This window comes from Anomalospiza imberbis, chromosome 2 (genome assembly GCF_031753505.1).
Source record: "Anomalospiza imberbis isolate Cuckoo-Finch-1a 21T00152 chromosome 2, ASM3175350v1, whole genome shotgun sequence".
NCBI lineage: Eukaryota > Metazoa > Chordata > Aves > Passeriformes > Viduidae > Anomalospiza > Anomalospiza imberbis.
Genome location: NC_089682.1, coordinates 85,836,748 through 85,980,926, shown reverse-complemented (window position 1 = coordinate 85,980,926; position 144,179 = coordinate 85,836,748). Strand labels below are relative to the sequence as shown.

Below are 144,179 nucleotides of genomic sequence, written 5' to 3'. Positions count from 1 at the left end.
TTTTGCTGTTATATGATGCAATCAGCTTCCCTCCAATGTTGCCTGGTACAATACTGACATCTTGCCCTTGAAAGTCAAAACCTCTTTGCTAAGGGACCAAAAGAAAATAAAGAGGGTTTAAATTTAAGCACAGCAGAATTAAGAGTTTTAAAAACCATGAACTTGCTGAGAAATGTGGTTTTAAGTAATCCCACTGCTATTTTCCAATTCAGGTTGGGTTTACTTAGTAGCTCCAGCAAATGAGAGAGAGCTTGGACTACACTTTCCATTTCTGGCAGAGGAGGAACAGGAGGAAGAGGAGGCGCAGGAGGTGAGGAAGCAGACATCTTTGATTAACAAGAAAATTAATAAAAGTACTTGCCTGGGAGATGGGCATCCCAAAGACATGAAGCCTCCATGGATCCCTGACCAAGAACTCTCCAAGCAGCACCTTGCCTCTCTCCAGCATGCTCTGGCTTTGTTTTTTTAAAATTTTATTTTGCAGAGGTCTAGCCTCCCAGGTGAGAGATGCAGCCCCTCAGGAAAGCATCCTGGTTCTCTCTCCACCAGGAGACATACATTCTGGCCAAGTGGAGCCACGGAGAGGCAGGAGATGGGATCAGCCAGCCCTGCATGCTCCAAGGGGGCCACTCCAAGCTGCCCTCTCTTGGGAGCCTGGGAGTGGGGAGTTACCTTCTCCCACACTGAGGAAGATCTGCACTGGTTTCGTCATTTCTGTTTTAACAGAAACAAAATGCTTTTGTTCCAAGTGAAATGACAGTTTTCACCAACCTAAAACCAATGTTTCACAAATGTTATACTCTGGACAAACATAAGAAAGAAATCTCTTCTGAAATTATTATAAACAGGTGTACTTTGGCATGTTTAAGCCATTTCTGGAACTGAAAAAATATCCTTTTTGCCCAGATCCATCCATAAGTCAATCCAGTGGGAAATCTAGTTATTTCACCCCACCTATTTGCCAAGGAAATAGAGTTCAAAAGGCACCCAGCTCTGAACAGATATCCACTAGTCAAGAGAGCATAGATCAGTATAGACAAATATTGGTGCAATTTTCTTTCATCTTCCCCAATGCCAATGATATACTGACACCATTCAAGAACATCAGCCTGTGTTTAGAAAGCAAGGTGGTGAGACTGGAGGGGGAAGCAGTTTTAACAACTCAGTACACGGCTTGCTGTGACAAATAGAAAACAAACTTGTTGTTTCCCTCCAACTACACATTGCACTTGTTCCAATTTCTTGTTTCTCTTTCCCCAACAAGTACCCATATCAGAGTTTTCTTTAAGACTTTAGTCAACCTGAAATAAAATTAAATCTACTCTGGATTTCCCCTCATCCAAAACAACTGCTCCTATGACCACTTAGGGGTTTCAATATGTCAGATACTCCTCAGCGCACAAAGTTTTATTTTACTGAGCTGGTATTGCTCTCATACAAGAGCCCATGCTCATGCACAGTCTATACAGCTTCCTTTATGTATACAAAAAAGATGGAAAAATTATGCCCTGCCAAGAAAGCTGCCTTGCCAAACAAGAGCCACCCCCTGAAGGGTATATTTAGAAATCAGAGGACAATTTAAGAAGAGAGTCACACAACATAAGCCAGAAGAGTAATGAAGAGTAGGGAGAGTGGGAGTTTCTTTCAGGTATTGAGCACTCCCAGACTACGCCAGTGAATACCCAGACCGACACGACTCTTTTTCACCTCACCAAGTAACAGCAAAGCCCAACACTTACACAGCATTTTTCATTCATCCATCTCAAATTGCACTGCAGGGACAGTTGAAGTGTTGGATTTAGCATCCCTCTCTGCAAATTGATGCACAGAGCTGCAGTTCAAGGTTGCACAAGGGCAAACACTAGGGACAAATGTAGGCCATAGAGTCGTGTCAGCTGTCGTGGGTGCTGAGCTTGGACCTTCTCTTCAATACTTGATGCAGTTCATCAGCCTTGTGTAGGCAGGGCAGCCCATGGGATCTGTCTGCTCTGTCATTTCATTAGGGACAGTGCCTTCACAGCAAGTGTTTTGCACCAACAAGCAAATCTGAGCAGCACATCCTCTTCAGCCTGCACAGTCCCAGCACAGCTGAGGCTGGTGAGCACCTCTGGAGATCATCCCTCCCAGCTCTCACCCACAGCAGCCTGCTCAGGGCTGCATCCTGTCAGGGTTTGAATATCCCCAAGGATGGACATGCCACAACATCTCTGAGAAATCTGTGTCAGTGTTTGACCTCTCTCAAAGTAAAGACATTTCTTCTTGATATTTAAAAGAGATTTCCTGTATTTCCTTCTATTAGGGGTGCTTTTGTCAAGTCTTGTCCATGGGCACTTACAGAGGAAATCCTGGCTACATCTTTACTTCCCCCATCAGGTGTCTATCCACATGGATAAAAGCCCCCTGAACCTTCTCTTCTCCAGGCACTATCAGCTTCTCCCCATAATGAAGATGCTCCAATCCCTTCATCAGCTTTGTGGCCCTGCACTGGACTTGCACTATGTCCATGTCTCACCCACACTGGGCAGCCCAGCACAGGACCCAGCACTCCAGATGGACATCACCAGTGCTGAACAGAGAGAAAGGATCGCTTCTTTCAACCTGCTGGTGACTGATCACAGCCCTTTCAGCCTGGCACTTCAGCAAGTGTTCAATCTACCTCATCATCCACCTACCCAGTCTGTACCTCACCAATAAGGATTTCATAGGACACAGCATCTAAAGCCTTGTCAAATCTACAAGGAGCAATAGCTACTGCCCTCTCCTCAGCCAATCTAGCAAGTAATCTCTCTGTAAAAGACTAGCCAAAGGATAAAGCATTCCTCCTTCATAAAACTGCTGGCTAAATCTAAACTCCTTCTTGTATGATAGATACTAGGAAGAAATTCTTTACTGTGTGGGTGCTGTGCACTAGAATAGTTTGCACAGAAGAGCTGTGGATACTCCATCCCTGGAAATGTTCAAGGCCAGGTTAGATGGTGCTTTGAGCAACGTGGTCTAGTGGAAGGTGTCTCTGGCCATGGCAGAGGGCTGGAACCAGATGATCTTTAAGGCCCCCTCCAACCCTCTGCCATTCTATTGTTCTATAACTGTCTTTACTACATCTGGAAATAGTTTCTAGGCTTATCTATTCCACCTTCTCTGGGGTAAAGGTGAAGCTGATGAGCCTGTAGGGCCTGAGATCCTCCTGAACTGATACTTGTTTTCTTTCCAGTCCTCATGAACTTTCTCCAATTGTATTTTGCTTTCCCAGACAGTCAGAACGAAGCAGTGTGCTGGATAGACAGCTTGGGGAATGCAGCATTCCAGTGCAGACTTCTGCCTTTGACAGAACAACCAGCCCAAAGAGCCTGTATTTATTCCTCAGCATTTTTCAAACATCTAAGATCTGCTAGGACTGCATGACTGTCATTCTGAATAATGACTGCACCACATGACTTGGATTAGCAGTCACAGGAACAAGGGGAAACACGAGGGACACCCAGTCATGACACAGAGAACCCAGAATGTTGGCAGCAGGGACAGCACCTCCCTTTGGTGCAGGGCTAATCAAACCATCCCCTCTCCTGTGCTTTCAGTGCAAGGACTGCAACATCAACATGTAAAATCAGTTGCAAAAGCCCTCACTGACCAAGGAGTCACACAGATTAGAAATGCACACACCACTTGTTTTCCTTACCCTTGCAGGAGCAGCTGTGCTGTAGCACAAAGGATTTTGTCCATAGGCAAGCCTAAATTGCCTAAGCTGCACCTCCACAAATGAGTAGTCTTGATTTTTTCTTCCCTCTCTCCACTCTTCTAGCCCAGTAGGTGAGATGGGTTTAAAACAAACAAAAATCAGCAAAGCCCAAGGGAACTGAATTTAAACTAGACGCCTACAACTACATTTTCAGTAGCTAAGTTATAAAAGAAGAAAGATAAAAAATAAAATTTCATAAGTGTGAAGGTTGTCACTGGAATATTTTTATCTAAAGTGAGTCACAAAGACTGAGCAGTAGGATTTTTTTTTTCTTAATAACACTGCAAAAAAAAAACTTTAAGTAGCTACCACAGCAAATCAAGAGAATGAGAAAGCTAAAAGCTACACAAAGCACTGGCTCCAGCAGCATGCCAGAAACAACAAGCTCTTCTTACAGACACAGAGAGGTATTTTATTCAAGTGAACAAAACCCACCTCTGCTAACCCAGAGCAGATAGAAATGCAGGGACCAGAAAAGCCTGCAGGCTTTTGAGAGTACCAGAGAAGGTCCTTGTGGCACCTTTCCTATACAAAGGCTGAATCCAAAGTACTAAGAAAGCACATCCTTGATGGGCAGGACAAGGTATGTGAAGTCTGAATGTGATCTGGAATAACACAAAAAGAAAAGTGGGGAAAAAGAAAGGGACAGATACCTTCTACCATTGACCAAGACTGCAATTCAGGGTTTGACATCACTGCAGTTTCTGTCTCCACATGGCTGCTATATGAGTTGGCAGAAATGGCTTGTTATGAGAAAAATAACAGTTCTTAATGTATGCAACAAGTCCTAGGTTAAAACTTCTGGTTTATGCCATGTACAGATCTCCATATAAAGAAACCTACTTCTTTGTATCTATATGAAACAGACTTTAAAAAAGATTTTTTTCTGACATTTTTTGGTTTTGTGTGAAAGTTTAATATTCTTAAGTCATAATGACAACAGGATAAAGAATTCTTGGTAAAGGTTCCATCTTTTTAAACACAAAGTCAAAGGGTACAGTCAAAGAAAGCTCTGCCATCACCTTGATAGGACACAGGGTTGTTTAAAGTGCAATTTCATAGCAAATTAAGACATCCATTTTTTTCCCCGCAGCTTTATGCTTTCAACAGCAGTGGTACCACTCCACTCTGAAGCCAGGTTCTGCTCGAGTGCCAGATCTCCGTGGCTGAGTGTTCTTCGTTGGTATTTTCATTGCAGTAAATTGTAAGAGCCAGAGGCAAGTCAGTGAGATTGAGATGGCTCGTGAGATCATCATGGGAAGAATGAATCATCTGCCTTGGAAATATAAATGTTTATGATCACTGCTTCTATTCTGCACATATATCCTTGAGACACACAACTTTTACAAGGGTGTTGGTATTTATATAATTCCATAAATTTAGACAGTGCATTACAAACACAATACGCAGTTGTAGTTATAAATAGCAGAGCAGCAGGATAGAATTTTCAACTACTTCTTGTTTCCTACACTCCACAAATGAGATGTGTGGCACAAGTTAAGGAACTAAAGGAAAGAAAATGTAGCTATTAGGCAATAAAAAAGCCCCATGTGAGTCTCCTTATTTCAGGTGGTGGAATGGAAGGCTAGACTTCTAGCAAAGAAAATAAAGCCAGTCCCTGAGAGTTAACTGTGACATTTAACCATGACTAAAAGACAAAGAGCAGATTCTGAAGTGTAGGTTTTGAGAATAGAGTCTTTTTGTGGTGTTTTCAGTGTCAATGTGACAATCTAACACCTGCCCTTGATAAGAAGCATTCTGACAAACAAATGCACAATATAATCAAAAGACTAAATTTAGTTTCTAAACCTTGGCTGATGCTTCTTTTTTAGTGCTCACAACACTACGGATGTATGCACAAACCCATGAAGAAAACCAATCACTGGGTGCTGTAGGAGCATTGTAACAATGTACCAAGGCATTCTTCCAGAAGGCCAACTAATAAATTCCCAATGCATATGCAAAAGGTAACCAGTAACTCTTGGTAAGCTTTCTAAACTTCAATAATGATATTGAGGGTTTGCTTCAGGAGTTAATTTGTCAGGCAATAACTGTAACAGAAGTTCAAGCACAATATTGGGCATGTGAGCTCAACCAGCAACCCAGCACTGATGCAAGCAGTCATTGTATCTTTTTTTTTTTTAATAAATAAAATCCGCACCCTCATTTAAATTTCTCTGCTCAATTAACAACTTAATTCAGGGACAAGCAGTACTTTTTGAGCCAGGTCAGTTATATCTTCCATATTTTACACTGGCTATTTTAGATTAATATTGGATATATCTTAAAACAGCTGAAGTGAAACAGTGTGCACTGAATTGCCATTTTGAAACTACACTGAAATACTTCTGGACGCTCAAGATACTCTACACACATCAGACCATAACTTCACATGAAAATCCATCCTACTTGGCTCTGGGGCTGGACTCACACACGTTTCATAAGAAAGTAAGACACTCGGAATTCTGAAGCTCTAGAGCAGGGATCCGCATCTACTCTAGGGAAGGTCATACTCTGTGCCACTGCTGCCTTTGTGCCATGTGGAAATGGAATTACTCGACATGTTTTCCAAGGAAATGGCCACCTAGGGCAGAACAGATCAGGAAAGTGGTTTTAACAGCTCTAAGTATGTACTTTAATGATTTTTTGTTACACTGATGTCTTTCAAAAAGCATCAGTTGGGTAGAAAACGTGAGCCTTTACTGTCCATAACAGACATCCTCTATGGTGCTCCTTCACACTGAATTGATGGGGTTTCCCATGTGTCCTCATCTGCCAACTGAGCCGTCTGTGAAGTCTGATCCACAGGTTCTTTCTCACCCTGGGCTATTAATAATGCAACTTCTTGTCCTCCTTCTAACTGAAGGTCAGAGCTACAAGAACAATTAGATTCATCAGGTTTTTCCATAGAAGGCTCTGCTGTAGGTGTAGAAGACTGTTCAGTTGCTGCTTCAGCCTGTGGTTCTGTTTTAAGATGAAGTCCAAACATGTTATTTCTGATGAGGTATCGAACACACTGCAAAATCACATTCCTTTCATGTCGGATGTCCTGGGCCAGTAACTGGAAATTAAAAAAAAAGAGAAGATGATGCACATTTCCCTCCATTGCTCTGTAGCTGATACTAGCATAGCAACATATACTGATCTACTCAGTAATTTCCAAGATCTTTCAAGTTAAAACAGTTGGCTCTCTCACACAGGTCCTGGACATATGGGGCTGGAGACTGCTATACCAGAGACAATGATGTTCTCATATTATGGACTGTAATACCAGGCCATGCATTCCAGTACATCAAGGTAGTAGGTCTATTATCATTTTTCACACTTTGAGTTATACTGTATCTGCAATTTAATACCCCATGCATTTTTAATTTAAACCCCCTATGAGTAAAAGATAAATACAAGGAAAGGGCATCTTTCATCAGGTACCAGACCATGGATTTAAACAGCAATAACTGGTCTGGGCTATAATACATACACCAACCTAATTCTAGTAGCTTAATCAATTAGGCCTTCCTCATTGACTTTAACTTCACTGAGGTTCACTTTGGTAGCAGGAAAAAGAAACCTATCAGCCAGAGGAGCCGCATGAACCTTTTTCGTTGCGAGTGTCAGCAGGATCTAGTAGTATGAACAAACACAATCTGAGCCAAGAGGCTAAATCTGTAACTACTTGATCATTTGCAGGAGAGCTGTATTACACACTGTGGGAGATTTGGCTAAGTTTGGCTTGTAATGTCACCAAAAAGCTTTTTTTTTTGTTACAAGTTTCAACAGTAGTTTAACCAGCCACTTTTAAGTCTGAATATTTCTACTTAGATCAGTTGCTAAGATGTGTTACAAGCAGCTGACACCTAAAATAAGCCTTCAGAAATTTTCCATGTGGACTAGGAGATGTACTTCAGGGCAGACAAGGGACAGCATAGTGATGTTCTCTTTGTTTGACTGGGAGAAGCTGGCAAATTCCCAAACAGCCAAATTACGGCCCAGCTGGGCTGCAGAGATCACCCTATCAAAGACTGTATCTTTGTATTTCATTTTTTAATGCGGGATGGGTATCAGTGGAGTGACAGTACACATACTTTTGATTTTGTCAGCACAGAGAATGACTAAATACACATTAGTGTTTGCATGTCTATGATAAGCATGTTTTAGTAGTGCCCAAGCTCATTGCTGAATGACTGGCAAGAGATACCTGCAGCTATTCTCCTACCTCCCTTTCTTTTTTTTTAAAGCATCATTTCATTGACACAACAACCTTTTTTTAGCGTTCTAATGCACTTTCTGGATCCATTTTGTAAAATTTCAACCTTGCTCTCTCTCAAGGTTTTTGCACTCTTAACCATTTCTCTAATGACAGTGAAAGCCTACCTGCAAACTTCAGGCCCTCCTCTGTGATGCACAGCCACAATACACATTCTTTAAAAACAACTCTGAGCAATTTGAAAAGGCAAAAACACCTCACTAAAATCCAATTTTAAAAATGGACTATACTGGCAAGCTTCAACTCAGGTTTCCTACATACTGCCAGCTTCTCTCAGCATGTGGGACTTTATCTGACTTTCTTCCAGAGTTGTCACTGCTTTGATTGTCAAAAACTTTGGAGAGCAAGTGATAAAGGCAATTGCATGCTTAGGGAGCTACACAAAAGACAAAGACTTCCTTTTCAGTCACTACAACTTTAATTCTTGGCAGCAATGGTACTATGTACTAAAAAGACTACAGAGGGATTTCTCCCACATCAGCAACTTGGGATGTACCTTATCATGTATCTCTTGCTGAAACATCCTGTGCTATTTCAGAGCTCTGATGTCAGTGGCACCCTGCTTTCTCCTGTGTTTTGCCCACTGCAAGTTCTCCCTTGATGGAGGAGCTTTATGCCATTTATAGAATCACAAGAGTAGTACTGCTTTTGAGTAATAAATACAATAAAATCTCCAAGGTTTTGTTAAAGCTTTCTAAAGAAAAGACACTAAGCTTTGTGGCCAAATGGATTGCTTTGCACTGCTACTGGGAATACCCTGGTCTCAACCCTACAAACCTCTTTCTACCCTTCAGAGACACCAACCTGCTGCTCCTCAAGGCGGTGTCCCTTCCTAAGATTGATCTAAACATGCCTAGAGAAGAAACCCTTCTGCAAGCAGGTTGCAGCTAAACACCACTCTGTATTTTAAGTCACCAACACATTTCTCAACAAGATCTCTTTGCATGTGCAAAAAGAACTGTGTGCTCCTCCAGCAGAGGAAGGTGGCTGAACAGCAAAGCTGGGAGCAAAAAGATCAGATCATGGCTGCTTGGATTACACATTATCAAAACCTATGGATACTGCCACAGGGAAGGGAAGAGAAGAGGCAGGAACAAAGGGCTTGCTCCTTGTGCAGCTCATTTCAGACACATGATTCAGTTGTCATCTCTTGCTTACCAAAGTCAGTTGTTACCTGAATGCACGCCAGGGAATTTCTATTTGTCTGTTAAAGCATCTCCACCTTCTCCAAGTTAAATGCCCACTTTTAAGCCAGGCCCTGTGCTAACAGACTGCTCTAACTTCCCACAGGGAAGAGGAGAAACATTCACAAATAGTTCTACTCTTGCATAGGAGGCATTATTTTAGCATCTTACCATTTCCAGCAGAGTCGGACGGCGCTTGGGAAGGCGAGGTAATGTTTTCCTGCCCCACTTATCAGGCCCTCTGGGGGGACGTGCATTTGAATTCGAGCTCCTTAACGTTGTGCCTGAGCATTCTGGGCGGTTTTGATTTGGTTTCCGACTCTGAGGAGCAGGAGTAGTTTGAGGTGTATTTCTGAGCACAGCCTGGTTTTTCTCAGCTTTTGTTGCAGTCTTGACAGGGATTTCTTAAAGAAAAAGAACACACTTTCATCTCAAACTTAAAAGCCTCTTCAACATGCTCATATCCCTATGTGCTGGCAGTTCATTAGTACTATTCTTGCTCACACAGCCTGATGTGAAGATGTTCAAGGTTTACTTGGAGGAAGGGAGAGTTTTGTTTGGTTTAGGTTTTCTTTTTGAATACAAAGAATAATCTCTAAACATTCACAGAAAGGAAAACAAGGTATTTCAATTCTATAGCACAAAAAGAAAAATAAAAGGAATTGAGATTTTCAAACCCCTGTCTTCTTATTGTTTAAGAAGTACATTGCTTCACATTATAGCTTGCTGCAAATTTGGCTGCTGAGAAAATCATTGTACAGTTAGGGCACAGGATGCCCAAGCTCAATTCACTGTCTGCTAGATGCTCTCTAACTTTGGGTAGGCCACCCACGGCAGGTAAGGCATAGTAAATATTCGCAAAAACAAGCAGCAGCACCACACACTGATGCATACACTCAAGAGAAGCATAAAATCCAAGTAACAGAGTTCAAGTCCTACTGCAACACCCAGCAGCCTTCTATGGAAAAAAGCCCTCAAGGATGTGGAAATTAGTTCATGGATTGACAATAACAGCTTTTTCCTGTTACTATTCAAACATGATTTGAAGTAAGACTGAAAACAGGTTCCTTATTTTCCCCCAGCTAGAGGAGAAAAGGCTTGGGAAATTTGACAACTTAATCAAAGACATTTTATGCCTCCTCTCTCAACCTAGGACATGCTGCTGAGAAAAGGACAGCAAAAAAAGCCACAGTCTGGCTTGTAGTCCCTGTCACTGCAGGGTAGAAGGGGAGAGGAGAAGGGCAGAAGTTGTTTCTACATACCTTCGGGCTCGCTGTCGGATGCGCTGCCATAGTTGACCGACAGTGCGCTAAGGGCAGAGGTCACCTGCCTGGGGACAACCATCGTTCCCAGTCTGCCATCTTCCTCAGCTGCCTCATCCTTGTCAGATTCTGCAGGGAACGAAAAGGCAAGAGGGATTTTTCCCATCAATCCTGCCAACAGCCAGCCTTGCCGCCAAATCCTCGTCTCAGCACCACACACACCTGATGTTTGGCACCATTGCTCAGTGCTGTGGACTGACAGAAAACCCCCCACATTTGTCTACCCTCTACAGACAGGTGGTGGCAAACTGGTGCCTCCACTGGTTTGTAGTCCTGCCAGCAAAGCTACTGAAACAAGAAGTTTCCTGAACACAAGCTTGAGCTTTCTGCTTCCTTCTTTGTATACCAAATATAGTTATAATTTTGTTATCAAGTGTAGGTAAAGAGAGAGAGGATTTCATAATATGTTTTGAAGTTTTGCTGGATTTAGTTCTGAGATGAAGGAGAAGGATTTAGAAGCCAGTTGGGGGGGATTAAAAAAAAAAGGAGAATCAAAAAGATGCATCTATACAGTAAAATCATGGATTTGGGCTGTATTTTTTTTTAATTCTGCTTAATTATATTGTGTTTGTTATTATTTGTTCTGGCTATATTTCTCAATTGTATAAAAAGTTGCAACTAGCTTTAATACTGTGTAATAAGGGAGTACCACATTCCTTTTCTACCTACTATAAGAGAGGTTACTAGCTGTACTTTGGCATAATTAGACCTTTTATCATTAAGTAAAACACAGATGCTGCAGGGAAAAATAGATATATTTAAGCATTCTTAAGTTTCCCAACACGCAAAGATTAATGGAATAAACAAACTGCATAGGGATGTTGAGTTCTTGTTCTCACTAATTGAAGATTATGTTTTCAAGAGGAAAAATTCAGCCAGACTATCTTTCCAGGGAATGTATTCTACCCTAGTTGCTAAAAATAGCCAGAGTGTAAGTCAGCTTACATGTCATATTCTAGGAGTACTGCATCACTGATGACTGTATTATAAATAGTTAGATGTGAAGAATTTATACTGCTGCCAGCATGAGGAAACATGCTCACAAAAAAAAAAAAAATCCACCAAAAAAAAACAACCCAAAAAAACCTATGCAGGAATACTTCAGAGAACACGTACATAGGGAGAATATCAAGAGTAATAACAATTCAAATACCAACATTTTAAGTAATTCACTTAACGCATAAAAGGAAATCTATTTGTTTACCCTTTCTAAATACTGTTTTTTTCAAAACCACAAAGGGATATTTAACAGTCTTTAAAAATCATTTTGCTGAAGTACTTCATTCTTGTTTTATAAATATTTTCTTATCTCAAATGTTAATTTAGCAACCTAAGTTGGTGCTGCATGGCCTTTAGACTACTGTACAATATTTTCATCAGAACATGTAAATGCTGCACACAAACTTCATATCAGACTTCCAAAATGGTGACTAGCAAGCACAAAGTCTCAGCATCTACACTTTAAAAAAACTATTTAAAATAAAACTTCTCCAAGTTCCTTCATCTTACCGACATCACCGTTTGCCAGAAGACCAAGAGGGTCCACGTCTTTCTCATACGCTTTGTCTGCCAAAGCATTTTGCTTTTCATGTTCCTTTTCACATGTGCTGTTTTCTGGTCCATTGGCTTCATTTTGAGTTCTAGGTCCATGATTGTCACCACCATTTTTCCTAAATTTCTTCCAGAACGGGCGCCATTGCCTTCTCCTGTGTCTTCGTTGATGCCCAAGAGCCTCTCCATTTTCTGGAGGTTTCCACATCCCCTTCATTTTGCTGGAGAATAGAAACAGAAAGCTCATACAGATGATAAGCTATGAGAATAAAAACAACTGATGTAACCAAATAGCTCAGGCCTTTGTTTAAGGTTCAGCAACACAGAATGATGCCAGGACTTACACCACTTCAGCTAACATGAGGTGACAGACTGTAAAATCAGTCACACCTCATCTCAGGCAGGGCAATGGGACAAAGCAGGAATTGAATTAACAGTTTGAAGCTCATCACTTTAGTTTTTAGTTTTCGACAAGCCAAAGGTACATGGGCTAATAAAGTTCCTCAATAACCTGCAGCATGAGGACGTGGCGTTTTTATTTCAGATAACAAAGTCAACAAATACTCTCTTCACTTGAGCATTAAATTCAAACCAGTGGCAACATGAAGTTAAAAAGAAAGCAACTACTATAAACATTCTTTCACTGGTGAAGTCTCTTTTTCCTTAGTTACAGCTCTGAGAAGTATCTTGCTGCACCAAATCCATTCAGCCATCTGACACCATCAGCTGCAATGACTACCTACTCCCGCCTCCAACCAACATGCCATTCATCTTTTCCATTCCAAGGAAAAGAAATAAAAGAAATGTCCATTAGGATAATGCATTTTTTTAAACTTGAAACAAAATAACAAGTCCTGAAACATAGGAAGAGCACAGCATGCTGGTTCTACTTATCTTTCACAGCTCCATTATCTTCCAGGTTATCCTATAAACACATGTTGATAGGAATATACCTGGAAAGCTTAACAAACTCTGGTCGAATTCTATAGATACAAGAATAAATGTGACCAAGAGAGAAAAGCAAATACAGAAGGGACAGCTGAAGCTTCCTGGAAATATTTATTTCTAAGGAACAGAAACTTAATTCAACAAAACAGGACTGTAACTAATCATCAGTACATTACAACAGCAAAAACTACACAAGATCTCCTGTTCTGAATGAGCCCCATGGTTGGTTCTGATCAGTCCTCCCTGCCTCAGCCTCACCTACAGCATGGCTGAGATCCTGCCATCTCTCACGTGGGATGCTGTGTTTGTCTGGCATTGCTAAAATCTTGCAGCAAGGTGTTAATATTTCATGACAAAGGACTTCTATTTGTTTGTCTTCATTCTGAGGTCTAAACAAGTCATTTAGTACCCCATCCTTCTTGAGTTACAAGAAACAGCGTGTAATTACACTTTATTCACCTCTTCCACCTATGCAAACTTTCTAGGCCTCCATCCCACAGCCCTTTCAAGCCACCCGCTACTTTGTTTGTTCAGAAATGTTTCCATTACCAGCATTCCTCTCTTCCATGCTTTTCTGGCTTCATCAAGTCCTTCTTTAGAGGAGAACAGGGCCTGTCATAGCATTCAGAATGACTTTATATCACAACAAAACATATTTAATTTCATTCTCCAGTCATTTCACGACAGTGTCTAACACTGATTGCTCATCCCTGATGGTATCACCCACCACAGTGTTCCTGTGGCACAAGTGGCAAACCACTGCCTTCCAGTGCATCAGTCCCTCACCCACAAAAGAAGGCTAATATTATCTCCTATGATTCAACTCCAAAAAGAGAAAAAACTGCAAATTTCTCAATTTGTACAACCAGGCTCTAAATTCAGCATGTTGCACAACCTAGACGATATTGAGCAAATACAGTCTTAATTACAGCTGTTGTCCTTGACCAAGGGTTAGAAACAACTTTCTAAATTCTCAAGGGCCTCAAACACCCAGAAAGAAACCCCAAGGTCAAAAACATGTCCCGACAGACATCAGCTTGGTATCTGCCTTCTGCCATTCCCTTGGAAGATATCCTGCTCTTCATTCTCCATTCAGAGGGCATGGAGAGCTGTGCACTATTACTCAGGTGTTGTGAGACAGACAGGCTTCCAAAGTGGTCCTTCTGCATCTCTCATCTCACACACAGGGATGCTGAGACTTAGGAGTTGCAAAGCACTTTTGACAACCACAAATGGAAAGCACCATGGAAGTGTTGAGCATCTAATCCTTTCTAAATCTTACTTAGCTATTTGCTTTAATAGTACAGCTTGCAGGGAACAGGCTGTATTCTATTTTTTCTTCACACATCAGTAAATTTGCCAGATAAGCACCAATTCCAGAATCTTTACTGCTGATATACAAAGCAGAAACAACAGATTATGGACAGTTCACCAAGTCTAGAGTGCTAAGGGGAAGGAGGGAAGAAGAAGAGATTTCTAGAATGAACTAGAATAAAAAATTGCTACACAGACGTAAAGAACCTGCAATTTTGAGGGCTTTTCTTTCCAAAGAGTTTTCCAGATATAAACCTACTAACAAATGTAACAGTATGGAATTGCTGATGGAAATTTAAGGCTACTTGATGCATCTGACTCACAGCCACAAAAGTTAGCAAATAAAACCTGTAGACATCAAAGAGTTTGTTACTGTGACAAATGTCATAATATATATGTTATATATACACATATATATACAATATATATGTTTGCAGCTTTAGTTTCAATGCCCAGGTTTGGTTCCCTGGGTGCAAAGCACTCCTGCAACTTTATATCCTTTAAAGGAAGTTTTACTTCAGTCTTCTATAAACCTTTCCTTTCAGTCATGAAAGGCAACTGATTGAGTGGGGGCAGGCAAGCGCTGGATCTTCTGAAGAACATGCTTCAACAAGGTAATTTGCACTGTCCATATCTAAAAAATTACACTAACTTCTTATTCTGCACTAACTCAACCATTTTACCATGGTGCAAGTTTGCAAGTTTTGTTTTGTTCGCTGTCATCCCCTACACAAAAAGCTAGGCAAACCCCAGCTGCACTTCCATGCAGCAGAAAATGGCATTTAGCAAGAGAAGAGCCCCTTAGGACTGAGTCTGCTCCTGTCTTCCAGCTCAGTCATTCTAGTTTAAACAAATGATATTTTAGGAGTGTGGCTCATTATAACATCTTTTTTAACAAAACAATCTTCCCACAGGTCCTAAAGCAGAGCTAATGAAGTTAGCTGGTTCCAGCTAACAATGAAACTGAGAGAGAAGAACAAAACCATGCTGGAAAATAATTTATAAGGCAATGAACAGATAAAAATCCAAGACGAGTAACCACTAGCTTAGAACAATTGTAGCAGATAGATTTAATGTTATTTTCATACAGTTTTCGTTATAACTTAAGTAATGCTGCTTCTTTTTTCTACCCTCCATCATCTTTATCTTTTCACCCTCCTCACTTGACTACTGATTTATTATCAGAAAGGAGAAAAAGTAAGAATAAAATCTCTGTTGGCCATTTTCAGGTAATAAAGGATTAAATAATGTGGAATCATTATGGTGCATGACTTTTGCCCCCATTACTACTTCTTAAGAGACCAACGTTATGCTGATCTAATGAATGGCCACCAGAAAGTGATTTTCTCAAACAAGCCAGAATACCAGATTTTTAATGTAGTTATTGTTTCGTTTAACTGAAGTGGACTTTGAAGGACTATGAAGTAAACAAAATATTACATGAGCAGTTTGCCAAATGGCCTGTCCTCTCTTAAAGGGCAGCCAGATTCTGTATACAGTGGAAGCAGCAAGTGCTGGGAGACCACAGTAAGAGAGCATACTTTTGTGGGAGGAAAGCAACAAGCCTGGTTCAAAACACTTACCCAAACTGCTGGGTAGTCAGCACTTCTCCCCTTTCCTCCTTCTGCATCTGCATTTCCTTCTTCCTTTCAATGTTTGCCAAAGTAGGAAAATTTCTAGAAAAAAAAAAAATAGTTTCACTGGCACTTAAAGGATCCACTGTAGTTTCTCAATTCCCCCCTTTACCAAATCAGCTTCCTCTATAAACATTAATGATTTTTTAAAAATTTCAAGGAAGTTCAACTGTTTCTTTCTTAAAAAGGCATTAGTGAGGAAAAGAAACCTGAGTGCATTTAGACTTACATATCCAGACGCAACGAACAAAATAAAAACAAAATTCTAAAAATCTATCACGTTAGCATTATTAGATTTACCATACCACCAAGCAAGGTGGTACAGACAAACAGTTTGGTTACAGTCATGGACCCTCTTTTTGCCCCAGCACATAACAGCATGATTTAGTCATGCTATATTATTTCTATGGAGCTTCAATTGGATTATTTGAATGACATACCTTTAGCAAACTAACTGCTGAGTTCTTGTAAAAAAATAAAAGGTTATATGAACAGCATCTGGGTGCACAAGATTCCTTAATATGACAGGGAAAAGCACACAAGTTCCTTCTCGAGTAATATTTAACATTGTGCTTGCACACTGACCTCAAGTTCACCAGAATTACTGCCCCTTTTTAATTCCAGGTTCAAGAAAAATTGCCAAAGCATGCAGATGAAACGAAATCTACTATTACAACCATCTCCCAAAACATCCCATCTCTTCCATTCCCTACCTCCCATAACATCCTTCCATCCAGACAAATGCCTCGCTGGTTCTAACATGCAGAGCCTGGGCAGCAGGCTTTTTACCATCAAAGCCCAAAAATGGCTACACTACTTGCTCTGCAAACATTAGTTAGCTAAATGCCAGTGCTTTGAGATAAAGGTGGTAAATGAGAAACACACGCACACGCTCCCCCAGTTTCTGGATAGAAACACAAAGAATAAATATTTGATGTCTATTAAAATGGAGTAAAGAGAAACATAGAACAGCTTCTCACTAAAAATAGCTATCAAAAAAGACATGAATCTTTCTTTAAATTTTTAATCTTATCACATGCATTTCCCCCATATTACAGCATGAATGCTAGGTGTCACATTGATTCAAGACATCTTCAACCACATACCAAGGGAAAAAGAGAAGCATTTTCTACAAGACAAACCTAAACACACTACAGAACTTGTCCCCTTTAAGAGGATTTGAACATGAGCTGTCAACATCTATTTTCTTTGGATTTCTCCCAGAAATCTGCCATACAGCTCAAGTGAGCACAGGGATGTGATGTTTTACCTCTGCTCCTCCCTGTTAGTTAGATTTGCTCATCCATGTTACAACATTCTCAGCACCCAGCAAACGTGCAATGAACTCTTTAATCTCAAAAGCTTTGCACTGACAAAGACCCCTATGCTCCGCAGTTTTAGGAGAAGGTGCTTTCCTTCAAACACAAAGGCTCCCAGGAAGACAGCAAGCCATAAAACAAGTAGTTATGCTCAAAACATCCCCAGGGTTATTGTAGAGATTGCGGGGGGGGGGGGGGGGGGGGGCGGGTAGGGTGTTTTAAATATAAGGGAAGACCCTAAATACTAGAGCAAAGGAGTCTTCAAATGCTCCAGCACTTATGCTGATTAAGGGCATATTCAGACATGCTCTCTCAACACGATTTGAGACATGAATGCCTCCCACTTTCATTCCTGTGAGTTACCACTCCCTCCACGAGCCACCGTAATGGACTGCACCAAGGCTTTCAGTTCCATTTAACTGCCAAGACTGACAGATTTCTCCTAAACCACCCTTCCAGCTGACACAGGCAGTAACTGACAGCTGGCGAGAGCTCAACTCACAAGTCCCAGTATGCCTGCAGAAGCACATCTGAAAGCATCTGTAGTGGCTGTGTTTATTTTCTCCAGCTCATCTCAAATGTTAAATGGCATTTTACTCACTGCCTTTACCTCATGCCTTTACTGACTGAGCCTCCCCACATAAAAGGTGATATGCTTAAATCCCAAGAGCTGACTTGGGTTTGCACCCTTCTAAGATGGCAAGCTTTCCACCCCTCCTAAGAAAATGATGTTCCTAAAATGTTACCTACAAACACCACTGAAGCAGAAGTACCCCAGCACTTATGCCTTGCAAACAACTTGTCAGAGCTTGAATAGAAACAGCTTCATCAGTCCCCACAGGGCTTTACAAACCTAAGCAACTTATTGTAAAAGGGAGAGTTACATCAGGATGTGATGGTCTGGCACAGCAGACTTCATGAAGCCAGTACAGCCTGAGAAGGCAGCCCTCTTTCATAGCAGCTGCAACTCCCAACAGTACACACTTCTACAGTCCAAAGTTTTTCAAAATAAATTGATAATATCAGAAAACTGCTCTTCAGGCTAAAATGAGTATATTAAATATATCCCAACAAAACGAGACATGTAGGGAAAGGATACCCTAAAGCTTCTAGAGGCAGGAAACAGTGACACTGAGCATAACCAATAACACGTGTCTTAGTGAATAGATTTTTTTTTTCAATAAATGAGCACATTAGCCACAGACATGCATTTTTTATAGGCCCGCATACTTTATCTTGCTCTCATAAACATTGAAGTAAAGCAGCTCTTAGTGAGCAGTGAAGAAACAGAGCTTTGCCAACATCTAACAGAAAAGAGACCTGTTTCCATAGCAGTTTACACAATGAATTCCTGAGTCAAGAGTTATACAAGTTCATAATTTTAATAGGAACAGCACTGCGAGCAAAATGCCTCAAAAATTTCTTGAGCTGGTCTTAATTGCATATGCACAGCCAACAGCAAAGGAGACATGATAGCCCAAAGGGAACAAAAATGACCCAACAGAGCCGATAAAATCTTGGCTTAACTCTCCCACATCTGATTTAACCATATGTTAGTTGAGGCAGTTTCATTGCGAATCTATCCCAGCAGATCAGAGTAAACTTTATTGTATCTATGTTTACCTTGATCTGCTGACAAATCCCTTCTACTTTGTTTTGTCTTCTCGCCTTTTACCAAGTTACAAGAAATTATTTTCTATATGACATTCTTCACTACTATGAACGCAACGCCAGGGAGGATTCCCAACTACTCTAGGATTATCATTATGCAACTAGAAAACCACAAATTAATTAAAAGTGGTGTGTTTAACAGTACTGGACTTCAAGCACCTAGCACATGCTCAGCCTGTGAGATGTACTGCAAGGAAATACAACAGACAATTCCTATCTGAACAAACCAATGCCAAGAGAATAAAGAAAGTGGGGCAGGAAGGGGAGAATTCACAACACACAACCTCAAGAAAATCCCCCAAAGTTATATTAAGAGCTAAGCAAAAATAAATTTAATTATTTGCTTTAACACTAAAGCAGCATTGCCACATTCTTACTAATAGCCATTGCTCAAGAAATGTTGGTGAGAAACAGATGGGCAGGCAGGACCCAGATCTCACTTGTGGAGTAGGGAAGACAGCAATACCTCATTCTGACACATTAAGGAAATGCATTGCAGATAATTCTCTTTAAGCTCATGTTAAAGAAAAAATATGCTGAAGACAGCACATTTCTCAACACTTGGAAAGGACAGGACAAATCAAAACAAGAAAAGTTGATGTCAGACTTCACAACCATCTGTCTGCAAAACATAGGGAAACCCTGAGATCCCATGGAACTTCATCTCTATTGATCTTTACTTAATTAGATTTCTTGGCTCAGCAGGTTCAACAGGAAAACAGCATTCCAATCCAGCATGCTTCATCCAGACATACTCCTTTACCAGCTCTCCTCCTCCTCTTTCCTCTGTGTGAGTAAGGCTACACTTTAAACACAATCTCTTTCTTGAAGATTTTAAGCAGGATACACAATTGATCAACACAGCAGCTAATTAAAAAGAAAAATCTCAACTCTGCAAGTAATTACTTATAACGGCTGAAAGAACAAGCAAGACAGGATGCAGCATGGAAACACACATATTAAATCACTGCAACCTAATTAGGAACAAACTATTAATGACCTAAAAAGATTAATTCTTAGTTCTGATTGGAGCTTCCAGAAAGAAAAAGGCTTTTTCCTGTCACCATAAACCAAAACTGCTTAATAGCTCAGACTCCCTCTGGTGTCCCTTTTTTCTGTACAATGCAGTGTTTACTGTGAGTCAACAGCAGTCCTTCAGTACTAAACTGATGCTTTGCTTGTGACCCAATTAATGCTGCACAAAAGTTCCAGCTGGCTGTTGCTCTCTGCCTGCCTCCCTCCCACCCCCTTTTTTTTTAATTAAAAAAAGAAGGATGCTCATAGAGCTTCTTCGCTGTACAAAGAGTAACAAAAGCCACCCAGGCAGTCATTCTACACCCATCCATCACAGCTAAATACAATGCCCACAGAAGGCCTGAAGTACCAAGATAAGGCACTACTCCATCTAGTGGCCTTGGCTCAGACACTCCTAATTCCAATCCCCCATTTCTGGTTGGTGGCTGTGACCACGCGATTTCATGTCCTTTGATTTTACTGTGCTGCAGCAAGCAAAAGCTTCCAGCAGTGCTGTATCACAGCCAAATCATATTCACCTATAGAACCAACATGAGATCCTTCAGAAGCTCAGCAAAACCATCTCAAGCAGAGAGCATCACCCTTACAATGAAATGCAGATAAAGGCTAATGTGATTTGCAGCACCCCCTCCCCACAAAAAAAAAGTCTTATTCATAATTTTACGTTCAATTCCCACTTCCCCAATGTTCTAGTAGAGCACATACTGACATACACGCCTTAAACATCATTTCAACACTTAAACCTCAGCATCAGCTGCTGGACAGGAACTCTCCTCAACACTTCCCAAAACAGAGAAGTGTATGAAAAGTTGAAAATGAGTAGCAAAGACTCTCTTAGAGACTGCATACGAGTATGGCTCTTCTTCCCTGGAGTCACCATTAGAAAATTAGGTCACCAAAAAAACCCACAACAGCAATATGTAGATTGAAAGTAAATAAAAACCAAGCCCTCAAGCATCTTTTGAATAAAAGGAAACCTTGGAAGGAAAACTAATCTCGCACCAAAACTTGCCTAATCTAACACCAAACTTATATTTGCACAGATCACAACCAATTTTTGTCTGGTTAATGAAGGCATTTCAAAAATGGGAGAAAATAATCTCTTGTTTCCGTATCAAAAAAGGGTTTTTTTTAAAGAACCTATGGATTATTTAGATTTGTAAAAAATGAACAGCAGGTGCAAGCAACAGTTGACTGCTGTGATGTGCTGACATAGTGGTAAGATTTCCCTTTGCTCTTTGGAAATTTGCAGAAAAAGTGGAAACCATGTCCAAAGAAAAACTGAAACCTCCAAGAATGAAATTAAATAGGTAGAAATTTTGCTTCTCCATACAGGAAAAAATGGGTGGGAGGCAGTTAAAAAATTCTGCAATAAATTCCATTAATTTTTCTTTTTCAACACAACAGTGTAAAAACATATCAAGGGAAGTGAAGTTCAAATCAAGAACACATTAGCAATGCCTTCTGACATGGATGCAAGGTGGATACACCAGTAGGATTCCATCAGACCACTGGGTTTCTTTTCACTAAATAAACTCCACGTGACTAGTACGCTGCCCTAACTCATCACCACTGATCTCAAAATTAAATATATATCACTTCCCATTCTGCATACAGGACTCTTGCTCGTGGAAACAAAACTTACGCACTGATCACTTGCAAGACTACATTCTAAATTATCAACAGACATGAGGAAAGCCTGCAGCATCTTTCTCCTGCTGCGAAAATGTGGATTTTAATCCACTGAACTCTGAAAGAAAAAAAAAAAAAAAAAAAAAACAAATCTGGGAGATAAATACTTCAATCCCAGTCAAGATAAAAGTTACACCCTGTTATATCACAGGATAAGAAATAGTGAGAAATACTGCTTATAGGAGAATTTTACCTTGCACCCTGCATACAATGTAAGTTAGACGACCTGAGATTGTATCATTCATGGTTTCTGTTCTCTTTCACTAGAAAAGAATCAATCAACACAGAGAGCCCTTAAAAATTAGGAAAACTCCCTGGTGTGGTCTACTGGGACAACTTAAGCTGGGGAAATCTGCACACAGTATTACAGTTATAGTCAGTACAATAGTTCCAGATTTTTAAATTATTAAAAACCACCACACAAACATTTCTGACCTAAAATGTGATCCGTGGTGAGGCTAAAGGGAATGAGACATTCACCTAACCTGGGATACCACATCAAGCATCTGGGAAAGCTGCTTCCTTCTCAGCTGATACCTTGCCTTCTATTATAATCTTCTAAATTATTATAATCTCTGCAGCTCACACTCTTCTGGCTCATGCATTCTGCCACAGATCACTGCTGCAGGAGTTTTGGAGGGTCAATGGAACAGCAGAAACAGCAAGTTATGTGTTGCTCCTGCCCTTCAGCTGTCATCTCATGCTCCCACAGGGAAAATACAGTAAAAACAAATCCATAGGCATAAGTCTTACCTTTTTCTTTCTTCTCTCCATCTAGCAATCTCTTCTGGACTATCTAATTTTATTCTTTTAGCACCAGGTGCATGTGCCTAAGGAAAAAGTATTTCAGAGGTGTTTAAAAGGGGAAGGAAAAAAACAGAAGTTAAAAAATAAAACATCATTATGTCAGGTATAGTGGTATCACATTGATTTCATCTCCAAAACTGGTGAGACTCTACACAGAGATGAAAATTGAATCCATTAAGAAAACCCCATAGTATTTAACAAATTGTCATTCACAAAATTGTCTTTAATCAGATTCTCCTCAGAGGTGATACATTTTCTTTCCAGATGAATGAAAGGAAACCGCTGAAGAATGAGAAAAGGGGCTATGGTAAAGATGGCACAGACTCCTATTTCGGGCCCAGAGGGTTACCTACATTCTTCCAGTGTATCTGAACAATCTTCTCATGGGCGCTGAAATTGCAACCTTCTTCTGAGCACTGCAAGATAAGAGGGTGAACTTAAAACATACAAAAATTTACACAAATTATAAACAAGCTTTTCAGCACACTTCAAATAAACTCAGTGCCAGTTGCCTGTAGAGTTTTTTGTGCAGGCTGGGTAAGTTACCCTGTTTGCTAGCAAAAGTGATTGTAAAAACAGCAAGCAGGGATAAAGTACTTTTCAATTTCATCTGGTTCTAGAATAACCAGCATAGGCAACATATCTGATAACTGAAAAGAAAGTGGAGTTTATCTAAGATAAAGATTTGCACGACTCTTCAATCTTGATACTTGCAAATTTTATAATTTTCAATAAAGGAAAATTTTAAAATGTTTCCACACAAAACCCATACATGCTATAGTGGTGTCAATGAATTAATTCCTATGACTTAGTAATACTTTGCAAGAAAAACAGTTTAAAAGGCTCCAGTAATAAAACCAAAAATACAGCTGAAGCCTCCCCTATGTATAGCATTCAGAAAAAAATCCCCCACTAATACTTGACATAGCCCTGGGATCTCCTTCCTATGTCTGTTGTTCAAAGAGTGACTACAGCTAACTGCTTGTCAGGCACAAAGGAAAAAATCAAAGTGTGAATAAAAGAAGCCAAACTTATTAACCTGTTTATGCTGTGAAATGTGCTCATCATACTTCTCCTGGTTTTTATAGCCACGGTCACAGGTATCACAGTAATGAGAGAAAACTGGCTCTTTTTTCTTTCTGGTCTGAAAAAAAAAAGAAGAAGAAATAATCTCAGGATTGCAGTCACAAGATATTCCTGTGTCATGAAACACTATTTGTATTTTTGTTAATAAAGCAGTTACGTGTTTCAAAAGTTTCAAAGACAAGCTAACATAATACGAAAGTCAAGTTTCAATTATTTCTCTTCTAAACAAAGTGCCCTGCACTCAGCTCCTCCCACTACCACCTTTCAATCAATTACTGCTTCTGCAAACACACCAGTCTCCTGGTACGTACTTCACGAGGGCTGTGAGATTTACGCTGAAGCCCCATGTCTCTTCCCTACCAAGACAGACCATGACTGTTCTACCACGGCAGGTACAAGTTCAGAGGGCAGCACAGACCCTGCCTTCTCTCACTACACACATCAGTGCCATCTGCCTGGCTGGTCTTGACCGTGTAACAGAGCACAAGTGTAATTTAGGCAGTTGGGCATCACCACACTAAGGCGACATAAACCTGTGTAAGAATTTGGTTGACATGTACCTTTCAAGAGCTACAGACTGTCACGTTTGCTCTCTTCTAAGGGCAAGCAGGTCAGACAGGATTATGGGATCTCTATAGTGCCTTGGGACAAGTCCCATAAGACTGACACCATCACAGAATGGTTTTGGGTGGCAAGAGACCTTCCAAGATCATCTGGTTCCAACTCCCCCACCAGGGACAATCTCTGACTAGATCAGGCTACTCAAAGCCCTATTCAATCTGGCCTTCAACACTTCCAGGGACAGGCCAGTCACAGCTTCTCTGGGCACTCATCTTCTCCTTCATTATAAAAAAAGTCTTCCTTATGTTGAATCTAAATCTACTCTGCTTCAGTTTAAAACCATTACTCCTTGTTCTATCACTACAGGCTGTACTATGAAGTCTATCCCTGTCTTTCTCCTAAGTTCCCTTAAAGTACTGAAAAGATGATGCAGGGTTCTGCCTGAAGCCTTCTCTTCTCCAGGCTGAACAACCCCAGCTCTCTCAGCCTTCACAGGAGGTGCTCCACCCCCTAATCATTTTCATGGCCTTTCCCTGACCCATGCCAACACGTGCATGTCCCTCTTGCACTGGGGACCCCAATCCATACCTTTGGCTTGTTATTTTCTTCTGGACAATGTTTATTAAATGCAGGCGCTTGCTTGCCCTGCCGTTTCTGGGAGAAATTACCATTTCCACCTTCAGAACAGAGAAAAAAAATAAAAAATGAGCCATTCACAGGTAAAACATCCCCCTCCTACCTCGGTGGCCAACAGAGAAGGATCTAGGGAAGAGATAAGAGAGGGCTGCATGACCAACATGCTTGGAGGAGTGTCCTGCAGCTCCAAGGGTTCAGGACAGCCCCAGAGCCCCTGCCTGCGAGGGAAGGGAAGGAGCCCACGGACCCCAGAGAGGGCTTCTGCCCTGCCCCTGCCCCTCACCAGCGTGCGGGCCCTGCGGTCGCGCTCCGTAGGCCGGCGGGAACCAGGCGGCAGGCGAGGTGTAGCTATGAGGGGGAAGGAAGCTCTCGGGCTGCGGGTAGCTCTGAGCCGGCGGGTAGCCCTCGGCGGGCTGGGAGTAGCCCTCGGGCTGCGAGAAGTCCTGGGCAGGCTGGGGATAGCTCTCGGCAGTCTGGGAGTAGCTGTCGGCGGGAGGGATGCTCTGGGCGGGATCCGAGTAGCTGTCGGCGGGTTGCGAGTAGGACTCGGCGGGCTGGGAGTAGCTCTTGGGCTGCGAGTAGGGGTCGGCGGACGCGTACGTGCTGTCGGGCGGCGGGTAGCGGCCGGGCGGGGGGTAGGGCACGGGGGCAGCCCAGAAGCTCGTGTCCCAGGAAGGCGGCGGGCAGAAGAAGGGTGGGGGGATGCCCGGCGGAGGCAGCCCCGGTGGGGGCGGCGGGTACCAGGCGAAGGGGTTCATGTCGGGCCCGGAGAGGCCGCCCGGGTGTGCAGACCCCGCTCCGCGATGCTCTCGCACCACCACGTGGGGCCCTCCGGCGGCGGCCGCTGAACGCGTCACGTCCGGGCTGAGGAAGGTGAACCGCGCCTCCCGCCTCCTCCCGCCCTCTTTCCCGGCGGGTGTGGCGTCATCCGGGAGCGCCGCAGGGGCGGGAGCAGGGAAGCGGAGCGGGAGCGGACGGGGCGGCACGGGCAGGGCGGTTGGGCGGCCCGCGGAGCCGGCCTCGCCATGGCCCGCCAGCTCATCGGCCCCGCGCTGCCGCCCGGCTTCCCGCGCCGCGCCGAGGCCGAGCCGGGCGAGGACTTCAGTCAGGGTGAGAGCACAGGGACGCGCCGGCGGGGAGAGAGCGGGGCTCTGCGGCCCTTATGCCGGAGCACGGGGTGCTCCGTGGGCGTAGAGCGGGGCCTGTAGCCGCTGTTCCGTAGCGTGAGATGCTCTGTGAGTGGGATAGAGCGGCTCTGCAGCCCGTGTTCCACAGCGCTGCAGATAGCGGAGCTCCGCAGCCCAGTGTGTCACAGTGCGGGGTGTCCACCACCAATGTGGCACCTGCATGGAGCTAAACTCCCCGGGAGAGTCATTACAGTGACTTTTTCAGGAAAAGAAAAGACAAAAAAAAATGCGACGGAATGGTACAGATATGAAACGCTCTAAAACTCGTTTTAGAAAAACACCGCTTTCAGTCACTTAGTTTTATCCTGCTCAAGTCTTGCATGCACTTTGAAGCCTGTGCTCTTCAGCAGCTCTAAGTGTGAAATTAGCGGGTAGAAAAGGAGGAGGCTGGGCCTGTGCAGCGTGCTTTCCTTTGCCAAGCCAAGCCCCTTCATCAGCTGTGGTTTTCCAGGCGGTGTGGCTCAGGATGTGGAGCAGACTGCCCGTCAGTGGGACTGTGGTGCCTTTCTTGCCAGGGTCTCTCATGGTGAGTGAGAGCTGTCCCATCAGAAGTGGGATCCCACTGAGACCAGCTGACTGCCAGGCTGGCTCTTCTGCAGTGGAGCTCAGTTTTCCCACTAAAATTCTTGCATGTTCTCTGTCAGTAGTATCTCTGGAAGCAGCATTTTGAGCTTTTGCACTCCTTGCCTTTAATCCAGGTTCAAGGCAGTAGTTCATATATTCAGTTTCCAGAGTGTCACTGACCGTTCAGTTACTCCAAAGAAAGCAGCTCTGATGGAGTATTTGTGTTGTGCTTGTCTGCTCTAATTTTTTAATCCAGAAGAGGGAGCAAAAGCAAGAGGGACAAAGCTGCTGCATTAGCTGACACCATGGCAACATCAAGCTCTGTGTCTGGATCTCGGCTTTGTGCGGAAGCCCTGACTGCACGAGCTGGTGCTGCCTTTCCTGGCTGTATCTGTGTTAATGGCTTATTCGCTTTCCATCAACATACTGATGCATGCTGCAAGTATCTGTATCAAGTATGAAAAAAACAAGTTAAACTTATCCTTAGGCCATGGCATTGTGACATTGGATATTTCAGAAATGTCTAGTCTAGGTTACTCAACTGTCCCAGTGTAAATCAGTTCCATGGTATTACAGTTGCACTGGCAACTGATCCAAGATCTGCTTGGAAATTTCTTTGTGAAGTGGCTGAAGGAATTTATTTGTCTTTGAAAACAAACAAACAAAAACTCCAAACTCCAGCCACTGGCAGATTGTTTGTTTTTATAATTTTCACATACTTTTTCTGACTTTGACTTACAGCAGCTTAGTGTCCCTGCTCACCTCATGAGGCGAACTGCTGCAGTGCAGAGGAAGAAAGGAGAGCAAGTACTTTGGCATAACACACTTTGCTGTACAGAACTACAGCTCCATCTGGAGCCCTGCACCTGGAGTGACAAAAATCACATGGTGGGGCTGCCGCCAGTGCCTTCTGTGCTGCAACACTTTGCTGGGTCTTGAGTCAAATAGGCCTAGAATTTGTTCTGTAACAATTTCCCTTGTATTTTCTAACTGTTTTAAGAGATGCTTCACCTTTTAAAGCTGAACTGCTTTTCCAATATTTTTCATGTCAAATATCAGTAATCTCACTGATATTTGAGCTGCTCATCGCTTTTCTGGAAGAGCACTTGTTTCTTTAGTCTACTTTCATAGTTTCTGTCTCCCAACAGCAACAAAGTAGAACTTGGAGCAGCCTGTGGCAGAGAAGACTCTCAGGCACAAGAGAAGGCTCTCAGACAGGCACAAGAAATAGGAGAGTGACTGTGTATAATTAAGATTAGATTTATTGCTAATACATTCCTTCTGGAGAAAATCCACCTGGGAGCTGTCTGCAGCCTTGGGAGACTAGTTGGCCCAGTTTCCAGCAGCATTTTCCAGGCTGGTGTGCACCACAGTCAGTAGCAAATATCTCAGCCCCCTTGAGCCCCACTTCCACCACCCCTCTGGATACAAGCATTCAGACACTTTGTCCCACAATACCCACTAGTGTTCTTTCCATGGAACAAACCACATTGCCTGTGGTGTCAGAGAAGTGATGCTAATAATACTTCTGTGACTCTTAATTGGGAACAGGATGGAAGCAAATGGTAGCTGGACAGACCCAAAATCTCATCCCTAGTAAATCCTTTATGTTCTTCAGCTTGTCCAGCCCATGGAATGCATTCATTTCCTGATTCTTCATTTCATGACGCTGCTTTGAACTGGACTAACTGTGCTCTTGCTGTAAGAATTTTACTTCCTTTGGCCCATTTGTCCCTGCCTGTGGGCTGTCCTTGTACCAGCAGGAAAGAAGTGCTAGGGAATGGCTAAAAATAACCAGAGATGCAGAAGGGAGTTTTGACTGTTTCAGCATTGAGGCCACATGCGGATATGTTAATATGTCTGGGTTGATCGACCACTATGCTGGAGCTGAAAGACCTTCTCTGTCCTTGAGAGCTTCGCAGTACATGTCTGATGGTGTGGTAGTTTGCTTAGAATCCCCAAATACAGCAGAAATAACCCTAACAAAACAAAAAGTAGCTTTTAATTTGGTTTCTGAATTGAATTGACTTAATTTTCAGGCAGATAGTCACCAGAGCCACCTCATTAGTAGGATGGTCACTTCTAGTAGCTGTGAAACATTCACTTCAGTCTCACTTGGTCCTGCTTCTCTCCTCACTATCCCCAGCATTTTCTTCTCATACATTTTTATCCCATTGTTCTGTTCTAAATTGTTCTGAGCTCTGGTTACTTTGTCATTTTTCTGTTGCTCTGCCATTGCTACATCCATTTATCCTCCTCACTTCATTAGCTTTAGTTTCCTGACTCTTTGAGCTCTCCTCTTTTCCTCCTTTCATCTGTATTTTTCCACTTTTCTGTGGCTTTTGGGGAATTTCACGGACTTCTGATTAGATCTTGGACTCCCTCCTCACCCTTTTCTTTCTTTGTTCCCAGAATTTATGCTTAGCAATTTCCATTCCTGCCTTTCTTCTCTTTCTTGTGGCTCCCCAAACCATCCTGATCCACAGTTGTATATTTGCCTGTGCTGATAGTTAGTCTCAGTCAGTACCATGATCATTAATTTTTAATCCCAAGTCTCTTTCCCCTCCATTTTTTTTCACTATGTCCAATGACTTTTTCTTCCTTAGGCTTTAAATGTCATTTTCCCTTCATTAGTGAGTCTCAGTCTGTGTTTAATTTCTGCTTGTCCTGCTTAGGCTGCAGTTCCACTAACAAACAGTTCTTTCAGGGGAGTGCTGTGGTTTGCAGTGTTAATTTTATGCCTTTTAAGTTCCCCAATCCAGCTTATTGCATAGCCCATGCAAACAGTTTTGCCAACATAATGGAGAGGAATTGGGATAAAAGTATGTGTGTTAGCCCTGGTGTTGAACAACATGCCAATGGGACCAGTCTCCTTCCTTAAATAGTTTGGTTTTACTAGTTCTGTGCAGCTCGCAAAACTTCCCCTAATTTCTCTCTCCCTCTCTAGTATCAGACTCATAAAACTGTCTCTGAGTTTGTTCCTTCCACTCCAAGTCTTTTCTTTTGCATTTAGAGCAGATGAAGTCTGCTTGCATGATGTCGGGGTGCCAGGTGGCTGAAGAAAGCAGTTGTACAGCTTTTGTCTGGGTTTAAAGTGCTTTTATTCAAGTGGTGCTTTTTGTACTAGAAGAGGAGACTTCTTGATAGCAGTTTTTATCCCTACTTATCATTCATCTGTTTGTTTCCTTTCATCTTGAACTTATTTTACCTTTATAGGCTAGGGTGTTGTGTTTGGGTTTTTTTGGGGTGAGAGAAGTGGTTTGTTGGTTGTTGTTTTTTTTTTTCCTTCCTAGTGCTGAAATGGATTTGATGTCCCCGGTTAAAGTCTTTTTCATTAAAACAGGAAACAAAGAAGTGGCAGGTCTGCCTGGATGCTTTGTAACTAGTGGACTGTCTTGTGCTAAAGATGATTAAAAGCTTTGTGAAGCTCACTTGAAGGACTTGATTTCTGCCTAGCCTTTGTCAGCTAACAATGGAACCATAATATGCATCGGGTTGTATTTTATACTATCAAAAAGTTGTAGTTCTTCAAGTGGAGATCTAATTTCCTGCTACCATTTATCTTTTCATCTGACCCTTGACTATCCATAAAGGCAACAATGTCTTTTCCTCACCAAAGCACCTCTCTGTCCTGCAAGTCTTGTACTCAGTGCTTGAGATATTAAGAGGAGGAATGGTGTCTGTCTCAGAATGCTAAATCACCAGTAGAATCAAATCTCCATTACATGGGAACGTAGGCTGTTTGTACTGTGTTTGTGTAAATGGGTGCCTTGCCCTGGATTGGGAAGGTCTCTTACCTTGGGACCATTGCTGGTTTTTGCTTGCTCCAGCTGACTCCTTGTTGATAGAGCCTGTGAGGGTATCTGTGTTAGGGGTCTTGTTTGGAGGGCATTTGCTGTTAGGGTCAATGGCTAAGCTGCTTCTGGACCCACTGCACATGGTACTATAGCCAAATAAGTCTATAAAGATCAGTGTCTGCTGGTGGGCACAGTGCCAGAAGCAGCTCAAGCCTGTTAGCAGTGTTAGTGTCTGATTTTTAATTTTGCTGAGGTATTACCCCAGAGGATGAAGGTTTTACTGGAGCATGAGAGCTCCATCCACTTGCCCTGGCCTTCTGACAGCAACAATTCTTTGAATTCATTCTCTAAATGCCTAAATCATCCCTTTTTCAGCAGAGTACTTAAATCTCTCTGTGCTGTTCACATTTAGCTGAACTTGGAATAAGCTTAATCATTAAACCATTCCCAAAGCAGGCTGGCAATTAATTTAATACTTTATGGTCACAAATGCTCCCATTTAATAATTTATGGTCTCCCACGCTGTGTTATGTACAGATGATGTGTTTCTCCACCAGTAAGCTTCAAATGCTTTATTAAAGTGTTTCTTTTAAATATACTGGTTTATACCACATCCATTGTATATTAATTGTTACACAAAACAGGGCTTTCTAGTCCTGTTCCAGAGGATGCTCACGTAGTATGTAATATGTAGTATGCTCACGTAGTAATGTATTAGTAATGTCCTAGGTCAGAACAGTTCAGGGTAGTTTGTTGATGGAAATAAGGTGCTGAAAGAAGTAATTTCTAGAAATTTGTTTAGATATCTTCTCTAAATGCTAGAGAGAACAGTGATTAAGTAAGCTTAATTCCAATTAAATATGTGTTTTGGAAATGCCATGATAGACCATCCTCATTTGAAACATTTGGTAGGTATCCTTATTAAACCTGGTCTAGTGGGTGGTTCCCTGTGGGCAGGTTCCCTGCCCATGGCAGGGGGATTGGAGCTAGATCATCTTTAAGGTCCCTTCCAATCCATACCGTTCTGTGATTTTATGATCCCAAATAACTCTGGATGTTCAGTTGCAGGACCAGCACTGCCTCCAGACTACAAAAGCAGCTGTAGTTCAGAAACTCCTGACAGTGATGACGACTCAGTATCTCTTCCTCTACCCAGAGATACAAATAGAGATTCTGAAGAGGAGACAGAAGGAGATCCACCCAAGTGAGTATGTTTTTGCGTTATTTGTATATTTACAAATTGTATTGCAAATGTAATGTGTCTAATTTATGAAAAAGGGACAATGTTGTATAAAAGAGGTAAACTCTGTACCTGTGTAAAACTTTTGATGACATGTTCTGCATGTACTTCATGGCCAGGAATGTTCAGCTGACCTGTTTGACACCCTACGGTGGAATTAAATTATTTGGGGCAGTCAGATCTCTGCATTTATATGTTTTATTTTAGTTCTGCAAATTTGCATGTTTGTGCTAAGGACAGACACCACTTACCATGTACATTAGTATTTGGTACTTGAGTTTTTGCCCTGGTTTTGGTATACTAGCTCTCTTTGAGAGGCTGTAAGATCTGTTTATGGACATGAATTTATGCATTCAATTAAGTCAACTCTAATGAAAAAAAACCTGAATTGTTTAGCAAGTAACAGGAGTCTGCAGATACTTTCATTTGTTGGGTTGATCACTCACAATTGCTGTGTTAAGAATTTGTGTGTGTTTGCTCTAAGCCTTGTATAAGAGATTTTTGAAAGTCATTATGCCATCTTAACGAATGCTAGAGTAATTATTATTCAATTTTTTCTTGTTTTCTTAGTCAATAGTTTTTCAGCTCATTAGAATTGAACAGGAAAAATACTACTCAAAATGCAGACAGTGTATAAAAATGGAGAAAGAAGTACTGAATTTTAAATTACTTTGTGACTAGAAAATGGTATTTCAACATAATACTAAACTTCTTTCTACAGCAAAAGCATTCTTAATGTCGTTTTTATATTTTTTTCTTTTTAAAATGTCAGAACATTTTGAAGTGAATCTTATACTCCCAATTTTTTAATTGCTTCAAATAATTTTGGATCCTTTTTGCACTGTTTCCATGGTAACGGCAGGATATTTAGTACAGAAGACCCTATGAAATAATTTTATGTGTTTTTTTTTTCCTTTTTAAAATGTAGATAATTGCTATTCTTGTCAAGGTAATTATTAAGTGAAATCTGTATTTGCAGAAAGGCAAAAAGAATTCATGAAGACGATGATGATGATGGCTTTTTTGGGCCAGCTCTTCCTCCTGGATTTAAAAAACAGGATGATTCTCCAGAGAGGTAATTAAAATGGAATATATTCAGGTTCTTTTCCTTAAAACACAATTATTTTAGATGAAATATTTTGTATCACTATTACAGAACATTCCGGTTGTGCACTTAAGATTGAGATGATTAGAGGTAATTCTTCGTCCATGTTCTGAGAACAAGAACAGCATTCCCTTGAAACAGAGCACCAGCCCTCCTAGACCAGGTTGGAAGGAGAGTAAAATAACTAATGTAAATTTTCTGAGATGTATTTCTAATGTCAAATTTCCTCCATTTCTTTTGATTGGCCTCAGAGCAGTGGAGAAAAAACAAATTATAGGTACAAGGACCTCATAGTTCTGTAGTTCCTTCAGGTCTGTGAGGGACTGGGGCAGTTACCTCGTGCGTGGTGCAATACCATGTCCTTTGCTAATGCATCAAGGATTATTGTTTACATGTCTCCAGGTACAAAACTACTCTGAACACCGTAGGTTTCTAGAAAAGAGGCTGTCAGGTCTACACAAATAAACATTATTTATGGTCTCCATCAGGAAGCTTTCCATTTGATTGCTTACCATTATAAAATACTTCCCCCCCTCAAAATATTATATGGATTTTCTATACAGAACTCAGCTGCGTCTCACAGCCTTCTAGTCTTTACATCAGTCTGGGCACTTCTTCTGTAATTTGAAATTATAGTCCATGGTAGAATTGGTGCTTCCAAGGGGATACTTCCTGATGAGAAGTACAAAAGTCTCTTGATCACTTTTATCTTTCTCAGAGCAATAGGAGTTGGTAGATAAAATAATACTTGCCTGTCAGGTATGAGTTTTCAGTTCCAGGAAAGTGACTCAATTTACTGTTGAGCTGTGTGTGTAATATACCATCTCAAAATAAATTTTAAAGTTAATTTTTTTTTTTTTAGTTAGCATAATTTTTTATGATGCTTGGCAGCATAAAATTTATGTAACTAAACAAGAATTTATGTAACTAAGGTTATTTGGAAGTATCTTTCTCATGTACATTTGGTTACACTTTGCTGTAATCAAAAACTCTTTTATAGTTGTGGGTATCATACTCAGTGAGATAATTTGGTGCTTGGATGGTCCCACAAACAATTATTTTTTTCCTTTTTCTTGTGTTCTGTATGCAATAAGTATTATTTTAATTATAAAATTTAGCAGGTTATTAAAAATAATGTATTCTCTATTAAAAACATAAATGCTTGTAACTTCTAATATCAGCAGAGTTAACCTTCTTACTTTCTTGATTTTTGACATGAATACTCATGGTAAAATGGAAGAGGAAGTGGCCATTTACTCAAGAGTTGGACTTGATGATCCTTGTGATTCCCTTCCAACTCAGAATATTCTGTGACATTGAGGCAAGAGTCTGCTCTGTGTCTGTGACAGATTAAAGCAGTCGAAGGCGCTTGGCACTCACTGTATTGTTTTTTCCTACCTCACCATGCAGTTGCTCCTAGCACACACTGAGAAGGCAGATTGAGGAGAGCTGCTTTGCACCCAGCCTGATCCCCTGACTAGGTGGGAATAGTGAGATGTGTGGGAAGGGCCTTGTCTATCTTCCACCCCCACACACCTGGGAGTCTGGGAGGCGTGTGAGCTGTGCAGGGTGCAGACACAATGCTGCTGCCTGCCTGCTGCATTGCCCTTAGCCTTGAGCAGATTGCCAGCTGCCAACTGAGCCATGAATAATTGAAACAAATGCAGGTCGTTTGTTTCAGTGTATGGACAGGCTGTTTATCAGTTTTGTGTGACATACTCGTTCTTTTAGGAAAGCTTTTATTCTCTTACATCTTTTCCAGGCTTGTCAAAGCAACATGTTCATGATTAGGGGCAGCTCATGTGGCAATATGCAGCCTGTTGAAAATGTTTTGAATCATTCCAGTATAAAATATATATATATTTGTGAAAAGATTTCCTTCAACTTTGAAGATTATATTACTGTTTATCAATTTTAGATAGAAGTGCACCACTCATAAATATTTCTGAAGTGTTCACACATCAAGGTAAAGAGCAAAGGTGATCTTAAAAAAATTATGTTATACATCAGAAGAATGCTGAAACACCCATCTCAAAATGTGCATTAGTAAGGACTTCCAAGTCCAACAATAGGAGAACAGTCTTTGCCATATATGAAATGCAATAGTTCTTAAATTAATGCTTAGTCCATAAGTTTGGGGGGTATTTTTGACATGTACAAGTACATAAGTTGCCTACAGCAATAAAATATGTTTTCCAGTTATTTATTAGTAGTTAATATATTATTAGAGTAAATATATAATCAGAGTTAAAATATTAGTAGTATTTAGATTCAATTCACCTGTTCAGAGACCCCTTGGACATCCAGGAAACTGTCAAGTATCATGTCACCTGTGTACTACCAAGGAAAAACTGAGGAGATATTCATGTGGGTGAAAAGGAAAAGCAAAAGAAGTGGAAAGCATGGGAAGGATGAATATGAGAACTACTTTTCTATTCCCTAAAGAGCCTTTGAGCTGTGACAGAATCAAAACAGAGCATTTGAGATTGGTTCTCTTTCACAGGCTGCAGAGATACAGCCCACAACAGAGATGTTCATATATATATATTTCAGTAGAGAGCTTTTTTATAGTTTGATTTATGTGTCTCTCCATGCAGAATAAAGGTGTTTGTATACTAAAATAAAAGATTTTTTTGGCTGTGTCTGTATAAGTTTAAACTCTTTAAATTACATCAGGAATTTACAACATGGTCTTAACAAGAAAGTAGGAAGGAAGGAAGATAAAACTGTAACAGCTAGGTGGAGGTGGAACTTCAGAATTAACCCAGACTTCTTGCCTGGGTTTAAAACCTCCCCTGTGCCCTTGTCCTGGCCTGAGCTCATATTTATTGATCATGTCTGTATATCTGTGGCTGGTTCTTCAGCAAGATTTTGCGTCTTTTATTTCCCCTCTTTAAACCCTGGCAAAATATCACTACAGCTGGGCTGTACTGATTAGATTAAACGAGACTGAGTAAAGGCCATAATTGCTAAATTCAGTGCAGGTGTTGTTACATTTAATAACCTCAAGCTCACAACTGAAGGTCATAATAAACAAAGTCTGCTCTTACATTGTGAGAATACTGGCACCTGGATATATCTTCAGGTGACAGTTGTTTAAGTTCTTAATTAGTTTTTGTTGGCATTAATGAATATTACGGTGGATTATTAAGAGGAACCTGCATTCAAAAGACTTTCAATACAGCAAGCACAGTTTCTTTGAGCTCCGTTTGTAGTATTCTTTTCACCACTGAAAAGAGATTCTCACCTTTCTGTGTCTGTGGAGACAGCTAATTAACATTTCTTGCAGTGCTGCTGCTTAAAAACAAATCAGTGAAGTTACTGGGACTCACAAAACTTTTCTTCTCTTTCCCACTCCAAGGGAAAATAAAATCAGAGCAGTTCACTGTTTCTGCTTAATAAAGGACAGTGAAACAGTTTAAGAAGAATGAAATTGGGTTTGTTGATTGTGAAGGAGTGTATATTTGTCTTATCACCTTTCTTTGCTCTTGAATCTGGTGAAGGAAGCTAGGGAAGAAAAAAAGTGGATTTCCTTGACTACACGCTGCAACTTTCCTGGGTTTTTTTGCATCAAAACTGCCTGCACACGTCCTCCTGGAGAATGGAGACACTCTTACTCAGTTATTTCTGCAGTATGTGTGCGCAGGGGTACACGTGGCATGGGGAGGAAGGAAAGTCATACTTCTCATCAATGTTTGATTTTTATTTTTATATTGATCTCTTATATTCTTCCCCCTCAACTGAAAAAAAACCAAGTTTTTTTTTCTTTTTTCCTTTGCTGTCAAGGCCCATTATAGGTCCTGCATTACCACCTGGCTTTAGGAAACCTTCAGAGGACACCAGGAGTAGCAGAAGTTTCATAGAACCATCTGTTTCATCAGAATCCCGTCCCCAGGTTTGTGCAAAGAGAAGCCTTTTGTTTTAGCACAAGCTATGTGAAATGGTTAAACAAGTTGCAGCCTGAAAGAGACTACCAGACACTTCTCATGATGACAGTTTAATTTTGGACAAAAAGCATCTGGCATATTTTTGCAAGAGTCAAATACTGGACCATAAATAAGCCTTAAAAGCCCAGAAAGAAACCAAAAAGACTGGCCTGGTCTGTTGTGCTTTTGCTGTTAAATAGATGGTGCACTCACTGAACACAAGCAATCTTGGCATCCTAAACTGCAGGCAAAAAACACATCTTCACCCCCTTAAAGATGTTTACTAGTGGCTACAACCTTTAACTAAGTTTATCCAAAAGAATACAAGAATGGCATTACAGTGTCACTAAGTTGTTCTTAGCAATTGCAGGATGATACCTGTAACTGGGAGTGAGGTGCAGGACAGTAACACTGACCTACATTTTTGTTCCATGTTTTTTGACTTTTCTGGTAATGTTAGGTAAAAACTAGGTAGAAGTTCTGTGATCTGCTCTCCCTGGTTGCTAAATAATGCATGTGCTACTAAAGAACATTCAGGAACAAGAGGTGTGATAAAATACAGCTGTGAGGAAGGTTGAACTCCCTAAACATGGGCTTCTAGTACCATTCTGAGGGATCCAAATTGCCTATGGGAGGGCCTGGCAGGTAGGGAGCAGCACTTTTAGAGAAGGTCATGCCTTTCTTGAGCAGCACCTCTTAAGTGTGGCAGGAGACACTAAAAATGGTGCTGGATACCAGCTCATACCTTTCTTGAGCAGCACCTCCTAAGTGTGGCAGGAGACACTAAAAATGGTGCTGGATACCAGCTCATAGGGACGTTAATCTATCTCATGCTATGATAAACTGAATATTAATTCCTTGGGAGAATTAATGGTTATTCTTTTTATTTAAAAAATACTTGCATTTTTACATTTAACTCCCAGATACTATGGGAGATGCTAAACACGCTAGGAAGGAAGGATGCAAAGGCTGCTCTGAAACTTCACTTTTTTGGTTAGTAGTTGCAAAGCATATAATTCTCCAGCCTCCTACAGTGAGTGGTGTTGTAATTCATCGTGCAGAAAGATTATCTGACATTTCTGAGGTACTCATCGTCTTATAAACTCCAAATAATGATTAAGCAATTTATCATAGTGACAAATCTCTTGAGGCAGAAATGTCTGCTGTCTGCTTTTATATTTTGCAAACAAAAAGTCTCTCTTCTCATAAATACATCTTCTGGCATCAGCTTTTTTGCAGGTATTACCTTCTTTCTCTTCCTAATAGTTACCTTTTTATTACCTCTTCCTAATAATACTCTTTTTCTTATTTTTTAATATGACTAATTTCTTGTTGGCTTTTAAAGAAATGTATTTAATTATTTTGTATTCAAGTACATCTTTAGAGGCATGCTGACTCTTCACTTTGCTTTAGTGAGTCTAATGACTCACCACCTTTTGTAATTCTCAAGTAATGCTTTGTGCTTCCTGGCTACACAGCCTTGTCATCCTACTCCCGTTGCTTTATCACACACAGTCAGACTGTAGCAAAATCTTTGCACTTTTGTAGATATTGGACACCTTAGCTTTGCTCCCAGGGCACTGTGGCATCACCATTTTCTGTCTAGTTTTACTTCCATCCACATCTGTACTGTTTGAACTTGGAGGGAGGCACCAGTGAGCTTTCTGTACAACCCCTGGCAAGTAGGAACATTTTTACTGACATCTAGTCCCTAACAAACTTTTTTTTAGCCCTTCTCCGAAAAATTGCTTAGAATGTGATGTCAGAATCATGGAATCACTAGGTTGGAAAATCTTCCAGGATCATTGAGTCCAACCTTTGACCCATCATCACCTTGTCAACTACACCATGGCACTAAGGGCCACACCTAGTCATTTTTTGAACACTTCCAGGAATGGTGACTCCACCACTTCCTTGGCAGCCTGTTCCAATTCTTAGTAACCCTTGCAGTGAAGAAATTCTTCCGGAAGGCATCCATGAGGGATTGAAGAAGTGAGTGACAGAGCCAAGGGATTAGTTGGAGATGCCGTACTCACAGGGGCGTAGTACCATGCGTGCCACCAGTACCCTACCTTGCACTTTATTCTTTCTGACATTCTTACAGAATCTGAGCTCGAGGCAGTTGTTGCAGTGTGAAATTGTGATCCTTATTAGGGAAATGCATCCAAATGTTGCTGGTGATGGTAAAGCCCAAAATATGGAAGTTGTATGCTCGTGCGTTCCAAATTCACCCATGGCCACAGAGGCTGCGTGGCTGTGTGCAGAGCAGTGTAAAGTAGCAGGGCTTTGTGTGCTGCCACCGCCTTTACCAGCAGTCTTGCCTCAGACAAGAGATGCTGCTTTTGGCAAAATGGAGACAAAGTATCCATGTTCAAGTGCTAGAACAGGTCTAATCTGGAGTTCTAATCCAGGTCTTTATTGCCTGGGAGACGTGTTGCATTAGGTTTATATGCTCTTCCAGACTAAATAATTTTAATTCTATAAAGCTAAAGTGTTCCTTGATGCTCTGAGCACTGTGTTTGAAAGAAATGTTTTATTTTTGGAAGCTGACAGATAGTAGTGAGGATGAAGACAATTTAATAGGCCCAATGCCTGCAAAAGGACCAGTGGAGTCTGATGTGGCTAAAGAGTTTGAACGCAGAGCACAGAGAATGAAAGAAAAGCTTACTTCAGCAGACAGCGTAAGTTGGATTTCTTAATTTTTAGTATTTCGTTGCTGGAGTGTATTTGTCTTTCTTTTTGCCTATTTCTGTGTAAACCTGGTTGCAGTTCTACTTGGGATGCTATGTGTGTGCAGGTCCTAAAGAAAAAAAGTGTATGATTTCTGCTGGAGGCCAAGAGATTCAGACAGTAATTTTTTATTATGCTTTTTTCACTCCTCCCTCCACTCCTACTTCTTTTGCAAAGGATGAACCCAAACAAGTTACCAGGGAATCATGGATGACAGAGCTTCCACCTGAGTTGAAAAGCTTTGGATTTGGCCCAAGAACATTCAAGAGACGAGCTGATGACAAATCAGGTGATAGATCTATTTGGACAGATACTCCAGCTGACAGAGAGAGAAAAGCCAAGGTGAGCATTTATTTATTCATTCATATATGCTTGCAGGCAGTAGGTGTTACTGATGTTCTGTGAAAACAAAGTAAAGATACTGTGGGTTGGTCGGTGAAATTTTCTTTCCCAGATTTTTCTTTGTTATTAAAATTTACTAATTCAAGCTTAAAGATAAAGGCAATGAAGTAACAACATTAAATATCCTTGATATGCATTTATTTCTGCTCCCTTTTTGCAGTAGTCAGATACTCTATATCAGCTCATTGACTTTCCAATTAGCATGTCCAGTTTCTTCTTCCATCAAGCTGAGTAGAAGATGTCTGATGGCCTCTATCATAGCCTTTACCCTCCAGATTTAATTAAAGTAGATATAGATTTTCTTGTTTTTTACTTCAGACATTCTGATTACTATAGCATGTGATTTCCTTCTACTTATCAGGAAAGAGAAGAGGCAAAAAAGTCAAGCAGTAAGGATAATGAAGAAATGGTATTATCTGGAAGGGACAAGAGGCTTATTGAGCAGGTGACTTCATATAATGTAAGTGTAATCATAAAATTCCTCTATTTCCTCAAGTTTTTCACTCTTCTTCTGGTTCTCATTTCTAGTGCTGCTGGTTTCCATGGTGATGCCACTACAGTTTTCCCTTTTAGTGCCCAAACCTACTGCTGTTCTAAGACATTAGAACACTAGGCATTAACGTCAACAAGAGCAGGATTCGGTCCTCCCCAAAGTGACAGAACTTGGGTTTGTGTATATTGCTTCCATTTTAGATGCTGAAGGTGCTTTCCTTCAGTCATCCTCATGTCAGGAAATGGTTGCTGGGGCCTTAGTTCAAATATTAGCTTGCTTCACCCAGTAACTGACATCCCAAGAATAAAACAGCAGCACAGGTTTAACTTTAGGCCAACAAATGCACTAGCCTAAAAAAGGGTTGATGGGCTAAGCAAGTCACCACATTAATTATCATTTGTCATTAATTCCATTAACTACTCATTACAGGAACTTCACCGCATGTAGTTTTTCTCAATCTCTACAGGAGCAGATAATGTTCACAGACAGATGTTGATTACTAGAAATCTGAACTCCATGTCAAATTCCCTCTCACTTTTCTGTCAGTCAGCTCTGTCCCTCGAAGTGTGTGAACCACTGCCTGCCTTCCATCTCTTCCAGTTCTTCCCTGATGTATGGCCTGAACTCTTACAGAAGGCAGTCTTGTCTCTTGAGAGGACAGTTAACCTGAAAATCACATCTTTGGCTTATTTTACATGTTTATCTGATAATTAATTTAACTTCTGATAATTTATTTGTAGTTCATTAAATCATATGTTTCTCCTGACTTAGAGACTTGCAAATCCAGAGCTATTAGCATTCTGTCTTAAGGTTCTTCTTTAGTGTCTGTTTCTACTGTCACTATGAATATAGTAGAATAATTTTTCATGTAAAACTATGTGTTTTGCTCTCTGCCATTGGTGGAATAAGACATACACAGGCCTTTGCTGTTTCTAAAATTCATGGAGTTGTCTCAAAGGTTAAGAACATTGTTTCTTGGGTTGCTTTGTTGTTTGTTTTTTCTTCTTTGTTAAATCAGCTCTTTTCTGATTTTCAGGTGGTTTTTTTGGGTATTTTTCTTTTAAAGTTTTCCCTCTCTTATTTCCTATTTCTTTCTCAAGTGACATTTACTAAGGATACTTCACTAGAACTGATTTCATTCTTAAAGTATTTATTCTTTCGATGCTGATACGACTTACGTTCTCTGGTGCAATTTTGTCAAGGCTGACACAGTTACATCATGAATAAGTATTGTCTGTTTTCCTTAAGAATCTTTTCTTAACTCATGCATAAGCTATTATTTGCATGTGTGATGTAGTAAGTGTTTGCACAGGAAGTGAAGGAAAATCATGAGGAAACAGAGGTTGATCAACTTTTGCACTTTTGATGAGAGAATTGGTTTAGATACACAAATGCACTGTACCTGCGTAAATGAGGGGCCTCATGGTCTTGGGAGAGCTAATCCTGCTCCTGTGTGAAATAAGCAGAAGTTTTATGTTGTGTTTGAGCTGGATCATGCTCTCTAAGAAATGCAGCTAAAGCCCTTGAGCTGGCAAAACACATTCTCCAGCTCCAACCTGTGACTTTGTCCTGTGGGCTTTCAACAAATGATTCAAAGTTAGGAGCACACATTTAAAAACCCACCGTAGTGCATGGAAGATTAAAAGGGTGTCTAGCTTGTTCCTGCCCCTAGCAGTGACCAAATCCAGGTGCTTAGGGGATGTGTATAGGAAACTGGGCCTGTACTTTGAGGTATTTCTTTTGACATGTTGTCTTCATTCTGCCAATGTCAGAGCAACTTTTATATTTCTTTTTCATTATGTTTATAATTTACCTCCATTGTCTGCGGAGCTTCAACAACATCATGGCTATCTACAACATTACGGCCGTCTACATCTGTGAATTATTAGTATTTTAGCCTAGCCAAGATTGCTCACACTTTCTACTCCATGTATGCTAAATTTGTCATTCTGTATCCAGATGCTAAGCTGTCTTCTTTTCCTGGATTTTTTAGCCTTTCTGACTCCAGTCTTTCCATTTGGATTTTCTGTATGTTGTTGTTGATATTCTTTAATACTTTACTTTCTCTTCCTCCACATTTTTTCCAGGAGTCAAAGAGGTCAGAATCTCTCATGGACATCCACCAGAAAAAGTTGAAGAGCAAAGCATCCGAAGAAAAGAGCAAACCTCAGGAAAGAAGGCCATTTGACCGAGAGCAGGATCTCAAAGTCAATCGCTTTGATGAAGCACAAAAGAAAGCTCTTATAAGAAAATCCAGAGATCTGAATAGTAAATTTGAGCACAGTAAAGGCAACATGTTTTTATAAGATGAAAGCATTAAGCTTTTTTGAAGTGAAGTCAATTAAAATTTGAATACTTAATTTTTGTAAGTATTTTTCTGTAAATATTTGTATGCAAAATAAATACCCTGATGTTTAACTATTTTTCCTTGTCTGTAAATACTCTCTTAGAGAGGATCATCTGTACTAAAACTAAACTAGTAAAGGAGAGTCCTGGTATAAAAAAAATAAAAATTTGCTACTTTGAAACTTTGATACATATATTTTTTTGTTGTTTGCTTAAAAATGATTAATTAAAATAGGTGGGTTTTTAAGGAGCTCTAGATTTAATCTTGCAGTGGATATGGAAGATTTCCTTTTTCTCCTGCCATGCTTAAGATACTCTTTCTGAGCCTGACCTGAAGGCCATGGAAAAATCCCCTTTACAGGATTTTACAAAAATCCCATTTTTGTGTGCAGAACATTGCTTGACTGGAGTTCCTGCTGGGGAGTATAAACCCAAATAGCAGCTTTTACATTTCCCCAGTGCTTTTATTTCTGTGATTCTGTGTCTGTACATAAATACAGGTTTATGTGTATGACGTATAGTTTCTGTACTGTAGCAGGAAGAGCTAGGAGTAGTAAAACCTCAAAGTTTTCAGAGTTAGTTGTAAAATGGTAGTATATGAGAAGAGAAAATCTAATTTGAGTTTCAATTTGTAGGGATTGTCGTCAGAAATCCATCTTTTTTTAAGCACATACAATGTGAGAATCAAAATAAGGCTTATTTCTTCCATTAATTTGCAGACCAGAACAGCTCTTCTGTAAGGAAGGAAATAAATCTGACATTTTAAAAAGTCTACATTCATGTTTAGAGTTCTTTACCTCTTCTGTGGGTTAGCAGCAGAAAGGGTTGTTAAACCTTGCAGTGGGCTGCTCAAGGAGGTGGTGGAGTCAGCATCCCTGAAGGTGTTCAAGAAACAGCTGGATATAGCACTCGATGCTTTCGTCTACACAGTGGTCATCAGTCAAAGGCTGGAGTCAATGATTTAGAAGTCTTTTCCAACCTAAATGATTCTGTGTTAATTATTTACAATTAGACCTGTGCTTTTGCCCAGTCTTGGAGAGCTTCCAGTGTTGCAAATGACTGCTTAGGTGGAATGCATTTAGATACCACTTTTTTTCTAATGGACAATTTATTTTGCCAGCTGAAAAACCTGCTGCCTTCAGGAGAAAGAGAGACTGATTTTGTATTGTGTTTGCTTTTTATCAGTTTTCAGTTTCTGAGTCTTCTGTTTTGAGGTGAGAGGAAGGTTTAAATAAGGACTATTTATTTTTCTTCCCCTAATACAGACTTCTCTTGCCTCGTGCTTTTTTTAACTCAGCAAGCAAGGCCTCATTAAGATTCTACTTTCTAAGCAAATGTAGATTTCTTTATTGGAAAAGCAGTATTAGAAATGTCTGGGATTTTTTTAGGCAACTAAAGCGATGACAGGGTGAACATGGTATGACTAGCTAAATCTTCACAGCTGAAAAAAAATTACTCGAGCGCATCGTGCAGTCCTTGCTCATTCAAAGTCTGGAGCAAGGATGAGGGCTGCTTGTATAAAAAATGTTGTTGTTGTTGTTCTGTGCTCTGTTTTGATTTTTTGTCTTTGGCCCCTTCTCCTCCCAGCTGAGGTGGGAGGAGCAGTCACAGATGGCCAGATCCAGTCAGCTCCCTGCTGTTTGCTCTCTGCCCTTCCTGGCCCCATCATGGTCTCCTGCCCTGTCCAAGGCCATGTTTGAGAGGAGGCGCCCGTAACAGGAGTGCAGCAGCCCCTTTAGCATTGTGTGCTGCTCTTCCATCTGTGGGACCCATGGTTCTAGTTAATGAAGCCTTGGTGCGAGTTGGGAACTTGTTTTTCACTCTTTTTTTTTTTCCCCACTCTGTGGCAGCTTCATAAAGACTTGATGAGATCAGTGTTATGAACTTGAGGTGGGGCAAAGTGGAGTTGTTGAGAGTTCAAGTGTAAATTGCATGAACCTTTGAACTGAATTCATACACAAACTCTTACTCATGCCAAGCCATCCCCTCAAATAGTCATTAGAACAAGCAGTAACTCAGTAAATTACAAGCTCTGTAAGCTTTCATGGGAAAAGATGAGACATCTTCTACAGTTTGGACTTTTCTGCTGAAATGTTAGGAGGTGTTTTTTTTCTGAATCTCATTTGAAAAACCAGAATCTATTTCACAGAGAATCTTCACCATAATTACTATGCAGTGTTTCTGGTAAGCAGCTCCCAACGTGGATTTAATGTATGCTGTTGCTATTCTGCAGTGCCAGTCCATGTCACACCATACTGACTCCAGGCATATCAGGAAATCCCGTTTTGTAAAAAGAAAATGTCAGAGACGTTTTCCTGGATGTGAAAAGCCTACCAGCCTAGAATTTAGTGTAATTGCTTTTGATTTGGGCTGGCATAGGCGTCCTTTATTTATACCGGTGTTTAACATTTCTGCTCAAGAGTGAGGTCTTCCTCTTCTGAGATGTTAAATAGGTGTGTAATTCATAGTATAGTCAATAAAAAGAAGGCTTTGTGGTAGGTATATGATAAATTGGGTGTTTAAAAGGAATTTTAAGGAACATTATATATTAATAACAAAAAAAGAAAGAGAAAGGAACCAAAAAACAATCATTGAGTTTGCTGTTACCAAGGAACAATTAAAAGCAATAAAGACATTTCAAGAAAAATTACTGATTGCTTTGTATGTTTCTTCAGGACAAATATATTGAGCTACCATGTCTGAGATGTTGTCTGAGATGGAAAATTTTGTTAGAATGTGATTCAGTAATACCTGAGTAAAATCTCTGTCTGTGGTCTTCCAATGTAAACAACTATTTGTGGAGGTTTTTTTTTGCTATTGCGGAATGGATATTGGTGGATGTCCTGTGCATGTTTGCTTTTTTGGGATAAAATGCATTTCCCAAATAATCAATGGCACTAGAAATGTGTTTTATTTAGGGCCTTGATGTCATCATATTGATAGCACCAAAATGGCATTGTAGAAATATCTTCATTTTAGAAAGAAACACTGAGATGAAACATTAATATATTTCTGTCCAGTAGGAAAGGGGGTTTTACACATAAAAGAAGATTTAAAAAGCTCCAGATGATTCCAAGAGTCCTGGGCTAATTGAGCCTGGGGACTTGTTTTGTTTCTGAAATGTAAATTTGTTGTGATTTCTGTCTAGCCAATTACAAGTCACATGTTGATTTAAGAGTCATATAGCATTAAAAATCAGATTCTGGAAACTTTCTGTGCATGCATCCTCAGCTCCTGCCACCCACCTTGTGTGCAGTGCATATAGTTTCTAACTGCATAATTGCCTAATTCTCAAATAAAACACATGCATATGTTTTCCTGTCCTTATGAATTGCATGCAGTGGTTTATATGCTGGGGGGAAAAAAACCTAACAAGTTTTGCAGTGTCTTTCAGACACTTCAAATTTTTCTCATGTGCTCACAAAGATGGATGAGGAACACAATTGCGGCTCCCTGTTGTTGTGCACCTCTGAAATGCATCTTTCTGACGCTTCCAGCTCCGGCAGATTTATGGGAAGTGGTGACCCACAATAGTATCTCACACAATGTGGCATTTCTGTTCTTTTCAAACATGGCATGAAGGCCAAGGCATTACCTGTGCAGAGCTGATTTTTTCACAACAGCCACTTCTGGTTCCTCCCAAAGTGGCTGTCACTGCAACAGCCACTGCTTCAGTTCATCTGTTTTCTGGTATTGATCCTTAAACCAGTAGTAAGTCCCATTGCTCTTTGAAATTACACCCATTTTGAATCAGCATGGAAATCAAGCCTTAATTTTAAAAAGCACGGTCTTTCTTTCAGAGTGGGAATTTAAGGTGTCTAGGAGACAGCAGCACAAACTGTCACTTCAGCAGGAGCAGATGCAGCTGTGACTTCTTCTAAACAATTATTCCAAACATAAATATTCAAAAACAATTCTCATTAACAGATTCAGAGGAAGGGGAGGGGGAAAATAAGGCTGTCCCAGGCTCTCAGCTGCTTAACATTGCAACCATTTGCTTCACTTAATAGGGCTGTAGCCACTTATCCTTGCACATGTGACACGTGGCCAGGAGTTTGACAACTTGGGGCAAAATACAACTTCTCTCTGTCCTTACCTGACTGTGTCTCTCAGAGAGTCTTGTAGGTACCTGGACATGCAAGCCCCCAGCTCGCAGCCCTGCTGCAGCTGCACCACTCAGCCCTCCTCTGCTGCTCGCCAACCAGACCAGCATCACTTTGGCTGTGCTCACACACACCCACTCAGACCAGAAAGAACACTCTGGTTTTAACCAGACAAAAATAGGTTTTAATGAGAATGCAGAACAGATTGGAGTGATCAAGTGCAGGCAGGGCTCAAGTAAGCACACTGACCTGCCCTTTTTATACTCTCTTTCCCACACTTGCTTCTTTCCAATCCACCTCAATTCCTTCCTTTCCCCACTTTTAATCCATCCCAAACATCCTGAACTAGGTCTTGTACATTCCCATAGCCCTTGGAAAACATTCCAAAACAAGTTGTAGACAATCCCAAAAGTGCTTTTCCCCACCACATCCCTCAATGAGCCTTATACCCATCATCTTATTGTAAATACCTCTAGGTGTTTCTCCATGACCCACAAGAGGGTCACGGGTCTGCTCTGCAGGGCCTCACACATCATTAGAACTGAGGCCATGGAAGCCTAATGATCCTTTCCACTGCTTGGAGTTCCCTTTTTTCTGTTCAGCTGCTTTGTACCTCTCCTGTCAGGGCAATGAAGGGTTGGCCTGACCTAGAGGGATATCTGAGCTGTGTGAAAGCAAGCAAGTCAAACTCCTACTGCTGCTTCCCAGTGCAGCACCACTCCCCATCTGATGCCCCACAGCACCAAGAGATGGTAAATCAAAGTGGTTGGTTCCCATTGAGGGAGAAAAGGCACAATGGAAAAACAGCAACTTCAGGAAAAGGAGACCAGCTGGCTGCTGGTGTGCACAAAGCCTGTAGCTGGGGGGAAGCTGTCTAGAAGCAATGAAGGTGTTCCTGTTGTTTCCAAGGTAACTTCCATCTTCTGCCACCCAGGTGAGGCTCAGCCTTTATCATAATGTGAGCAGAATGCAAATAATGGGCCTGATGTGGAAAACAAAGCACACACAAAATGCCATATGTTACCCCAGCTGGTCTGCTAGTCATTTCTTACCTTCCACCCTTCCACATTAGCCTACTGAGAAAAAGTGGCAGGAACAAGGAATGCACCCACTGCAGCTGAACCTTTCTGACTCGCTGCCAGATGGAAGTCAGCTAATTCAACATTATCATAGGTGGTTTTCCAACTGGAGTTACAACTCAGGAGCTCAGGAACCTCATCAATGCACAGCTCTTTGGTGCCCACACCACATGGATCTGACCTTCCTCGTATGCTCATCTGAGAGGATCCATGAGTTCTCCAGCTTGCACTGATACCGACTAGGTTTGACTGTTGCCTCAAACCTATCCTGGGATCTTCTAGGGAAATAAAGGAGCGAAGGCTTCTCAGACTTCGTCTCTGTGGCAACCACGAGAGAGCTGGGCTGCTGTCACCGAACCGAGTGGCACTTCTTGTATGGAGTCACACGGGTTAGGTGCTATTGACCTCTGCACCACCTGTGACAAAAGTCACTGGGTTTTAATTGCCTCTTCCAAACCAGCACGAGAGAGGAAAAGAGGAGTGAGAGGATGTGCCCACAGTCACGCACTGAGTGCAATACTTTAATCCTTTGATGTGCGCATTATTGTCCACAAAGGGAGTTTCCAGGAACAGAGAAACTTAAGGCCATCACCGAACTCTGCGCAGTTCTTCCTGTCATTATCATGCTGTGCACTGGCAGAGAGCCCACACCAAAAATTCCAGCCTTCCACAGAGCCCTCCCCGGACACACTCCCAGGTTGTGGCCCTGCTGCTGCCCCTGGTCCAACATCTTCTCTCCAACACCTTTTCAGAACAGAGACCTCAGCAGGGAGAGGGACACAAGCGCCAGGCTAAGCTGTTAGAGCAGAATCTAGCATAAGACTAGCACCACAGTGCTGAGGGTTATGGGGGATAGTCTTTAGGAGGTTTCTGCTCAGTATTGATACTCTAGCAGGACAAGTCTCCTTTTCCCAGAAGGGTATCTGCAATGATACTAAATGCAAACATTATCTGAAAAACTTGGCAGCTGGAGGCCCTCCTTTCCAGGTATTTGCAGCTTTCCTGGATGCTGGCATTACCTACTCCAGGTGTCAGCTCTGATTCACCCACAAGACCCTGTGTCACAAAATATCACACCAATATTACTTTTTTAGAGTATTTCAAAGCACAAACCAGCACTGCCAATATTGAAAAGTTCCTAGCATGGTGTGCTAAAAATCTCTGGTTTGGAATATGGACTTAAATTTGGGACTCTTGCTAGCATAAGGAGTTGTGGTTTTTTTTTTTTTTTGGTTTTTTTTTTTTGTTTGGTTTTTTTTGTGTTGTTTTTGTTTGTTTTGATTTTTTTTTTTTTTTTTTTTACCAAATATACCCCCACCTACAGGCCTCCAATCCTCTCAGGTCACAAATGCTGAGAAGAAATGTGTTGGTGCCTAAGAAGCTGCTCCCCAAGACCTGCTCTGGCAATGCTGGCAAGCAATGCTCTGGCAGGCAAGTAGACTGGCTGAGGTCTGCTTCCACTTGTAGGGGTTGCAGCAATGCCAGGATGAGTGGATCTGTGAGCAGAGAACCTGTCCACCCCAGAGGATCAGACTTCTCCATTTGTGTGGCTGAGCTGACCAGTAGGAATCTCGTGGCCTGCTCTCTTGAAGGATATGAAGAGATCCACTTTGCCTTGTCAGCTTCTGGGATGTATCACAACCATCAGCTGAGGCAACCAGTGAAATTTCTGTCCCATACCTATTTGTCAAATCCTGCTCATCAGGGTCCTGGAAAATGGTGTGTGGACGGAGCTGCCTGGTCACCCACCAGTTGGTGGTGATTTTCTCTAGCACTTAAGAGATGGACACAGCCCAACAAATTGATAACTCCTGGAACATGGACAAGTGAACTTGTAACCTCTCATCTGAGTTTAAGCACACAGAAAAAGCAGAAATCTTGACCAACATCCAAATAGCAACAGCAAGTGAGATGATACAGGCAGCTGAAGCATCATTTTATTTTGACTGCTGTACCTCCTCAATTAGCAATTGAGTAGTCTTGGTTACAGAGTCATATTAAAAACTCTTCACCAGGAGGAATTCTTGGTTTACCAGCTAATATGAGACAGTGAAAATCTGCCAAATGCTTGGGAATTTGAAATACACTAGGCACAACTTTGCAAAGGCAAAAGAAAGCTTCTTTCTCAGCCTGTCAAAAGATACCATCTTCAATTCTTCAAGAGTCAGCTGGGACGACTCTTGAAGATATAGCTTCCAACAGACTATATTTCTTACAGTGTAGTTGTTCCATTTCTAATCTTCCAGCCCTAATTCTCGAAGAAAATCCTACAATATCTTTGTGAGGTAAATCTGCAAACTGTATCTCATTACTTTCCTGAATACTAATATTTTAGAACACATTACTATAGGCTACCCCAGACCGAGTCCCACCGGGTGACCCTCAGTTGGCTGGTCAATGGGTGCCTAGATAGCGTAATTAAAATCCCCACCAGGAAGATGGAAGGACTCTTGAGCTGCTGGAATCCGAGCGGGTTTATTGAGGATTGATCGAAGGAGTAGGGAGGCAGAAATAGGAGCAGAGAGACAACCACACTCGGGAGAGCTGGGGAAGGAGTGGCCAGAGTATATAACTGGAGCGGGAAGGAGTGACTAGAGTACAAATGATCCAATGGGAAGAGGGTTTAAGGGGGAGACAGGGATGGGGTAACATAAACTGGGCCAATGAGGGAAAAGGGAAGGAGTGGTTTACAGAGGGAACCATTAGGAGCAACAAGAATGGGGAACTTTCCAGAACTTGGGGAGATGACAACCACAAACTGACAGATGATGGGCATGTGCTCATTTGCACTGGGGGGCAGAGGACTCTGGAGAAATGCCTTATGCTAAATAACCGTAGTTTCCCATGGCATTCCCACACTGTCCCCCCATGGGCACATCCCACACATTACCATTCTCCTCTCTGCACCTTTTCCAATTATCGATCTCCCAGAGCTCTACATCACGCTACTATTATTCTACAAATTACCTGCATCTCTTTTCCCACTAGGATATAACCACCAATATATTCTTTATATTCCACGGGTGCTGTCAGATGTCTAACTCAGACACAGGTCTAATTAAACCCAGAACAACTGTTCCCAAGATGCAGTTAGGTTTGAAATTCACCTCATCTTTTCTGAGGAGTGTACACACCCCAAAACTCATCTGCTTTCTTCAGATGTAGTAGCTGGCTTCCGAAAAGCTATTACACCTACATAAAAATCTTTATCTTGAGACCTTTGGCTCTCACAATACTGGCATGCCAAAAGGCTTCATAGACTGTGAATAGGAGGGGAAGCAAGGGAATGACTGGATCTGGTTTCTAAAAAATAGAGGTGTGACACTATGACATGCTTCACAGAAGATCTTAAATTCTGTTTCACAGGACAGAGTGGGGTTTGAGCACTAATTTAAAATAGATGCTCACTTTTGAGTAGCAACAATGACCCATAGCTAAAAATTCCTGCAAAGCTCAGACTCCCCTTCACTCTTTCAGCCCCTGCCTGGAAGAAACACCTCTGCACTCCTTCAGGAGGCTCCTCTCCATAAGGGAAGCAGCATCTGAGCTGCCCTTTCACTGAGCCTCAGTTTCCCACCTGTAGAACAAGGAAGGAGGACAGGCTCAGGCTTAGCCACTCCAGCCTGCCATCTCCCCCACTGCTTATCCATCACTGCTTGTGTTTGCTCCTCACCATGGCCAGTCTCTCTCCAGACTGCACTGCTCTCCCCAAGGGCTTTGTAGATTCACTGTCAACTTACTGCATGAGAGGGACAGTGTGTCCTCCCAATAGCTCCCAGGGCAGCTGTGTAATAACTTTATTGTACTTTCCCACAGTGGGAGAATCTTGAATCTCTTCTCCTTGAAGCCAGGCATCCTGAGACCTTCAGAGACAGCTTGGAGAAGGAGCACTGCTCATGGAAGGCAGCAAGCAGGGCAGAGGACGAGGGAATCCCCACAGTGTGGGCCAAGCCAATGCTGCAGCAATGGGAAGTGCTGACAGTGTGGGACTGAGCTGGGCAGAAGAGTGAGTAGTTCTGGGACCAGCAGAAACCCAGCCTGCAGGGTGACGTTTGGAAGGAGAATCACCACAATACATATTTATCCCATTTAGAGACCAGAGGAGGTAAACTTTGACTGTGGCCAAGGTTTTAATAAAGCATGAGACCAGCTGAGGCATTTCTCATACCTGTAGTATTTTAAGCATTCTCCTCCCTCAGGTTGCTCCGCTAGCTCTTAAGGGCTGGGTTTACACTGCTCTTGTTCTCTCTCACAGCATCTCTAGCAGCATCTCTTTCCTCAACTGGACCCCTAATCTCCATAGATTTATGGCAGTATAGTACCTTTAGGCTTTGGGTGAAACTGATGGATGGTTTCAAAAGTTAGGGAGAGAGCCACTATCAAGCAGGCACCAACAGAGACAACATGACCCCACGGGCTTCCTTCCCATAGAAAAACAAGCTAAATGCTATGTAGTCATGACATTCAAGGCTCTATTATAATACAGAAACATAGAAATACAGAAATATTGGGGTGTGGGCAGCCTAAACGTTAGCCTTTTTAATGTTTGGCTACTTGACTTTGCAATTATAATGACTCTTTCAAGGAATCATTTTTATATGCAATGCAGTACTTTGTGCAGTGGTGTGTTAACTTTGATGGACACTCTTTAAGTAGGGGAAGATGCCTTGTACTTTTCTGCTGATTTTCACCTGTTTTGCATTTTTCCCTCACACACTCTCACCCACTGAGAGTAGATTCACAAACCCGTGCACAAATATGCAGAGGATCATCAATGCAAAAGCCATCCACATCCTTGTCCCCATGCCACGGATGACGGGAGGCCGACGAGTCTGATCCTCAAGCCTTGCACAGACAGGCTTATTGAACTTGACAACACCACTTGCATGCAGGCAGATGACTCACTCAAGCAGAGGCTGTGGGATCTGCCCCTACTTGTTGAGCCACTTTCTTCATAGCAAATACTGGCTGTTCAAACAACACTCTCGTTTCTATTTTGGGTCACAGTTTATAAGCACAGACTAACAACAGTGGGAGAATGGAATTCTGCTACCAGCCAGCATTCTCCTGGCACTCTCAAAAGCAGCTTTCAGAAACTACATTATTGGAGAGTATCAGAATGGACAATTGCTCTAAATAACTTAAAAAGATGTTATTATCTGCCAGAGACTTCACATTTCCTAAGGGGAAGGTGAATATCTGGCACTTTCTCTAGCAGGTTAGAGGAGTAATTACTAGTGCGGAGACATCGACTCTTGTCTTTGATAAGTTGTCAAGGATTTCTGAGACTAGTGAAGTATCACAATGTTTTCAAAATATCAGCAAATTTTCTAGTGAAGAGCTGGACGGTTATGGGTGCTTGACTGAAGCACCTCTTAATGGCTGTCAGAAGTAATTTGCACTGTTGCGCAGCAGAGGCAACGGATGGTTTAATATCCAGGCCTTTTGTTCTGCACAGGCATGTCAGCTAAGTACATATTGTACCCAGAGGAAATTGCTACCCATTCTTTGTACATTTGCTTCTCATTGTGTGCAAACGCCTGCTACTCCAACAGGACAGTTCAAAGACCCTCATCAAAACCATAATTGTCGTTCAATCAACAGTGTTTTACAAGGGGGAAAATGACTTCACCACACGTGCTCAAAATGGACATCATGCCAAACTTACAGCTCATCAAGGTGTGCGGACACTTCACATGACCTGCCTTGATTTTCAAAAGCTGAGTTTTATTGAGCAGTCATCTCAATGATTTTGTTTGTTCTTCTTTCTAATATAGCAGTGGGCTCCTTTCTGCAAAGAATTCTGTATGCCTTGAATGCACACGATGAGCTGGCAGGCACAAGTGACTTCTGATGTCTGGGTTTTCTTCAGCAGAAGCATGGTTGATATGTCACTGAGATCAGAACAAAAGGTCAAGGAAAGCAAAACAAAGAAATTTAATCTTAAGTCTGCTATTCATCTCACCACATGGTGAGAAAATCCTTACGTATTTCCCTTTTTCAATTTCAGCTCTCTATATGTTGAAAAGTATTATACATCTATTAACATAGTATTAATACCTAAGACTAATAATGAGGGAAAAGCCTATCTCAGCCAAAGCAAGGACTCAAAGTCAGTCAAATGAGATTCCAGTGGAAGAGAAATCAGACTTCTTTATTCCTAGCATTGTTAGAAAGATACTTTCCCTTTCACCCCAGAAATTCTCCATGTGAACAAAGAAAGTTCAGGTAATTTAACAAAGAGGTTAGCATTCAGCTTTGTTAGAAAAAGCTTCAGTGACTTATCCTCATATATGAAATGAAGAGTTGACCTGATCATGTGGGGACTCCAGAAATGACAAGTGCATGTGAAACAGGGAGTGAGTTTCAGGAGGGAGGAGGACATATCCTGCAAGCTGCAAGTGCTGATTTGGGGGCTGCTGCTGCCAAATGCTCAGTCTCTGGAAGAACCTGTTCTCAGTGGTAAGTCTGCACTGTTCAACAAGAAGCAGGATATCAAGAAATGGTCTCTGATAATAAATTATCCTAGAATTATTGTATTTTTCCCCCCAGCCCCATGTGTCATTTGCCAGAAGATAAAATGAAACAACATGAGGCCAGCAGGACTACCTGTGGTCTCTGCCCCTCTCATGACCATTTGGCCCCCGCGTACTCTTTGGATTTTCTTAATCTCACTGGTTTTATTTTCTGTTTTCCTTGGTTCCTTTTCTGTTTATTTTCCTCCCACTAACTGAAATGTCATTTTGGTTCCTTTTATTTTCATGTTTAAGCCACAACAATTAACTAGAAGGCTAAATTTCAGACCTTATTTAACCTCATCCATCAATAGAAATCCAGTAAAATATGATCCAATTGCAGGTCTGTAACACTTTCTACTCATTCCAGTTTATTTATTTCAATTTGGTGGAAAAGCTGTTCTTTGTGGCAAAGGGAATGTAGTTTGGTGTGGTCTGTAATAGCATTGTTAGCTTATGCTGAAAGGAGACACACCACTCTTGCATAATCATATTTATTAGATCATTAGCACTGTTTTAGAGAAGTGCCAACAAGCAGCACATAGGAAAAAAGTGAGTTATCAGCAAAGGCCATTAGGTGGAAAATCTTTGGAGGGAACCCGCAGGCAGCACACAGCAGTAATGAAGCAGACACCTCTGATGCCTCCAGTTAATTATCTCAGTGAGAGTTTGTTGTGAGGCACTGCTGTGGCTGAGCTGCAACTTAGGTGCAAGGGTGGGACACGAGGTTAGATACACATGCATGTGGTTAATTTCCTTTAATGACAGCACTGACACATGTGACATTGAAGAGTCCCAGAGTGATCATTTCTGAAGCAGTGAAACCCACAAACTAGATGCCCTTGTTGCATTTATATGTACACACAATCTCCAAATTCTATACACCTGCCTATGCTTTCAGGCTGGCAAGCTTTCCAATAGACGTGCCCTGTTTTTCTTTAGGAGCATTGTAGATTTGTTCTTCTGGTTAATAATGTTGTTTTTGCTCAGTTTAGTCACACAGCCTTCTCCTAGTCTCATTGGGAAGCTCCCTCTGCAAAACAGTAGTTCATTAGGAGATAATTTATGCATCAATAACATACCTTGGTGACTGCGCATTGCCTATACCTATAAAATAAGGGGAATATCAGTGGTATAGAATCAAGTTTGTTAAATTATAACATAAGGGAAATAAATCCAGTGAAAACAATTTTTTTGGTAGCTGAAGAGAAAATGCCTTGCTCTTCACCAACTCATTAGTGGAAAGTCCAGGAGATGAGTGACTGTAGATGCTGCTGACCTTTTGTACTGAGGTAGTACATTACCAGAGAAGAAGATCAGAAAAAATATTAAGGAGTGCAGGAGAACAGGTTAAACTCAGTTCTATGTAACATTTTCTATACACCTACAATGAAAAGGCATTTTAGAAAGTAACAAGTTGCTGAAACCGCACATTACCTTCATACTATTACTAGGTTGAAAATGTTGCATGCTTAAAGCTCCTTCTTGAGAGACACTGGTGAAAAAGGCTAGATAATACTTTTTTTATGCCTGAGAGGCACAAAAAGTACCTTGAGTTAAAGAGATAATGCCAATTTTATGGTCATTAAAAAAAATATTTTTAAATCAGGTTCAAACCTAGTATCTGAAATTCTCTGACAAGCGTTTTCTTCCTTTGAAAAAAATAATTTGCAGTTGCGTCTTTCAATTTTCTCTCTTCCCCCACTCCCACTCCTTCCTTGATATGGTGAAAATCCTAATAAGCAAGAGTACAAGCTGCCTACAGTCAAATTTATTGCACACTGTCAATATGATGGAAGACATGATACGGGTTGGAACTGCAAGCAGAGGCGCAGTGCCATTACCGTGAAAACTAAGTATTCTCCAATATATAGCCTAGATAAAAATATGTGGCTGTAAATAGATAGAAAGCATTAAAAATTATAAATCAATGAATGAAGGCTGCCCTCTGTTCAGAACTGCCTTTTTGTGTTGTGTTTTGCAGCAGAAATGCCATGTTGAAGATTTTATGCAGCCTAGGATTTTACTGAAACAGGAACTCAGCCCTGTGGTTGATGTTTTCCAACTCTTTGCCACAGAACAGCTTGGAGTAAACAAGTCTGTTATTAACATGTTGCTCAAAAGCAGTTTGAAAACACAAAAGCTCCAACATATATTTTTGTCTTAAAAAGACACACTGAGAATTCTTTGCTGCCTCGGGAAATAGATATGCAGCTTGATGGGCCATCCCCTGTTTTGGAGTAAGTTACACAGAATTAATTTTCTCTTATTCCATAATAAATAATAATGATCTGCCCAGATGTTCTTTTTGTCTTTGCAGATTATTTCTTCTCTTTTTTCCAGCTTACACAGACTAACTGTGCCACGAACAAGAGAATGATGCATTACAGTTGGAGATGGCAAAAGTTTGCCCTCCAACTGTTCAAACAATAATGGTAGTTTTGAGATTTAAGTTTGAGTTTTTCTTGTATCCTCATAAGTCCATGAGGTCTTTGGTGACTGAAAATTCAGGTATTCAGAATACAGGCAGCACTCATCTCCTCCAGCACATGGAAACCTCTCTGATGGTGTCCATCACTGATATCTTGTGGGAACACCAGCTCCCAGGAGCACATCTTCCCTAGTTCTTGCTGGCCTTTGAGGAAAGCACATGGGTTCCTAAATGCAAAACTCCCATCAGCTTCAACGGGGCAGCATCAGGCCTTTTGCATCTTCTGCTGCGCTGGTTTTCACCAAGTACCACCAGGCTGCATCAATTAGCCTGTTCCCAAAAAGTTTGAAGAGAAATTCTGTGTGGCTGCTGATGACACTGCCAGCTCTTCATCTCACCTAATTGGACAAGGGGAAAATAAAGAATGAAAGGCTGTGTAAGTCTCAATTTGGCCATCTCTCTTCTCAGACACAGCTGTTTCCATGCAAGCAAGAAGAAAATGGGTGACTAACACACAGCTCTGCAGCTTAACAGCTGGTCCCTAGGTCCTCCTCCATGGCACTAAATGTGTCCCTGGCAAACACAAGGTTGAGATTTTAAATGAGGAATTAATGAAAATGCACACTTTTTCCTGCTTGTTGTCCCTTTAAATTCAGTTTCCATGGAGACAGCTATGGAAAGGCTGCCTGGAGGAAGCCAGGAAAGATCTCTGCCTGGTCGCCTTCCCCTCTGGGTTGCCAGCTGAGCCACACCAATTGTCAGGCTTTTACAGAGGTTTTTGCTATTGTCATTTATACATGGAATATGAGTGATGACTCCTCATGGATTCCCTCTCTAAGGAGTCCTGAGGTCATCAGCCATGCTCCTGTCACCTGCTGCTGGGCTCTTTGCAAGTGGAGTTCCTCTCCTTCCATCTGTTGAAGCACAGGCCCACCTGAATCCCCATGATGCTGCTTTGCTGCAAATGTCACCCTGTTAGAGACATCCGTTCCACTGCTTTTTTCTTTTGAAACGTGGTGGTGCATGTGATCTGAGTACACAGACTGAGCTGGAAGCAGTGGTAGAGGGACAATTTTGTTGTTAATTCAGTGTTTATCCCAGAGGAACATTTGAGATCCCTCCTGGAGTACTGCATCTAGCTCTGGAGTTCCCAGCACAAGGCAGATACTGACCTGTCGGATAAGGTCCAGAGGAAGGAATCTAAAATGGTTAGAGGACTGGAGCACCTCTCTTATGGAGACAGGCCGAGAGATTTGGGCATGTTCAGCCTGGAAAAGCAGAAGCCCCAGGGAGATCTTTTTGCAGCCTTTCAGTACATTAAAGGGGCTCACAAGAAAGAAAGAGAGACGCTTCTTATTCCGGGCCTGTAAAGGACAAAGGTGCAATGGTTTTAAAGAGGGTAGGTTTAGATTGGACATCAGAAAGAAAGGTTTCCAAATGACGGTAGTGAAACATTGGAACAAATAGTCCAGAGAAATTGTGGATGCCTTATGCCTAGAAGTGTTCAAAACCAGGTTGGATGGAACCCTGAGCAACCTGGTCTAGTGGAAAGTGTCCCTGCCCTGGGCTTGGAATTAGATGGTCTTTAAGGTCCCTTTCAACCAAACTGTTCTATGATCCTATGAGCAGGATCCAAAGCAGACTCTAAAGCAATGGTGTTTGCCTCTGTAGATCCACTCTTTTTCCAGGTGAACAAAACCCAAGGGTCTTAGACCTACAATATTTGGGGTGACATAGTCCCATAAAATGGGGCTGGTCTTACTACTGTTGAGATGCACCCACTTCCATTTTTATTAGCATTTGAGGAGCCTTTAGTAGGTCTGTGTAAGGTTGTCTTAAAGAAAACTGAATTTTCAGTGGAAGTTGACTAACAATATAAAATCTATCCCCCCTCCTAGCTGAGTTCTGCAGACAAACACAGTTTAAATGTAAAAACAAAAGCAATTTTTAAATGCAATTAATTTTAAATGTAACTAACCCTAGTCAATATAATAGTTCAGTGTTAGCCATTATTGCTTCAGATACATATAAAAATGTTGTCCCCCTTGGTTACCTAGATGATTGCCTATAATTAGAAAGGCAGACTCTCATATCTGAGATATAATACTGAGATCATTTTTTGTGAGCCAGATGAGCAATTTCTTGCATATTGTACCAGAAAAAACCCTCTGCTTGCTGCTGGTACAGACTCAGATGGAGTATAACCTTCACCATTGAGCAACCAGACTTCAAAGGGGATGTAAAATTGTACTGGGGGGAATTCAGAGAGCAATGGACATAGCCAGAGGTCTAGAAAATAGACCTAAGAGACAGAATTGAACAAACTGAAGTTATTTAGTGTGAGAGGAGGCAAATCAAAGGGCTACGTCTCAGAAAAAGGATAAAGTAAAGAAGAGAGGAAGATAATGAAATGCTTTCCATGCCATAGAATCATAGAGTAGTTTGGATTGGAAAGGACATTAAAGATCATCTAGTTCAAACCCCCTGCAGTAGAGAGGGACATCTTCCATTACAGCAGGTTGCTCAGAGCCCTAGCAAACCTGGCCTTGAACACTGCCAGGGATGGGGCATCCACAACTTCTCTGGGCAGCCTGTGCCAGTGTCTCCAGCGTGTCCATGTCTTTCTTGTGCCCACAGTGGATAGAAGGGAGATAATAAAGTTAAACTGCAAAGGGGAAAAACTTCCCCAGGGATAGTGACAGCTGTAAAATAAGGACTTGGGTTTTTCTTAGCCAAATACACCCATCTCAACCTAGGATGGGCAGGCGCTTTCTCCCTCCTGACATAGGACATTTTCAGTGTCTCAGATGCCCTGCTATCTTTGGACAGCCTATTCCAACAGTTCCTCATGAGTTCCCTTTCTGGGAAGCTAAGCTTAAATCTTTACTTTTTATTCCTAGGAGGTGATTCACCATCTGTGTTTTTCTCACTTTCGTGGCCTTTGAGCACACCATGATGCTCTGATCCCTTTCACAGGAGCTGCTCCTCTAGCCACCATTTCCCTCCCAAACAGAAGGGCACTGTCATGGTAGTGCCTCCTCTCTCCAGGCTTCTCTTCCAGTTTCCCTAGATCATTTACATGGTGCTGTCTTTCTTCAGCATGCTGGGCTAACTCTTTTGGTACCAGGAGTATTGAAATAGCTTCCTGCTCTGCTCTGCGCTGGTGCTGCCTCACCTTGAATCCTGTTTGCGGTTTTGGGTGCCACAGTGTAAGAAAGACATCAAGCTGTTGGAGAGCATCCTAAGGAGGGCAATGACGATGGTGAAGGGTCTTGAGAGGAAGCTGTATGAGGAGCAGCTGAGGTTCCTTGGTCTCTTCAGATTGGAGGAGACTGAGGAGAGCCTTCATTGCAGTTAGAGCTTCCTGGTGAAGGAAGAGGAGGGGCAGGCACTGATCTCTCTCATGACCAGTGACAGGACCCGAGGGAATGGCCTGAAATTGCGTCAGGGGAGGTTCAGGTTGGATATTAGGAATAGGTTCTTCACCCAGAGGGTGGTGGGGCACCAGAACAGGCTCCCCACGGGAGTGGACACAGCACTAAGCCTGACAGAGCTCGAGAAGCATGTGGACAATGCTCTCAGGCACGTGTTTTGACACTTGGGCATGTCCTGCGCAGGGCCGGGAGTTGGATGCGATGATCCTTATAGGTGCCTTCGAACCTAGGATGTCCTGTGGCACTGGAACTTTCTGCGGCCACCCACCACGGATTCCCACCCCTTCCCACGGCCCCGCCAGGGCGGGGACCCGAACCCGCGGCCCCGACGCAGCGAGGGCCCGCCCCGCCGTGCAGTGCGAGCGGAGGAGGTTTGTCCCTCACGGGCCGCCGTGGCCGGGTGCGCTCCGCTGCCGCGCTCGTCTCTTGCTCGTCTCGTCCGCCGCCCGGCCCGGCCGCTGCCCCGCCATGAGCGACAAGGGCGAGCTGGACCTCACCGGCGCCAAGCAGAACACGGGCATGTGGCTGGTGAAGGTGAGGAGCCGCCGCCGCGGCCCCGGGCCCGGCCGGCGGCCGGGTCCCTCCGTTCGTCCCCGCCCCGCCGTGCCCGGGTTGGGCGCCCTGAGGCCGGGGTTGCCCGCGTCAGGCTCGCCCTGTGGCCCGGGACAGCCACTGTGCCTCTGTTCCCCTTCTCGGGGACAGCGCGTGGTTGGGCCCGGATGCCTGCTGAGTGAAGGAAACACCGCAGGGAAAGTTGGGCTGCCGGGGAGCTATCACAGAATCAGAATGTTGAGGGCTTGGAATGAGCCTTAAAGATCATTCAGTCCCAAACCCCCTTGCTGTGGGCAGGGACATGTCCCACTAGACCAGGTTGCCGAAGGCCTTATCCGGCCTGGCTTTGAACATTTCTAGGGCTGTGGCGTCCACGATTTCTCTGGGCAACCTGTGCAATGTCTCACCACCCTCACAGTAAGACATTTTTTCCTTGTCCTTGCTAGTGGTTTGTGATGAGCAACAAACATGGCCGTGTAACTTTTATTTCCCCAGAACTTTGAGAGTTGGAAAAAGTTTTGAGTGTGCCCAGATTCACATCCTGATTAAAAAACTCCACATCCAACAAGGAAAGTGGATGCCAGTGTCTCGTCATTACAGCTGCCTTCGGTGCTAGTGAAACAGCTGTCGTGGAGGGGCTGTGAAAAGGTAGCGAGGGTGTTAAATCAAACCTGTTGGGTGCAGGGCCACACTCCAGTCTGGTGCCACCACTAGCAGGCTGGCATTGCTCTGTTCCCTGGAGTCAGTGTCTTTGCTGTCAAGACATTTTGCTGCCAATAGCAAGCATTGTTTCAGAAAGAGGAACTTTAAGCTGATGTGGGAGCATGTGCCCTGCATGCCTCTGGGTGTGCTCCTCTTTTTCTAGACCTATATTTATTCTCTCCTGGGAGAAACAGTTCCTTCTTCCCCTTCCTCCTTTAGGAACAGGTTCAGCCCATCAACTTGAAAGAACCTGTGGGGACAGGGTGGTACCCAAATACTAGTCCTGGGTGGTGAGGGGGATGTAACACCATCAATCTTCAGCTACCAGAACTGCTTGCAGTGGCCCTTAAAAACAGTTGGGGGATTTCAGACTTGCTTTGCTGTACAGAATTTTTGGTGGGCAGGTTGCTGCATCTTGCTTCCTCTTCTGTACTGATGCCTGAGTGTGTGATGTCACAAAGCCACAATGAGCACTGTGCAAGTGCTCTAATTGTAGTAGCTTTTCCTGGGCACTGTCAATGAATGCTGGCAGCAGAATGCTGCAGAAGTAGATCATGACATGCTGAGTGACAGGCTGATAAAGTGGCAGATGAAATTAAGAAATTAAGAGCTGAAAGATCTAATCTGGCGTGTTTATAGAAAAACTATCCAAATTATTTGTATGCAGCAGTTGGGCTTCTGCTGGTTGTTGTCATTCAGGAGGAGTGTTTTTTTCTGTACGTGGAGATAACTCTATAAGAACATGTCAAATGAGCAGAGTCAACATTGGACATGATTACAAAAGACACAGAAAACAAAAGAGAAAATATTATTGTACCATCATGTTGCCTCTATCCAGAATGCTCTGTGTAGTCATGGTCTCATCTCCCCTGCTGTGGAAAGTGTACAGTGGACCTGGGAACAGTACAGAGGAGAGCACCAGGTCTGGTCTTGACAACAAGGAATGATGGCTGTGGAGGGACCTCCTGAATGCTTTATTACCTTTTAGGCTGGCAAAGGGATTGATTTGGAAATATTGCAGAGATCTGAAGCAATGAGTAGTGTCAGGGATGGATAAGGAAGAAGTGAATAGGCAAAGGTGAACAGGAAAGAATCAGTTCAAACACAAGAATTTGAGGTGTGTCAGGTTAATTAATTGGTGGGGCTCAGCAAGAGCAAAGGAGGTACTGTTTTGCACAATATGTGGTTAAATTTTGTAACTTCTTGCAGTTAGAAGTTCTGAATTTCAGAACTTTGCAGAAGCTCAAACACAACCAAATTCAGGCAAGAAAATTGAATTGAGAGATTAAAAAGTAATATGCTGACAAACTCCATGTCTGCTAAAACACCCTAGAATTTATAAGAGCATGCTGGGGAAATCAATTTTCTTCATATGTTCCTCCTGAAGTAACTGCCATTGGCTGCATTTGGGGACAGGACACTGAACTTGCTTGTCCTTTAGTCTGATACAGTTTGATGTTTCCTGAAGCAAGGAATTTTCAGGCACATTTGTTCTTACAGCTGGTGCAACTCTATTTAATGAGAAAACAGGACTGAAAGGAAAGCTGGAGTAATACTCTTCCAAGTAAATGTTGATGTAGTCCTTCATGCATGTGTTCTGAACTTACATCTGCCTTCTTGTATAATAATGACAGTAAAAAATATTGAAACGATGCTAACACTGATAGACCATAACATGGGTTATGCAGGATTTTATCCTTTGATTTCCTTTAGACTTGCACTTGGAAACAACCGCATTTGTTAGCAAGACTTCCAACTCAGAGGCAAGACAGTGCATAGTACCTGTATTTTTTATCTTCACTAGCTAGGACAACGAGGATGAATTTATCCTTCCTTTGAGGGAGAGAGCATTCAGTTCTGATGGAATAAAAAACCTGGCTTATTTGATTTCCTTTTAGCATGCATTGTGCTAGCACAGGAAGTATTCCAGAGAGACTACTTAACAGGCAATAAAAAATGTAGTGATGAGTATTTTAGAAGCATGAGCAGTAAAAGGAGGTACCATAAAGAGAGTGAGTTGCTTTAGTACAAATCCAGAAAGCCCCTAGATTTTTATTTCTGTGTTTTCAGTGAAAGCTAAGGTAGAGAAATAGTAGTAGTGTTTGGTTATGTACTTGTGGTAAAGTGAAGCCCATTTAGTGTTAGCCATTAGAATGTTAATTTCTTGCTCCCTGAGTGTGTTGGTCAGATTTTTTTATTTATTCTGCTACATTGTCCTATAGCTAGAAAGATGATAGCATTATTTAATTATTTTTTTTGTATGTTCAAAGAAAAATTTAAACATAGAATCTGACATCAGTCTTGGTTTCTGTTGTATGCACTGCATATGTATTGCTATATAGAGAAAGAGCTAATTTAGTTTTTTGCAGAAAAGTGGAAGTAGTTTGTTGCAGAGAGGGACTGCTTGTGTGTTCTCTTCTAAAGAGGGGTAGGAAGCTGTGCCCAGGCTGAAAGATGAGTGGAGCAGGGGCCCTTGTGTCCTACACTGCCTGTAGCATGCCTCATGTACTGCAGCCTGGGCAGTGCTGAGATGTGAGTAGCAAGAGGAGAATGACAGTGGGAAGAGGGCTTGAAGTGATGCTCTTTAGACGTCACATTTTTTCTAGTGATTAAACTGCAATTTTTTTCTTTTTTGGAGAGAAGAGTGTTCTTACCTACAAATCCCAGAATAAAGACGACTTGTTCTGAAAGGTTGCATTCAGTTGCCTTTTGGTAGGGCAAGCACTGACTGTCCACAGATCGCTCTTTCTGTGCGTATGTAGTTTTCAAAATCCTCCTGTGGGATCTGTGAAAATTCTGCCCTGTAGAAACAGGTTGCTCTTGTTTTCTGTGTATTCTTTCAAGGATTGTTAAGATTTTGAAACGTGACACTTTACCATAATTATTATGTTAAAGTTAAAAGAAAGGTGCAAAATAAGATGTCTGTGGCATTTAAGACTTTATTTATTCCTTCCTGATTGTTTACGTCATTAGCATGTGGGTTTGTGAGCAGCACCTGGTTTTATCTGAAGTGCCTATGGATAGCTGGAAGTAATCCTTTGATCACAGCCCTTCATAATGCTTTCTCTTGCTCTGCATAGCCCTTGACTGCAGGTAGGCCAGCAGAAAGATGATTAAATGCACTCTTTGAGACCTTCCCATGCAGTATGATTGATCTGCAACCTCTTAATCTGACTTAATTCCCAGTCTGAATGTATTATATGGCAAGTCAGTGATTTTAACACCATGAGAGCCCTTCACTCCTTGTCCACTCATACTGAATGTGCATCTGCCTTATTATCTGGCAGTATAAATGGATATTAGGTGCAAACTTGTAATAATATTTCTGTTGAGCCAGCTGGAGCATGTCATAGCATTTATCTTCACTTTAGAAAGAAAACCATGTCTGATCTGGCATGGGATCTACTGTAGAAAGTTGCCACTTTGAAAACTGAAAAAATACATACCAATAGATTGTGCCAGTTCATGTCTTTCTGTTGTGCTTTTGTGGTATTTTTGACCAAAGTTGTCTGAATTTTATGGGAACCTGGACTGCCATTTAGTTTGTCTGAGCAGTTGGAGGCAGCTCGATTTTGTAGATATTCCACATGTACTTCATGGGGTGCTGTGAGTCTAAAGGTAAACACTAACTAAGCACCAGTTCCAAGATCTGGAGTTCTTGAAGAACTGATAAATGCAAAGTTAGTGTTAATTTAATTTGAGCTTTAGGAAGTTAGGAGGTTGTTCTTTGTCAGCAAGTTATTGATAGAGGCTCTTTTTCTCCCCAGGGTGGCTTAGTTTTTACTCTATGCAAGACAAAAATTAGGCTTCAAAGTGCTTCTTTGCTGCTTGAAACAGAAAATGGCCCAGGCATAGGTTGGTGTATTTCTCTTCGTTACTGGCTGTGCTGCACACTGTTTTTCCACGTGGGCACAGATGTTTTCAGTAGCTATGGACTGTGTGAGCAAGGACAAACTTTGCTGTGCCAGTAAAGAGCATGGCTGTATAGTTCTGAGGAGTGTGCTGCTTACCAGAGTCTTTATTGCACATTTTGAACCCAGGTCACCCAATGCTGCAGATACCACAGCGTTTGCAACTGAAGGAATTAGTGTGTAGGTGAGGTAACAGCACTGCAGCAGCTTTTAATTCTCAATTTATGCAGGTCTTGTTCCTGTCCCTGGACTAATCACTACTTTGTGCAGTTGTTCTGGAAAATGAGTTGGGGAGCTGCTTTGGTTTTTCCACCTGTTAAACACAAAATCAGCACAACTAAGGCATAGAAGTCAGCCACTGCTCCTAGCTAGACCAGTCTGCTCTTTCCATATACTGACCAGCTGCACAAAGACTTTGCCCAATGCAGTGAAGAGCTGGGAATGAGTGATGTGAGGCATATTTGCCTAGGGTGGTTCTGCTGTTGGAGGAGTGACAGTAGGCTGTGGTCTTCTGCTCAACATGTCTGAGGTTCCCAGACTGTAAGCCTTCCCTTCACAGCAGAAATTGCTGAACTTCTCATCGCTGTGATTGGTTGGTTGATTTTTTTTTTTCCCAGAGAGATGATAACTTCTAATGAATATTTAAAAGTATAATTTTACCCGATAAAATATTGAGACTCCTTAGTTTAAGAATATGATGCTGATCTTTTTCTGCCTTTTATGATTGGATAGTAGTATTTGATATTGAAGTTACTAAGATTTTTCTCATTTGAGACTCTACATTGGTGGTTTTTTGTGCTACATTATTCTATTTACTCTCTCTAACTGAAAATATGTATACATATTTGTATATATGTGTGTGTGTGTGTGCATGTATATGTATATGTATATGTATATAACAGCTCAAGAAGTGGCCTTGCATGAGATTCGTAAAGTTCAACAAGGCCAAGCACAATGTCCTGCACTTCGGTTGGGGTAACCCCCCGTATCATTGCATGGGGAGGAAAGGACTGAGAGCAGCTCTGAGGGGGTGCTGGTCGATGAGAGGCTGGACATGACCTGGCAATGTGCACTTGCAGCCCAGAAAGGCAATTCTTTCCAGGGCTGCAACAAAAGCAGCATGGGCAGTATGTCAAGGGAGGGGATTCTGGTGAGACCCCCCCTGGATTGCTGCATCCTGCTCTGGGGCTCCCAGCATAAGAAGGATGTAGACTTGCTGCAGCAGGTGCAAAAGAGACCACAAAGATGACCACAGAGCTGGGTCACCTCTTCTGTGAAGAGAGATGGAGAGAGCTGGGTCTGCTCAGCCTGGAGGGGTAAAGGCTCCAGAGAGACCTTACAGGTGCCTTCCAGTGCCTCAGAGGGGCTGATGAGGAAGATGGGAACAGACTTTTTAGTAGGGCCTATAGTAGTTGGACAAGGAGTAATGGTTTTAAGTGAAAGGAGGATGGATTTAGTCCAGATGTAAGGAAGAAATGTTTTTTGATGAGGGTGGTGAGGCACTGACACAGGTTGCCCAGACTAGCTGTGGATGTGGCATCCCTGGAGGCATTCAAGGTCAAGTTGGATGGAGCTCTGAGCAAACTGATCTAGTTGCAGATGTTCTTGCTCATTGCAGGGGGTTTGGACTAGATGTCTGTTAAGGCCCCTGCCAACCAAAACCATCTATGGCTCTCTATTGTCTACTATATTTAGCTCATACTTTATTCTGAAGTGGTCAGGGTAAAAGCATTTAAAGTATTTACCCGTACACAGTATGTATAGAGTTTTAAAATCTGTTTTTCTTGAAATCTGTGCTCTTTTCTTAGGTCCCCAAATACTTGTCACAACAGTGGAGTAAAGCTTCAGGAAGAGGTGAAGTGGGAAAACTAAGGATTGTCAAGTAAGCCTTTACTCTACATTTACTGGTTGCATTTCTTAGAAATTATCTGTGTAAAATAAGAATATGTTGCACCTGTTCTAAGACATAATCCTTTTTCTTGCCAACAGTGTGCATATTTCTGTGATCCATGAGTAGTGTTTGCTTGTGTAGTGATTAGGAATATAAATTGTACAAAATTATACTGGGGAGTCACTCTGTCCCATTACATGAGGTTTGATTTCCTAGGTTTGAGGAAACCTAACCACAGAATTTACTTTTATTTACATGTGTTATTTTGCTGCTTCTGTTCTTACATGCTGACTTTTCCCATTTATTCTTGGGCATCAGCATAACAAAAAAATTGAACAGCTCAGGAGTGAAGATGAATAACAAAAGTAGGATTCGAATTTGCTTTTTTTATCAGGAAAGTTAAACTTGAGGAATTAGGTTATGGAAACATTGTTAAATATCTTTCAAATATTTATATATTTATTAAATATGAAATATTTTCTTTTTCAGAAATCAAGGAAGAACAGAAGTAAGTAATTGCTAAAGTTTATGTTTTGAATTCTGGAAACTTTTTAGAACATGCTGGTTTCTAATGTCACACATTTTTTGTTATACCTCTAGTGAAGCGTTGTACCACTGAATCAGGAGGAGAGAATTCTGTTAGTAGCTCTGCCCATAGATGCCTGTGAGGCTTGCATCAGGTCTCTGTTCCCTCACTTTGTTTACCTTGTCTTCAGGCACTTTGAGGTGCGTTAGTACAAAAGGCTAAGGAGGATGCACAGGAAAAGCATGCAGTGCTGGTGTGAGGTATCCCTCTTCAAGCTTCCTTAGCTTCACTATTGAGTGTACAATGTGAACATGGCAAAGGAGCTGTGCTTAAACCTCTTCTGGGCTGTATGCAATTCAGGAGTCCCAGGCTAGTAACACTTGTGGTACTTCAGCACTTCTTCTGGAACTCATCTGGCTGTGCAAAACATTTTTCAGCACTCATACTGAGCAATGGCTGAAAACCTATTATGCCATTTATTTTAACAAGTAAAATCAAGTTGTTCTCTGACTTCAGGAGGAGGTAATTTACAACTTTTTGAAAGCTCAGTAAATTTTATTAAGTACATGAAAGCTTTGAATTCTGTATTTCAACAAGAGATCAGCGTGGAAGGACTCTTATATCACCCTTTATTTTTGAAATAGAAATATGCTATACTACTTATGTTTTCTCTCTTTTTGTTTCCCCATAACTTGGGAAACAATGCAGTTGAGTCTGTTTGGTAACACTGTGGCAATTGTGACTGTTAGGTGTCATTTACTTTGAATGAAGAGCTTGCAAGCATCAGTGATATTGGAGGAAAGCCTGCTTCAGTAAGTGCACCAAGGGAACATCCATTTCTTCTGCAAAGTGTGGGAGGACAGACCTTAACAGTGTTCACAGAAACTTCAGTAGGTAAGCTAGAATTAAAGTTATTATGACTTTACCAGTATGTCTGCTTTCAATAAACTCAGTGCTGTAAAAGACAGAAGACTCGTAAGTCAGATTTTGGCTGTTTTGGTGTTTTCTGCATAGATAACACTGTTGTAATTTTTTTGTGTCTGCCTGTTTACTTGGTGTGATCGAGCAACTGATTTAAGTTCTCTGGGGTTATCATGTACATTTTGGCACTGAGTCTGCTGGAGACAGCAGGGGGAATGTGGAATGCAATACAGAGTGCAGTACATTGTGTACATTCTCCTTTATGGTTTTGACTGAAAAAACATGGTTTTGTGTTCCCATGTATTTTTTGTATGAACTAGTATTTGGTCTTTTCTCCTTGAATTGGTCTCAGCTGTGAATATAATTTTATAAGAATGCTGATTTTTCCTCTGTTAATTTTTTTATTTAATCAATTAAAAATTTTGCATTTCCCAGCAACTAGAAACAGTTATTTGAGGACCATGGATTTACTGAGTAGAAGTTATTATTTTAACTGGGAGCAAAGGGTGGTTAGTTACATGAGAAATGATTGGGATGAAGCACTGAATAAGTATAGGCCCTGTCAAAATTGTTTTTGTTTGAGATTAGCAAGCATAACATGCAGTCAGTGAGTTTTCCTGAAGCTGATTTAAATGCAAAATGGCTAAAATCTTTTGCTGTTGCATTTAAGTTGGTACAGTGACAGTACAGTCAAAAATATACTTTACGGTGCTTTTCTTGCTTGATTTTTTTTTTTTTTTGCTTTGAAAAATGAACATGACACAAATATTCCAAATTCCTGTCAGATTCCTTACAGGCACCATGTTTCTGAGGTTATACTCATGTGCTTAAATGTGTAGGCATGTTTTGGGCTCCATGTCCATTTTCAACAAATTTCAAAGTGAATTATGGCTAATGGAAAAACAGGTGTCTGAAGGGTGGACTGTACAGATGTCCTAGCTGAAAGAAAGGCTGCTACTGTATTGGATGCCAGAAAATCCCCATGGAAAAACCCACTATATTGACCATGAAAAAACTCAATAAGAACTTAACATATCTTTGCACATCAGTCGATCCACAGTAAGGCAAAAATAGGAAATTGAAATTCATTCATTCCTAGGTTCACAGACCAGTATGAGTCTTCATATTATAATTAGCATATTTTATTTCTGAAAAGCATCTTGTCCTTTTTCTTTTTTTAATCTGCACCATGTAACACAAGCAATATGTCAGTTTGAACCATGGGCCAAAGATTAAGCTGGTATGGAACTGCAGATGTCATCTAGAAGAGTGCAATTGAGGAATTAGGCAATGAAATATGGATAAAAAAGATGCACTATTGCTCTCAGTCCGTACCTTTACAGTCCGTACCTTTAAGTCCGGACTGACTTAAATCAACCAGAGCAAATGGCTTAAAGCAGTTGGGTTTGTTTTGTACAAGCTGAGGTTTTTTGGTTTTTTTTTTTATTGTGGGTTTGTGATTTGTTCCCACTTCCACCCTTTTTTTTTGAGGACATTGAATATCCTAAGATCGATTCTCTGTGTAGTCCTTTAAGCCTGGGATCCTTATGTTGGAGTGACTGTCTTTTTGATGGCTTTTCTGAAATATGCTGTGATCTTGGAAGATGCTGTAGGCAGTTTATATATTCTGGATAATTCAGCACTTCACATTGACTCATCAGGTCATTTAGGGCAAGCAAAAAAAATCAAATTTGACAAGTAATTTAATATTTTCTTCATGATGTAATTTGTAGTCTTCTGAATGGATTTTCTGTGGGTTTTGTTTTGCTTTGTCTTAACTGAACTTGCTTCTCCTACTTGTAGTGTTGGAAGAAATCCTTTAGTTCTTTTATTGTAAATGTCTGCATCTCTGGTGGTCCCTTATTTCTTAATGGACAGCAGTAGGCTCTTCTAAGGTGCAATTTATTGTGTACAAAGTGTAATGCATTGCAGTTTCTTGCTCTTCTGCAGTGTGTGTCTGAGCTAATAGGAAGCTTGGTAAAGTGGCTCCCATCCCAGATACTGTTAAAAATCTGTCCTGTGCTGGATTTCACACATGCTGCGTCTTATGTTTGGATTAGCTCTGGGATTTCTCCCATTTATTTTCTCTTCTTTTCTTTTCCTTTTTCCGTAATTTGAAATAGCCCCAGTGAATAATGCTGAGTACTCTGAAGGTGGTAGTTGCAAAGTATCTCCCTAGTCCCTTTGCAAGGCTGTTGCACTTGTGGACATTGCATTGTCTCCTTGCTGGGCAGATCACTGAGGCTTGTGGTAGCATTCCTAAGCATGAGCGTAGCAAAGCTGGTGGGAAGCATGGCTTCTGTCATGTCTGCAGAGGGATCCAAAGCACACTTGTCTCTTGCTGTCTAGGTCTTGCTGTCTAGGCTGGTTTTGGTGTTATTTCTGCATTAAATATGAACCACATTCTGTTCCATAAACATCACCATATGTACATCAACAGTTGCTATGCTACAATGCTATTTGTGCTTCCAGTCATTTTATCTCATCCTTGTCATCAGCTATCATAGCTGGGATTTTTTGGCGGGTGAAAAGCAGAAGATTTTGCATATATTTTAATGTGCCTTATTGAACAAAATGAATTCTTCATATGTGCATATAGCTAGAAACTATCTAGGGGCAATTCATGGGCCTGATACATAGGGTATATTTGGTTAAAATTGTTTTCTGAGGTTCCCGCTGGCAGACACCCTAGCATAAGATAATACTGTAATTTAACAGTTTATTTCCTCATTGAAGGAATGGGAAGACACTTTTGTTAAACATTTAACTGCAAACTTTTCTGATTATGATTATACATTGCTTTCCTTACTGCTTTAATTGCCCATTGCTTAATTTTTCTGCCAGCACATAGTTTAGATTTGCTGGATCTTAATATAAATAGAAGTACAGCTTTGTTAGAGATAATGATAAAAGTTTCTCATTGAACGGGTTTTTGGAAAAATGTGCTACTAATATGACTTGTGAAAACACAGACCTTGGCAGGCAATTGTATCCCAGACTGTAAAGGACTGATGCGTGGAGGAGAAGATTTTACACTGTAGATACAGATAAAGTATAAGATATATCTGTAAAGTTGGATGAGATGATTCATTTTATATAAATTTTGAATATATCTTCACAACTCCCCCTTCATAAGTGGGATAGCCGTATGTCTATTTTTGCATCTTTAAATTCTTTCATGCTCTTTCCATCTTACTGAAAGTAAAAAGTGTTCAAAGAATTCCATTGACAGAACGCATACCAGAGCTTTGCTTCTGAGCAGCATTCATGCATGGACTGTCTCACTGTTTCATGCTTCACAGAACATTGCTGGGTTTGAATATTTTGTTTTTCTTCAGTTTCCTGAGCCTTCTCTCCTTCAGTTTCCTTCAGAAATTCAGTTAGTGACACTCAATTATTTTTTGTGTTCTTGTTCAATAATACACGTAACTCAGCCTATCTACCCAAGAAGAGCTCCTTTATTCCCACATTCCTTGAAAATTCTCCCATTGTTTTGAATTGTTGGGTTTTTTCCTTTATACAGCTTCTCATCTATGAAAGGACTTCTTCTGAGTTTGTACATGAATCGCACCTACCATATAACATACAGTGTGCAATTGTATTCCAGTGAAAATGAATATTCAGAGGTTTTTATTCTGTATTTTGTGTATATGTATTTTTAAACATCAGCTGTGCCCAGCCATTAAAGAATTGTGAAGGGAACAAACCCTAATAAAAGCCTTTCATTAAAGCAGTTACTTCTTTAATTACACTTAATTATTCTCAGTAAAATACAGTGTGCTCAGAATCTTGATGCCTTGTAATACTGTTTCCAGTTCTATTAGATAAGTGTCTGAATTCTGAAATTCCTCATCAAACTGTTATTTAGGAAATAAACACCCTCACTGTTCTGCCATCTTAGTGCAGCCTGATGAGGAGTTTTGACATGTACCTATCTATGTTAACAGTACTTTCCAATTGTTCCTGTTCAGGCTGTCACTTAACCACATATTCCAGTCTCTAGAAGATTTTGGGATCTAACCTAATGCTTCTTTGTTCTGTTTTGTACTTCATTCTTTTCTGGACTGTTAGCAGAAGCAGAAAACCTATCAGCAGCCTCATGATCAAAAGTAATAGAAGCAACAGCAGCCTTTCAAATCTATGGCATTTAGGCACATTTCCAAATATTTTTGAGATGAAACCCTTGATCAGAAAAGGGGGAATTTGAGCCTCAAGATAGTTTAATTACAGACATCATTTTGATGACTCAAAATTTTGTGTGTATTATTGAGATATTACAGTCCATTTAGAAAACAACTGCTTACATCATACCCCTTCTCCATCTCAAAAAAATGGAAATTATATTTATTTAATTACTTATGCTTGTTGGAGGATTAAAAAAGTACTGTAAAGTGGGTTCAGCTGGCTGGCAGGGATAAGCTATTTTATTTTCATTTCTGTTATTAAAACTATAGACTGTTAATTACTGTACAAATTTAAACAATTGAGGATATAACACACAAAATATATGGTCTGTTCAAATGGGCTCTGTGTGATGGGAATAGTCTTTTTGCAAACTTCACTGATTTAAAATATCTTTTGTTTTCAGTCTCACTAATGTATATGTAAAGAACCAACACCCTACCACCACCCACTACCACAATAGCAGCAAAAAACCCACTAACAACAAACACCCCATCTAACCAACCCCAGTCTGTTGCTGTTTGTCAACTCCTGCAAGTTGTAGAGGAGGCTAAGCAGCTGTAGTCTGCATTAATGAAATATGTTCATAAACAATGTCCTTTACCTTCTTCATTATATTAATGCTGAGAAGATTTTTAAAGCAGAACTTGTGACCTAATCATAACAAAACTGAGTTGTCTAATGATGAGGAAGAAAAATGCCACTTTTTTGAAAGACTTGAATTTTGTCTGGTTTTTGTCTCTGCTGTTGAGGGCAGATACAAGCACACACACTTTCCCTGTAGTCATGAAGTACGTTTATTGCTATTTGAGTCAGAGATGCTCTTAGCAATGTTCAAGTGTGATGTCTTTGGCAGTAGTTTCAATGAGGTAGCTCTGGTCTTCCATTGATACTGAGTTGAAATTGAGCAGCTTTAAGTCCAGTTCATCTCGCTTCTCACTTCAGACAGGTGTTTATATGTTCTTCATTTTGTCCTCTCTGCTTCTTGTGTGTGTACTGAATGTTTCCTTCATCAAGCTACAATTGAGTTAGGGTATTGGTTGGGCATTATTTTATGTCGTGCTGTAAATGTGCCAAATATGCACAAAATATTACATCAATGAGAAAATACTTTGTTTTCTGCAAACAGGCTATCCTGGACGTATGTCTGAAAGTTGGCAGGGATCTTTACTCACTTTGTGAATATTCATGGCTGGGAAGGGGCCATATAATGATTGTTTCTCGTAGAGAAAGCAGGTGCCTTCAGCTGCTGAGACTAATGACAGCCACCTGGTGTAAAGAAAGAAGGAGCTGTAAGGTACTGGTTCTTATGTTTGCATTTAGTCCTCAGGCTCTCAAGCCATCTCAATGAGAAAAGAGGGACAGAAGCCTTCAAAGACAGAAGCCTTCAAAGCAAGAATCAGTGGCAAGAGAAAGAATATTTCATGTTTTCAGTTCTTTTAATACCCAGCCTGTAAATGGCAGAAATTATCAACCTAACTGAACTTGAAAATTTCTCTCTGAGTTAGAGCAGTAATTCACTCTTGCCTGTAAGTAAATAGCAATGATAGTTGTAACTTGCCTGAGTTGAAAGCAGAGGACGAGTATGTTTTACCATTTCTAACTGTGTTTCAGGGAAGTGAAAATGTTCTTTTTGCTCTCTGTACCAGAGGATGCATAAAAAGGAGAAATATAGGAGGAACAGTCAAATATAATACTGACAAATTAATGGAGGGGTTTAATCTTACAGGACTTGGTAGGGGTTACAACTCAGGTTACCACAGTACATCTACTGGTAGCCATTTATTGAAATGTGGGATTGGAATTTCTTGCAGAAACCTGCTTCTGAATCTGACTCTGCCATTCACCAGAGTGATAATTTTTTAGCAAGTCACGTTACAACACTGTGTGTGTGTTTCGTACTTATGATTCTCTGCTACATGGAATAGGAGATGTTTCTGATTATATGTATTTGTTGTATTTGACAAGTACAAATACTTGACAAAAAATACCAGTGGACTATAGTATCATTTTAGGACAAATAATCAGAGAGGAAAAGCTGGAAGAAATAAATTCTTCCATGGCCTGTAAAAAGGGTAGAGAAGAGGTTGATCAAGGTAAAAAGATTACCTAATGCTAATTAAGACTATTCTTTTGCAGAACCCTGATTATTTTTGTAATATACAAAAATGTTTGGCTAGGTTAACCAGAGAGATAAATGAATACTGTACATTGCTTGAGCATAATCCTGCTGCTGACTTTGTATAAATGTATAACTTTGTTCTTGCAGAGCTCAGTCAGAGGTGCAATAGAGTTCTCTCATTTAAATTGTGAGTGAGTTTGGGCACTAAAGGACTTTTTTTTTTGTTGTTCCTGGTAGCAAATTATTCCTCAGAAGGTATATTTATAAGCATTAATCAAATCCAGTGATTCTGATTTTATCATAATTTATAATTCTTTACTTTGCAACTCAGTTGCAAATAATCAATACAGAAACATTGTGATTACTTTTCTGTTTATTTTTTTCCCAGAAAACCAATCAGAAGAAAAATCAGAAAGCAGCAGTGCTGGTGAGTACAGACATTTTCTTTGAGGCACTTAAATTACTTATTACTGCAGATTTTGAATTTTGCTTCTTAAGAAATTGATAAATTTAAAAAAGTATTTTTAAAATATTTTGTAGAATATCATAACATTAAAAATTAACTTCATAACTCTTTATCTGCTGTGCCCAAAAGTTTAAATTATTAATTTTTTATTTAAAAGAGGAGGAATAAAATTATGAGGGAGAGGTTTAGAAATGTAATGTTCTTTGCAATGTTGTTTTAGATTTTTTGTTTATTTCTCAACCTTTTTTTTTGTTTCAATTTATTGTTTGTCTACCTTTAGTTTGAATTCTTTTCTTTTGGTTGGAAAGCTTGTGACACATTTCAAGATATTTTGTTATTTTATTCCAATTGCATAAACTAAGCAATCATAAAAATAGTCCATAAAAAGTAGCATTATCTCTGGTGCACATGGATTAAATAGTACTGGGACTGGAGTGCATTTTTTAAGGGGTAATGGCACAGATAGGAGATGGCTCATGTGAAAGATGTGAGTTTCAAACTCTTGCTTTTCTCAAAAGCATTTCCTAAACAAAAGTCTAATGCTAGTGGGTGTTTAAAATATCTTCTTGAAAGTACTTTTTGGACACTTAAACATGGAGACATCTGCTTTTTCTCGTATCTGACTTCTTTGAATTGCCTTTCAGTATCAAATATTGTCAAAAATGTATAGTTTGTGTCTGGCTAGAGGTAGGGTTTGGGTTTTGTTTTCTGTAGCAGGCAATTTTTTGTAAAATGGAGATTCCTTCTATTACACTGGCCTAAGCATATCAGAAGGCTGGTGTTAGGAGTGTTATACTCTGCAGACTTTTACTGAATCCAAGGTGTGTTTTATAGCTTGCAATTCTTCTTAGTTAATTGGTAAAACCTGTTCACTCTGATTCTGTGTGAATTGTGGTGCAGTTTTAAGGTAAGAAGGGCTACTTCCTAGAGACTGGTATTTTATACCACTTGAAAACTGTGATTCACTGCTGTGCAGTGTCTCATGTAAATCAGATACTGAGATTTTAACTGCTAAAATGAACCAGAATTTCGATACTTCCATTTAGTTGGTTTTTTTTTTTTTTTTTTTTTAGTTGTAAGGGTGCACTCTTGGTTTTGTTTTGGTTTGGTTTGTGTTTGAATGGTTGAATTGTCTGCTCTTCACTTGGTGCCTCCTCCGAGTTCTGTGATTGTTGTGTAAGATGGCCACGTGTTTAGCTGTTTGTATTTTTGCTTCAGCCAGAAGAATGAATTACTGTATGGTGTGAGCTGTTTAAATATGCTGACAAGATGAGTTCTAAACCCATTTTATGGAATCAAATTGGTTATGGATTCACCCTCTGAGTGATGGTAGTTGATTACCCTGGGCCATATAAAGGAGGACTCTCAGCCATCAGTTACACTATTTGCTTATTCACTTTTTTCTCAACATCATTGTGGAACTCAGATGACCTGTTCCAAACTACCTCTCAGGTAATTCAGGTTATTTAGTACTCAATTTTTCTGTTAATCTAATGTTACTTGGCCTACATCAAGTACTTTTGAGGCAGCAATGATGTCTTTTATGTATTTATTTAGCATGTTAGTGTAACAGGATCCTTTTGGGTCTTACTGAAATAAAATATATAAGGTTTATTCATAGTAAGTAAGTAAAGAAAGTAAATGAGATATGACATTCAGAAACCATTTGATTTATATCCTTAAAAACGATTACATTGATAAGGTGCTGTCAAACTTTAATGTCATAAATCCTTAGTATTACGTATGACATTTTTAATCACATTTATTGTTGGGATAGTTGTAAGCCACCTAGAAAAGCCATGATAGTGTTGCTACTCTACATGATGCTGTTTGAGAGAGACTGTGAGTGATACTGGATTGCACCAAAGGTCATCTGGCTGGTGTCCTGTCCTCAGTGGTGGTCAGCAGCAGATACCTTGAGATGAGAGTAAGAGTGGTGTAGAAGCACAGTGTTACCTCCCCAAGATACTTCTCATAGAACCATAGAACAGTTTGGTTTGAAAGGGCTCTTCAAAGCTCACTTAGTCCAACACCCCTGCAATGAGCAGAGGCATCTCCAACTAAAACAGGTTGCTCAGACCCCTGTCCAACCTAACTTTGAAGGTTTTCAGAGATGAGCATCTGCCTCCTATCTGGGCAACCTGTTCCAGCTTCTTCCAGCCTTTAGTGATTCACAGCTCAGGGAGTTCCAGAACCAGAAGTGATGGTGTTTTACCTAACAGGACCTCATAGATTTTTCTTCTATGAAGTGTCCCTGTTGGTTGAGCCCATGTAAAATCTTTAGTATCCATGATATCTCAAATGATGTTTCCAGTCAAAATATTCAGGAATCAAGACATATCTGAGACAAGTTTCCTTAAACTAAATTTGAATTCCTTTTGCATTTTATCATTTTAGATCAGTTTTTCCATACAGAAATCCTATTTGTTTAGAGCTTGTGATAAACAGTGCTTGGTGATTCAACGAGTGTTGTTTAGTGCCTGAAGGCTGGTTTATGCTAAAAGTGAAAAGAACATAGCAAATGACACGCTAAGCTAAAGAAAAAGAGAAATGAAGATTAGCTTTGCTTGGTCCTATATGAGGATGAGCAAGCAATTTAAATCCAAATATGTGTATGTAGCTCTTGTTTGTTTATGGCATTGCTTGCACCTACCTGAAAGTGCTGTCAGTGGTGACAGAAGCTGTGAAAACCAAGCATTTGTGCCAGTATAAAGTGTGACCTGCTACCCCCCCACCAATAAAAATACTCAGAAGCTGCTGCTCTGAGCCTGTGTAGTCTGCTGAGAATGATAAAGTAAAGAAATGCATTCTCATGTAAGAGCAAATTCAATTAGGTGCTGTCCTTGTGGAAGTGCATATTATGGAAGCTGCATGGGCAGGAACTGAGTATATAATGTTGCCCAAGCTTTGAACATATAGACAGACAATATAGGGTGAATTTAGTATTAAAAGTTTACCAATTGTTTGTATGAGTGCGACTGCAGACACAAATATACAACACTCAAACTGTTTGTAGGTACCACTTCCTTAACTTCTTGATATTGTATTAAAAAAAGAGATTCACACATTGATTATACATATGTTGGAATATTTGAAATTCATTGTAAGTGTGATGATAACCACTGAACTCCATGTGATAAAATCAGCAATTTTTTGGTAAAGATGGAGACTTCTTATGGTATAACATGGGATGGTATAAAGCTGCTAAATGCACATTTGATTTTATCATCTTTCAAGCAGTTAATGTATATTAATTAAACTCCAAAAGTGAAACTCTAACTGAAAAATGATTGTCAGGAGGAATAAAACAGTAACTTTTAATTTAAATACTAGCTTGCAACTCAGTGTTGAAGATAATTTAGATACAGATTGTGCCATGTTCAAGACACAGAAACAGTTTTTTGTCTTGGAAATATAACTGGGTTTGTTGGCAGATAAATACAACACAACTTAAAATACAAGCTTCCCAGTAGCTTTCCAGGAGCTGTAATCAGTGTGAGACTCCATTGGTAGCTGTTGAAACCAACAAAGAAGCAATTATTCCTGCATTAAGGTATATGTAGTCAAGGCCTATGGTACTGGTTATAATAAATACTGTGCAAGAACAGGGAAAGTGCCGTGGTAAAATAGCAAATGCATATGGGTTTAATGTAGGCCAGCAATAACTGGAGTTAAATTTTTTGAGAATTTGTGTAAATGTCCTTGGTACCCTTAGAATCTGGCTATTTGTTTTAGGATATTTGTGGTGTTTGGTTGCAACATATTGTATAAATAATCTAACATGTATGTCTGAGCAAACTAATGTACTTATTGTCATACAGTTTCTCTCCTGATAACAGAACCTGATACAAAACAATCGGAGTTAATCCCATGACCATATTTTGTCCTTTTATGATGTTCATGTCCAGCTTGTAGAAGTACTGAATAAACAGAAGTGTGCTTTTGGCTTGTACCAGAGTTCTTGGTTTTCCTTATGACTCTTGAGGAATCCCAGGAATCTTAGCCATGCGGGCATTGCAGATCTTTACTTCACAAATTGTGTTTATCTTTTGTGAGGTATTTTGCTGCTTGTTGCAGTTCACCCACATACCAGCATTTGATGGGTTTGATCACATTTGATGGGTTCAGACTTTTGGAGTATTGCAAATTCAGAGCCTTGAATAATGGATCAAAGGGGCAGAGGAAAATCAAATATTTTCTGTCTTGGCCAGTACAAGACTGACATGTAACAGATGTAAGGCTTGCAGGAGTCAGTTTCAAAGTGAATAAAATGAGGGAACTCTGTGGGCAAACTCAGAAATCATAATCTTGGCGTGGCAGAAAAGTTACAGAAGTGGACTTCTATTGTCATATGGGAAGGCATAAGATGGATTACATGTTAGATTTCTGCCCTGTTGGGAAAGAACTTTATTTGCTATTCTTTTTAGAAAATGTGTTGGAAATGTCGTGAGACCTGGCAGTGCTGCAGGCCTTAGATAATGTTAGTATTGATAAGACTTCTAACCTCAAGAGTACCTTTTCCTCTCTTTAGCTGATTCTTATCACCGTGGCTGGCAGGACCTTTCATTTGTCTCCTCTGAGGCTACCAGTTTCAGCACTGAGAAAGTGTACTGCTTTATCCCTAATACTTGCCAAAGGCCTTACTTAAGTAGTAGAGAGGCAATAAATGGCTGGGTTTGGTGTAACAGTTGCTTGTTCTGTTTACATTTTTTCATGCTTAGCCTGTTCATTGCTAGTTTGTTTGCTTATTTTTTCTTCCTGATTGAGAGTCTGTATCCACCTCTGACCTGGTTTTTTCTTTCCACTTTGTCTGTTCACTATGGTATAAAATCAGGCATCTCCTAGGAGCTAACAAATAGCTTTCTGTGGAGCTGCAGCAGGAGATTTGTAGCTTGAAGTTTTCTATTAACAAGTTTTTAAAAAAGTTAATTCCTCTGATTTCTGCTACAATAAAGAAAATTGCCTCTTTGAAAGCTGGCATATAAAAAGCAAAAAGAGAATTTTGTAAGTTTTTTCCTCGATTATTTATTTATTAATTAATTTCAGGATTATTAGCCATTACTTGTATTGTGTAACGTCAGTGTTGCACTATGTGGATCTGTCTTCATCACAAAACCAAGACCCTCGGCTGACAATGAGTGACACTGAGTCCCTTCCTCTTCATCTCATAGTGCTCATAGGCCTTCTCACCACATTTCTCCCTCCCGATTCTCACAGCTGGGGGAGTCCAGCACTGCAGACTTCCATGAGCATCAGACTCCAGACTCTAGGAAGCCCCTTGGAACTTCATCTTCCTGGGGCATTTCCCCAGCAAGCAGCCTTGGGTTTTTAAATCTGAATTCTCATCTCCTTGATGTGTTTCTGTTGCTGGTAAAGTGCCACCCCTGACACAGGATGCCAAATCTCTCTTCAGGAGCTGTGATCAAGGAGACTTTGTGCTTTGGTTAGAGCAGGCTTTCCATACCTGGAAAAAAGCTGCCCCTGAAAGTTTGGTGGTGTCAGAGTTAAAAAAAGACATATTCTGGAAAAGCAGAGAGTACAAAACTGTACTATTTCAGTACAAAACTGAAATAATGCTTGGGGTGGAACTAGCTGAATCCCCCTTTAATGCTCAGAAAGATGATGGCTTTCATGAACAATGTGTAAACCAAGGTTATGTCCCCTAAAGTCACACCACCAGTGAACAAGGCAGTATTGTAATTTTTAGCATTACCAGGAGAAGCTTACAGACATTCAGAATGACTCAATTTATAGGAGTCATCTTCTAACAACTTGGTTTTGAAATCCTAGGATGTTGAGCTTGTATATCACCATATTGTAATGGTGTTTTAAATGAGTAGCTGCTGTTTACAGCTATAGTTATTGTACTAGCTTTGAACAGCACAGATAGAAACAGCTTCTTGTGAGACTGTTGCATTAGCTGTGTGTGGTACTCCTACTACAAACATTTTTGGGAAAAGAAATCAGCTGTCTAGTTCTACAGAATATTGTGCAATTTCAGAAGGAAAGGCAACTGCAGTTTCTTTTTCAGAGTGCTTGCTCATCTGCGTTCCTCAGGTGTCATCATACATCTTCCTCCTACCTTCCCCAGTCCTTGCCATACTGCTTGTTTTCTGGCATTTTGTTGGGAATGATGATGATTTACAGAGGTAATGTTTTGAGACAATGTTCTCTGTCATATACCAATACATAGGAGTTAAAGAATGTCTATTTCAGATGTAAATAAATGCCAAAATGTTATTTTTTCTGATCCTAAATTTCTTGTGCTTTACTTATTGATTTTGTTTCAACACAGTAAATTATGCAAGCCTCTCTCTTCATATAAGGATTCCTCGGTTTTTTTTAACTAGTAGTCACTTTCCTGTCAATCTGCCCTGTGTTGCAGGGCAGCAGACAATGTTGGGTTTATGTAATAGTTATTTTGCAAAGATGATCCAGCCTAGGAAAATAGTATTTGTTTTGTCACAGATTCAAGTGAACTTGTGCTTTTCATCCCCAGTCCTGATTTATCAGTCAGTAGCATTAGGGCAACATGACCCTTCTACACAAATAAGTGAATGGATTAGACACTGCTCTTACTAAATTGTATTATTTGTTGCCTGACCTTATTCTGCTTGTATACTAATGAGGAGTGGAGGAAGATAATTTTCTTAACCTCTTCTCATCTTACCTTGCAATGCTTTTAAGAAGTGAAAATAACTATGCTACTGATTTTCTGCAAATGATGATGTGATTTTTACCTACTGTAGAAGAGAAGTGACATATTGTCACTTATACAGTTGTAATAGGTACAAATGCAAAAAATTAAAAATAAGACATGAGCCTTTGAAAATATCAATAGTACAATTATGAGGCTGTGAAACACTGGTCAGTGGGTGAGTCAGTACTGAAGGTACAGAACTGGAACTGCAATTTGACCTTGTTGTGCAGCCTCCCTATTTCACAGCATCAAGACTACTTCTAGAAATCACATCTAACTCTAGAAGTCATTGGACAGTAAGTGGTTAGAGACTGAAGAAATACTTTGAGCAGGCATTGTATATGTATATGTTATTCTTTCCTAGGCATCCCTGACAAAGCCCCACAACTGGCCTGATGAAAGGGAAGGGTACGGTGAAACAGAAAAGAAAAATAGTTGTATGATAGGAGGAGAGAACAAGACAAGGGAAAGAATGTGAGGGTCAAAGGATCAAAAATGGGAGTTCTCCCAGACATGTGAAGTGTCTGGGTTTAGAAACAGTTCTCAGTCACCAGGGAAAACTGGGCTAAAACAGACCTTAGTCAGACATAGTGCAGCCACTTGTAGGTTTTGTTCTCAATAGAAATCCATATATATGGTCCCTATGCCAGGGTACTGCCAAGTGTGATAGAGTCCTTGGCTTCTCCTCCACCACTGAGGAAAGGTGGGCATCCAGATGTCAGCATTTTGGTCAGTTTGGCAACTATTTATATTTTTCCATGAGTAGTCATTCAAGAAATTAATAGGGGCAAAAAATTTTTTTTGTAGTCTGTGGAATTTAGTTCTGCTTTCAGTTTCTTCTGTCTTTTCTGCTTGGTGACCCCTTTTCTCATCTGACAAAATAGGCAGGGAGGCAAGCAGAGCTGACCAAGCCTGGGAGCAGGTTAAGTGCCTCCTTGGGGAAATGGAGGGAAGTTCCTTCTTACTCTTACCTGAGCAGTTGAAGATCATCAGGGAAATTATGGTAATTGTCATTCCTTCCTGATACTTGTAGGGCAGTTCTGATAAGTTTGTTGTGATCCAAGTCTTAATGAGAGAAAGGAGAATAGAAATATTTTGCCTGCACATCATATACTAAGTACTGTTAATGTTGTTAGAACAACTGTGGGTATTTCTGACTTAAGCCCTTGGTTTTGAAGCTTTTGTATTGTCATAGTAGTTATTGAATATGAAATTTCCAGCTTTAAAGAAAAGACAGAAAATGTAGCTGATGCATAACTGGGTACTTTTTGTGGCTCATCATACTGTGGTGGAACACAAGTATCCACCTGACTGAACATATGCAAAATATATTTATGTTATATTTAGTATGTTTGTGGAGTACAAAGGAAACATTATTCACAGTATTGAGGTTTTTATGTGCTTTTTTGTTCATATTCCAAAACAAGACACTCCCACCCTGAAAAATTGCTCAAGTTTATATCTAGTTTGAAGTGTCTAATTGTAGCTGATATGGCATGATTCAAGACAGTTGTGGATTTCTTTAGTCTGAATAGGGAAGGGAGTTAAATTTTTTACCTCCGTGTTCCTTTCTGCTGTATAATTCAAAGAGCTGAGGTGCCTTCAATCAGAGGTAGCATGTAAAAATTTCAAACCCTGACATTTGCAGAAATGCATCACTGCTCATGGAAAAGGGGAAATAAACAAGATTGAAGTTAGTGTTGCAGCAGATGACTTTATGTGTGTGCCATAGATGTCAGTATTACTTACACAGAAATATACAAAAAATCCAGTTAAAGTTACATAAGATAATGAATCATTGAATTTTAAACAAACAAACCAACCTGCAATAAACCAACCAAACAACACAGGTATTTATTTTAATAATGATTAGAGAAGTACATTTTTCACTTTAAAAAAACCTTTTTTTTTTTTCAAGTTCTCTTTCATAGGTTGAGAGGGCAGTAGATACTCTGACCCGAAAGCCTGGCAAATAAGTATTTTATGAATAGCTATAGAATATTCTTAGAAGAGGCTTCAGATGGTTTCCATGTTACCTTTGAATATCAGGTTATGAATGACTTATATTCTGAAAATATTTTCTACAATAAATGCAGACCATCAAATTCTCGACTGATTTTTCATGAGCAAAAGTCATGCTCCAATAAAAAACTGGTGCTGCCTTCCAGTAGGGGAGTACTAACAATTGATTTCTTGGTGTTTGGCATCCTAAGAGCCTGACTGAAAGGCGAGCAACCACAACATATTTTAATTAACATATATCAATTGTTTGAAAAAAAATTGGTTTTCGCCTTCCTTCTTTTCAGCTGCAATTACATTTTAAATTTTAGCCAAAGACCCAGGACAAATGAAGGTTGTAATCAAAAGTGTTTAAGTGCAAATGGATTGACATCCCAGGAGCAACAGCCTCCTCCAGACTTTGTGCTGATGCAGGCTGTGTATTTGACAGCACTGTGAGCATGCTGCTTTAAAACTTGTGGATACATTATGGAGCTTTTTTAGATTGTCTTGCCACTTTATCTTGTTCATGTAGAGAATTTTATCTACAAAGGGCTTTTCATGTAATTGTTCTGTGTGATTGTGTTTCTAGTTCTTGTCCTAGAAGATGACCAGGATTTTTTATTTCTTTTAGGGAAGCTTTTAATGGAAGTCCTACAGATTCTTATAAGCACAAGATTAGTGGTTAATGAGGATTTTTTAATACCTCAATTTGAAAGTAGCTGGGAGGGGGAGGAGAGAAGATGACACATGCTGGTGGCATATGTAAACAATAGTATTTTACTATGTATCTTTTGTGTGTATGTAATTAAAGCATTTGGACAAATTCAGAGATGTTTTGGGATACATGGACAGTTCTTCAGCTTGTATGCCTGAAATGTAAAGTAATCTGATTTTTAAACATTAGAGTCTGGAAAAGTTCCACTTAGAACCATATTTTTTATAGAACCACATTTTTTTGTGAACTGTAAGTCTGTAACAGGAGGACTAGATAGAAAGCATCATAATTTCTAGACAGTGTATTCATTCTGATGGAGTATTCTGGAGAGGTTGAATTCCCCCATTTGATAAAATCATATTGGAATATGTTTCAGTCGCTGCTCCCTGGTCTGGAGATGTAGCATCACTATATTAATTCATCTCTAGCAAGGGACCTAGTTAACAACACCTGTTGTATATTAAAAGTGAAAAAGAGTTTCATGTTGAGGGATAAGCGGACCTTGCATTTGTATTCTCAGCCCTTGATACTAAGGATTGATTTGTTCCCCCTAAAATCCAAACCACAACTGTTCTCAGCCTGTCTTCTCTTAGCTGTTTTCCTTGGTTGTCAATTCTAGTATGGATTGTACTGCCTTTTGTTGACATTATTTTTTTCCTGTATAAAATCAATGTTTTGGGAGACTACTTAGTTGGTTTTTTCTTTCCTTATAAGCATTTTAGTTGAATTTTGGGTTCATATAAGCTTTGAATAATGATTGGTTTAAATGACAAGCAATGCTTAGAGTTAGTGCTGCTTCTTCTTTTGTGATGATTTTTCAGCTTGCTTTTGTGAAGTGACTGGTTTGTAATACTTGTGTTTAAATTAGTTACAGTTGTTCTATAGAAACTATTAAAACTCTGTTTAAAATATGAATTAAAAGATTCTATAAATAGTGGAGATGAGGAGAATGAAGATATTTATTCCATTACTTAGAGTGAATTGTCTTTAATGCCAGCAGGTGGTCTGTTCAGAACTGATAGTACTCATTCCATTTAGTAAACCACTGTGCAAAGCAAGGTCTCTGTTCATTGCCTGTCCTTATGAGCACAAATGATTGCTAGGAAATACTGACTGTAGCATTGTAGGATGCCAGTACTGGAAACCTGTTATACTAAACTTAATGTCAAATACTTTTGTTAGCTATTTGATATGTATATGTGATGAGAAAATTTAACATTCTGTGCAGATTGGACCTAATTCCTATAATAAAATTAATCTCCCCCAGCATTATTTTGTTGGTTTACATGTTTCTGGCAACATTATTGTAGCAATATGGTATAAATTTGGGGTTAAGTGAGTTGAGAAACCATTTAACTTAAAAATTGAGTTGGTTATTTTAAACTGTCTTGCAATCTTGTCTTTTGCAAATTCAATACAATAGATTACCATAAACAATAATGAACAGTCAAAATCATTTATTCCAGTTAAAGTCCATTCTTAATTTGTTATAAGCAAAACATACTTTAAGCCTGCTTATTATCTGAAAACACTCCCACTGCTGTTCAGCAGAGCAGTTAGGTATATGCATGTTCATCACATAGGTACACAAAAATTCAGCTAGACTCTCTGGTTGAAAGACAGCATTGAGAAAACATGACAAAGAGCATAAAGCATTCCATCTGTTTTTACAATGTTAGCAGATAATTCTTGTTAAATTCAGGCATAAAATTTTCATTCAGCTTAAGTAAGCCAGAGATAGATGTCATTATGAGATTTACATACCATTAGCTCACATCAGTTGATTAGCAGCTGAGCTCTGTGGTACAGGGCTAGTTAGATGCATTATTTGTGATGCCAGGAGGCTGCAGCTCAAGGAGGTTTACTGGCTGCGTGCTCGTTTCCTTTGCCTTTGTGATTACTTGATAAAATGCAGGGCATCACTGTGAACAATCGACCCTCTTGAACAGTCCAGACTGGTCAGCAGTCTAAATCCACATTTTAAAGCTGTCATTATAGCCTCAAATTTAAGAGTTTCCAGGGTGCAGACAAAGGTGTTGTCCTCCTTCAGTACCAGTCGGGTACCGTTTTCAGACTTTATGAAGTACTTGAATTGAATAATATTTGAAGATACTGAAAACTCCTCTGGAAATCCATCCAGCCTGCTTTTGGACACCAGTACAATTCTGGATTTTATTTTTGCAATGAATTCAGGAGCATTACAAAAGATTCTAAGTCCTTGTGAACGGTCGTGGCTGTCAGTTATTTCCAGAAAAGTAGTCTCTCGGGATGCTAGCTGTTCCTTCTCCCACCTTGATTTCACTGCCTCTGAGAGTACCTTAAGCTGGAAGAATTCGGCTTCTTGTGCCAAAAGTTGATTTTCTCGAAACCCCTCTGGTAGAAGAAGTTCTCCGTTCCGTAGGAAGTTGAGGATGTGTCTGAAAAGGAGTCCATCTCTGTCTATGAAGTAATGACCATCTGCATCAAATGGGCACATTATTCTTCCATTTATGATCCCCTCCAGAAAAGAATCTGAATACTTGGTTAATGTCTGTTTTTGTGTGATATATAGATAACCACCGACATTCAGAGTAATCAGAGATGTTTTATAGTCCTTGTCTAGCTCGGAGCTTTCAGAGTTGCTGTTTTTTTCTTCGCATTCATTTTCTCTCCTGCTTGCTTTTCTCTCCATTATTGACGCTAGGACAACAATACAGCTATCCTGCTTTGCTCTTGTCAGCTTGCAAAGAGGATGTTTCTTATTAAAAAGCACCTTTATTCAGCTCCAGCTTGATGTTGGAATGGAAATGCTGCTCGCATTGCTCTGATTGTCAGCTTGGCTTTGCAGTAGGTGGCGTATCAGCTGTGTGTGCAGGGAGATAGCAGGAATATGACTGTAAGAGAGAATTTGCATTTAACTGTGTAAGGGAAGAAGCGTATAACAACTGTTTGTTTTATTTCTTTCCCTTAAGCCTAAGGAGTTTGCATAGCTTAGGGGGTTCTGCACAGAAATACATACTGCTATATTAAATGGCAACTTATTTTTAATACTTGAAGTTGTATTTGTAGTGTCAGCTGGCCAAATCGTATTTTGTACTTATGGTGTTAAACAGCTTCATTTATGTTTCAAGGATTTTTATTTTCACAAAGCCTGTTTTTTCACATTGTTTTTTAGTACTGATCACAGTACCTGATGCATACAGCAGGACAACAGAGAAATGGAAGGTGTCCCTGTGTGTATAAGGGGGGGTGTCATCTGTGGAATATGTGCATATGCATGTCACTCATTTATTGGTTATGTGTGCAGCAGTAAGATGTTTCCACAGAAGATACCCTGGAAGTGGTGCTAAGGACTTGTTGGTCTGACTGTTCTAAGTTTGCAGCAAAAGCTTTTATTTGCAGTCAAAGGGTCTATCCTCACCACCACAAGATCAGCAGCCTGATTAGGTTTTTCTTTTTGCCTTCCTGTGTGCCATAGACAAAAACAGTTTTACAGGGAGGATTTACCATTTATATTGGTGATGGTTTTTTAAGTCACCAAGACTGTCTAGCATCAGTTGTTTCTTTCTCGATAGAAAAACTCAGCTGCCCTGTGGAACAAAGGGCTTGTGTGCCTACAGATAGCTTTGAACATCACATAACACCATAGCTTAGCAACACTGGGGTACAGGGAGGCAGAGACATCGGCACAGCGCACTGAAATCAAATGCCTATCTTCTCTCCTGTACTTTGAGCCTCCCAGTTGCCTCTTAGAAGAAGATTTCCCCTTTAAACATATGCAGTTTGGAGCAGGAAAGGAAAAGCTCTACACATCATCTCTGTGGGCATTTCCCTGGGGAGTGGACAGATGGGAGCCACTGCATGCATTCCCCAGCACGGGTGGGAGCAAAGGCTTTCCTTGGGTTAGACCTGGAGAGGAGGGTCCATCTATTTCACTATGTATTTTTCACTTTACAGATAGATGTGTCCTGCTTTATCTGACTGGCAGTGGAAAGGCAGATTATTTTTCTGTAAATTCTTCTGCTCTCTTTCTAAGTGTCTTATTCCTACTGCTCCCACTGTCTGTAAGGTCATTTATTGATACCACTGAGTAATCACTATACTATTTTATTATTTGGTAATGATACTCTAGTGAAAATAAATGTTTTTCTCTCACTCTTCTCCTTGCCAGGGTATCCTATCCCTAGCGTATCCCTGATACGCTAAATTTTTCTACTGTTGTATATGATATATTAAGCAGGTATTATTAATTAGGTTTTATTTACCAGGAATTAGTAGTGGTTTTATTTTTAACTCTTTGATACTATGGATATGTTTAACATAACTTCAGTCAGAGATTTCAATCAGTTTCTAATTTTTAAACATTTGGACTTTTTTTCAAGATTAACTCCTTTCACTAATTGCTAAGTTTTTCAAGTTCAAGTTACAGAATTAGTAATTGAGAAAATGAAAAAGCCAATTAGTTTCAAGTAAGATTAATTTTCCATTACAGAAGATATCCATTCAAATTTATTTTATTGTCAAGTAGTGGAAAATTCACGTAATGTGCTTAGATCATGCATAACTAAAATATTGAACCATCTTATTGTCAAACCTTAAGAGAATTATTGGTGGTGCTTTCATCTCATACAGTGGACTTGAAATATTTTGAAGCTGAGCTAGGAGCATCCTGGTACAAGTAACCAGGGGTTTCCAAGGAGAGAAGGGATTTGTAAAAGACAAGAAATTTTCTGTGTCCAGTTAAACTGTCTGCATTTTAATAGACAGAATTTACAGAACAGTGTGTATTGTGTGTATTCTCTTTTCGTCATCTTCTCAATGTTCTAACACTTGCAGTTGATATTTTCCACTTTTGTGAACAAGTAAGTATTCTTTAAAAGATCATGCAAAATCATTTTAGTGGTTTGTATGATAAAATATTCAAGATGGATTTGGTGTGGAAAATATACTTTGTGGAGTTCATGAATATTTACACTTAAACCTTTGAGACTTGAGAAATTTAGAGCTGCTGTAAAATTTTCATTCCCACAAACCCATGTAGCTTTATTTCACTGCAGCTGACAGTCATCTATAAAACAAAACTAAAGCCTAGCATTTCTCAGTGAAAATTTTCCACTTTCTGTGCTGTAATACAAGACTTTCCCAAAAAGCCCTCATTCTTTCTGTGCACTTGGTGATACATACGGTATTGTAGTGCATGTAATTTTAATGGGGTGATTTCATATAACTTACTGTTTTTTTTAAAGTGTAGCTATGCTGGATTTCCTTTTTTCTGTCCTTTTGTCCATGCACTGAAAGACCGACCAAAGGTTCATTTTGCCAAAGATATAGAAGTATTTCTTGCAATCAAGTTAGAGACTTTGACCATTTTTGTCCTCTGAAAGTCTTTTGTGTTGTGTGCCAGTCAGTCTGTGGTAGCTGAGACGTGCCTAGTGCATCCCAGATCTTGCTTCCCACTAGGATTGAAATGGAATAGCTTGCTGTTGGGTGCTTTCCCCTGTTATTAGTGAATTGTTTCTGCCCTGTCCAGCTGAAGTGTTCTGCTTACAGTGTGGAATAGCAATTCTGAAATGACTGCTGCTTCACGAATTATTAGTGTCACCTGTATGCTGGGTTTGCTGTTGAAGTAGGGAATAGTGCTGAAATTGAGCAATTGAAAGGATATTGTTTTGGTTTCAGATTAAGTCAGGAAGTACACTGAGCACCCTTGTGCACACTTAGGAGAGTGGCTGTAGTAGTAGTACTCCCTTCCCAAGTTACTCACACTTTGGGTTGCAGCAGAAGGGCAATCCACAGAGATTTCCAGGTTTTACTCAGACAAGCTGTCGTGGAGACAGTGAAAATTCAGTACTGGTATCTAGCATCTACACAGAAAAACAAAACTTAGGAGGAGGGGGCATGGACTGTAAGCTTGAGCATGCCATGGAGCTGAGGATTCAGGACCAGAATACAACATGGAAAAGTTGGTGCTTTACCAGTGGTTCAGCTCACTTGCTTATCCAAAGATTAGCTTTACCGACAGTCTGCTGTCAGAAAAAGTAACCTGGGTTACAGAAACCAGCTAAATTTTTTATTAGAGTACAAAAGAATATGAGGAAATTTCTCAGCTATAGGAGGGAGAGAAACTTAGATTAGGAAGCCATGCTAATGCAATCTGTTAGGGTTATTGAGGCAGTTTGCTAGTCATTTAATGTCATAACACAGAAAATTGGCCAGGTTGTTGGACATTTAAACCATTCAGTAGCTCCTGTCACACAGTGTTGGTAGCATAGAAATTCTCATTTCAAAAATATCTCCAGATGTTGATTAACAGCTGTTGAAGACAAGATCTGCATAGTAATTAAAATTAAAGACTTTCAAACCAGCAAGTCTGAACAGTTTGCATTCAGGAATTTCTAAAGGGCTGTCTAAAAAACTGTCAAAGTTGCTGTTGATATTTTTAATAATTTTTGAGCACTGCAATTCTACAAGACTGGAAAAGCAAATGCTGTGCCAATACCTGAAAGGTGAATTAGAGGAGACAGGTATTTAAATATGAAAAGGTACAGTGTGAAAAATGATAAAATATCTGACTTGGAAATCAATCAGTTAAGAATTAAGGGAGAGTAATATAATGCTAATCAATGTGTGGAGAGAAAATGGGTGGTGCCAACCTGTTTTGCCCTTTTCTTAAATTAGAATTTGTTCAGCAAAGCAGGTGATGCTTTTTTCTGATAAAGCCTTCAGTATGTTTCATTTGCCATTTTGTGGTAGAATATATACCACATTAGTTTCCCTATCATTTAGCTATACAGAACTTAACCTGCAGGCTTCAAACTGTCAAATGTTAAGCAGAAAATTATCACTCAAGATGTTGCTGTGATTTGGTTTTTGGTCCAGTTTTTTTCTAGTGAGTGATCCAGGAGGTAGTTGCTCATGGTTTTGGAGATGATACACCCGAGAGTGTAGTCGGTAAGGTGTTACATTGATGATGCAGAAGGATTTGGGTAGTTGGTTAGGATAACATTTTATTATCACCAGATACAAAGTTTATATGCCCAGGAATACACTGTAGACAGAGCTTTCAGTATTTATATTTGCAGGAACATCAGGGCAGAGGTTCTGATCTGTGTATAATAGGTCATTGACAGCTGAGCATGAGTTCTGTGCGGTGGTCAGTAAAACAAGCATAGAATGTATCACTGGATGCCTAAATAAGGGAATGCCAAGTGAAGACCTGGAGAGTCTGTTCCGTAGTTGCATAGATGCCAGGGAAGGACAGTCTGAGAAGGGCACCAGCTTTGCAGCAAGAGACGTGCCACAAAATGCCTTTGGTCTGTAAGAGCAGAGCTGAGGTCTAGTGAAGGAAGGGGCTGTTCCTTGTCCAGCCAACACATGCAAAAGCCTGGGAAACTGTACAGCAGTTTAAGTGAGCGGTGTGAGCTTACCAGGACTTCTGACTTGGATGCTGGTGTGCTGGTTTTGACTGGGGTAAAGTTAACTTTCTTCACAGTGGCTGGTATGGGGCTGGGTTTTGGATTTGTTCTGAACACAGGGTTGATAATACAGAAATGTTTTTGTTATTGCTGAGCAGGGATTACACAGAGCCAAGTCCTTTTCTGCTTTTTGTACTGACATGCTAGTGAGGAAGGTAGGGGTGCATGGGACGTTGGGAGGAGACAGAGCCAGGACAGGTGACCCAAACCGACCAAATGTTCCAGACCATGTGACATCATGCACAGTATATCAAGTGGGAGAAGAAGGAGGAAGAGGGAGGACATTTGGAGTGATGGCATTTTTCTTCCAAGTAAATGTTATATGTGATATAGCCCTGTCTTTATCCCAGCCCACGAGTTTTCCAGCTTTTACCCTTCTGATTCTCTCCCTGATCCTGGTGGGATCAGTGCTGGTGGGGCAGTGAGTGGCTGCATGAAGCTTGGTTGCTGGCTGGGGTTGATCCGCAACAACTAGGAAGCAGCAGTCCTTCTTCTAACAGCTGAGGATCTGGAGGCACATGTGCCCACTGCACTTTCTTCTCCTTTTTCTTGCTGCCTGAGAACCATGCATTCTGAGTGTGGTCTTTTTCTGCCTTTTTCCTTGGCACTGCTCACAAGGCAGAGGAGTTGGCAAGCTCCAGAACCTGACCCACATGCTGTCAAGTCTAGCTGTGAGAGACAGTATCTCAGGAGAGGCATACATGAACTGGACTTTCTCAGGCTAATAAGAACAATTAAGAAGCTGAAGAATTGGCATAATGGAAAGTTCAAGAAAACATGATTTATTTTTATTAGGCTTGATAAAGGTGGAGACTACATAAGTGCTTTGATGGGCAGAAATGCTTTCCTAGCAGGCTCTTCAGCTTAGCAGTCAATGGTTCAACAAGACAGTGGCTGGAAATCAAAGCTGAGTGCAGACTAGAAGATTAATACATTAAAATCCCCAAGCCAGTCCATCTCTCTCTCTAAAAACTACAACAAGCCAATCCCTATCAGAACATCTACTGCACAATTCCAGTAAATTTCTCTCCTGCCTGTTTATTAACATTAGTGTAAGTGTTTCAACCGTATTCTGTTCTTGGATTGTCAGCAAGATTCCAAGCTGGAATCTGTGTTTCCCCAGCATATCTATCATCTCACTGAGACAATAGTTGAAATTGCTTTATGAATTGGCACCAGGGCATTCAGGCAGGGAGTTCAGGGTGAACGTGCATTTGGCAGCTAATGATGAACGTATGGGTTCATTGGAGGAGCCTGTCTGGAGCTGCACTTAAGAGGGTCTTTGTACCTGCCAACACATGTTGGGCATTTGAGAGTGTGAGACTCTTGGGAAAATGTCTTATTTTCCCTTCTCATCACTGATCTTAGCTAGTCCTTCAGACCTATTTATTTATTTTGTACTATCTACTCTGAGTAGGAGTTTTTCACAGGGAACTACCACTTCCATGCCTTATTCATCCATTACCTCCTAGGCTGATGTGACTATGGAAATATCAAGGCAGATGTGTAGCATTTTGGATATCTTTTCATTGCATCTCTGGTCCTGCAACAGTTGAAGACAGACCCAAGTCTCTGAATTTGGGTTTGGTGAATGAGGTCTAATTAGGCTACAAAGGGAATAGAAACTGTGTTCCAGCACTACAGTCTTGCATCCGGAGGTTTGCGTGTATCTTTGTGTATTCTGCTAGACTCTAAGGATGTGTTAAAAACGCAAAGAGGGTCCAGGGAATGTGGGACATAAGCCTTGGTTTTCGGACGGTGGATGTTCTTAGACAGCAGACAAGCTTAGCTGCAAGGAGTTTGGAGCTAGTTAGTTAGTTTGGGAGACTATGCACAGCCTTGTACATTAAGCGATTGGAATGTTTTGTCTCGATTTGACTGCAAAAGTCAAATCTGGATCAGTGGTAATTAAAAGAGGATATTAGCCAAGATATCGAGGATGAGATACCGGAGAAGTTGTGGATTCCCTAACCCTGGCAGTGTTAAAGGCCAGGTTGGATGGGGCTTTGAGCAACCTGGTCTAGTGGAAGGTGTTCCTGACCATGACAGGGGAGTTGGAACAGAGTGATTTTTAAGGCCCTTTCTAACCCAAACTGTTATGTGATTCTGTGGTAATACAAAGGAAAAACTCATTTAATTGGCATGTTCATTTTCTAAGTAGTTAGTGGATAGGAACTCTCTGCTTTACTGATCCTGATCCTTGAAACTTAAAAATCATTTAAAAATTGTGCAAAGTGCAGGGAGATTGATAGTGACATGTCAGGGTTCAGGCAGCTGGGTTAGATGGTTCAGGTGAATATAGGTTAGCTAGCCTTGAAACCTGTTCCACAGAAGTGAGCAGAAAAATTGTTATGGAGTTCAAGATTGGAGATGTAGTGAATGCTAACAAACATGGCTTTATGTAAAGTTTTTCTGGTTCAACAAATCTAATTTTGTTTATTTTGAGGATTGTGAGTTTAAAGTAACAGCACATTTGCAGCCTGCTTAGCAATTCCTATTGCGCATAGGCTAGATCCTTGTGACATTCTGATTTATATTTTAAAAAAAAGCAAGCACAGAACAAGATTAAAAACTAGCTGACAGTTATCAGAAAGGAATTATGAGTAGGAAGCCTCTTGAGTTGTAGTTTGAAGGGCTTACTCCAGGATTAGCAAGGAGGACAGTGGAGAGAATCACTGCTTATAAAATGTGTCATGATTGACACAAATGCTGGTCAGACAGTGAGTAACTATGACAAGACTGTCACGATGTGACTGGGATTGCTTAATTCACAGAATCTGTTTTAAAGACAATAAGTTTTCACCAAGCCAAAGGGAATTATACACCTAGGCAATGCAGAGCACATAGATAAAATGTAAGACTTAGAAAAGACTCAAAATAGTTGTGTTAGTAATATAATAGCCAGTTAACTCCACAAATCCCCAGAACTTGGTTTTTAGAGACAAACTGATCTTAACCCAGTTTTAGCCATCTAAGCATGAAGCAGTCATGGGACTTCTGTAAAGAAGAAAGACCTTACAATTTTTCTGTCCGTGATGCATAGGAAGTCAGGCAAATTTGCCAAGTTGTCTCTTTTGACCATTAAGCTGGAAATCCACAAAATCACAAGTGTTTTAAAACAAATTTTTTTCTATTTTATTCACATCTATCTGAAAAAATGTGGCTTTCTTACTGCTTTTAAAGATTTAGTTTGAATCAATCCAATAAATTTTAGATTAAATAATTTTAAAATACATGATGTCTAAGTAATTGCTTCTGGCATTATTCAGGGAGAGTAGAGTTAAATGTGCAGATGTAGTAATATTTCAGTCTATAAGGTGTTAGCAAATCCAGAGGTGTCTCAGAGTGCCTTGGGTTACTTGGACATCAGTATTTCTAAGTGTTTCTGTCATCTTCTGTGACATTGCGAGCAGAAGGTGACAATGACAGTGTAATGCTCTTGGAAGAACATTTTAATACTGAGAGTTAATCAAGCCTTTAAAACTTATTCTTTCTTGTAATGCAGGGCTGTTCCAGAGGTGTTTGTTTAACACATATTGTGCTGGCTATGCCCAAAATAGATGTATAAATTGATATGTGCTCCTCCCACATCCACACATCATGCACTAGAACATCGTAGTAGAAGTGAAGAAGTTTGCCCACCATCACTTTTCTCTCTTCATTTCTGCATTAAGTTGCTTTTAATTTTTGGGTTTACCTGCCTTTATGGTGTAGCCTGCTACTGCTCTGTTAGTCATTGTTGCTTTAGGCAAAAGGTGGTCACATAGGGTAACAAAGTGACTGCATCACTTTGTGGTGAATGTACAGAGAGGCGTATTACCTAAATACATGTATGTGGTGTCCTAGATTACTAACTGAAAGCTTTTACTTCTTTTCCCCGATTGTTACCATCTGTTGTATTACTACTTTTTTTGCATTGTGTTCTTTTAGTGCTTTTTAAAAAAATTGTAACAAGAGGAAAATGTGATACTATTTTCCTGAGAATAAGAATAAAATTAGCCTTTTGCTTTATCTTCCACTAATTTTTGATTATTGGATTCTCTTTGTAGATTATTTTTTTCATAGTCACTGATTGTATTAACTGCCCATTTACAGAAAAGTTCCTAGATAATAATCTGAGTGCAACATCTAGAGAAAAAAGTTGCAATCTCTTTTTTAAAATTTGATCTCTGTGATCCATTCTTAATATGTAAAACATCTGAAGGCAAAACAAGGAAGTCTAGGGTATACAAGCTATGCAAACATGGTTTTCCTACTTTTTTCTTTGTTGTCTAAATAGCAGAGATTTTAGAACTTGATTTGAGACCTTAGAATTATGTTATATTTAGTAAATTCTTAATTAGTGAAAAATAATTCAAATGCTGACCATCTTGGTGGATCTTATTTTAATGTCCAGTTTTACTTCATTTTCTTTTCATTCTAGATAAACTTGCCTTGGAAGGAATCGTGGTGCAACGTGCTGAATGCAGACCTGCGGCTAGTGAAAATTATATGAAGCTGAAAAGGTAGGAGTCCTTCATGATAAATGATATGTGATATCTGACTTTGGTGCTTTTATAATTGCCTTACTAAGGAAGGGTGATTTCAGTATTTTCATGGTCTTACACCGGATCTACACAGAACCAGAAATGATCCTGCTTTAGGGGTGGATTTACTTAGGGAGGGAGTGAAGGCTGCTGTGGGCATTGTATCTCGCTCTGGTTTTGTCTGGTGGGATGATGCAGACTTCTGCATCCATTCATATGCAAATCTCTTACTAGAGCACATGTACCTTTCCATATCTGAATGTATGGTTGTATTCAAATGTGATTCAAGCTGAATTTCCTGAGGACTTAAGGGATTACATTGGTCTGCTCGAGGTGCACTTCTTAAGTGGTTTTCTGTGGATTACCCAAGTTTAATTCCACTTCACACTGTGCCATGCTAGACAAAAAGTATCTCTGTAAGGGCATTTAAAATGTCCAAAATAGGAAGGAGTTTCTGGAGAAGTGCTGGACCTAAACTGGCATAGTTCTTATAAAAAGTAGTGACTGAAAATACCAGAAGTGGCATGGAAACCACAGCACACACATTTAACAGGATCATTTAGTGACTTCTGAAAATTTAAGCAAATACCTCTGGAATTTGCCGTGTGATTCATATATCTTATGGGTAATTAACTTGATGATATTCTATAGTAATCAGATTTGAGATTGAATTGTTCCTTATATTAAGTGCATCTTTATATATTTTAAGTATGTGGGTTTTCATTAAATCACCTTTTTATACTGTGAGTTTGTTGTAAATAGAGAAATTCAAAGCAGGAAATTTGAGGGAGAGAATTGTCCGTGACTGGTTTTAAAATTGTCAATAGAAACATAAAATACAAAGTGACGTTTTTCTCTGATGCCTGATCTGATTTCTGTGTATCATATACATTTTCAGTATCTTGTATTTTATTAACCTTCTCTGTCATCTAAATTGCTCCAGTATTTCCTTATGAAGTTCATTCAGTTTTGACATTTTTTGACATTTTATGTTCTAGCTGTTGGAAATTAGTACCCACAGGTTTGTTCATGTACAGTGAGCTACTTAATTTCAGACGGAGTTCTGTGATTGCTGTTATGGTTTTTGTCATCAATAGGAAATGGAGATGAGGCAAATGTAATGTTATAGAAAAGGACTCATTTCAGTCTGGCAATTTTAAATATACATGAATATAGAATGTAAGATGTATTTGCTTCATTCTTGTTCTAATCACAGGTTTCCTGATCCAAGTGCTTTTTTGCGTTTTGTACATAGTTGATCAGATAAGCTTCTTCTTGTAAGACCACAGAAGGAGAACAAAACAGAACTGATAGCTTTAGTGAAGTACTACCCAAACTTTGAATTTTTCAGCATTCAACTTTCTGTCACGCATGCCTGGATGCAGCCCCTCCTGGTCTTCAATTTTGTCATGTTCAATTCCTATAGGAGCAACAGAAGTACAAACACAAAAGCAGATTTTGTTTCTGAAAACATTGCAGGTGAAAATAATGGTACTGTTGTTTTTTCCTTCCTCTAGAAAAATTGTCAGGCTGTGTATTCCTACTTTCTAACTTCACATGTTTGAGATTTTTTGCCTTCTACCAAGAAGTTAAAAAAATAGTCTGATCTGTGAGAATCAGCATGAGATTTAGCACATCTAGCAGTCACAGCCTCAGAAAGAATTGGTTTATATCCAAATACTGTATCTGGTATTTGAGTAGTAGGATCTAATTTTTCACTCCCTTTATGCTCTCCCACCCTCAACATGCTACAGTCTGTACATAAAAAAAGGTGACAGCATTAAAGATAAAACACATACATTATAGAGCTGTGTTATATTAAACCATTTTGTTCAGTTTTCTACTTTTGTGCTTTATATGAGAGAGACTCTTCAAAGATGAAATTTATAATATTGATAAAACAGCAAGTCTATTGTGTAGGCTTTGAGTGCTGCAATACTAAGTTGAGTTGGGGAGGAAGTAAAATTAAAAGATAAATGCAGTAGCTTCAAATGTTTAAGATCTAGAAAATGGAGCTGCACACTCTCAAAATCTGTAATCACTTTTTTCTGAGAGCTGGCAGTAACCAAAAAAGATTATATACTTCCTGGTATTAAATGAAGATACAGATCCTGTCTGTTTTGCTGTCGGCATCCTGGTCGAGGAGATCAGCTGATGGATGCCTGGCGTGGCATTGGTCTCCTTGCTGCTCTGTAGAGTTTCAGCATGAGGAGGAAATGATGGGCTTGTGATGGGCTTGCTGGCAGTTAAGTGGGAGATAAGTGTGACGTGTGGGTTTAAGGATGGATGATGAAACTACAGAAATTGGTCACATGTGTGAGTGAAAATGTTAACAAATGTAGTAGTCAGGAGGGTTTTTTCCCCTCCTGCTTTTGATTTGATTACAGAAAGGATGGAGATGGCTGATGTTCTCAACATGTTGAATACAAGGTACAAATGTGTGTCTAGGGATAGCTACTCCCTGACTGAGCTGAAACAGAGATTGTGTGACCTTCACTTGGTATTTTATTTTGCAAGTTTTGTTGTCGGCAGATTTATTTAAATTTTTCCAGTTTTTTCTGAGCTTCACATTCTAGAAGAGGGACAAATACCATGAAACTCCCACTATCCTGCACTAGTAAAGCTTTGTGCTATTGAACTTCCTGCAAAATTTTTATTAGCAGTGTATTTCTTCATAGCACCTTAATGATTGGCTTTACATTTGCCGTTATTGAGGCTAGCTGGAAAATAGTATACGTGGTTTCCAAGCACCTGTCATGATTTCTGTCTTGTGGGAGTGGATCTCATGATCCCATTTAAAAATATTTGGACTGTGTGGGGAAAAAGGTAGGCAGACCATTCCTAACTGCAGTCAGCTTTGCTGTGCAGTGTCACAGAAAATACTGTGCCTACACTATGATAGTTCCCTTCTTGCCCCATGGAGCCTGTCAGACAGTGGGGGCACATGTGAACTGTGGTAGCAGTGCATGTGTCACAGGTGGGAATGACACACATGGTTCGCTGTGCAGCACAGTCTGTATTTGCACCAGGCTTGTGCCCCCACCATCCATGTGATCCAGGCAGGTTGCCTTCCCCTTCCATCAGGCTGCCTTAGGCAGGCTCCACATCCTCCCTAGCTAGTTTTACATTAACCAGACTATTTCTTTACTGTAGTCAACTTTCCACCATGAAGATGCATTGTCTGTGCCTTAATTTTGTTTTTCTGAGGCTTAAGAGATTTTAATTTCATGATTCCAGTGTTTAACCACCTTGGATTAATGACCCCTCCAAAGAGAGAAATCTTCCAAGCAGCTTGTCTGCACTGGGAAACATGGGGCACAGGAAGAGAGGAGTTCCCCAGACATTCAGGATCGCTTCAGGCTCCAGATGACTTGAGAGGAGATGAGAATACTATTTTAATACTCCTAAGGAATGTTTTCTGTTCACAAAAGAGGGAAAATGGAGGGCTGGGGTTGTGCAGGGGGGGAAGAAGAGGTGTAAAACATTCCTTTATTTTTTTTAAGACAATTTCTAGCATATGAATTCTATTGGTTATGGAAACTGATACTTTATTAAATTTTGGAAGAGACCATTGATCTGATCACTGGATCTCAGTTTCCTTCTTTTTGTAAATGCCTGGAGACAGAGGATAAAAAAAGTAGGCTTTGCTGGCTGACTTACAATTCTTCTTTTACCTTAAAATGGCTTCATTACAGCATGGCATGAAATTTGCTTTCTTTCTGTATTTTAAATATTATCATGCCAGTTGTATCCATCTCAGATTCTTTCTGCCACATTACCTGCTTCCATCCTTGCACTGATCCTCACATCCGTTCTCTTCATCCCTCTGATCGTAGCAAACTCTCTTCCCCAGATCTTTCTCAGTCCCCCTTTCCCATTTCTGCTTCTCCATTTCCTCATAGAAGAAAATATTTTCAAAAGTATTTGGACCACATCAGTATTTTATACATTTCATTTTAAGGAAAAGTTAAGAAGAAAAAAATCTCTGAGAGTAGCTTCTGCAAAGCTCCAATTCAGACTGACATGGTCAAGTTGAGTAGCTACAGAAAGGTCTCTAGGGCTGCTCAGGACCTTTGCACTGGGGTGGCTGGGCAGCAGGCTTGCAGTTCTCAGAGGAGGTTTTGAAGGTACACGTGAAGAGCAGCTGAAGCTGTTGATGAATTGTGTGATGTGTTTGTTAGCACTTCTGCAACAGTGGAGAATGGCAGGCAAAAAAGGATGAATTCATTGCCCTTGTTTCATTTTCAAATGTGATGCTGAAATGCTGGTCACCTTTCACAATGGCTTTGGAATACTCTGGTTTGACTATACCTAATCTGAATTACTGAAGTCTCACAAACTGTACACTAAGTAAAGAAAAAGAAGGAGTTCTAGGTTTACCAAAAGCCTCGAAGAGCCAACATTTAACACTGCAACAAGGGTGGTAATTCCTATAGCTCTCTTAAGTAATTTAAAAATATGTCTTGGAGTGTCATTATTGAAAACAGTGATTGCTGTATGACAGCTTGTAACAAGGCTTGCAAGAATTTTGTGTATCTTCTTGCTTTTTCTTACAAGAGTTTTCTATAGAGAATATAATGAAAGTCCTTATAAAAGATGCTGGAAGAAACGTGCATAATAGACTTTTAGGAGTAATGGGTTGTAAAACATTCTAGAATAATGAACTTCCTCATTTGAAAAGTCACATTTCTTTACAACCATATTATGGAGGCCTCTAGAAGTCCTGAAGTTTCGTGTTCTAGGTCAAGCAAGTGAAATTAAGTTAGTGCAGATGAGTTGCTCACCTTTTCTAAAGTACTGAGAGAGTATTGACTGACTGACAGTTCAGTATATTGCTGAAAATGAGCATAATGCCAGGGGGTTGGGTTTTTTTTTTTTTAATTTGGGTTGTTCTGGGTTTTTCCCTTTCCCCCTGCCCCCACAAATACTTCCTGCTAGCTGAAGAAAATTAGTCATTTGACCACCATACCACTTCCTATATATTCTTGTAGATATGCTTAGTTGGCTATGAATTCTTTTCCAAAATACATAAGTATGCATACATCTGTGCATTTTCCACAAAGGCTGACGTGCTGCACAAATGCTGCTCAGTTTGTTTGAGGTGGGAAGCCAGTTTTATGCAGGGCTGAGATTGCATCTGCCTGTCAGTCAATGCGACCTTGATTTTTCAAGTGTCTAAGATCACTTCCTCTGGCTTGAGGTAAGATTCAGCATAGTAAAAAAACACATTCCTAGGATGTTTTAAGTTACTCATCAAGTGCAAAAAAATTTTTTTCATATGCTAGAGTATTTCTAATCACAGTTTTTCCTGAAGAGTTATGTGCACTTTGTAAAAAAATAATGTTAATCATGTTCATGTAGGTTAAGCTGTTCTGTTAAGATACGTATTTAATATGATTCTTGTGTTCCTGGACACCAACCGGTTTTTAAGAAATCAAGCAAATAACACTCTAATTGTGAACAATTGGACTGCAAAGTAATACACACTTCAGTATGCATGTCCATTTTTGATCCATTTTTCACATTTTTTACCAGAGTAGTGGAGAGAAGCAAGTAAGAAAAAGAAGGTTTAAGTGAGATGAGCTCAGCAGCTCAGATAAGTGGTTATTCCCCATTTGGTCAGGAGTGTTGCTTTTGTTTGTTTCCTGTATATTTTTTTTGTGATCTTAGACTCTCTTCACTGCCCCTTGTCCTTTTCATTTTGTCTGTTGTTTTTTGTTGTTCTTACAAGTGGTGTCCTGAGACTGGATTTTAATAGGCCTTTTATATTACCATGCTTTTTTGTTCAGTGGTATGAAAAAGGTTGCAATTTTGGTAGTTGCTTCCAGCCATTATAATGATACTAATAAATAAGGCATAGCCTACTGTTGGTAATGCAGCAGGTATTTTATCGTGTTTCTCTTAAATCTGCACCTGGATGCAGAAGGTTAATATGTTGTTTTTACTCCATTGTACTCTTCAGCTTCTAGTAGACAAGTGTATTTGGGGTAATCTAAGGGGGATTGGGCAGGGGGGAAGAGGCATAAAACTTCCTTTTTTTTTTTTTTAAGACACTTTCTAGTTCTAGCATATGAATTCTGTTGGTTTTGGAAACTGATACTTTCTTAAATTTTGGAAGAGACCATTGATCTGGTCACTGAATCTCAGTTTCCTTCTTTTTTGTAAAAGCCTGGAGACAGGATAAAAAAAAATTAGGTTTTACTGGTTTACAATTCTTCTTTTGTTTTACCTTAAAATGGCGTCATTACAGCATGACATGAAATTTGCATTCTTTCTATTTTTTAAATATCATCATTTCCAGGTGAGAGTCACAGAAGCACAGAATGGTTGAGGTGGGAAGGGACCTCTGGAAGTCATCTGGTCAAAACACCCCTGCTCAGTCAGGGCCACCTAGAGCTTGTTGCCCAAGATTGTGTCCAGATTCCTCTGCATTTCTCTGGAACTGAAATAGTTTCTGAATAAAGAGCATAGTGAATGTGTTCTGTGCCTTTTTAGGAAGGTATGTTGTTGATAGAAGCCTAGCATGAATGTTGTTTTCAGAAAGAAGAGAGATGCTTTGGGATGAATATTTAAGAGTTTATGGCAAATACTCCATGAATTTTTCCGTATACCTTGGGGATGGAAATCAGTAGTTGTAATTGGAGAGTTCTCATTGTCCTTGGGTTTTTTTGACATAAAGTTCATGAAACAGAGGCATTGCATTTAAGAACACATCTAGTTTGCCTTTATGGTTATTAGCAAAGTAGCATCCATTTCCTTTCTATCTGCTGAAAGCTGTGAGGCTAAAAATAGTCACCCTGGAGTATGTTCAGGCTTCAGTCATAGCCAGCTTCTTCAGGCCAGAAAAAAGCTTCACTCAGTACCAGTGCTCAGCACCAGAAGTTCTGGATATTTATAATTCTAGTAAACCTTAATGTCAGGGACACTGATTCTGTCTCTTGAAACCAGAGTCCTTGGTGTTGTACAGTGATGGAGGTCTTTTAACCTTGCTGTTTACCAGGGCTACAATAGTTAAAAAGATGTCTCTGCTGCTGAGGTGCTTTCCAGATTTTAGTGACGGACTTGTTTAGTATATAGGAACATCCTTCCTCTTCTCAGGGTAGCACATTCCTTTTCATCCTCTTTTCCACCTGTAATATGAAAGTCACACTGTAGTGGGTGAAAATCTGAGAGTTCAGTTTTAACTACCATGACTGATCTGGTGTTACTGATGTAAATAAAAAAGCTCATTTCTTCATCAGCATCAGCATTTTCTCTGTTGCAGAGCTCATTGAAGCTCATGGATCTCTTACTGGCCACTATTCCAAATGCTGTAGTCATGTTGAGTACTGCCAGTGTTCTGGGTTCTGCAAAATTGCTTTGGCAACTACCAGCCTGACAAGCTCAGTTTTTCACAATATGTAGAATGTCAGCACCATACCACATCTTCTATTTTTAAGCTGCTTTGTTCACATACTGCTGATGATATTTGGAGTTTGTAGCAGATCAGTAGACTGGTATCGTCCAACAGGTCCCTGATGCAAAAGAGCTCCAAAAATTCTATGGTATCATTGAGTACTAAAAGCTACCTGGTGCAGAATCAAAGATTAGAATAATCAGGTGGCAAGTTCTGTTGCTGGTGTATTGATTTCCTGGCTTATCAGAACATTTCTGAAATTTATGAAGCTACAGAAAGGCACTGAGACAATGGTCTGAAAGGTGACGGGGTGTACATGTGTCCCTCCAAATAGCACCTGTTACTTGAGATGTCTCCAAGCTGAGGGAAATTCATAGATGGCAAACTGTCCATCCTCTGTTTCTGGTTCTTTTTTAAAGGAATTTCTGTCTGTAGGATTCCAGTGCTTATCAAACTGGGTTTCCCTGTGATTAGTGGGTGATTTAATTCCTGAAGACATGGCAAAATTCCAGTGGGAGCTTAAGTCCTAAAGTGCCATAGGACCAGATACCATGGGGGAAAGCAGTGGAGGTACCTCCTGTGCTCCTCAAAGGCTCTGTGGTTGGAAAAGATGCCAACTTTAGAAATTAATCACAGCATTGCATTTTATGGAAGACTCCTTCATTCTCCAGATACCTCAGATATTAATACAAGATACCGAAGCATTGCAACAATCAGTTAGTACTCAGGCACAATCCTGAAATGTTTTCCAAAAGAGAGGATGTTGTGCAGCCACCTGCTAATGCTTCAGTCTGGGATGTTTTAAAAAATGCTTTGCAGTTGAATTCAAATTAATGCCATAAAATGGAAAAGGGCAGTAAATCACTTCCTTTAAGCGAGAGATATAATGTAAAATTATTTGAAATTCACTCATCTAGTCTACTTAAACTCTTTTTTTTCTCTTGAATCATCTGGATAGAAAAAATGGGATTGCCAGTATCAAAGGCCAACAAATTATACTTAAGCTGCAAATTCAGTGAAGGAACTTTAAAATCATAGGAGGCTTATTTACACTTCAAGTGCAAATCATTTTCAGTAATATTTTTCACAAAAGCTCTTCTACAGATTGTTACTTCCCACAGCTTGAAAGAAGCAGAAATTAATACAAAGGACCACTACCTGAAATATTTCTTACATACATTCATATGCATACACCAATTTGACAATTTAATATAAAAACAATGGCTTGCAAATTCATTGTTCTTGCCATGCCTTCATTTAAATACAGATATGTCTGCTTATGGCCTTAAAAAAACATATGCTGCCATTTTAATTCAGTTACCATTGCAAGACTGACATGATTGTGAGAGAATGAGGTGGTTTCTCTTTGAAATGGTATTTTATCAACAGAATATGATTTAAATGTCAGTTCTAGTGATGTGTAAGTCATGAAAGTATTCCTTCATTTCAAGTCTACATTGAGTTTGAAATTTTCAAGCTGCTTTGTGCTTTTTAATGAAATATATTTTTGAACTGAACTTTGTATACAATAATTGCGCTATTCCTGAAGTCTGTTATGATATTTTTGCTAGGCTGTTGCCTCCTTTGTTTGTAGTCAGTATATTTGCCTGGGATTTAATCATTGCCATTTTGGTATCTATGATACTTCACTGAAAATTTTGTACTGTGCACTAAGCCAGTGCCACCATTAGGACTCAACACAAATGCCTCTGAGCTAGTAGAAAGAGTATTACAACTCAAATCTGGCTGTATGTTTGTTGAACAGTACAGTGAAACTGTTACAGGGCTGATGTGTTTTATCCATACCTGAGACTGAAATGAGAAGTTTTTTCTGAGCTAACCTTGTACCTTGAATGCTGTGATGACCCCAACAGGAAAGCATAAAGAGTGCTCATGGACTCTACTGCTTAGTTCCTCCCCTGATGACCCTGGCAGAAAGCTGGAACTGAGGCAGCTTTGTGACAGCGACCAGTGATCATTAAGGTTTAGGGTCAATGTTACTTTAGTTTATAATTTTGTATGAGTTTCTTTTGTAGAACACATAAAGGTATGATAATATGCATATTCTGTACCTGGGGCAGGGCAATCCCCTAGTATCAGTGCAAACCAGGTGGTTGAGAGCAGTCTGGTAGAGAAGGACTCAAGATTACTGGTAAACAGAAAATTGGACATGAGCTGGCAATGTGGGCTCACAGCCCAGAAAGCCTCTCACAAAGGAGTTGTAAAGATCTGTTTTTGCCTTGGAGTGCCGTGTTCCAGGTGAGTACTCTGTGCTTTCCCAGTGCCTCACAAGAAGACTGAAATGTTCAAACCCAAAGTTAAAATGGATAGTGCATCACCTGAGAGTTGTTAGCATCTCCTGTTTCAAGTTTGAAAGCAAGGTACAGCATAAAATAGTGAAACATTGAAAGATTATATGCTGCTACTTGAAATTAAAGTTTCCAGCAGAGTGTAATTAATATAGCAAAGCCATTAAATGGAAATTATTAAAAAATGCTCTCATCTTCACCCAAGTTTCTGACATACCTCAAGGCTGATAATGTTCTGCACTAAAAGTGTCTCTGCATGCCTGAATTAATATCCTATTGATATCCAAATGTATCGTGTTGGTAGGTATTGATATATGTTACCTGCTCTATCAAAATTATTTAATTTTCTTTTCTTTGGGATCCATTGTCACTGTGAGGGTGTTGTAACATAAGCTCCCTAAAGTTATTTCTAGTTGAGCCATCCTGAACAGTTTAGAAACCTCTGTGTGCACAGACCAGAACTTAGGTTTAGAAGGTGGAGAAGGGCAATAGTGAAACCTGTAGCTGCAGACTGATTGGATTTGGGGTGTTTTGGAGGACAGACTGAGGTTTTTTTTCCGTTGATCACTGCATGTGTCTTATTTTATCCCCTACCTTCCCTTCCCTTATCCAGGGTACTTTTCTCACTCAAACTTTAGGCGTGCTGGATGCTTCTAGTGTTGTCAAGCACTCAGATACTTGCTGGTAGAAGTTTAGGGTGGTCCTTTCTTAGGGTGACTAAGGTGAAGTTGCAAGTTTATCCAGGATTATCTTCAACAGCACTTTTAAAATATAAAGAAATTTAAATATGTGCTCAACTCATACAGTTTATTCTATTGATAATTTATGTTTGATTTTCCAAATGCCAAAGATTGCAAACCTCCTGCCTTATTAATGTATTAGTCCATCCTGAGAATTAATTCTGCAATTCCAAAAATACCTGCCAAAAATTAACAGGTACAGCACCATCTTGCAGGTCTTGGACACACTGAAACAGTAACTAAGGAAAGGGTGAACAGACTGGGTCTTAGCCAAAGTTAATGGCAATGAAGTCTCTATGTTAGGTCTTTGAACAGGTCCATATTTTTTCAGGGATATCTGACTAACCCCTTTCTTAATGATAATGGCAGAATCAGGAGGAACTGTACCCTGTGACTTGTAATACAAATTTGAATTACTACTCTGCTGTTCCCTCAGATTGTGTGTGTGCTCTTGAGTGCTGACTGAGACTTTGTCAAGGAGGAAGAAGAAATAGTAATGAATTAGACAAAGAAGCAGCTCACCAAAGAGCTTTTCTCTGTTCCTTCTGCTCTTGGTTGTATTTGGTTCTGAAACTTGGTGCTGCATTCCCAACAATAGGCATGGAGAAACTGGGGATTTTACAGGGTTCTATTCCTGTTTATAACATAAGGTTCTGACTTCATGATTCCAGTCTGCAGACGGCGGAGACACATAGGCTTCTGTCTTTCTTCAGAACTGGTTGAACAGTGTTATCTCAGATTAGAGTCAGTCAGGAACGTGACAACACCTTTAAGGTGGAGAATCTAAGTGTAAAAAAAAATAGCTTAACACAAATCCTTATCTTCCCATGAGCTCAGGCACTAGTTAACCCTTAGACCATCATGACTGTGACAATGCAGCCACTTCAGATCTAAAACAAGAAGGAGGTGAAAAAAAGCTTTTTCAAAATGGCTTCGATTTTTTAAGAAGGTGTTTTGTCGGGCCTAGAAGTAATGAGACATGCATTCTGTCTGCTAAACTTATTTTTAATAGTTCTTGTGTCATATCTGAAAAGATCCTAGCTCTCCAGCAGTGTTAACCAGAGCTGTTTCTGAGGTTAAAGAAAGCCCTGTGCTCAAAACCTGTTACAAGGTTCAATATTATCTGTATCATAGTTCACTCCATTTTTTTTCTAATTGGAAAAGAGACAGGAGAAACAGGAACACAAAAATATCCATGGCCGGATTTCTTTTTGTAAAAAAAGAGAAGAAAATCCCTGCATTCTGGGATATATTCTGAATTGTGAAGTCATCTTGAAAGAGAAATTTCACTGTATGTGAGTGTAGGCGGGAGTAGAAAAATATGTGATAAAAATAGCAGACTACGTGGAAATCAACACCAATATGTGGATGCATACCTGAAGATGTTAAATGATAATATCTGAGAGAGAACTACCTTTTAGATCTGTATTTATGTAATACATATCAAACTAAAATTAAGAAAACCCAAACCACCCGTATATCGTTTTCAAATTACATTTCAAATAATTTCTGTATTTTGAATTCTAATTTCAACTCAGACATTGGATTCTGTTTTGACTTTGGGAACTGCCTAGAAAAATCATGTTCATTTTAACTATTCTGCAGTTGGCGGCTCATGTTGACAAAGAATTTTTCAACGAAGTCCAGGAAAACTAAGTACTCTTTCTCTGAAGTGAAATTTGGGGAATAAGTACTGCATCCTGGAAGTATGAAACTGTGCTCAAAATGCTTAGAGCACTAAGAAATCACTGTATCACAGAAAAGATTCAGTTAATAAGAGGTTAATTGATCAAAACTATGCTTTTCAAAACAAGAGAATGTTTTTGTAGGCTCTCATGAAGCACATCTATGGGTACAGCAAACAGAATTTTTTCATATGCCATGTTTATGGTATTGGACGCAAAGGATATATTTTATAGATTGACAAAACATAGAACTTCATGAGCTTAATTTGTAATGCATAAAATAAACTCCCTTCTAAGTCAGTATGGTTAAGGAACTGGGAAAACCACTGATACTTATATACTTATATTGAGCACTGTTTTTTTATTCTCTTACTGTACCTAATGTTGTCAGAAAACTACACTTCAGATGTGCTCTTAAGTATCAGTTGGTCTTTGTTATTATCAGCAGGAAGCAGGAGCAGCATATGTCTATGGGAATGCAATTTATGATAAAATACACCTAATTAAATCTCTTGAGGATTTATATTCATGCATGCTGTGAAACTGAATCATATGAATATTTCTTAATAAATTAAATCTTCTGTTTAAAATTTCTAACTGTGCACCTAAACCTTATTTCCTGGTCTTTATACCACAAATTTAAACTAACATGAAATGCTCTTTATTACTGCAATATTGACCATGAGAGGTACTCAGGGCAACTCAGAGAGAAACACCTACAGTGTAGTTATACTGCCACATATTAGAGTAGGAGTAATGGTGTAGGTTTTATAAATTGATGCCTAAATCAGCCAACTGGAGTAGATTATTAAAGCTGTTTTTATTGCTATTTCTTCTTTTAACTCCTTTTAGCCTATTTTCATATTAGAAGACAAATACCTGATGGTATATAATACTCTAGTGGTAAAAAGTGCTTCCTACAATTTGTAGGATCTTAGCAAGGACAAAGGTAGCAAATAGATTTAAGATTTAAGACATTTCATTGCAGTTATACACAGTATTTTTTCCTTCTTCTCTGTCCTGTACTCTTAGATTTGCATGTTCTGGTAAAGAAAGAATTATCAATTAATACATCCTTTTGCTGCTTTAAAAAATAAAAAACTAACTTTGAATGTCACTTGGATATTAGTTTGTACTCTGTGGAGGTGGTTTATTATATAGCATTTAGATTTTTTTTATTTCATTAAGCTGTATGTAAGTGAAATGCTAGGTGAGTAAATGATAGATGTTAGCCACAGTGAGCGTATAGGTTTTTGTTCCTGACAGGCCTAAGAGCCAATGCTTATGGAAAGTGAGCTCTTGTTTTGTGTATTCAGTGAAGTGTGTTAGCTGCTGCATAGTCTGTACTTATGTTACGAAATTTGGCAGAACATAGATTGGAATATGGCAGTTATTTGTTTAATTGCCTTATAGGCTCTTAAAAATCTAAGAAGTTGTTTTCTATTACACTCTACTCCATGTTTATAAGTGTGCAAAGTAAAGCTGAAAGAAATATTTCACTTGCTTCAATTACCTAAGCATAGCATTTGTGGAAGTCTTGAAACTGGCTAAACAGAGGACAGTAAATAGTATTGTACTTTTGTCTTCTGTGTATATAATGAGACTTCAGCTGTATGAAGGAAAGTAAGACTTGTGAAAGCTGCTTGAAAAGCAGCTGCTTGGTCTAAACAGACACAGTAATTCATCCAAAATTATGAGAAAAGAGCAAACAAATTATAAACGGATCTATTGTTACTGTTTTCCAACAAAGATTTCAATCTGTAATTTCTTTTAATTAAAAAAAAAATACTTCAAAATTATATGTAAGGAATCACAAGTAAAGCATCACCAGTGTTAGTGAATCCAAGCTGTCATATTTTAGCTGTAGATACACAAGTTAGGAAATAAAATGGCAGACATACTTTATTTGTGGTTTTATTTCTCTGAAAGGGTCAGTAAATTCAAATGAGTTTATGCACCTCAGGGACTTTCTGGTCCCCAAACATCTGGATATGAGCCTGGAACATGGCCCTTGGAAACCATAACCTCACTTGTAGAGGAATAGAACCAAATGAAACATATGTAATTAGTTGTGTGTTCCAGTCAGTACATGGGCAGCTGTGTGACTGGTGCTGTGTAAATGCTGCAGCAATGAACATGAGTAATGAAAATCAGGAATTGCCTAATTATGCATGAAGTAATTTGAAGATTATGGGCAGATCCATTTCAGAAGGTGATGAGTGAAGTTCAAGTGTCCTATGTATCATCCAGAGAAGATGAAGAAGAGTTATAAGCATATTTGCCCGCATGTCACATATGCCATGATTTTAATAAAAGAATAAACACAGAATTCAAGTCTAGGATTTAGGAAATGTGGTGAGTGCAAAAAAAAGTAATACTTGGTATAGATATCTGAAACTTGCTGAAAAGCAATGGAACCATCATGTTACATGGTCAGCTTCTTTGTGACTGATGCACAAGGCATTTATTTAACAAAATTCAAAAGACAGAATTCAAACAATGTTGTGAATTCATGTCATGCTGCACTAACTACGTACTTACTAGGAGTTTTAGTGCCTGGTCTCTAAATCCTGTCAAATCGAGGAAGACTTCCATCAAGTGCAACAGTTATTAAATCACCCCATTAATGGTGGTGCAGAATCCCATCTGTTAGCTGTGTTTTGTGATCATCTAGTATTTGGTTTGCTTTTTCAATTATTTTGTCCTTTTCTCATGGGTCTGCTTTTACTATGTAAGCAAAGACAATACTGCCATAATAGTAAGGGATTTTTCCCTGTAATAAAATGCAATGTGGAGACCACCCATTCTGCAGCACTCCCTTCAGAATGATTAAGTGTTGTTCTGTCCCTCAGGTGCTCTTCAGATAACCTGGCTTCTCATACTGGCTTGACAGTTACATCTCTTCTCTTTATTAATCACTATGAACACAAGCAAGTGCCCTGGACTAAGTTAATGTCAGAATAAAATAAATTGAACCTGGCTTTCACTTCAGTTTTATGTGTGAACTGAAAGTCCCTTGTGAAAGGAATTGAGGCTAAAAAGAGTCATCTGCTCTGAGCTCTCAGGGACCAGGCAATCAGTGCACCCTGCCTTTTTGCCTTCTATTAAGATAAATCAGTAACTTCATTCAGAATATAGGCATCTTACTTTTTAAAACATAATGTTTTGCTTTGGTTTTGTTCAGAATTTTTCTGAAGTTAAAGATTGTTGAAGTTTTGGCAAAATGCAGAAGTACTTTACGTTCTTTGCAATATTCATAAAGAAGGGGAAGAAAAATCATTTTTAGAGGATTTAAAAGCTAGATGACAAAATTATTCTTGTTTAGATACAGCTTCTTGCTGCAGCAAATAGGAGCCTTTTAGAAACAGCTCCATCAAAGTAACTCAAGCCAAGCAGCTTGTAGCCCATCTTCAAGGAAGATGAAGCTCTAGACATTAAAAAAACTCAACAAAAACCCGTAAAACACCCCTGAAGATTACAAGAAAGAGATACTTGAATCCGTCCACAGTTTCTATTCCTCGTTGAATTATCCTTGAGGATGCCCTATTTTGACTTCTGGATGGAGATTGGAGTGCAATAATAGTTTCATTATGTCCACCTACAAATGAATGTGTGTTTATCTAAGAACACCAAGTAGACAAAATTCTATCTGATGTCCCTCTCCTAAGTGAAGTACAGAAAATTAATATCTTAGGAAGGCTGTTCATGGGCCTCTTCTTTATATTTTTTGGTTATTTTTTTCCTCACCATTGTGCCTTTATTGCTTTTTGAAGAAATCCTTTTTTCTTTAGGTAATTATGACTTCTTGATTATTCAAAAAACTCTTCCAAAACGCTTCCAGTTATCTGTCATGTGTTTCTGTCTACATTTTCATTCTTCATTTTCTCTAGCCTTAGGAGGTGGGCCTATCTGAATGTCTGTATTGATGCAGAGGTTTCCTACTTGCGGCTATCCTCATTCAGTCATGACTATGTTACTTCATTCTAAATAATACACTAGCTCACAAGCTTTTTGTTTTAACTCTATTTTTATTCTTGTAGTTCTTTTCTATCATGCGTGTTAATATCCATCTCTGTCATATATGTCCATCTTGAAGAAGTAATTTAATTTCTGTGCAGTTTCATTGGCTAGCAGAAATAAATGTTTCACTTTTTTCCTCTGGTTTTGGCTTAACTGTTTAACTTCTATTTTATTCCAAAGTGGTACCTCTGTGTTTATTCACATGGTTGTGGCATAGCCCACTGGGGTTTGTTAATACTCTCTGTAATATGCCTGTACCCAAGGGTCTTAAAAGGCTTTACACTTTGAGTGGTCAATTTTATGCTGTGATTTAGAGTGGGGAAATAGAGGTGTGAAGAAGCTGACTTGTCCTGCTTTGGCAAGTGAACTGATGGTACTCTTCTGCATGTCCTGACAGAAATTCTGTGGCATGCTCACTTCCCGGTTCCAGGCAAGACTAGGTTCATCTTATTTGTCTTTTTGTCTATATAGGTCATATGAGATGCTTCTTTCCCCTGCAAGACTCTGAAGCCAAAAGCCTTGGTTTTGAAATAATACATACTCAGAAAGTCTTCTTTTCAGTTTTCTTCTATAGCTTAGACTTACTTCTACCAATAGGATTGCAGCAATATAATGCCTTTGTGTTCTTGTATTGGATCCCATCCTTCTCTTAAGAGGTGCCTTTGAACAGAAGCTAATTAAATTGACACACATTTAGCATGACATTAATTTTTTTTTCCTTATCTGCAGCAGCTGTTTATGAAACACAGTTGCTGTCCCAGTAATTAATATTTCTCAGGACTGTGATAAAAAAATCAGAAATAACAGCAGTGTCTGATGTGTTTTTCTTTCTGGAGTCTCATTTGCATTGAGCTGGAATGAGTGCTTGGCACATGCAAATCTTCAGACCTGCATGGAGCTGTGCTTAGCGACCAGAGCAGGTTGTGGCTGCTCACTTTGGATACTGGCAGGAGGGCATGGCAGAGGGAGTGCCTCACTCTGCTCGATGGAAAGAGGGAGTGCTTGTCTTCTCAGTTTTCCTGCTAAATCCAGCACACTGTGCTTGTCCTGTGATATACATATTGCAAGGACTCTTGGGTTGTCCTGGTGTTTAACAGTCATCAATAAAGTTACTTTTTGGTAACCCATGTGCACTGCATCAAGAAATTCCACCATTTTACATATTTTCTTCACACAAGTTGTGTGAAGAACTGCTTTCCTCAGTTTGCTATGGATTTTCCTGTGATTTAATGCTACTTCTGGTATTCACATCATACAGTTGTTGCCTATTCCTGGACTGAATGAATTCATAAACTTCAGTCATACCTTCATATCTCGTTTTTTCTTTTTTTTGTCCCTGAAGAGTTCTACTCTTTTTTTTCCTTAGCATGTAACCTGTTACATTCCTCTGTGCATTTATACCAGGGAAAATTAGTGCCCCAATACTTCAGAGAGAAGACCACAATTTATAATGAAATACTGTTTCATTAGTTGCATCTGGTATTGTACTCTCCAGGAAAAAAACATCCTTGCTACTGAGGATACATAGAAAAATAATGGTGAAATCTCACCCTGGCTTCTCAAGCTTTTTCCTCAGGTTCATTTTTGCGTTGCCGTTATATCAGTGTGCCACAAAATGTCACAGCAATGTGTCACCCTGATTTTCAGGTGCCTATAGGAAGGGGTCTTGTGTGTGAGATGTCAGTGGCTCTAAAGTCACCTGGCTGGCTGTACAGACTATGGGTAGTGTGGGGAGCCAGCTGGCCTAGGAGTACAGGGCTCTGGGATTCTGAGCAGCTCACATGGCTGCACTGTCAGAGAGAAGGTTTTGCAGATGCTTTGGCAGTCCCTGAGCTGGAGTCTAAGGTAGATTTTGTCATTTTATTCACCACAGCAAGCCATAAAAATGGCAGTTGTGAAATAAAAGGGATTGCATTAAGTTCAGTCAGCAGCTGCTGAGGATACTGGGAAAGCATATTTTGTTTTGGGAACATCATGTTTGGATTTCCAAAACAAAATTTTGCAGGATTTCTGTTCCATGAAAACTTCAAATGTTGGCTTACCTCCTGATTCAAATCTGGGTTTTTTTCCTTGAATGCACAAAAAAACATGTAATAAAAATTCAGATTTCCAGACAGCCCTACTTAGTCTTCAGTTGAAAGATTTTTTTTTCTACATCTTATTAGTTAGAAACTCTTATTACATCTACGTTTTTTGCATTTGTATTTCTCTCATCATTGTGATGACTGTTAGTCTCCCAGTGTGCTGCTTAAATTTTCTTTTGCCTAATTTTGTTTCATTACTTCATTGCACAGCCCTCAATAACCTAAGTGCTTTTTTGTTTACACACTTGACATTCTCAAATGATGATGTTTTTCAGCCATTCTGTAGCTAAGCTATACCTATTTGTCTTGTAGGCTTCTGATTACAGAGTAAATATGCAGCTATGGAAAATACACATTCTCTAATGTATATTAGTAGAAGCAGATGGTGCAATCTGTTCATTGATGGAATTTAGTTTCTAAAACTGATTTAATCTGGTTTCCAGCAAATATTATTCCAGTACTGTGTGTCATAGAACACGTACAAAGGGAGATGTCCCATTTCAGGTTGTTTGTATTTCATGGCAATAAAGTGTTTATTTCATGTGTTACATGGGGTATGGCATAACAGAACATCTCTTGTAAAGGCATGTTGTTTCAATTCACAATACTACATTGTTCATTATTTGGTATTTTTATATGTTATTATTTTTCATTGACCCTTTTGTATTAGAAAGCAGTGTGCTGCTGGTCCCCTTTGTAAACCTAGTTTTCATGCAGCCATTAACAGAATTTGCACTTGAGAAGAAACGATGGACAGTTATTTTCTTCATTTATCTAGTGGAGAGGAATTTTTAATTAATTATAACAGCATTTTGCGTAATTTGGCGTTTTTCCCATTGCATAAAAGAAGTTTCCTTGTTTCTTCAGAATGGAGGATTTTCCAAAATTATGAAGGCCAGATAAACTGTTTGTGTTCTGCTTCTGCTAAGCCAAATGTAGAAGAGAATACAGTGCGTAATACCTGTCTTTAACTCAGAGATCCTGTAGTCTCTAAAGCAGGAGATACTTGGCCTGAAGTGCTGAATTGTCATAGAGGTCTTGAGGCTCTGTATAGCTGGAGAAACAGGCTTGCGGAGGCAGTTTTCTTCTCCCCACTTAGCACAAAATGTTTGCAGCTTTAGCAGTAAAGAAAGTGGTAGGTAAATTATGTTTCATTTCCTGTTGCAGTGAAGGATGTGTGAATCCTCCAGTCTTGTGGAGTTATTAAATTAAAGGATGTGGTGGAGTAGAGCAAGTAGTCCAAAAAGTATTGCAGAAATAACATGATATAAAAGCATCTGTTTGGAAAAAAAACCCTGTTGGACTTCATACCTTTCTGAGTAATTGCTTGACTTTTCTCTACATTTTAAAAATTAAATATTTGCTACAGCTGTTATTTGGGGAGATTTTTAAGTGAATCTGTTCTCCAGTTCTTTTTTCTAGAATGTCTTAACCTCCTGTAGACTTAGAGCTAGAATTTAAAAATTGATCTCCCATAGAATTTTTAACAGCTCCAAAAAGTTTTCACAACTTACACAAAAGATGATTTGTTTCTCTTTTCCCCTAGAGATGCTTATAATTTTGTTTTTGTACAAAGCCAATGAATAATAACAACAAAAAATAATAAGTGTCTTTCAAGATGATTATGTAAACCAAAATGAACTTCATAGGAGACATGTCAGTAGAAAAAAGAACACTATTGTTTCATCTAATCAAAGAATGACTTGGGTTGGAAGGGACATTAAGGATCACGTGGTTCCAAACCTCTGGCATAAGCAGATGTGCCATAAGGGACATGTTATACTAGAAATGTAGTAAAATATTAAGTATATGTGATATCCCGTGATTGTTCTTGGAAGTATACCATGTATACCACTGAAGAAAGAGCAGATATCCAGCAGTTCACATCATTCTGTGCTGACCTATGTTGACTGCTGTGTGTTCTCTGCCAACAGCAGTGTCTAATGTTGAGTCCAGAGAACATCTCCCATTGATATTAAAGTGTTTTTAAACATGTACAGCTCTAAATATCTCTAAGACTGAGGTAACTTTTTATAAAGTTACAAGTTTTTTTAGCATTTTTAAGTGTGGTGGGTTAACCTTGGCTAGCTGCCAGCTGCCCACCCAGCTGCTCTCTCACACTCCCTCCTCATCAGGGCAGTGGAAAAAAAAATAATATGGAAAATATCATGGGTCAAGTTAAAGGCAGTTTAATGAAAGAAAGCAAAAGTTGTGTGTGGAAGCAAAACAAAAATATAGATTTAATCTCTACTTCCCATCAGCAGGCAATGTCCAGCCACTTTATGTGAAACTGGGCCCCAGTACACATAGCAGCTGCTTCAGAAGAGAGCGCCTTCATATGGAATGTCATCCTCCTCCTTTCTCTTACCTTTTATTTCTGAGAATGACACCATATGGTACAGGGTATCCCTTTGGTCAGCTGGGGTCAGCTGTCCTGGGTGCATCCCCTCCCAAACTCTTGCTCACTCCCAGCCCCCGGGGGTGTTGGTGCTGTGTGGGTGCTACTCAGGCACTTCAGGGGCTGCTGTAGGGAAGGCTCAGCCCGTCCCTGTCGGATTCAGTGCACTGATAGATGCTGTTTTACACTGCCATTTGAGAAACATGCACACGCTGAATTAAAAACTATAGAAGTTTTTGGAAAACTGATACTTTTCTCAATAATAATGGTTTCACAGTTTATTAGTACAGTAATAATGGTTTCATATTACGTTTCATGTTTGGATTACTGACTAACACATTCAGTTCATGACAAACCAGTGAAATTTATGTGGATCATTTCTCCTTGTATGTATGCATTTTTTAAAGTTGCAACCTTAAGTTTAATTAAGGAACTCTATGCAAATCAAGCTTTAAAATACAATGGTCCTGAAACTTCTTCCATGACTCTTTCTTTCCCCCGCCCCCTTCCCTGTGGAAGACATACTCAACCAAATTACACATGAATGGAGTCTGCTTTCACACAGATCTTATGGGAAACCCAATTATCCAGCTTCCTGTTGGGGAAGCTAGACAATGTTTGTGCTTCAGCCACTAGCTGTTTTTGGAATTTGTCATGCCAGACAAATCTGTAATCAAATCTTTGGGGTTTTTTATTTAATAACAGATTAGGTATGGCTTCATAAAGTCTGGGTGAGTTTCTTTGTGCTCACAAATATGATGAACTCTTCTGAAAATCTCTAATTAAGAGAATACTAATGTAGCAGACCTCAAAGTGCATGGAGCCAAGTTTATTTCTTAACAAGTAAGCTCTCTAAGGAGTGTTCCAAAGATGATGTTCTGAACTACTAAGCTTATGTTGGTTTCTTCTTTGAAACAAAGGCTGAGTTATTTTTTAAGTTATATTTTTCAAATGCAAAATGAAATCTTAATGCTTTCTGGACTCAGTTGCCTTAAAATCTAGTCATGTCCTTGTTGTGCCTTGTGGTTATCTCTGTGCTTTTTAAAGAAAGCTATCTTGAAATAACTTTGAGAATTGTTGGTTTAAAGCTATAGCAGAGCTTGAAGCTGAGTCTTGAGCCACAGTCTCCTGATCCTGAAGGTATTTTCACTTTACTGAGAGCTTTTATTGGGGCTAATGGTGATACAGCTGTGGCTTTGATAAGCACCACCCTGAAGATGATGCACAGAAGCCAAATTAAGGCTTTTTAAGAAAATAATATCCAGGTTTGCCCTCTGCAGCAGCATTTCAAAGACCAGACCATGAAGAGGGTGACGACTCAAACCAAACTGAATGATGCAGGGCTGCTATAAAACCTTCCTTCACAACCTGGTGAGCAGGAGTGGAGTCCTGTGGCAGGTGACCCTTTGGTGGCCTTTTTTCACCATTGCCATCACCTCCCAGCTGCAGAGCAGCCCTGCAGCTCCCAGCCCTGTTCTGCTTGCTGGGCTCCCTCCACACAGCTGGTGTCTGCCTCTGGCATTGCTGCAGCTCCGTATCCTCTCGCTCTGCTTTTAGGAGCACAGTTCCCACTTGAGCAGGTGAGGGACGTCCAGCAGTGATTTTCCAGTGGAGATGGACAGGTATGTAATATATTGGGAGAGGGAGCTGGGGGAGTACTTGTTTTACAAAATAGGAGGAGGTAAAATGTAATTAAACTACTTGAGCAAATGCAGCAGAGCAGTAGTTTTGTACAACTGGCAAAGGAAATACAATTGACTGAAAGAATGATGATTGAAGTTTAAAAAATCTCCAGTTTTCTGGTTTAGCTGATATATCTTTCAGTCTCTGCTGTGTTACCTCTTTTTTTTTTCCTGTGGCTTGCAGGAGAAACTGGTACATTTTCCACTTGGGGGATGAGTAAGACTGCTTTTTCACGTGGACTGAGGAGAAAGGTTTCTTTTCTGCATTTGCTTTAGTTTCTATAGCGTAGGGTTTCTAGGGTTGCTGAACCTACCCAGCTCTTCTTTTTAACTTAATGCTGGTTTTGTTTGGATTAAGCATGATTTCAGAGTTCAGTTAAAACTAATTTAATTCTCTTTGCCTGCAGGAAAGAGTGTTGGGTGGGTTAATTCAGCAGTTGTGTGTGAGCTAATTCTGCAGTTTAGTGCAACCATCGTTTAAACCATTGAATAGTAGCTGAACTGTGCAAGATTCCCTTCTAAGCTATCAACGGCAGTGTATAGTCATTAACTCATGGGTATGTGCAGTAACATTCTCCCAGCACCTGCCTTTCAATGCCCTTTGTAGCAGTTCCTTGATGGTCATTTCCAAGCATATTTTAACTGAAGGGAGGGGTGGGTCCTCAAAAAGGTGTTGTTGCTATCCAGCATTTTAGGGTTTGCAGGCTAAGGAAGGAAGAGACTGAGAAAAACCTTGAGGATTTGAGCCAGCTAGGTTTTCTAGGGAAGCAGTCCAAATGTTTTCCAGATTGTCACAAACTGTTAAATTGTTTACAGTAAATTTTAATTGGAAGATCCCCAATTGAGCCAGATGCCATAGCTGTTTGCAGAACAATCAGGAGAGTGGTGAAGTATTTGGGAATTGGAGTTCTAGAGATGGCAGCATGTAGTTGGAGGCAGAGTGCTGGCAGCTATAACTTGATAAAGATATTTTACAGGAGAAGGGGAGGAGAGATTCAGATTGAAGAGATGTAGCTGAGGTGCTGTAGGGATTTTTGTTTTCTTTGAGGACTTTAGCCAAGAGTGCCTCTTTCTTTCCACCTCCTTAGCTGTGAGCAGTTTCATTGTGGAGTGAATTGACTGAGCTTGTAAATCATCCACCCTTTTACCAGTAATTCAAGAATTAGACCCTTCAGGTTATGGTAAAGATGTACCTTTTCTGTCTTAACAAACTAGTTTTTAAAATTGTCTTTTTTTTGTCCCCATTAGCAAAATGTATACAATTTCTCTACCTGCAGATTGACAAGAACTATTTGGCTTTGTGCTTTCCGGACCTAAAAATCCCTGTTACTACCATTGATTTCAAAACAACTCCAAACACACCAGATGAGCAGGAGAACAAAGATTATGTAATTTTGAGACAAATCTATTTGTTTTACTTTTAAAAATAATAATTCAGAATTTAGAATTCATCTTCTAAAATCTGAATTGAAATCATATCTAGCAAGTAAATCAATTTGTTGTGGAGAAATTTGAGGACTGAAAAAAATACGAGTAAGAAAGGAAATTGAATCTTTGAAAATGGAAGTGAGAAAGGAGACTTTATCTGGCTTTAATTCAGGAGCTAATATTCATGTTAAAATTAAAGGGCTGGGCTTTTTCTCTCTTGCTTAGTTTGCTAATGAGTCACTTTTCCTAGATCGCCTTCTTTAGTATTAGTAATGGGCTTGTGAGGCTGCTGGTGCTTCCTCTGGAGCCAGGATCTGCTCCATGGTTACTCATCCCTACAGTATTTCAGATGCTGACATCTGCCTGTGCTGAATAGACTGCAGTGTCCAGTGTCAAAGGGTTGGCTCAGAGGCAGAGGCCTGTGGATCGTCACCTGGGTGTCTTAGCTGAACAAATCCAAAAGCTTTTCAACCTACGTTTTCCCCTTTCTTGCTGTTTTTCAGGAGTATGTGCACCAGTATGTGCTCCTGCCTATTCAGCCATTCCTATTGTGTTGTCCTTCTCTTGCCTCTGTGTTGCCTCCGTCTCTTTTTCCATGTGGGAATGATGGTTCTTTATAGCTCTCTCCCCAAAATCTCACCTGCATTCCCATTTCTCCTGGCATGTTTCCTAATTTTATGTTTCGTGTACCTTATAACTCTGCCAGTCTCAAACGTTGTCTCGTGCCTGTGGTCAAGGTACCCTTACATGCTCTGAACAACACAAATGGACATCCAGGTTTTACTTCATCCTAGTTTTAGACCTTTCTTTCACTGGAATAAGCCACAAGTATAAGCACCATGGTATAAAAATCTACTGTGCTTTATGGAGCTACAGCATGTAACTGAGTGTACATGGATGCACTTTTACCCTGACTTAGTCCTCAGGGAAGACCTTCTGCTTTAGCTGTGCTTTTGCTTGTTCTCCAGCTTGATCTTTTCACTTGTGTTGGGCAGGAAACTGGGTAGAACAGAGATGTCTGTGGTATGTGTATTAATAAGAAAATATTTGAAGTATGACAGGAACCAATAATGGAGAATTCCTTTTGGGTACTAATTGATGGACTACGATCACCACAGGATGGAAAGGACTGCAAAATCCTGACATTTTTAACAACTGCAAAGCTGCAAACTTCTCTGCTCTTCCAGAGTACATGAATTGTAATAAGGAAGTGTTCATTTCTTCTCGATAAATGGTAGGACAAGACGAAACAACCTCAAGCTATACTGGGGGAGGTTTAGATTGGATTTTAGGAAACATTTTTTCACTAAAGTGAATGTAAAGCGTTGGAACAGGCTGTCAAGGGTAGTGATTGAGTCACCATCCCTGGAGACATTTAAAAGGCCTGTAGGGACACTTTGGGACATGTTTTAATGGTGGATTTGGCATTGCTGGGTTAATGATTGAAATTGATGACCTTTTCCAACTGAAATGATTCTGTGGTTGGTTGTATGATTTTCTGTCAATCAACAGCCTAAACAGTGCTGAAAGGGCCTTTTCACCTGGGGGCAAGGGGGTGAGGCTGTGACCCAAGTCCTGACTTAAGTCCTCCTGAAAGGACAAGGAGAGTGCAGAGGCTGCCTTGCTTCACAAGGGTGAATTGGAATCTCTGCCCTTAAGGATATCTGGTCATGGACCCTTTTCACTAGAAAAAGGGATGGGTGCTAAGTAAAAGGGGGAGGCAACAAACGAAACAGAGACCCAGATCTGGGCAGACAAACCTAATGGAGGCAGGGACAAGAAACAAACTTTGTCAACCACGCTAATGGATAGGCTGCTTATAACCTCATTTAATGTAGAAGATAGAATGTAATCATAGAAGATACCTCTGAGGTATGATTCCTTTTTGAACTTAGTCTCAGATAAAACTCTTCCACCTTGTCCCCAGTGTGGACCAGGCAATGCCAGAGCCTGACTTCATCAGTGTCAGAATGCTTCCAGTGGAAGTATCTGTAGACACACATGAGCTTGATTGAAAATATCTGTGATGTCAAGCAGATGTTACAGTTCTTTTTAAGCTAATTGCATTAGTGCATCACTTAACATGTTTAAAGTTGTGCGTCAAACAAATAGAGAAAATTATTCAATTATATCTCTTCTAATGCTAAAATAGGTTTTATTTTATCTTTACATTATTTGTTCACACAAGCTTAGCTGAGAAGATTTTAGTCATTTGCAATACTAAATGCAGAGAGGAAAACTTGGATTGGTTTTAATCAATTTTTCACTTTTTGTTAATCCGTAAAATAAAATGCGTAAGAAATTGTTACTTATTGTTGAATTGCCATTTATATCATCTGATGTTCTGTACTGGAGGAAGATACGATAGGTAGAATTGGAGTCTTCAGTTGTAGCTGTGGTAGCTGAGTATTAGACATGAAATTAGACATCATATACTCATATGATTCATTGCTTATCCTTCAACATATATAGTTGAAGATGTCGACTTCAGAAAAATCTAATATCTGAACACATAATAATTGCAGCACTTTCCTTGAAATCCTAGGTTTTCAGGATTTAAAATTAGTTATAAATCATATCCTGTATTAATAATCTGAAACATTTCATTATTTAACACTGGCAAATGTGCTTCTTAATGCCATTTTCATTCAGCTCATGCTCTTCTCTGTCTGCCTGTCTTGTCTTCATAAATGGGGAAAGACTCCCTTTGCTTTGACTGCGCTGGAGTAACACTGAGTGCCTGAAGAACAGTGGATTCATCCATGAGATGGAGGCTGTCATCCGCCTCCATGGAACGTGAGACAGTAGGGCTCCTTGCAATGAAACACAACGTGCAGAATTTGCATGTTGTTCTTGTCTTTGAGAATATATGACAGATTGTTTGGTGTAGCAACAGATTGTCATTTTTTATTATTAGATAGTGCGTGTTTTTACTGGTGTGGCCATTCTAGTAATTTCCTATGCTGTTTGTGTGTGAGCACTGCCATGGGGTTGTTTTAGTAGGATGTGCACCACAGGGTGCTGAAGTCCCTTATTTCTCACGGAACTACTGAAACTTTTTAAGTTTCAGTATCTTATAAGAGTGTTCATCTCTTCTTGATCATCTGCTTGCTTCTTACATTACTGCTATTCTTGCTTGGAAGGAAAGTCAAAAGAGGTGCTACCTGAACCTCAGCAAGGTGCAGAAGTCCCAGTGAACAAAAGAAGAGGAGGTGTGAGGCTATATTGTTATATTTATTTTATTAGTTTGGTTTTTATGAGATTTTTCAGGATGTACCTGCTTCTGTCACTTTTGGGATGCTTAGCAAAATAAGGAATTGAAGAAAAAGCTTCATGGCCCATACCAGGTATCATGAAACTTCAGGTAATGCAGCTGTCAATGCCTGGTTCTAGTACAAAATTACTGAGTAAGGGACCATAAGAGCATTAGTCCTTGGCTTTCAGTTCCGTGGTATTGGACTGGGAACTTCTGTGAGCAGTCAGAGAACAGCTACAAAACTGTGCAAAGATGGAGAGTTTGTGTTTCTTCCCCTCCAAAGCTTTAGGCAGTGTGCCTGCTCACTTCCAGTGCATCTCTGCTGGATGTTACTGCAGAGAGAGAAGAAACACAACTTTCCCTTTTTTGCATCAGTAAGGCTTCCTCCTTACTGGTGCCCTGTGTACACATAGCCAAGCACAAAAAGATACATTAACTTTCCTCTCTTATCTGTAAAATAATTTCTTTAGAAATGCAAAGTATTCAAGCCCTACCAGTGTTTCTGATTATTACCTTCTTCAAATATTGGAAACATTTGTTTTGTGACAAAAGATTAATCACAATAGATTATCAGTTCTAAAGGTCTTCAGATCATTTTTTGTTACTGAAAATTACATGTATTTAAAAAATAATGAATATATCTTCCTAGGAATGTACTTACTGTCTTTATCTGTCTTTTTGTATGAGCTTGCTACATGTTGCCAAGTCCTATGGAATTATTTCCAGTCTGTTTGAATGGCTTTTTCCCCTTATTCAACTGTAAGCACAATGTCAAATCAAAGCTGCGGTATGGAATGTGTTTTGCTGGGAAATGACCATGATGAATTCAATGCCGTGCTGGTTACTTGCTGTATTTCAAGGAAGAGCTATATTTGATCTTGGGGGCGGAAGAGAAAACCACAGTGTGCAGGCTGGTGGTTGCTCTGTTGCTAATTCATTGGCAGTTTTGGGGAAAAAATATCTGCATTTTCTCTTTATTTTTTAGGCCAGATATTAGCAAGAAATACAGCTCTAACTATTTCAACAAAAGTTCAGTGTAAAATTTAATTCCTTGGAGATTTGTGTATTCTTCAGAGCCATAGCTAAGTCTTTTAACTTCTGCAAATAATAATAAAGAGTAATAGGTAAAAAGCCACTGCTTCTTTAAATCAGTGTCACCAGTGACTCAGAATATCTATTGATTTTTTCTTTATTCCTACCAGCAGTTTAGTTTAAGATTCAGCAGGTCCACTCTGAGAAAATTCTGCATAAAGCACTGCTGGATATTCCTGGTTTTCCTGGGTAATACTGCTTTTTTAAATTCTGTTTAAGAATTTTTAAATAATTAAAAGTAATTATATCTGTAACCTGTTAAAATAATCTATCCAAAAGGCTAGTATAATTCCCAGTTTATAGCTTTTGTTATGTATATTTGAGTGTATACGTACTGGAATGTGTACATTTATTTTCATCAAAATTTTTCAGCCATCTATGCAAATTTAAAAAGTCAATTATATTCCCCCAAACATACTACTTTCTGAATATAACAGAATTGCAGCATGATTTTGAAAAAAACCCAAACAACCATGCTGTATTTTCCCTGCAGATAGTGTCTGTATCAACAAATCATCTGGACAAAATGATTATGGGCTGTTTTGTCTTTACCCTTTGTAATGCGCTAAGCAAATTTCAGTGCTTCATCCCCACGTGAACCACTTGCTAATTTGGTGTTTATACCATGTTTGTCATTCCCTTTATTCATGCATTTTTGAGAGGCCAGTTCCAGATGTGCATCAGCTATTATTCCACATAAGATTATGTGACAATATTCCACCTGAAAGCCCAGTAGAAGGAAGGTAAAGGTAACCTGAGGCTCTGTGAAATCGTGAAAGCTGCAGAAAAATAAGTGGGAAGGGCAGCCATGAGGGAGAAGAGCAAGATGCATGTTTAGAATAAAAGCTATTAATAAAAAGTTTTACCTCCTGAGTCACCCTGCTTCCCATATAAATTTCCATATTGGCATGTGGCCACTGCTGTAATTGTTTGCATTAAAAAGTAGTATCAGGAATGTCATGTATTTTTAGCTCTCACTACAGCAGTAGAAATGAAAAAAAAAAAGGTTAACGTTTTACTGTAAGACAATTTTCTAAAGACCATCTGAGATCTGTGAGATCTGTGGTTGTAATTTGGAAACCTTTGGCAAGAAGTATCAAAGTACAACACAAATATCTCTGAAATTTCAGAGACATACATTTGTAGCTGATATATTTGTTACTTGCTATGTATAGATCTTTCTGAAGTCTTCTGCCATTTCACAAACAAACTTAGATGGTCCCTCTCCATTTTCACATGGTTGGCTTTCATTCTGCTTCCTAAGCAGGCAGTAAGTTTGTCCTTGTTTCAAGATTATGTGCTGGAGAACTTTACTTGTTAATATACCTTCACTTCCATCAACATTTGGAGGGAGGCCTCTGAGAAGTGTATTAGCTGACTTGCACATTTGGTTTTCTACTGGTCTGGAAATTGGAAGGTTAACAGTAAAGAGCTGAAATGCATATCCTGCATGGGGAGTTAAGAAAATATTAAGAAATGTTAAGAAAATATTAAGAAATAAATTGCTAGTGTACTTTTGTGCAAAGAAGTATTAATTTAAGGAAGCCGCACTGAATAGGGGTTGAAATTTCCTCTATTGTTATTTTAAAATGCCAGATCAGGAAGAGGCCTTGAGCAGGAGTGCTGTCTAAAGTCCATGGCTGACAATTCGTCATTGAAGAGTTCTTTGGCTCTGCACCTGAAGAAATAGAGATATTGTTAATTTACATTGTAAAGAGTAATGAATATGAAGCCCAGTGCAAGGGGGATTAATCATGAAGATAGGTCACTCTTGAATGCCTGGTGCTCCCGGAAAACGTGACACCATCTGATGTATTTAAGTATTGTTAGGACCCTGTGCTGTAGCTGTTATGAGAAGGACTCTGGAGCTACATTGCAAATCAAATAACTTAATCTGGTGCACATGAAGTTGGAGCAGTGTCCTTGGAGGGGAAGAGGGTGACAAGAATTCCCAGTTTGTCTCAAGGCGCCCCGTCTCATGAACAGGAGCAGTATCAATAAATGGGTTTAGCAGAAAATCTCCTTTGTGAAGGAAAAATGGGGGGAGAAGTGAGATGAAAAATAGCTAGAATACAGGAGTGGAAGAACTGGAAAACTCCCCAGATCAAACCAATAGAAACATGATGAACTGGGGGAAAAAATAAATAATTAAAGCCAAACTATGTAAAAATTGAAGCTAAACTATTTAAAAATTTTAAAGTCATTGAGAGCAAAAAGAAAAATATTAAACAATGGAGAAGTAGAGAAAAAGACAGATTTGTAGAAAAGATAGTGATTTCGTTTTGGTCTATGCCCTTTGTGAAACATGAGTTTAGAAGATCTTTGGTAACCAAATCAAGAAAATCTTTAAAATCATTTAATTAGATTGAAGGCCAAAAGATAAACTTTTGTGATAAGCAAAAAATGTTCACTGTTCATTTACCTTCCAATTGATTTTGCTTCTTCCTTTTGCAGACTTGTCATTTTTTTGGTAGTTTTAATTACTTTCAAGCAACCATTGCCTCATGTTCTACATTTTTATGATATAAAGATTTGAGAGAAAGCAAATTTATCTATGTATGAGAAAAAACTGTCACCACCTACCTTCCAGGAATACCAACTATGAGGGATGATTTTCTTCCTTTCAAGTTGCTACAACTAGAGAATTTATTTCTTTATTTAATACTTCCTTCAAATGTAATTTATTTAGGTTGTTCAGGTGTTAATTCAGAAATACTCTGAATTTAAATTTTATCTTTTTAGGTGTAAATGGTATCTTTACAAAAATAAATCAGTGATCTCAAACATTTACGGTTTTTAAAGATCTGTCAGTTTTATAATTTGTATGTTTTACACTAGTAAACATGCAGTTATTATTTACATTAATGTCACCCTATTCATTTTTGTTTGGAAAGAAGCAAGCATCACTGTGCATTTACTGGGCTGTGTTATACTCTGTTTAGTGGAAATTGACTCCTCTGCCTACAAGATACACCTTTGGAAACAAAACTGCTTCACTGATAATCATGTTACTTCACATGTTAATCAAATCTGCCATAAAGCCATTGTGTCAGAAGGGCCATTGTCCTGTGGTTTTCTAGAGCTTGGTTTCTTGCCTTTTCATTTCAAGTAGAAATTCTTGAGTGCTAAATCTGAATTAAATGGAACACTCCCTCTACATCAATATACAGAAGCTTTAAATTACATAGGGATAAGCTTGACAAGATGTCCTCAACCTCTGATCTTCTGAGAGTCTTTCCCAAAGAGAATTGAAGGTCACCTATTGTTATCTGTGTGATAGAGACTTGATTGCACATTGATTTGAAGCTGGGTGGATTTTTCTCTCTACTTGTCGTTATAATGCTCTTAAAACCATTATTTGCAGTCTCTTACTGTAGTGTAACGCCAAAAGAAAGGTCACAGAAATGTATGTTTTTACATTTCAATATCTAAAAAAAGGTTATGGGTTAGCAGAGGTGGATGAAAAGCTTTTTTCATCCCTCAGCTGAGTAAACTGTCAGATTTTGCATTCATTTGGGTTGGATTCATCTTTTTTAAGAGCAAGAACTTTTTTTTCAATCTGAGCATTAGGTTTTTGCAGTGAAATTTGTGTTCAGAGTTCGGTTTTAGTATCTTCTCTTCAGCTGTTTGATTTTTTAGCATTTCAATATCTTCTGGAGCATACAGCACCCTAATAATTCAGTGTCCTTAAGCAAAAATAGAGTAGGAAGAACTTAATCCAGAAGAGTGTATCTGTTTTGCCTTATGGATTGTTTGCAACTGACCCTTGATAATGGCTGGTTCATAATTGCAGATTTTTAGAATTCACTTTGAGTGTGTGCTTGTCTAAACTTTTTATTCTTGTTTTCTTTTTTGTAGATTACAGATAGAAGAATCTTCTAAACCTGTAAGGTTATCACAGCAGCTGGACAAAGCTGTAACCACAAACTATAAACCAGTGGCTAATCATCAGTATAATGTAAGTAGCTTTTAGTATTTTCCCTTCTTTTCTTCAGGAGGAATTTGACTTAGAACTCCAGGACTGCTCTGCTGCTGTCCAGCAGCTTTTTTGCTCACAATTGGCTGTCTTTGACAGTGCTCTATGTCATCTGATTTCTCCTTGATTTTTGTCTTCTGGGGATCTTCTTTCTGTCTCAAGACTAGTATCACCCTTGGGGCTAAGGTCTGCCAGTCATAACTGTCTTGTGTTATCTGATGGAGGGCAGGCCACCTTCACCCAACCCTTTTTAAGTGGCTTTATTGCATTCTTCCTCTAATCTTTTTTTTTTTAATGTAATTTCGACATTTGTGGATGAAAGGCAGTTCTGGCTTTGTGCTATGAGATGTGGAAATGTTCTTTTGAGCCAAATAACTTATCATCTGCAGGAGGGTAAAGGACTTGAAAAGAATCATTAGTTTCCAGTCCTTTGGAAGAATTGGCAACAAGTAGAAAAGAGTAACAGCTGATAATTTTTCTCAGTTTCCTACCTTCACAGTACATGTTATTGGCATCATGGGCTTTGTCAATATTACACCCACACTGCTGTTCCAGATCGGTTGATGTACATATAAACTGTAACGTCCTTTTCCTTAAAGATATTCTTTGAGTATGTTCAATGTGAGGAACATTAAGTCATACTGAAAATGAATCACTGTGTTAGTCATTTAAACTTTTACACTTTTTATTAAGATTTTATTTACATAAAACAAGTGACAATATACTGGATGATATTTAAGCATTATTATGAAAGTCAGTCTATTGCCACAGAACCAGAAATAATAATTTCTCTCTCATGGGTCTGTTTTGGAGTAGTTACTGTTCAAAGTCTGCTCTGTACATGGATGATCATACCAGTATAACTGTTGCAGCTGAGGGAATGCCATTTAACCAAAACAGTCACACTGAAGTGTCCTACTGTGCAGATGCAGTTTTACATCAGTATATTGTTTTATGATGCGGCTGGTGTTCTCCTATAGTTATGGAAAAAGCTCTGGTGGGGTTCAGCTTCTCTTTTTAATGGGATGCTGTTCCATTTCCCTGACACCAGCATAATTACAGCAGTATGACTACAACCTAGATATTATCTCTGTATCTTTAGTCCAGCTGCAAACTGCAGGTCATCATATCATTATGGAAATTTAAATCTTGTGTGAGATTGAGGGGGTATAACCAGGCCTGTTAAAAGTGATGATGCTTTTATGTCCTAATTATTATGTTTTTATTGGCTACATAGCTGTCCATGGTCATGGAAATCCATCAGCAGTGTGTTTTGTTTTCATGTCTACCTTAAAGGTGTTCTGATGGGAAAAATCTTGTAAGACATACTTGTACTTGAGTCACCTTGACCTTGCCTTGACTCTAAAGGCCTAGGCATGACTACTTTCTACAAAATATTTATTTTCATTAAGTCTTTTATTAAGGTTGAGGTTAGGCGGCTGAAAGGGTATATGACTGGGAGAAAAAGTCCATGAACTTCTAAAACATCTTGGTTGAATTTTTCTGCTGTTTTCAAGCAGCAACTGCTTTCTTAGAACATGCTGCATTGCATGTAATCATATGGGTACTGTCTTGGGGACAGGACTTTCACGAGAAAGAAATAAAAATGTACAAACTGTCATATATGTTAATACAGTCACCATCTGGGCAGTTTCTGAGGGAAGAATGAGTATCTACTAAGTAAGATAGAAAGGGTTAACATTTCTTGAAGGAAAGAATATAAAATGGGGCTTAAGTGTGACTGCTCCGTGTACCTATAAATGAACGTACAGCAGGAAGGAGGAGGGAAATAAATTACCTGTGGATGGGGAGTAGCAATAGCTTGTTTGACTTAAAGGACTGGGAACGTGATTACGTTATTTTTGCAAGAAATTATATTACACCTACATTTTTTATTTGAAGAAATTGCTATTCCATTACAATATATGCTAAGATTGTAACTTAGCTTTTCTTCTCTGGGGAAAAGACCTCCATTATATCTATAAATATTAAATGTGTTTGCAAAGTTGCAAGGTTAATATTCTTGAAGCTGGAACCTTTCTGTGACTTAATTATTTTTCATAATACAGCAGAAAGGTTCTTCAGTGGTTCTGGTTACCCCTTCAGAGGCTTCTAGTGGTTTCTTTGTGGTCCTCTCTTCCCAGTACTGTACTGGGAAGGTTGGTACCCATGGTCCAGGAGACAAGAAAATCTTTAGGACTACTTTAAAGCATCTTTAGATGAAACTTCAGATTTATTCTCACTTCTCTATCACTTTTGTATTCACTGTCTACCAAAGCAGTTACATCAGCTTCAGTATTAATGATACTTTCATGAAGGCAATTTTGGCAGCTTTTCAGCAAGTTTACCAACATCCTGGCAAGGTAAACAAAGAGAAATTGATTTCAGTATAAAGTCTTCTGGGGATAAACTCACAACTTCTATTCTAAACAGCTTGTTCTAAAATGGTTCTCTCTTGAAATCAAATAGTATTCGAATGTTTTTTAAATTAAAAAAACACAGAACTTTAAAGACATCTAATCAGTTTACAGTGTAGGTGCATTCTATTACATGACTATTAAAAACTGCTTTAAGCCTTCTACATAGAAGATCCTGTTTGCAAAGAAAACAGGAAGGAAAAAAGTGAAAGGCTGCATTGTAACTTGCTGTGAGCAATGTCTTCATAAGGCCAAAAAGAAGAAATCAACAACAGAAGACACCACGGGGTTTTGTTTGTTTGTTTGTTTTGGTTTTGGTTTTTTTTAGCAGTCCTCAATGTGCTCTTCTATTAGACAACAGTGGAAACTGTTGCTGAAGTTAGAGGAAAATGCTAGAGTATTGCTAATTAGAGAGTGGGCAACTGGGGCACCAGCAGCTAATAAGCTAATAACTATTCAATAAAGGGAGGGTTTGATATCCAGCTTTTTATGTGAGTTGATTTCATACATTAATGAGAATGTACATTAAGAATATTAGAATATTCACATGGAAATTTTAAAATAATTGTCTGTTGGACTTCCAGAAGAAGCAAATATTTAGACATGCTATTGTTTAAAGGAAGGCCAGTGTCATAGGTTTATGTTCCTCTTCTCGTGTCTGTGGTGCAGCAGTTCTGCTGTGGATCCTGGCAACCAAGATGATGTACTGTCACGCTGGTTTGCTTGATGTTACAGCTTGCTATGTTGCAAAGCTATTACTGTTTTGAAGATTTAGTCTTCTTTAAATGCAGTGGCTAAAGAGTTAAATAATTACACTAAACTGTGTTATTGGATAAAAATCAGTTGCATGATGGGTTTGTGTGGTGAGATTGTAGAACACTGCACAGAGTTAGAAAAGCAGGCAAGTATTTACTTGTGCACACCCATTTTAGTTTAAAGCAGAAGACACTTCTGGGAACAATTGCTTCTGGGAACACACTGGGAACAATTGCTCTGGATCCAGTTTAATGATGTACATCCATTTCAGAATGTGAAGAAGGTAGTTGGCTGGCTGGAGACCTGGGAGCCACAGCAAAGGTGGCAATAGTCTTTAGCCACTTTGGGACAGCTACCAAGTGACAGGCTATTTTCACTCTGAGAGTAGGAGGGAGTTGGCTGGCAAGGATATGTAGGAAAAAATCAATTGTGCCATAAAACCAATATTTCTTCTTAAAAATAAGATCTTTAGTATCTAGTAGATCTGTGCATTTTCATTTCTAGGCTTTTTGTCTGAAGGTCTTCCTTTTGAGAGTCAGCTTTGAGCCGTCAGAAGCAGAACAACTCCCATACAGAATTACCTCGTTACAGCCAGGCGTGTGTCCCTTATTGATCACATGCATCTTTTCTGCTGTACATTGTGCCGCTATGGATTCACCCACACAGTTTGCCTGAAAGCACTTGATGATTACATGACTTACACTCCCTTCTGGATCACTTCTGTTGGTTCCAAGGAGCTGGCTGGTTTTCTGTTGGAGGGTGGTTTTGGGGGTGGGTGGGGTGATGTGCTGGCAGGTGTCATGGTTAGTGCTCTCTGGTGACTGTGGTTTGTTTGGGGTGTGCTGGTCTGTGTTTCTGATGATGAATCAGAGGAAGTATTTTTGTAGGCGATAAAAGTTTCTGTGAAAATATATAGTCATCTGGTGCACAGATTAAGTAAAATTACTGGTTAAGTAATTTTTAATGTACATTTTGAAGTAGGATGATGTGTGGCAAAAAGGGGCCTATGCCTGCTTTGAAGGTTTGGTTTTTTGGGACTAGTGCAACCTCATGTGTGCTACTCTGGTTTCTCCTGAAGAGAAACAATCCAGATCCTCAAAGTGTGTCTTTGAAGATTGGTTGTATATTGATGGAATTGATGCCTTGAGTGCTGTTTCTGGAGAAAATGAGGCAGTGTCCAAGGGCCATTGGGAACATTCATTGGGCAGATGCTGTTATGATTGTGGATGTAGCCATGTTAGTCTGTGGATTTTCCCAAGCATGGCAGTTTGGAGGTTATTTGACATCTGTCATTGTACCTCAATAGCTGGTACCAACAGAGGTGGAGTGAGAATACCGTCTCAGTTTGAATTCCTGTATTATTATTAGGTTTTTTTTTCTGGGTTTGGGCACCTGCAGGCTCTGTTTCCAGTTTTTTTTTTTCCTCTGGTTAAAGCAGATACATCTGAGAAGCTTATTGTGCTGAGGACAATTGCTTAGATTATGTTCATAGAAGAATATTTGAATGTTCAAAAGAAAACTTTCCAGATGAAAAGCACTGAGTCATTAAACAGAGTTTTATTAAATAGAAGAGGTTTTTTGTAGCTTAATGTTCAGCACTGGGAATTATACAGCATTACATGTGAATGTCTTTAAAACATGTTTTGTAACAGATTGAATATGAGAAGAAGAAGAAAGAAGATGGAAAAAGAGCTCGAGCTGATAAACAACAAGTGTTGGACATGCTTTTCTCAGCCTTTGAGAAACATCAGTATTACAACATTAAAGACCTGGTGGACATAACCAAACAGCCAGTGGTACGTACTGCAAGTCTTGTAAATACAACCATTTTCAGTAGTTACTACGGTGTGTATTTTACATATCTAGAAAATAGGTTTATATATACTATATTCCTTAGAAATTCTTCTCTAAATATATTTTACAACAAACAGAAATCATCAAGTTTTAAGTTCAGCATTGTAGGGCAGTGTAGGATACCAAACACTGTAGTGAGTGTGCTTTTTTCTTGACAGAGATGGTTTAAATAACCTAAATGGTCTCTTTTTTATTTAGGTTTGCTTTAATACTAGGAACCAAATTCTGCTATGCTCTCATGTCTACCCTGCTACTCTTGTCCTCACTGAAGCCTAGTTCTCTTGGCAGTTGCAAGCTTGCGTTTGTCTATGGTCAGCCCTTCCCTCACCTTCTGAACTTTATTTTGGCACAGCAACAGGGGTTGCTCTTTATCTATATTTCATGGTATTTGTATTAAATGAAGGGTTTATGCATATTAGAAGCTCAGGTGTCATGAGCTCAGGCATCATGAGCTCCAAAATCACTGGATCTCCTTTACAAATAGGGTAATTTTTAGGTTAAGAGTTTAGGTGGTTGATATTTAGGATTTATTTGGGGTTTTCTTTTAAACAGTGTTTTGGTACACAGACAAGAAAAGCACCAAGACATCTGCATATGTGATGGTTTTGTTGTCTTGCAGTGTCTTTCAGCCTCTTCATGTATGAACCATAACTTTCCAGTTCTTTCCCTTCTTTCCGTGTTCAAGCTTTTCTTGAGCAGAGCAGGCAAGAGTTGGAGGGTGACAGTGACATGCAAAGGACCTTTGGTGTTTTTGATGTTTTTCACTGCCAACTTCCATATCTATCCTCAACCCAGGTGCAGATTTCAGAAGGCTTAAGGGGACTTAATTGAGTGTAAATGGAGCAACAATGTCACAGGTTATTAGAGCTAAGGCAGAAGAAAGAACAGTAACAGCTGGATTATGGAAAAAATACTCTGTAAAAAAAAGGGGCAGAAATGAAGATGCTTACTAGTTTTGCTCACTTCAAATTTAGAATGAAGTGTATCTCTGTCACAGCCTTTGTATAAGTGAATAATCTGTTTGGTTGGGAGCTGCATGAAGATGTTACCCAAGTAAAATCCATGTAGGTTCACTGTCTTCTAGTGCCTTGAAAGAAACTTGAAAGTTGAGCAACATATCCATGTCTTCCATTCATTTATCTCATGAGTCAGCTCCATATCTCTGCGGCAGAGAAGGTGTGTGGGCCATGGGAGCTGAGAAGGAGGAAGATATGGAGGAAGTGGCAAGAAAATTTTAAGTGGGTTTTTTTTTTTTTGGTAAGAGAAGTGTGGCAGTCACTATCTCAATCACTTCGAATGCAAGTCAGTACAGATTTATCTCATCTACCATGACATCAGCTTGCAGTAGTCACCCACGACTCCCACTTAAGCCACTGGAGAACTTTAAGTTACAAATAAATACAGGTACTTTTCTTATGTAATGGTAAATGTCAATAGTAAATTAAACCCTTGCTACAGAACATGTTACCTGTTACACAAGAAGTTGCTGCCATCTTTATTTGTGTCATGAAATCACAAAACAAGTCTTTTCTGAATGTAAATGACTGCTCTGTTAGGGAAACCTGGATTTATTCTTTCTTCATTCTAATGCAAAATAACAATTTACAGTAGTAGGCAAATCTTTTGCCACCTACCCAGATGTAAGTACTGAATGCTCCCTGGAAATACTGCAGTAATTCCAGACTTGGGCTTCATGGCTGAGAACATAATACTCTCTGTGAGGAATCAAATATTTGTGAAGAATGGAAGCAGGAGGGAGCCAGTGGCCTAAGAACTGTATTTTTTTTTTAAATGAGTAGATTGTTTGGATTTTTTTCTTCTATTTTAACTTTAAGTAATGGTTATCCTAAATACAACAGGGTTTGTTTCCCCCTCACAGTTTCAGAAGGATTTTTAGAGCTTTTAAGTTAACTCCTCAGAAATTTTTATCCCATAATTGCATGCTAACGTTGCACTTTATATGGAAAAAATCATTAGGAAAGGTAGAACAGAGCAGAAGGTGCTTTAAATATATGAACAGATCACCTATAGATGAGCTTCTGTGCTAGAATTATATGTACATAAACACACTGGATCTCTTTCTGAGAAAAATTGTGGCCCCCTGATTAGCAATCACCAGGCTCTAAAATTCAGTATTTGGCATCACTGGGAGTAGTGTGGGATTTCTCTCCATGGTACGGTATCAGAGCACTATACTTCAAGATAGATAGGCAGCCTGCTGCAGTGCAGACCCAGGTGGGGAGTCCTGGTTTCTAGAAGGAGAATCCTGCAAGAAAAATCATAGCATCCCCTGAACTCATCTCTTCAAGCCACTTGCTCTCAGGTACAGCACAGCACAGTGGGATTGTCCATGTTTCATAATTGTCTAAAAACTCCAGCAGTTCAGTGTTGTCTGTGCACACACACTGATGTTTTGGGGTTAATGCTCTCAGCTGCCCTCCCTAACACTTCTCCTGCCTGGTTTCCCCCTGCAGCAGAGATAAGAAGTAAGTGGCAAATCCTCAGCTGCTGCAGTTCACGGTTCCAGCTTGAAGTGCTGTTATCTGTGTCACAGACCTTACCTTGCTATTCAGTTTGGGTTGGTTTTGTTCCATTTCATTACACTCTTGGAAGTTTTGCCCTGAGAGAAGCAGAACTGCCTGGGTAATCAGGTCTGAAAAGTAGTTGAAATTAAAAATAGCCTTCATATAGCTGGGTGGATAGGTTTGGGTGGGTGCTGTGGAAAGTTCAGCCACAGTGGTTTCACTCTGCCTGAGCCCAGCAGCAGCATCTCACCTTGTGACCCGGCTTCCCAGGCAGACTAGATCTGCCGGCTCGAGAGCCGCACATCAGTGTACCTCATAGCACCGAGTGCAGTTACGGGAGATTTTTTCCAGTTCTCTGTCCATGTGATCTAGAGCAGAATTTAACCTTGCAGCCAGGTGTTTCTCCCACCCATTCTGCCATGCTTTGAAGTGTCAGTCGGTGACACTGCCTCGTGTGCAGGGATTGCAGAGCAGGCAGTGGGTATGCAGGTGTGCACATGTGCACACACCCGTGCAGAAATGGCTGTTTCACTTGCTCCCAGCACCTTTTGCACCGTGCGTGGTGCATCGCTGCCGTAGGGAGCGTGTGTCCCGGGTGCCTGAGGGAAATAATGACGGCATCTCTGCAACAGACGAGGTGTGCGAGGGGACGTCGGTGATCTCCTGCTGCCACCTGCTGGGGTTTGCCTCCGCCGCCCCAGAAGGCTGAGGAGCCATCCCTGCACAGTGAATGCCCTGCTCCTGTGCCCAGCTGCTCTGCTCAAAGGAAACGCTCTAGAAGACCCTAAGAAGCTGGTTCATATGCACATCCCTGACAGTCACCTTGCTTACGTGTTGGGCTGCTTTGCATACTTTTGATGTGTACCTGGAGAGGGAGAGTAAGGATAAGTTTTACTAAAAGACACTTCCTTTACTGACCGAGAATATATTTTTTGTTCATGTATTTCCTAGCTTTTCCATTTAGCAAAGGAGGAAGGAGTGTAAGGAACACTTAGACAATCAGCTTTTATTATTTTCCTTTGACTTCAACATGTATTTGTTGGCTTTAGTAGCTTGGAGTATGTTGATATTTGTACTTAGTGGAACTGTAGATGCAGAAAATACAAGCATTCCAACAACTCCAGTTCAATATAAGCACTCCAATAGGATTAAATTGCTCAAACTCATGCAGTTATTAATTTAATGTGGGATTCTTAAACTGTGGTCTATAGTTGCCATGACAATCCACTTATCTCAGTTCCAATTAATAATTAAACAAACAAGCAGGCTCTTGTGACTCTTAAGAAAATTACTGGTGTTTATTATAAAGAGTGAAGAAGGGCAATATCAGTGAGTTGTGTTTTCTCAAATTATTATACTACTGGCATAATAGCTCTACTTGTTTTGGTTTTTTTCTTTCTCTTCCAAGCCTTAATATTTTAAGGTATTAGAAATTTCTCAGCTCTCCTCTAAAAATGAGGCCATAATAAAATGCTTAAAGCTTTGCAAAATTGCATGAAAACCAACAGCTTGAGGCTTTGACAAAGTGTGAGTAAGGCAAGGATTTTCAAGATAATCTCAGCCCAAGCAGGAAGAAAGGTCAAGAGCTTTTAGCTCAACTGGAGGAATTCCAGCAGGAAGAAGATGTGTGACATAATAGTTCCCAAGAGGTGCTGGTAGCTTCCTTTCAGCAGCCCCTGGAGTACTTGCCTCTCAGAGAGGCTACCTGTGAGCCATCACCTCTGGGACTTGGGTGCTCCCTGCTGCATCCTGGAGCTTCCACTAATCCCTGCTGGTGCCTGAGGGTCGAACTCTACCCCAGAGTCCTTCCCACACCAGTTAGTGCCCATCAGCCAGCCAGGCTGTCTGCTCCTTAGGAACTGAGCCCATGCAATTGAGCAGGTGTGCAGGAACTGTGGCAATTGCCTGCCTGTTTAATTTGAACTTTTGTTTCTTTTCAGATATACTTGAAAGAAATTTTGAGAGAAATAGGCATCTACAATGTGAAGGGGACCCACAAAAACACATGGGAGCTGAAGCCGGAATACAGACATTACCAAGGAGAAGAAAAGAGTGATTAACAAAAATATTTATGATGTAAGAGGGATTGCACTGAGGGAACTGTGGTGTTTACAGACAGGACTGAGCACAGTGCAATTCTGCAAGGATAAAGCTAAATTAAAGCAGCTGATACTTTGTAATTTTCTGTAGCTTTTTTCTCCAATTAATATTTCTTGTATGTTTCTATATATGCTTTGTCTTTTAACAGGAAAAGTTTATAGAATAAACTTGTATTAGATTTATCTTTATTAGAATTTTTTTGAGTTCTCCTCTTACTTTTTCTTGGTAGCTTTGTGGCTTTTCCAAGTCTCGACAACTTTGATGGAAATTGTGTCTTAGAGGAAACCATAACTTTGTGGGTGTGCATTCCAGTGTAACCACGTTAATACCCTCGGTTCTGCTGGGATCTGTCAGGACTTTGTCTGGAAGCCTGCAAACGTGCACAACCCTTTGTGCAGTGTTTGTGTGGAATGGACATGATGCTCCTCCTGGTATCAGGCTTTAGGAAAAACAGCCACAACCATGGTGCTCATCACAATCCTTATATTCCCTGGGAACAAACCAATGCAGTTAAAAACCCATAAAGTCAGTGGGAAGATGCCAGTCCCCTCCATGTGATTACTGAGAAAAAAATGAATTGTCTGTTAGGTACAGCAAGGAGCAGTTTTCTCTTTTGTTAGGTTTTTTATGCTGATACCTATGTTCTGTTATAAGCATATCAATAAAAGTATTATTTAAATTTGTACCACACAATACTGACTTGAACACATTGTGAATAAGGTGGCATAAGTCTGAAGTGTTTTTTCAAAGCATGTTTTTATTGCTGGTTTTGCTGCTGGGTTCCTCTGTGGTTTGGGAAAGATTGCTAAATGTGTCTGTGTCTCTATTCCCCAATTTTTGAAATGCATGCTGCAAGGGTTATTCCTTCAACATCCTTTTTAGGAGGGAGCAGGGAAGGGACTATTTAATTATATTCTCAAAGCTTTTATGTTAAAGAAAGAGCAAAGAACACAGAGTGGGCATAACCTCATTATTATACCTGTAAATTAAGCAGGTGAGGTTTGATAGTTCAGCTTTCACATTCTCTCATGCCCTTAAGGTGTATGCATCATTTCTGTTCACTGTAATGACACAGGAGGTCTGTATGAGAAACAAACATTCCATTATTGGTCCACTTGGAAGCAGTGAAAGGCTTTGGGAGTCGTCAAGTGCTTTCAGAGGTTTGTAAAACAACTCTTATACATAAGTCACACAATTTTGCTCAGTTCATTTTTTTTCTAGAGTTGTTTGTGTCGGCATCTCTCTACAGCTATACTTGGGGCTGGTGCTCAGCGTCCTGTGGCATTAAGTGCCCAGTTCCCAGAAGAGGGACTGCTGAGAGTTTTGAAGAGCAGATAGCATTCCAGGGAGGTGTGTGCTTTCATAAATACTGCCACTGACTTGTGTCTCCTCAGGCTCTACAGCAGGACCCAGCTGGCAGATTGCTGCAGGAGCCATCTGAGGATGCTGAGGAACACAGGAAGTCAGCCTTTGTGTCTTGCTGTGGAACATGATGTGCTCCGGGGCAGTAGCCAGGGCCTGCTCACACTGCTGTCCTTATCATACTGCTCAAGTCCTCTGTGTATTTGTGTTCAGGGATGAGTAGGATGAGAGCTCTTGCCTTTCATGAGCTGGGCTCCTCTGTGGGTTCTGTGTCCTGTTTCAGCAGGTGAAGCTGAAGCACCCAGCAAGTCTAGGTAAGCTTCTCCCTTGTATTGCTCCTCAAATGGTCCTCTGAAATCATGCAGGAGGATGCCATGCAATCCTGTTTAAGTAGTGATGTAATTCCTTACCACAGGTAAAAATGATTGTGACATTCAGCAGGAAATGGTTACCTTGAGTGGATCTCCAGCACAATTAGTTTAGCAGAAAGTTTTGGATCTGCTTGTATTTCTGGTTTTATGTGAGCTGCTTCACAGTTTGTCTTCAGTTGAGAGGGACATAGTCAGCATGAAATGCCTTAACATGTAAGTAAAGGAGGTAATTTATTGACCTGCGGAGTGCCGTTGGACAGGGTAAATAAGCTCTGCTCAGGAGTAATGGAAAATGTGCAGAGCACTTTGTTTTTTATGGGGTTTATGGTCTTTGCAAAGGGCTGATTTTTTATGGGTATCATTAAAAATGTGTAGAGAGCTAGAAGTAAACAGAAAAAAGAAGCAGTGGAGTTTTCAACCAGCAAGCAATCAGAAAGGTTGAGGAATACCAAGATGTACTGGTTTGCTTGCAGCCTTCTGTGAAGTACCACCAGTTATAAATAATGAGGAGCAGGACAGTGAGGAAACACCATTTCAGAAATGGAAATGCCCTATCAGAGTAAACTAAGAAAAGATAACCAGTGGAGAGTCCAGAAGCCAGGTAGCTTGTGAGCTACTTTTTTACATGCTTCATGCATGATATTGAAGTTTTTCTAGCATGTTAGCGTGCAATTGGAATTTTAGCCTCAAAAGCTGCCACAAAATCCAAGTAGCATGAGAGAAGGGAACAATGAGCTCACAGAGATGCTGATCTAGAGCACGAAAGATGCTCTCCTGTGCTGGCAGCAGGATCTGTGCCATGCATTCAAGGGCTCTGCTGGCTCCTGCCTGGTGGGAACACGTGGTAAAGATGAGGGTGGAGTTTTTAGGTCCCCTTGGCAGGTCATCATTCAGCCTACAGCCAAGCCATGGGATCTCACAGTACATACCATCACAGAGACAGAAGCAGCAAGACAAACATGCTGCATGTTCTACCTTCTGCAGTAACCCAGGGCACTGCAGGACTAGTCTAAATTCATGCAAGGCTGGGATAATGACTGAGCATTTGGGAAAACCTAGTTTGGATCCATTGCTTAATAATCAGCAAAACCTCTCCAGCTCTGCTGCACTTGTTCTGCACGACGCCCTTACACAAGTGCTGTTGGCAGTATTTCCATCTGCCAGAAGACAAGAGGAGGCTTGGAGGCGTTCAGGTCTGATTCCCTGGTCCCTACATTTGGATTAATTTAAACTCTGGACTGGCAGCAGCGATGAACGATTCCCTGCTGGTCTTCCCATGTGCTGCTGTCTCTGCTCAACGCTGAACTCTGCTCATGCTGATGTTCTTGAATATTAGTGGTCAAAACACTGCTTGACGAGCAGGTCCCACAGGCACAAGCAGAAGTTTCTCTGTGCTAAACACCATCAAATGAGATTAAAAGCACTTCCACTCTCCAGCCTTGCTTGTCCTGAATGACCAGTTTGAGTCATTGGAAATTTCATACGTGGCAAGTTCAGGCGGTACCAGCAGGGACCTGAGCAGACACGAGGTGACAGCCACCCCTTCAGAGATCCCCTGCTCAATCAACCTCCCTTCTCTTTCCCCCCACCACAGGGAAATTAGGAGGATAATCAAAGTAAAACTCGTGTGTTGAGAAAGAACAGATTAATAACTGAAAATTAGAAAAATATAGTAGTAATGGTAAAAATTATTAAAATGATAATAAAAAGGAAAAAACAAATTATGGACAATGCAAGTGCTCATCACCCTCTAATGGCAGACTCCTCCTTCCTGAACCCAGGTCAGCCCCCTCTTACATCTAAATTAACCCCAGTTTATATACTGGGCATGGCATTCTGTGGTGTGGAATATCCCTGGTGAGCCCAGGTCCTTTGTCCTAGCTGTGCTCTCGCAGAGTTTCTTTTGCATCCCTTCTCACTGTAAGCGCATGAGACAACAGAAAAATGTCCTTGACTTAGGGTAAACACGACGTAGCAGAAAAACATCAGTGTGTTACCAACACCACTCAGATTCTGAATCCAAAACACAGTACTGTAACAGCTACTGAGAAGAAATTAACTCAGAAATGAGCATGGCTGAAAATCAGGACACAGGGTTAATGGGATAGCACATGCTGCCAGGGGCAGCTGGTGGGCTGGGGCAGCTGCAGCTGAGTGAAGAGCAGAGCTGACTCCTTGAAACACCTTTTTGAGGGCACTGTGAGGAAGCAGCAGCAGCTGCAGGCAGTTCTGTGGCTGCAGCAACCACACAGCCGCAGGGACAGCAAAATCATCCCTCCCTGCTGCCATGGGAGAGGCCGAGGGCACCCAGCTTGGGTGCAGACACAGCTGTAGGTAGAGCAGCTAAACCTCAGCCCTTGAACTGGACAGTAGCAACAGTGGGGTTTTATTAGCTGAAGAGGGCAAGAGTACCCAGCTTTACATGGCCATTTTTCAACCACTCTGTTACAAAGAATTTGGGAAGCTGATCTTTAAAAACTTTCTCAACATCTATGTTCATGGACATTCCCTATTAAAAAAAAAAAAAATCTAACAGCTGGACTGCTTTGTGCCAGCACACCTGCACCTCACTGATAGGAAAAAAGAGGTTTACTGTTTGAAATGCCAGCAGTGTTTCCTTCCTACTGCTGCTGGTTACAGATGGGGAGGTGAATCCCAGCTGTTGGCTCCCAGGATTAAGTGTGGGCTGCAGAGAAACAATGGTTCAGCATTTTATCAGTGTGTCCAGCTGCTGCCACATTGGCAATATTGGCATCACACAACCAAAATGGTCCTAGAAAGGTCTTCAAGGGCGTTTGGATCCTTTCTGCCTGAGGAGGAAAGTGATGAATGCAGCTCTAGTGGATTAAAATGCCCAGCAGCCATATGCATCTTCAACAACATCTCACCTACTCCTGCAGAACACACTGGCAGGGTTGCCAGCATTTGCTGGCACCCAAAAAAAGCTCCCTCAAGCCACCAGTCCTGGCCACAAGCACTTGGCTATGATCTTTGCACAACAGCTTCCAGCTGCAGCTTCAACCAAAAGGCAGCCAGACACAGGGACTGGCAAACCAGCTAGATTATGCTCTTGGGAATGGATTTGGTACTGTTTCGGGCAAAAACTTCCAGGCTTGGCTAGGGTTTTATCTCCTACCAAGACATTTATCCCTGAATTAATGAACATGGTGTTTAACTGCTGCTCTGGCCCCACAGAGCCTGAGACCTGAGCCAGCATAAGGAAGGTTTCTACCCAGCTGCCTAACCTGCTCCGTGAGGCTCAGGGAAAATGCAATTTGGATCAGTCCCAAATCCACTGAAAGTATCTTTCCAGGAATGCAAGATGCAAGTCTGTCAAGCACATTTTAAAGCCAGACTGGGCTAAGTGTTAAAGCTGTCCTTCAGTTCCAGTCGTATTTTAAGCAGCACCAGGGTAATTTGCTATCTTGGGGGATTTTATCAATTTAATAACTCCAAAGCTGTTGTGTGAAGTATGAAGAATTTCCTTTCCAGGTCACTTCAGTTTTTCAGGCCCAGGAAAGAAACAGCTGCTCGAGATGAAGATGGGCCAGAAGAAGAGGAATTACACTGACTTCCTTCCCAATGCAGAGCTGCGTCACGGACTGTGGACAAGTGCATTTACCAGCTCAGGCCTCCCCCTTCACAGCATGCAGTGACTCCCACCTCTCCCTCACCCTGACTCCACAGCAGGCAACCACTTGTCACTGCCGCAGTCCTTCCCTGCCAAGCCCTCCCTGGTGCATCTGACAGATGTGATGCTGCAGAGCAGCAAGACTTATCCTCTTCCCCGAGAAACTAAAGGCAGCAATGCATTTTTAGCAAGCGCATTGAGCACAGCAAGAACACCTCACTTGCAGCTCACTGAAGAAACTAAATCCCATATCTCCAGAGCCTTTGAACTGACACTTCCTTACAGCAAGCTGAAAGGAACCTTCCCACCAGAGGCT

General features: G+C 40.0%; 4 protein-coding genes across 4 annotated transcripts; 2 read left to right on the top strand and 2 right to left on the bottom strand.

Moving 5' to 3' along the window:
* Window positions 1-6,347: 6,347 nt before the first annotated feature.
* On the bottom strand, window positions 6,348-25,620 carry NUFIP1 (nuclear FMR1 interacting protein 1). The gene is made up of 10 exons (XM_068182214.1): window positions 25,044-25,620; window positions 24,713-24,801; window positions 23,517-23,621; window positions 22,831-22,893; window positions 22,424-22,500; window positions 15,903-15,995; window positions 12,016-12,278; window positions 10,447-10,575; window positions 9,356-9,588; window positions 6,348-6,797 (listed from the first exon to the last, which is right to left on the bottom strand). The coding sequence occupies exons 1-10, from the start codon at window positions 25,516-25,518 to the stop codon at window positions 6,459-6,461; spliced, it is 1,866 nt and encodes a 621-aa protein (XP_068038315.1). The 5' UTR covers window positions 25,519-25,620; the 3' UTR covers window positions 6,348-6,458.
* Window positions 25,621-25,720: 100 nt separating this feature from the next.
* Window positions 25,721-42,625, top strand: GPALPP1 (GPALPP motifs containing 1). The gene is made up of 8 exons (XM_068182215.1): window positions 25,721-25,870; window positions 31,371-31,512; window positions 32,528-32,623; window positions 36,440-36,548; window positions 39,126-39,260; window positions 39,487-39,651; window positions 40,073-40,171; window positions 42,292-42,625. The coding sequence occupies exons 1-8, from the start codon at window positions 25,786-25,788 to the stop codon at window positions 42,508-42,510; spliced, it is 1,050 nt and encodes a 349-aa protein (XP_068038316.1). The 5' UTR covers window positions 25,721-25,785; the 3' UTR covers window positions 42,511-42,625.
* Window positions 42,626-60,464: 17,839 nt separating this feature from the next.
* Window positions 60,465-138,693, top strand: GTF2F2 (general transcription factor IIF subunit 2). Its single transcript, XM_068182202.1, has 9 exons — window positions 60,465-60,646; window positions 67,086-67,159; window positions 67,658-67,676; window positions 68,444-68,588; window positions 75,308-75,346; window positions 96,679-96,760; window positions 128,730-128,829; window positions 133,673-133,816; window positions 138,340-138,693. The coding sequence occupies exons 1-9, from the start codon at window positions 60,581-60,583 to the stop codon at window positions 138,457-138,459; spliced, it is 789 nt and encodes a 262-aa protein (XP_068038303.1). The 5' UTR covers window positions 60,465-60,580; the 3' UTR covers window positions 138,460-138,693.
* Window positions 86,244-87,652, bottom strand: KCTD4 (potassium channel tetramerization domain containing 4). The gene has a single exon (XM_068182197.1). It carries the CDS (start codon window positions 87,470-87,472, stop codon window positions 86,699-86,701), a length of 774 nt encoding a protein of 257 aa, XP_068038298.1. The 5' UTR covers window positions 87,473-87,652; the 3' UTR covers window positions 86,244-86,698.
* Window positions 138,694-144,179: the final 5,486 nt, after the last annotated feature.

Bases quoted from the DNA above. Each gene is read 5' to 3' on its own strand.
- NUFIP1 (XM_068182214.1), bottom strand. From the start codon at position 25,518: ATGAACCCCTTCGCCTGGTACCCGCCGCCCCCACCGGGGCTGCCTCCG. The intron at 15,996-22,423 runs GTAAGACTTATG...TTTTTTTTCTAG, and splicing joins TGGAGAGAAGAAAGAAAAAG to AAATTTTCCTACTTTGGCAA. The intron at 12,279-15,902 runs GTAAGTGTTTTG...TCTATTCTCCAG, and splicing joins CTGACTACCCAGCAGTTTGG to CAAAATGAAGGGGATGTGGA.
- GPALPP1 (XM_068182215.1), top strand. From the start codon at position 25,786: ATGGCCCGCCAGCTCATCGGCCCCGCGCTGCCGCCCGGCTTCCCGCGC. The intron at 31,513-32,527 runs GTGAGTATGTTT...CTGTATTTGCAG, and splicing joins ACAGAAGGAGATCCACCCAA to AAAGGCAAAAAGAATTCATG. The intron at 39,652-40,072 runs GTGAGCATTTAT...TCTACTTATCAG, and splicing joins ACAGAGAGAGAAAAGCCAAG to GAAAGAGAAGAGGCAAAAAA.
- GTF2F2 (XM_068182202.1), top strand. From the start codon at position 60,581: ATGAGCGACAAGGGCGAGCTGGACCTCACCGGCGCCAAGCAGAACACG. The intron at 75,347-96,678 runs GTGAGTACAGAC...TTTTCATTCTAG, and splicing joins ATCAGAAAGCAGCAGTGCTG to ATAAACTTGCCTTGGAAGGA. The intron at 128,830-133,672 runs GTAAGTAGCTTT...GTTTTGTAACAG, and splicing joins TGGCTAATCATCAGTATAAT to ATTGAATATGAGAAGAAGAA.
- KCTD4 (XM_068182197.1), bottom strand. From the start codon at position 87,472: ATGGAGAGAAAAGCAAGCAGGAGAGAAAATGAATGCGAAGAAAAAAAC.